Source organism: Eublepharis macularius, chromosome 6, assembly GCF_028583425.1.
Source record: "Eublepharis macularius isolate TG4126 chromosome 6, MPM_Emac_v1.0, whole genome shotgun sequence".
NCBI lineage: Eukaryota > Metazoa > Chordata > Lepidosauria > Squamata > Eublepharidae > Eublepharis > Eublepharis macularius.
Genome location: NC_072795.1, coordinates 33,577,410 through 33,721,588, shown reverse-complemented (window position 1 = coordinate 33,721,588; position 144,179 = coordinate 33,577,410). Strand labels below are relative to the sequence as shown.

Below are 144,179 nucleotides of genomic sequence, written 5' to 3'. Positions count from 1 at the left end.
AAGCTGTCCTTAAATAGAGGAAAGAATGCTTCTGAAGGTGCCATATTTTTCAAGACAAAGAGCCAAGCAGTCATTAATTTCAAAAATGAGAACTGCCAAAGCCAACATGTTATGAGGCCCCTTTGGGGAGTTTTGATTTGGAGGGCAGAGACTCGGGTTCTGGAAAGAACTCCCGTCGTCGTCGTTGTCGTCGTCGTAGTAAGCAGCAGCATTCAATTTATATACCAACCCGTCAGGACAACTTAATACCCACTTAGAGCAGTTTACAAAGTATATTATTATATGCCCACAACAACAATCACCCTGTGAGGTGGGTGGGGTTGAAAGACCTCCAAGAAGCTGAGACTGACCCAAGGCCACCCAGCTGGCCTCAAGCAGAGAAGTGGGAATTCTGGGGAATCAAATTTGGTTCTCCAAATTAGATTCCCACCACTCTTAACTGCTACACCAAACTGGCTCTAGGCAAGACCTAGTACAATGAGTTCTGGTCTAGTTCAAATGCAGATATCAGGGATTGCTCCAGGAAAGACTAGTCTTTGAAATTTAGAATATATTATTGCAGCTTCAGAGATAGTTCTTTCTCTATTCATCTGTCTAATCACATTGCAATTTGGAAGCCTGAGAATTTTGCTCCAAATAGCTAGTTCAACAGCTGCAATCAAGGAGAGCTGTTCCTCAGGTCTGCAGCAAGTAAGCAACTTGTGAATTGGTTTGCAGATGCATATTAGCTATGCTTTAGTTGCTTGAGCATGTGAAAGCAGCCAGTTGCAACAGTCCTGGCTCCTGATGCAATTGCCTGACTAGTGGAAACTAGAAAGTGCATGCAAATGCTTTTCCAAAACTGTTTGTCCTCCATTACAGGGATTGTTTGTAGTTAGTTTTAGGTGGGTAGCCATGTTGGCCTGCAGTACAACTGCAGAATTTGAGTCCAGTAGCACTTTAGAGACTAGGGCTGCCAGGTCCCCTGGTGGGCATGAGGGATCCCTCACTCCCAGCCTCTGTCCCCCCCCCACACACACACCATTTACTTAGCCAGCGGGGGTGGGGGAACGGCCAAGGAAGCAAGAAATCTCTCAGGCTAGAGCACAGCAGGAATACTCCCCACAAGCGTGTTGATATCACTTCCAGAAGGGACATCATTGTATCTTTTGGGAGCACACACATGCAAAGCATGTGCACGAGAACATTGGAAAGTTAAGTACCAGGTACTCCCCAGCAAGTGGTTAAGGGGGCCGGGCAACCCTATTAGAGACCAACAAAATTTTCAGGGTGTAGACTTTCGAGTCAGATCACATGGCTAAGATAGGATTGCCAGGTCCCAAGGAGGCAAACTGAGGGCTGAAAGGGCATGGGGAGGAAGGCACATGGGGGGTACTTACCTCACACGTACACTCTGGAGTTCCTCACATCACCTCAGGAACGACATCATTCCTAGTGCAATGTAGAAGTAATGGGTGGTACCAGGGGCTGATTGAGTGAAAATTGAACCCAAATTTAGCATTTGGGGCTAATTTTCACTCAATCAGCCCCCAGTGCCATCCATTACTTCCACATCGCACCAAGAATGATGTCATTCCTAGCGCAACATGGGCATGTATGGGGGCACTCCAGAACATGTGGGAATGTGCTTCGGCCCCAGCACAATGTTCTCACACCTTTCTTTCCCCTGCCAGCCAAGTAAGAGGCAGCAGGCTGAAGAGGCTGTGGGTAGGAGATCTCCTGCTCCCATGGGGGGAGCGGCAAGCCTAGGCTAGGCTTACCATTTGCCAGGTGGCAGCAGGCCAACTCTTGTCTCTGGTCTCAGTCCCCCATCCTCAGTAATTTGAGGATTGAGAGAAAAATGGGGAGGAAGTTCCAGTGGAGATGCTCTAGGAATGTTACAGAGATTTGGGGGTTGCTAAAGCATCACCTGAAAGTGACATCACATCCATGGACCCTCCACCTGGAAGTGATATCCTCCATGCTGCTCTACATATTTCTCCAATCTTTGTGTAACATCACTTTCCCCTAAACCTCTTACCCTCCCCAACCCCAAAAATCTCCCAGCATCTCCAGGGCTGGCAACTCTACAGATTTTGTGAACTCAACACAATCAGGTGAGCCTGGTTTCAAAATGTTCATTGTCTTTTGGGGTGCTTATCACAGTGCTGTACAGTTTTGTTTTTTAATCTTTTTAACTTAACTTTTTTTAAGAAAGATGCAAAAAATAAAAGACATGGGGGAATTACAATTCCCATTATGCTTTGCAAAATTGTGCATCCACAAAACCCTCCTGAACCAAACAGATCAGCAGCCATTACCATCACTATGTAAAAAAATTGCAGCATTGATTTGCTAGCAGTTTATATGCTTGGTGATTGATTTAGTGCTGCAGTTTGTTGTTGTTGTTGTTTCTCGCCTGTGAAGCAAAGCAGTCTGCAACACTAAGTAAGGGGGAGAGAATTCCATGGGGTTCTGATATAATGTGGACACAGGAAAACCAATTGTGCTGTACTGTGCTATGTGGGAACAGGTACAGAAACTCTTTGATCAGCCACAAACAGGTCAAGAGCAGACCAACCTATAATTGAAAAGTCAGCTGCCTCATCATGGCTGGCAATCAGGGTGCGATCCAAACCAGCTTGTGTTTGAGCATCCTTAATTGTTACCCCACCATTCCTTTGAGACATTCAGGACAGGACATATCATTCCCACCCTCCCACCCGACCAGTTTCTCCTGACAACAACCCTGAGAAGTATGTTAAAAATGTCCCCCTCCTCCACCCCATTGATGGATACAGCAAAAGCCAGGGAAAGACAGAACTTTTGAGCATCTTTCTGCTAGGCAGAATTGTCATGTACACATTAAAGTGATGTGGCAAAAAATGCAACTCCATGAGAGCTTCATCTTTAATCGTCAGCACTACATTTTTCTAGTCCAACTAATGGGATAGTTTATGAAAAGTTCAAAAATGCCCATGCAGAATCTCATAGAACTGCAGATACCATTTTGGGTTGAGGATGGAAATCCATTCTACTAGAAAGGTTTATTTGTATAGGAAGTCTAGACTGTGGCTCAAAAACAAGGGTGGTAAACATGGAGGCTGAAACAAGAGTTAACAGCAGTAGGTCTCCTTTTCTCCTTCTTTTCTTCTCCTCTCTTTTGATTCGTTGTTGTTGTTAGTCAATAACAAATTACCACCTAAGCCTTACCCTAGTACCACACTGTCCCTTGGAAATTTACAATTCTTTGTGCAACTAATAGCATGAGCATCCCACTACAATTCTTCTAACCCTTTCAACATCCATATTCTTCCACATTTTTCCACGATGGAGGTTCTCACACTTTGTCCAGATATTAAGCACTTTAAACAACAGCTGGAATGCCATTTTGTTTATTGCGGTCATCAGGACTTTTTTTCTGGGAAAAGAGGTGGTGGGACTCAGTGGGTTGCCCTCGGAGAAAATGGTCAAATGGCTGGTGGCCCCGCCTCCTGATCTCCAGACAGAGGGGAGTTGAGATTGCCCTCCGTGCCGCTGAGTGGCGCCGAGGTCAATCTCAACTCCCCTCTGTCTGGAGATCAGGGGGCAGGGCCACCAGCCATGTGACCATTTTCAAGAGGTTCCGGAACTCCGTTCCCCCGCATTCCCCCTGGAAAAAAAGCCCTGGAGGTCATTATACTCAGGCTTTGGAGATAAAGCTCCAGAATTCCAGCTTAAGAGCTTCTATACTGGCCATATATACATGGTCAAAATGGGGCCCATTCCACCAGCTCACGGTGAAACTCAGTATTCTGGTCAAATGAAGTATCTTTAAAACAAAAGCAACAATTGATGAAATTGTGACAGGCTGCCCTTTTTACAAGCCTCAAAGTGCTGTATAAACAGCTGAAGGACTGTTAAAAGTTAATCCCTCACAGACACAGAGTGATCTGAGTGACAGGCTACTCCAAGGAATCTGATTGGGTACCAGGAGCTGGAAAGAGGAGGGTCTCTTTTCAGTCCTAGTTGAGAGGAATTGAGTGTGAAGAGTTGGGAGATGAAGTCCTACAGAGAGCAGTTTAACACCGACAGGAGAACTGGGAAAACATTGGCAAGGAAGTTTGGGAAGTAGGTGCAAACCCCCATTCAGGCCAAAGATAGATCCTCTAAGGAGAGGAGATTTTCCTACCCCAGTTAAACAAGGAGGTAGCCCTGGAAATTGAAGAGATCCCTGGTCGAGTGTGATAGGAAACTGCCTTTTGGAGACCTTAAGATTCAGTTAAGAACTGAAGGAAAGCACTGGTGTATGAAGGGGTTTGAGATACTAGAAAGTGAGTGCCAGCATTCTTAAACTCAAAAAAGAAAGAGAATTCTAAAAGAAAGTGTACCAGAGTGTTTGGGGAAAACATGGGAACAAAAGCCTCTAATAAGAACTTCAGTATCTGTGAAGAGCATAAGAACTAAAGTCTGTGCATGTACTGATTTTACCTCAAATATTTCTGTTATTTTTCACCTATGAAATTTTCAACCTCTGATTTCACCTGACTTATCCCCTCTAAAATAAATAAAATAGTTCTTTTTGAATTTTAAAAACACCTCTGGTGCCATTTCTTCTGTTTAATGACAAAGAAGAGGGAACATCATAGAAATTAAGAAGCTTGCCTTCCCCCTATCCCCAGTTTGGCATACTATTTATATTTCAGTTGGGTAACTGTGTTGGTCTACAGTAAAACAGCAGAATTTGAGTCCAGTGACACCTTAGAAACCAACAAGATTTTCAAGACTGTAAATTTTCGAGAGTCAGAGCTCCATTCTTAAGGCATCTGAAGAAGAGAGCTCTGACTCTCAAAAGCTTAATAACGTTCGATTTATATACCGCCCTTCAGGACAACTTAATGCCCACTCAGAACGGTTTACAAAGTTATTATCCCCACAACAAAACACCTTGTGAGGTGGGTGGGGCTGAGAGAGCTCCTAGAAGCTGTGATTGACCCAAGGTCACCAGCTGGCTTCAAATGAAGGAGTGGGGAATCAAATCTGGCTCTCCAGATTAGCATCCCACGCTCTTAACCACTACACCAAACTGGCTTACATCCTCAAAATCTAGTTGGCCACTAAGGGCCACTGGACTCAAATCCTACTCACATTTCAGAACATTTTAAAAGCCTGGCACCTATTAGAACCTTCTGGGAACAGATTATCCCATTCATATTCTTTAGCATCACATTTCCAACTACACTGCAACTTGTTTCAAAGGAAGCAGCTTTAGGATGTGGGTGGTATTTGAGCCCAGGGGGGGGGGGAGTTATTTCTTTAACCATCTGTTATTTGTAGAACTATTGATAGGGGGAAAACAGAGGCAGTGAGTAAATTCTGTATTGCTTAAACTGATGCTGTATCAATATATTGTTGAATGCTTTCACAGCCAGAGAATTATAGTTGTGGATTTTCCGGGCTGTATGGTCTTGGCATTGTAGTTCCTGATGTTTCGCCAGCAGCTGTGACTGGCATCTTCAGAGCTGTAGCACTGAAAGACAGAGATCTTTCAGTGTCAAACTGTGGAGAAGATGTTAGCAGGTACAATGAGAGATCTCTGTCTTTTGGTGCTACACCTCTGAAGCTGCCAGTCACAGCTGCTGGCGAAACGTCAGGAACTACAATGCCAAGACCACGGTGATACAGCCCAGAAAATCCACAACAACCATGATGCTATATCATTTTGGCTCTTCAGAAGATGCACATTGCAGTACTAACCATGCAATCAATATGATCCAACACGGAAGATCTCAACTCAAAGGGTTCCATCAATTGAGCATAAGAGGATGTCAGAAAGAAGAGTTGCACTCATTCTTGGTTAGTTGAAACAGAACAGCTCTTCCTGTTTTGCCATGCTGTGCTGCAGTGGTTTCATTGCCTGTCTTTACACAGCAGTGCAATAAAGCAGGGAGCATCTTGCTGGTTGTAATGCCTCTTGTAAAGGCATGACAAGAGCAAGCCATAAAAGTGTTGTAAGGAATGTCATCACAAAACAGTACATGCTCCCCTTTCTCCATTCTAATTCTGGGTAAATACATTGTAATGGTTTCATCTGCAGTGAGTGACAGTGGCTTAAAGCCAGATCTGATTGGCTATCTGACATCATGACATGTTCACCATTGGCTCCCTGACAGTCCTAGTTTCAGGAAGTTCAGGAAGAAGGCCTAACAAACTGGGATTAGGAGGAATGGCAGTGAGGAAGAGCCGAAGCTGCAGATGGGCATAAAAGTAGACAAGGTAGTGAGAAGGTAGTTTTCAGGAGCCATCTTAACCCTTCAAAACAACGTTCTTCACACTAGAAACTTTCAGGGGTGAGAGTTCATGTCTGCTGTGTTACAAGTTTCTATTTTGTGCTTCCTATTTCAGATTAACAGCGATCACATACTCACATAAACAGTGAAAGGTGCATAGATGAGTTGAGCTTCATCTGTTGAAAAATGTTCTAAAACACCATGTGCTGTCTACCACTTGTATTAAGGGAGTGGGGGGGATGGGTTTTTGCCAAGCACCTAATGAAGAACAAGCTTGTTCTTCTAGGCATTTTCTTTTTCCTGTCAAATGAATTCCTGCACACAAGGTTTGGTAGCTTATCTTTTAATTTGCTAGCTGTTCCTTATGACCTCTTTCACCTCTGATTGAAAAATCTATGTTAGCACTTTCCTCTCCACAGCAAACTTACAATGGCACAAAAAAATGTTATTAGAGCCAGTGAGGAGGAGTTGTTCTTAATGATTTGGCTACGTTTCATTGCAAAAATCTTTTGTGTGCCAGTTTTTGTTGCACATAGACTCTAGAAATATTAAATTGAATCTTCTTTCACGGAGGCTGTGCTGAGTGAACTCAGAAGCTCCATTCACCTGTTATAGGTGGGTATCCATATTGTCCTGCAGTAGAGCAGCAGGATTTAAGCCCAGTGGCACCTTAGAGACCAACAAGATTTTCAGAGTATAAACTTTCAGAACTCCGTTCATCAGATACAATAGAAATGGAGATCCTTGGGCCTTTATATCCCTCCCAGCCAAAAGGTGGGTGGGGTGTTACAAAGGAGGGCATCAGAATGTAAAGGTAAAAGGCAGCTTGATTAGATGGGAGGAGTATAGCAAAGGAGGTACAATGCAGCTACAGATGCACTACAGATGCTAATTTCTGCTTAATCAAGCTGCATTGTGCACGAATAAAGAAAAATCAAGAGTACACTGTACAGAAATTGAACGTGTGTTCATTGTAACATGAAGAGGACTACCTAAGCTGGCCGTTCAAGGTATCATACACATGGCAGGACTTGTTTGATGCCCAAGAAAAGCAAGCAGCTGCTTGGAGTGCCAAAAAGGCAGGGCTTGTATGGGACGAGTTTGCCATCTCTGTATGTTCTGCTATCCCACTGCTTTGCACCCTCCAAGAAGACCCAATTCCTTCTCCCAACACCTGTGTCACTGCCACCTGGCTTTGGTACAAAATGGTTGCTTCTACAGCTTGTTGTGCCCCTGTGTGGACCAGAAAAGCCTTCCAGTGGCACAGCAGTTGAAAAAATTAGGGGGGATGCTGTCATGTGGTATGGATAGAGCCACAGATAGTTAAATCAGTTGTAAAAAAAAATGCTGTATTTTAACCCTACCGTCCATTGTTCATCTAAGTAAGAGTGAAGCTACAAGTGATGAAAGGCACAGATTGGACACTTGTCAGCTTCCCTCAAGTTTTGATGGGAAATGTAGGCAGCTTGGCGGAATGTTGGACAAGTGATAGTTGAAAAGTCCATTGGACAGCAGTCAGAGAGCCAAGCTGCAAGACTAGGATGCCTACATTTCCCATCAAAACTTGAGGGAAGCTGACAAGTGTCCAATCTGTGCCTTTTGTCACTTGTAGTTCCGCTCTAAGTAATGGCTGCCAACGTGCTGAAATCCGCAATGCTTTGCAGGCATACCGTTTTTGTAATTCAAATTGTTCGCTGCCAGATGATCAGACTTGATAATTGGCTCAAATCTAATTGTCTCATTCAACACAAAACCCACAGCATCCTTATTGGCACTCTTAGGGCAATCCAGTCATCACAGAACCAGCTCATTTAGGATTGCCGACCTGCAGGTGAGGGCTGAAGGCTGGAGAATTCCTGGACTGACAGGTGATCTCCAGACAACAACAATCAGTTGCCCTGAAGAAAATTGCTTCTTTGATGTGCAGGCTTGATGGTATCGTATTCTATGCAGGTCCCTCCCCTCCCCAAACCCTGCCCTCCTCAGTCTTCACCTATAAAGTTCCAGGAGTTTCCCAACCTGAAGATGGCAGCCCTATGAGTGGGGCTAGCATTTATGGGGTATTATAGGTACATGGATCAGGGTAAGATTGCTATGGCCTACTTCATAGCATGCAAGAGCTGTGAAACGGAGATCAGACCATGGGAATAGAAGGAAGAAGGGAGCATAGGTAGGCTATAGTATCTAAAAACAGGTCTTTTTCTAACAGCTCTGATATTCAAAGAAAGCTTATGTTGGGCAAAGCAGTTATCACTTGACTTACTCCAAACTATTGATATGTAAAAGGATCCTTAGCTGACTTCATCAAAAGAGTCATGCCAAAATTCCCTCCTTGGGGAGATCTGTCTGTCCATCGCTACTATTTTCTTCTACCAGCAGGTGAAGACTTATCTGTTCCCTCACTGACCCTCCTTCCTGTATATGCCTTGTAATTGTGCATGTATTTTAACTATGTGTTTTAATTGCGTATGTGTTTTGTTTGATTGTTTTTAATTTATTTTATTTTATGTATTTCAAAGGCTTGCTTTAATGTTTTTTATTGTTCTCTGCCTCAGGGATGCTAAGCTGGCTGGAGAGGTGGTATAAACATGTTTTAAATAAATTTAATAACAATAACAAATAAGAGCTGGACAGTAGCATTTATGCTTGCCTCTATCACAAACTGCTAATCAAGTAGTGACCATGAAAACCTGTTCACAGTTCTGGGCTCCACCTTGGTGCAGTCAATGAAATCTATGGTGGCCATAATTTCTGGTCACTTGGAAGTTTTGGTGTGGTGTCAAAAGTCATACTCAGTGTTAGGGAGAAAGCTGTGATTTTTCTTTAGGGATGTTTTTGCTTCTGTTTGGCCATATTGATTAGGGCACAATAGGGCCATTTTAAAAGTACAATATGATGAATTATCTGCCATGTCAATTTTTTCAGTGACTCTTCAGCTTACATAAGCTGACAGTCCATAGAGCAGCTCAAACCACTTAGTTTCCATGTGAGGAAGAAAATGGGTGGCTTTTTTAAAAAACAGCCATCAGCACTGGACTCATTAGGTATTTTAAGGTAGCTCTCTGTCTGCTGATGGCCCCAAAGGAACCACGTTGAAGAAAATAAGTGAAATGGAATCAATATTGCTACCATTTATTTCTGTGAAATACCTGCTTTCAATGGCCTGTCTGTGCTGCCCAAACCAGAAATTCAAAGTGAGTCACCACATCATTCCCCCAAGAAGATTCCCAGCTGCCCTATTTAGATGTCTTGCCTGACGGCAGCCAAATGCAATTTGCATGCAGGGAGCTACAAGGTATTTATTGCTATTAACAATTAGCATGGATGGCTGGTGAGGAGTCTCTTTTTCTTATTAATGTGGTTCATTTAAAAAAAAAAAAACAAAGATGGGGAAAAGCAATATATTGTCCCACTTTTCCTTCTAGCATCAGTTTTATGTTAATTTAGCCCACAGATCCTTTTGTGCTAGAAGACCTAGCATTTAACACCTAGCATTTAACACCTTGGTTAGCTAAATTCCTTTGCATCCAGATGTCTTCCATTCCCTCCAATCCATCTGTTCTGTTCTGTTGATAACCTACTTCCAAGCCAATGAGAGGCTCACAGCAGCTCACTCACATCTATCTGTTTATCATCTATGTGATAAAGGGCCTGAAGATCTCCCAGAACTCCAACTGAACTCCAAACTACACAGACAATTTCCCTTGGAGAAAATGGCTGATTTGTATGGTGAACTATATGGCTTTATAATCCACTGAGGTTCCTCCCCTCCCCAAACCACACCCTCGGGTTCACCCCCAAATCTCCAGGAATTTCCAACTCAAAGGTGGCAACCTCCAACCACCCATACTCTCTTCTCAAGCCTCTTCTGGGGTAGGAAATATGTTATTTGGAATATCTCCCCCCAACACACCTTGTCTATAATAACTCCTGTGTCAGAGCAGACAGAACCACATGAATGTTCTTCATCTGTCAACCAACTCTCATTTCCAGTGCTTCTGTGGGGCCACACCTGTTTATGATTTTCATGAGGCAATAGCAATGTTGTGTGATTTTAAAAGAAACAAAGTTGCACCTTTCAACACTGTTGTTAGAGGATTCTCCTCTACCCCGCAACAACATGAAAAAGGCTTTCTTCCATATGCATTCTTTACAATTACCAGTCTATTACCTCTGCAACTGTGAGGCTTAAAATAGGATAAAGAGCTCTTTCTAGTGGCAAATGGAATAATTACACTGGCCCCAGAAGAAGCTAATCCTAAAGGGAACTAAACTCTTCTGGATCAGGTAAAGGAGTGCTCAAGCGTGTGTGCATGCAATGGACATTTTAAGTTCCTGCTTTGAAGAAATATATATTAAGCATTTTGAGCTGTATTATGAATAAAGACCATCATTTGCTGACTTACAAAACCAACAGTGCAGTCCTGTGCAGAAACTGGAAAATCAGTGCAGGTAGTGAAAAGTTAAACCTGCCCTTCCTCAGGGATATGACTTTGACTCAACTTGGTCCCCTCCATGCACGCTTTTTAAGGCTAAACTACCTGTCGAGTTAACTAACCTTAAATTCTCTGTGGAAGTTTTAGTTTGGCCGTGGATCCGAGAAGGTAATTGTCAAGTATTCAAGCCTGGTCACTGAATTGTCCAGTATTCAAACTTTGGAGTAGGACTTTGGCTCAGAGTCAGGACATCTGCTAGGTATACAGAAGGACCGAGGTTTAGTCTATGGCATCTCTAGTTAAAAGAGTCAGGCAGAAGACTATATGAAAAGACCTCTGTCTGGGACCTTGGAGAGCTGCAGCTAGTTGGAGGAGACATTACTGACTTTAACAACCAATGGTGTGACTCATTATAATGCAGCTTCATATGTTCAATGTGTATATCTGCATGTGACTAATATACTTCGTAGAACATTGCCTTGGTAATTTAGCCAGTATCCACAGTAGGAACATTACACATGTGGATCAGCATGTAAAAACTCACCCTGGAAGCAGCATCATGCAGAAGATGTGTACAGACCTGTCCTTCAGCACATGTAAGCCTGCATGACATGTGGTTGTGAGCAGGAAGAAGAGGGGGTTAAGGAGGGGAATCACAAACTGCCTCTGCTGTGACTGGCTGTTCTCTACCTCTGGGTATGAATGAATATCCACATCCAATTTCTGTACATAGTGCTAATTTTGTATCTTGCCCTTTGGGGCTTGGGAATCTCTGACTTAAGCCCTGGATCTAGTCAAGCTCTCTTAGCTTGCATCGAAGCCAATTCTTTCCATATGTATATCCGGAAGATGGTTGATTGGCAGAAGAAGGGTTGCAGCAGAAGAACAGACAGGATTTAGGAAAGCTTGCTCCACTGGGTTTATAACTAAGAGCTTCAACTCTTCATTTCCAAATGTAGTGTTCTGAGAAAAAACTGAAAAATAAAGGTATACGCAGTGATTCAAAAGGTGCTTCGTAGGCAACCCTTGCCTCAGCTTTCATGGCTGAAGAGTCAAATGGCTGTTCACTTTAAGAAAAGGTGTGCCTCTTCAGCATTCGGGCTCTGATATTAGAAACAAATAATGTGTACTGCCCTTTACAACAGGATACAGATCATTGTGGTGTAGAAAAGAGATTAGACAGATTGATGGAGAATTCTCAAATTGGTTCCTGGTGATGATAACTAAAGGGAACCTCCATGAGCAAATCCACATGCCCTTAGCATGCAAGAAAGACACTATACTTCCGGGTGTTTAGCGAACATTTAGCGCACTGCCAGGACGCACCAAGGGCATGTGGATTTGCCCCATGTTGAGACAGCAAACCTTGGAATGCCAGTACTTGAAGGCAATGACAAAAGAGGAAGGCCTTGGCTTCTGTGCCCAGTTTGTTTAACTTGCCAGTGGTTGGCCACTGTGTGAAACACAGTGCTGGACTAGAAGGGCCACTGCCCTGATCCAGCAGGCCTCTTGTGTTCTTAGTGTGAAGTAAAGAGAGAATTTTACACTGTTCAGTGCAGCCTTCAGCCTTGTGTTCTATGGAACTTTCCGCGTGAGCGAGCTGGCGGCAACGTTGGCTGGGGACCAGACCAGCAGGGCGTTGGCACGGGCAGACATCTCGCTCAGGGGTGGCGGGTTGCTTATCAAGGTCTGGCGGTCCAAGACTGACCAGCAGGGGCATGGGGCAGAGGTTCGACTCCACGCCATGGGGCAGGGGGCCCCTTGCCCAGTATGGGCGGTCAAGGAGTACCTGGACAGGCGCCCGGCCACTCCCGGCCAACTCCTGGTGCACGCCAACAGCAGACTGCTTACCAGGTACCAGTTCACCGCTGTCCTCAGGTCCAGCATGAGAGCAGCAGGCCTCCCACCAGCCGAATGCGGGTCCCACTCATTCCGCATTGGGGCAGCAACCACAGCAGCCGAGGCGGGGTTGTCCGCTGACTGTATAAAAACCATTGGCAGGTGGGCTTCCAGAGCATATGTGGGTTATGTCAGGAGAGAATATACTAATGTTACAGGCACGGCATCTCCCAACGAGAGATGTTGTGGCTGGCGACACCATGATGAGATTGACAATGGGCACAGCTCAGGTAGGGGGATGCAAATGGGCCCCCGGGGGTCCTGGCAGAGATCTCCAGGGTCGTTTGTGCCAGTTGTCTTCAGGGGCCAGGGAGGAATTTTTCCCGCAGGGGGCCAGATTGGCCGAGGCCTCTTGGGATTTGACTTCCTTTGGGCATCAAAGTTGGGGACCCTGGGGGTGGGGTTGGCTCCATCTTTCTTGGTTGCAGCAGCTGGAGCATTGGTGGGAGTCAGGCCTTTGGCCTTCCTCCTGTGGCGGTTTTTGAGGCATTGGACTGGATCCCAACAGGGTGTGTGGGCCTTCGGGACTGCTTACCCCGACGGATCTGGAAGCAAGGGTTGCCAGGCAGGGCCAGCAATGGAACAACGTGTCCCAAGATGCCAGTGGAAGGCTGGTGGGTGATGCATCAGTTGGCAGCCAGGCCTATGATGCCAATGGGGATCCGTGCCCAGATGCCAGGCCAATGCTCCATTCAGCTGTAATCAATAAATTTGTGGCCATTTCCAACCCAAGCAAGTGTCTGGTGTGATTCTTAGCCTCAGCACAGTCTGACATAGCACATAGGGGACAACATCCCATTAAACTTCTATTTCTTTCTTCTCCATACAGTTGCCAACACTGATTCTTTTTGATTCTTTTAAAAAATTCTGCAACGGGGCTTTATGTTGGGCAAACAAGGCAGAAGAATCCCAAGCTAGCAGGGTGGGCTCTATAGCAAGTAGCACAGCAGGGGGGAGAGAAATGCAGCAACCTTGCCCTTACCGCCAATGCCCTTGTCTCCCACCCAGGAAGCCCAGCAGCTAACATTCCTTCTCTTCTTTTTCCATGGGTGTCTCTTGCTGTGTTTAAAGATTCATTAGCTACTCTTGCTCTTAGGTGGCAGGAGGGGAGGGGCAGTCATGCGGGGTGGGAGCAGCCTCAAGCGGCACCACGTCTAGGGTCACCACTGCCCTGGCCACATTTTACAGTGAATGCACTGTACACGGGTACATCTTCTTGTAAGAAAGAGTCAATGCACATTCACTTTACACAGACTGAACGTGTGAACAGGACTAGAGTGTCACACCTTTGCAGTGTTTTAAATTTATTTATTTTTTATTTACTTTGCTTATCCCCAGACATTCTCTCCAATGGGGATCCAATGTACCTTGCATCATTCTCCTCAATCTGATGATGTGGACCATGCAAAAGAGGGGCTGCAGTGTTTTAGAAGTACACATTACATACCTTTGTGTACTTGCAAATAAATGTACTGATTGATCTCAGATTTTTTATACCTGCCAATAATTTTCTTTGACATTCATTCCTGCTACTATAAGAAGCCTGTAGGGGATACACATTCATAAATATTGCATATGAAGTGCCCCCTCACCCATGTAGATGCTTGTATCTGAGGATTGGGGCCATAGGGGAACAAAACAAAGGCTTCTGCAACCTGGGGACACTCCCCAGGGTTGCAGAAAAATCCTAAAAGTTAGAAAGATGCATTGGGGGTCTTAACTCTCTCCCCAAAATAACAGTGAATCTGGTGCAGGTGCCACTTACCTGCCTGCCCTTAAGGCAGGCACTGGAGCAGCCCCATGGGGCATGTTCCACCACCATTCCACTCTCTGGAGGAGGGCAAATGTCATTCCAATCTTCAAGAAAGGGGGAAAGTATGATCCTGGTCAGTCAGCCTGACCTCTGTCCCAGGGAAGATATTGGAACAGATATTAAAGGCATCAGTCTGCAAGCATCTGATGAGGAATATGGTGATACAAGGAAGTCAGCATGATTTGTCCCCAACAGGTCTTGCCAGACCAACCTCATCGCCTTCTATGACCAAGTGACAAGTTTACTGGATTGCAGGAATGCTGTCGATATAGTTTATCTGGATTTCAGTAAAGCTTTTGATGTTCTGATGGTTAAATTGGTGGACTGTGGACTGGACTCTAGGACGGTTAGATAGATAGGGAAACTGGCTGGATAACTGTACCCAAAGAGGAGTTGTCAATGGCATCAAGTCTGATTGAAGTGAGGTGTCCAGTGGAGTACCAATGTGTCCCAGGCACAGTGCTCCTCAATATTTGTATAAAGGCTCTAGATAAGGGTGTGAAGGGATTCCTCAATAAATTTGCAGATGACACCAAACTGGAAGGAGTAGCAAACACCCTTGAAGATAAGGATAGAATTCAACAATGTCTGAACACAATGAATAAGATGTGATTTAACATGGATAAGTGCCGGGTTCTGCACCTGGGTAACAAAATTGCAAAACACACATACTGAATGAGGGATACACTTCTGGACAGCAGTGTGTGTGAACAAGATCTTGGGAGACAGAAGGGAGGGGGCAAGTTTAAGAGTGTTTGGGAGGGAGGAGGAAGAAAGGGACAAGGGATGGGATTTCCCCTCCCTGCAACTGCCATGCCCCACCCCAGTATCACCACTGCTGCCATCCTCTGCGACCACCACATCTTGTCTAAAATTCTTGTCTAAAATTCCCTTTGTTCTCGCCAAAGTGTTGCCATCGTTTCGTACCTCATCATCATTATTTTGCACCAACAATGCACATGGTACAAGAAGACAGCTCCCTTATAATTTAAACTACAAGAAAAGGGAGACATATAATTTAAATTATAAGGCAATTAAATTATAGGGGGGGGGGAGAAAGTTCACAAATAAGCAAGGAATATATATTCCTTCCTGTTACCATCTGTAAGAACCATACTGTCTCAGTCATCTGAGAGCCATTGGCCCTAGCTGTATCCCCTGTGGAAAACACACCAGGTGCTTCTACTTCAATGTGATTGGCTGGGGTGGGGGGGAGGTAGAGTTTAGGAGTGAAAGCCTGCCATGTGATTGTGGGAAGCAACCAAAAGACAGCATTCTTCCTTTGGTCATGTATGAAAGCCCAATAGAAAACCAGTCATTGGTTTCGAAGTCCTACACTAAACATGAGTATTTGTAAAAATGATGGACACAGGAAAAGAGGAAGCTACTAATACCGTTTCATGAGTTCTGTGAGGATGCAGGACCCATTTTCCCTGTCTCTGCCACCTCAGGCTTCACTCCCGTTCCCAGCATCAGCTTGCCTCCCCCCAGAACAGTGAGGGGGAGCCAGCTCTAGTTTTCCTCCCTCGCCTACTCTTGATGGCAGCAATTTTACGAGTCATTTTTTGGTTGCTTTGGCAATGTAACATTTGCCCAAGTGCACATGTCAATATTAACTTTTTTGAGAAGTCTTGTATCCTACAATTAATGGTCCCCCCCTCCTCCAAAACCAAGATTTTTTTTCCTGCAAACTTTGGGGGTCCTTGTATACAGATGGCAGACCTTGGCTGTTAGATTTATAGATGTATTCAGTATATGTTGGTGAGCTGAGCATATTTCTGCCAGTTTGGCTGTAAATTGTTGTCCCACCCTTCTTCCAAAGCATTCAGGGTCCCGCTCCCTCGTTTGTTCCTTACAATGGCCCTGTGAAATAAGTCAGGCTGAGAGGAAGTGATAGTCCCAAGGAGATCCAGTGAGCTTTGTGGCAGAGTAAGATAATATTTTGTTATGTTGCTTTATTTCATCTTGTGTTGCTTTATTATTTGCAGGCTGCTGACTATTTGGCCACATACAAGGGTAAAAATTTAATGAATAAGATTTAGACAGGCTGCTCTGCCAAAATTGTTCTCGGATTCATCTGCTTACATGTAACTGAGATAGTCCACCTGACCTCTAAGGAGTTTCAAGGAGCACAGATTTCGTAAGTATTGTACGTATTGTATGGAGAGAGGGGTTATCCAAAGCTCCCCCTCCCCAAATTGATGTGCCATACAGCTGCCAGTTTCTAGTAAGTTGTATGTTAAATATATGCCAGCAGGGGGAGACAAAGAAATAAAACTGAACAGTCGGAAATAGTTACATCCATAAAGAAACCAATTGTCCTGAATTCCTCAAGTGCTCTCATGATTCTAGCTGACTCTCCTATCAGTGCTGAAAAGAAAGGCACAAGCTAGCTTCTGTATTTCGTCTCTGTAAAACATCTTCCGTAAAGAACATGTCCTTCAATGCCTGAGGACTGATTGATCAGAAGCGCTGAAACAATCAGCCAGCTTTGCTGAAAACAAATCGAGGTTTTCAGTCCATTTCTAACGATGGGATTTTGCTTTTCACTGTAGCCAATTGAATTGTGAATGCATACCCCCTTTTTATTTTATTTTCCTCTGCTTTTGGTGGGTCGAATGGAATCTGGTATGTTGGGTTTTCCATCTATTTTTATCAAGCCTAATGCTTTCAGTCTTGGAGCTTTCCTGCTTTCCTCTGTCCACCCTTGCACTTCTTTTTTCTTTCTCCATTCTCCTTTTATAAGCCCTGACTCATTTCAGTCGCTTTGTGTGTTCCCTCTCTCTCTCTTTTGGCATCTCCTCGAGCAAGTGCCTGCCAACTCCTTGCAAATCCCCATGTCTGTTTTTTCCACTCGGTATGCTTTTTGGCCGCCAGTCAATTCTCAGCCTTTAACGTTCCAGTCTCTCTTCTCAATAAGGGCTTCTTTCTTTCTTGCACCCTGACCCTTAATCCATTACATGGAAATAGCCTCCCTGATTTCACTGGAACTGCCGGATCACACCCTTATTGTCCATCCCCCTCCTCCAAATTATTAATCATTTCTCTCTGTCCTTTGATCTGTACAACAAATGAGCCAATGTTCCCCATTTAAATTATATTTATATCTGTTTATATTTTTCTCAACTATGTTTGGTCCTTTGGAATTTGTTATTGATGTAGATTCACTTGTATTGTGTATTTCCTTTTTTACTTTATAATGCATTTATATTTACAATATACCTCATCTATATGTGTAATAAATGTAATATATAAACTTGGATACTATGCAGTGCACATAAAGCTGCACTGCATAAATGAAAACTGTCCTGTCTCCCATTGTGGTTTTCTGTGGCCCATATCATTGTGTTGCTGTGGGTCAGTGAAACCCTGGGAACTCCATGGGGTCAAAGGGAGGGGCTGCAGTGAGAGGGGGGACTGGCAAAAATTCCCCAATCTCAGGTGAAATGTTTGTAAAACTGGAAGAAGGAAAAAAACCTCTTATTTTTAGTATTTGTTGTATCCTAGTTGCCTTTGGCACAGATGCAAATAGTTGAATCTGCTATGTAGATTGCATTACATATATGGCATTAAATTTCTCTATGTAAAGGAAATGGAAGGAGCATCCCCTTCCATATGTCCCTATGCACCAGCTACTGGCTTCAAGCAGTCATCTGTTGGTGATCCCACCTCTTAGGGTAGCCTATTTGTCATTGACCAGAGCCTGGGCCTTTTCCATTGTGGCCCCTGCTCTATGGAATGGGCTCCCTGAGGATGTCAGGGGAGCCCCCACCTTGGAGATACTCAAGAGGTGCTGCAAGGCTTGTTTGCTGGGGGTTTGAACAGTAGGCATCTTTTAAGGTGGGGAGGGAGGGATTTGGGAGTTTGTTTTGGTTTTAACTGTAAACGTTCTTTATCTACTATTGTAAGCTGCCTTGAACCACAATGTGCTCACAGCTCAGCAGGGCCTTTCCCCCACACATGCATTATGTGTCAATCATTTCAATGACCTGAAAGGCCATGACCATGCAGGATAAATGCCTATTTTCCAGTATTTCATGAACTTGAGAAAAGCAGCCATAAACTGCCAAGGAGCTACAGTGCAGGTGCAAACTGTTTTATAATAACAACTACTACTACTACTACTACTACTACTACTAGTACAACAGCAATAATAATAGTGTGCTTGTATAATGCTCTTATATACTCTTAGTGTCCCATTCAGAGCAGTGAACAAAGTCAGTGTTATTACTCTTACTGTATTACAGGGAGCTGGGGTTGTATTAGGGAGCTGGGGCTAAGAAGAGTAGCTTACCCAAGGCCACCTACTGAGCTCACGGCAGGAGTGGCAGTTGAATCAGCAGCATGCTGGTTTGGAGCCCAACCACTTAACCACTCTGCTAAAGCAGCTTTCTCTTTGCATGGTGCTATGCTCAAAATGAAACTGAACATGAAGGCAACGCAACCAGGCACTCATATATATTTGAGTGACTTTGAACAAGGTATGTTCACCTGGCATCCATGTTTGCTGTGAAGTTCTCAGCACACCTAAGGAATGGGAATGATGCAATAGGTAGACTGTTCCTCATCCTGTGAAAAGATAGCAGGAAAATGGCAAGAAGATATAACTTTATGGGAAGTAAGTTCCAAAGTTACACTGCCCTAGTCTGGATTGCAGTCTACCTTATTTACTTCTGATGGATGCAGTCCTCCAGTTTGACCCATGGAAACTGCATAATCTTGATTTTATTAAGGTAAACTGAATTATAATCATTGTGTTAAACCTGACTAGCAGATCTAGGTCATTTTCTTAATCATAGTAGAAGCTAAACATTGTAATATATGTCACAGCTGTGCCAGATGACATGTGTCCTAATTACTGATGCTATTTTTGTAATAGCAGTGGTTCATTTTCCCACAATCAGTTCCTCCTTATGCACACCAGAATGTTCCAATCATTGTGGCTGACCATGTATTTCATGCAGTAAGAAGTCTTTTTTTTTCTTGGCCAAAATGTAAGAGGACAACATACTTACCATTTGAGCAGAGGAAATGATGCTATTAAATTCCTTACCATTTTTATTTGTTCCATATAGTACATTGCATTCCTTTAGAATTAAGAATTATGTAAGTACAAGTGGGAACACCCCACAAAATGATGCAGATTGACTTTAGCTTGCTCCTTCACTACCCCTTAAATTCAGACTTGTTTGTAAGCTGCATGTGAACGAGTGCATTCTAGAGCTAAAGGGGAGTTGATGGCACAGAGAGAGAGAGGGAGGGAGAGAGAAACCAAAAACTTCCAGATGGGAGACAAAGAGAGACTTAACACACACTATGAAAGGCACACAAGCCAAGGACCAGAGAACAGGGAGGAATGGAGTGACTTCTGCCTTGCCTAGCCTCCATTTCAAATTCCAGCTTAGCTTGAGTCCATTCCTTCGAAAGGAATGTCAAGGTAAACATGGTGACTTGTACAGCTTAGTTAGCCCTTGGTGTTTGTTTCTTTTATATTAACTTCTGTAACATTCCTGTTAATGTTTTGATACTAGCTGCCTATGCTCAGTGCTCAGAGCTCAGCGCTCAGAGATATATATATTTTTCCTTCTAAGGATTTCAGACTATGGCCGTTTTCACACATCTTACCAGTCGTACAAAATCGCGCAAAACTCCCAGAACGACGGCGTCTTCCTAGCGCGATTTCCCATCATGACTCTGGTTTGTGGCACAATTTGTGTCACAAACCGAAGTCATGATGGAAAATCATGCCAGGGAGACACCACTGTTCTGGGAGCTTTACATGATTTTGCGCAGCCGGTAAGACAGGTGAAAACGGCCTGTGACCAAAAAAAGTTCTTACTCAGGTGCCAGGCCATTCAATCACACATTGACCAAACACTTCACCAGGCTACAGGGCTGACAGGTCAGTAGGAAGGGAAATATGTAGCAGCAAGCACACATGCACGCAGGGCTCTGCTACCAATACCTCAAACCACTGCTACCAAGGGAAGGGCAGGTAAGGATAAATGGTGGCAGGGACCTACCCCATGTGACAGGAGGGAAGGGGGTATGGGGGCTAGCTCCCTTACTCACATGGAGATCCCCCAGCACTTCTTGGCCACTCACGAGCAAGGAAAATGAGAGGATAGATCGTTACAGGAACGATCACAGGAAAAAAAAACACAGGTGAGTAGCAGCGTAATATATCCTTGCAGGCATCAAAATGATCAAAAGCCATTGCTGTGCTGAGCAAAGTTGCCAAATGGGCTCACACTGTGGCAGAACTAGGCCAGAATTAGGATAGTTCGTCTTTTAACTTTTTTCCCCCATCAGATTGGGAAATCAGAATATAAAATATTCCCCGTTAGAAAACTGGGTCCAAAATGGCTTCACATAAAAAGGAAATTCAAATCCCATCAGCATTGTGCGAGATCCAAATTAAAACATGCTGTTGATTTCAACCTGAGCACTGCCAGTTTCAACTGTCTGCAGTTCTTACTCAACAACGCAGAATAAACCTCAAACGTTTCTGTTCTTTTTCATCCACAAATGGGTTCGGTACTCCCATACTTGATTAGTGTCTATTATTTTGCGGGACTAACACAGCGTTATACACTAAATAATAATTAATGAAACAATCAGCATTCTCCCTTGTTAAATGTCAATTTTATGTTTCCAATCTGGGAAAAAATCCAGATTGCTTAAAGTCGATGGTAAATTTCCCACACAAAGGTTTGGCACTGAGCACTTTGAAAGATTCTTATTATTTAGCTTGGGGTACTTTGTATTAATATTGCCCAAATGTAATGGAGAATGCTAATTAGAAGAGAGGGTTTTCATTAAACATCTGTTCTGGCCTTTTGTAGATTGAGGAAAATGCAGATTGTATTATGTGCTGAGTTTTTGTGCGTATTGTTGATCCTAGTAATAAATGTATAGCAACACATCATGTCAAGAGGGAAATCTAGAAGAATTGAATGCTCATTGTTTTCAGAACTTCAGCTTCAATTGCTAGGGTAGGATTTAGCTGGCTTGCCTTTCCATATCTATGGCAACAATTGAGGAAAAACTTGTTTTCACCACAAGAAAGCACATTAGTAGATATCTAATGCTAATTCATCAATTCAGTCAGCCACAGTTTATCTCCTTTGTTGGAGACTTCACATCCATAAAATAGCCTTAGGTGCAAATATACAGTTGATATCAAGTGTGATTTATATAACGTCTATGGTATATTGAAGAGCATAGTCATTGGGTGAAATGATATATTCCATGTAGAATGGTAAACTTTTTAAAAACTACATTTTAATCTTATGCAGTTCAGCCATGGGGCTGTGATTCAGAGAAGACCTGTGGGGGGGGGGAGAGAGAGAGAGAGAGAGAGAGAGAGAGAGAGAGAGAGAGAGAGAGAGAGAGAAATGTTACCTAATTAACTTAATTTGCTGCTTTTTCCCTACAGAAAATTATATGGCAGATCCTCTATCCCTACCTTCCCTGGGTCCACATGATCAAATATATGCTGTGAGAGTTGAACTACACGATAAGAAATTCACGTGAAGGACACGCGAAAGAACTCGGTCTGTCTGGTCTTACCGTCCCGTGTACCTTGCTAACTCGTGTCCGATCTCCTCCCTGCACGTTTATGAATATCAGAGCGGCACAAGTAGTCAATACCATAGAGTCGCCAGTAAGGAGTGGTGATCCTGTAGTGAAGCGTCAGTTGGCTTCCGGCTCTCTGCCCTAAAGCACGTGATATCACAGATCACATTTTTTCCGCTTTCCTTTCACCGTTTCGTCTGGTTGTCAGAGTGCTCTTTTCCGCATCATACAGGTAAGTGTGGGCCATGGGTGGTCCTATGGCCATTGCGTGGGGTGTTGAAACTTTGGGTTTACTAGTATGTTCCTGGAGGCTTATCAGATAAGGGGCATGTCATGCAGGGAGGGTTAGCAAGATACACGGGACGGTAAGTCCAGTCAGACCGAGTTCTTTCGCATGTCTTTCACGTGAATTTCGTATCATGTTCCTTACTGGGAACTGAATTCCCAGGCATGCAATAGCTGCTTTGGATTGGGACCATGGTGTGTGAGAAGGAACCTTCTACCCAGTGCTGTTTTCCTGACTTGAAACAACCAGGTTGGGGAGGGGGCTGTTATTGACAGATCACGCACCATAAGCGGGCATATGGTAGGTCTTGGGAAGTGAAACGTACACTTTGCTTCAATTTTGCAATGTCGTGGGTGGGGGGACTGAAAATTGACAATGAAATGGAGTGGCCATTTCAACTTAGCCATTTTTCTTACTATTACCACAATTACTAGTCCCTTTCAGCAAAGTATTTCTTCAGCCCAGAAATGACTTTTCTTTTTCTTTCTCCAGCATAGAGTTCATTTAAATGTATGTATTTTCTTGATGGTGTAACCCCTATGAGGTTAATTGGTTTAGCCCAGTGGGGTGGAGTCAGAAGCTAGAGGCAGGCTACTGAGGAAGAGGCTGGTTGCTGGGGAGCTTAATAACTGATATGCTCTTATCACCTTGACTAAGGTAATCAAATGTTGTATGTAAACAATATGATTTAATATTGTCGAAGGCTTTCATGGCCGGAGAACGATGGTTGTTGTGGATTTTCCCGGCTGTATAGGCGTGGTCTTGGCATTGTAGTTCCTGACATTTCGCCAGCAGCTGTGACTGGCATCTTCAGAGGCGTAGCACCAAAAGACAGAGTTCTTTCAGTGGTATGACACTGAGATCTCTCTGTCTTTTGGTGCTACACCTCTGAAGATGCCAGTCACAGCTGCTGGCGAAATGTCAGGATCAGGAACTACAATGTCAAGACCACGGCTATAACAGCGTGGAAAATCCACAACAACCAATATGATTTAAAGTGGTGTTTGTGTATTGTGTTTGGTTGGTGTTACTGGGATTGTATTATTTTTGCAGGGCTATAATACCCCAACAAGAAGACAGAAGCCTGGGATACAGTTGCTTCAAATTAATGAAAAAGGACTCTCCACTTCGTGGGATGTTGAACTGTTTTATCTTTCCAAAAACATTGATTTAAAGTTTTCTGTATGGTTGCACTTATGAGTTAGTTTAAAAGAAAGTTGTACTTTATTAATTGTTTAAAAGTTTAAAAAGAAAAAAAGAAAAATTCTTTCTTAAAAATGTGTGAAGGTTGCTTCCTAAGCCCCATAGATGAAAAGAGAAATTGCAATGGGAACTCTTCTTTAAGAGCAACTCCATTCCAGTTTGTTTGTTAAGGAAGCAGACACAGAAAACAAATCCAATGAGCAAAATGCAAAGCTGATGTAGGTAAAATGATGGTTCATCGTCTAGATTATCATGAAAACCATTTGCAGGGCTGTAATTCCCCAACAAGAAGACAGAAGCCTTTTCAAAAGCAATTTTAAGGGATTTTTTAAAAAGAGGCTAACTTGTTTGTTGTGAATGCAAACCCCAGCATACTCACCGTTTCTCTTAGCTTCAACAAGCGCTTTTCATAGTATATTTTCATTTTTTAAAAATCAGTGCTAAAAGAAAACCATGCTGAGTTTTTCTTTTTCTTGAACTGAAGCTATTATGCATGTTCAATAGCCCTCTTATCCACTTGCTTGTTTACCATTTAGATAGACTTCAAGGGAAAAAAATACTCTTTTTGAGGGTGAAAATAAAGGATGTGAATCTTTTCCATGCTGGCAATGCACTTAGTTTCCCAGAATTAAGGTTTAATTTTCTGTTAGGCTTAGCAATTGATTTATAATGAACTATCAGTGCTTTCTAGAAATCTGTTGTCTTTTGTTAGAAGTGTCAGAGATATACAGCCCCCCAAATCACATCCAAGTCCATTAGACTGCTAACATGAATTTGGCAGAGGAAGCTGAGATTACAAGAAGGATGTGAAGCGGCTGCTTCAGTGAAAAGGACAGGATAGGTGACTAGTGAGTGAGCACCCATGAATGCTAGGAATCTTACCTGCCTTTGGGGTTTATTGTTTCTACTAAACCAGTTTAAGATTACGTAGTTTCCCCACCAGCATCAACAGCATTGTTTCCCAGATTCTCCTTTGCCATATTCACATGCATCAAGTTCATCAGCACTAGTTTGAGAGACAGGAACAGCGGCCTATATTAAGCTGTCTGTCTACATGTGACGACATCCTCATGTTGGTAGAGGAACAACACAAGAACTTTTGGGCAAAGGCTCCTGAAAGAAGTGTCCTTACCAATGAAAAGAAACCTAATTGCAATCACCAAAGTGCTTCTGCTACAAATTCATGGCATGTAGCGCATTGCCATTATAACAAACAAGTGAACAGAGAGCTCCCTAAGGCATTCTCACCAGATGCTAGAGGGGCAGCTTGGATTTCTGCAAAAGGGAATATCATATGAGAGGGCTCATTTCGCCCTTGAGACCCAGGATGTCATCTGTTCACTGAAAAGTGATTTCAGATGGAAAATCAAGAAACAATTCCAAAAGCCAAATCGAGTTAGGTTGAAAACGGACGTTACAGTTGAAGGGGACAGTGGAGCTGCTCCACTACCCACACTTTGAGCAAACAAAACATCTCTTGTCTTTTCTGGGTCAAATTCTAAAAACAAACAAACAAATATCTGCATGTTGAAGCAGAATGAACTGTTGAGCTGACAGCCCTGGTGGCTGGCCTGCCCCTTGTGGTCCACATTTTACCAAGTTTTTGTATTTGTCGGGGGGACAAAATGAGGACTCTGTATCACTGATGCGACAGGAGTTTTGTGTCCCCCCCACGTTCACACCAGCTCTTTTCTGTTTGTGACCAAAGCTTGCACAGAGAAGCAGCTTTAGCTTCCTCTTTTGCATCTCCAAACCACCCAATGGCAGGGTCTGTACGTTTCTCAACGAAACCTAAAGTCTCTCCATGAAAACAGAAAGGCTGGGGGCAGGGCTAAAGCAAACAGTAATGAGCAAGTGTGCATCTGGGAGGCAAAAAACTCCCATCCCACATGTGATACCCAGTCCTCATGTTGTTCCCCAACAAAAACAAACTTTGTAATGTACAGATGAAGCCTTAGGCTGAAGGAGTTTCTAAGGAGCCATCATAGCAATCCAATGATCTAGTCATAATGTTTAATGAGAAACTTGAGTAATACATATAATGGGAAACACAAGTCACAACGTAGCAGCTCTTTATAAAAAACAGGTAGAAGTTATATGATCGTAGGGCTATTTGAGGAGAAGTTGTTTGTTTTGTTTTATAAAAATTCAACCTTGTTGTCTTGAGATTTTCCTCTACAATCAAGTGGCTTTGTTAATTAAGAGCTACAGCCGGCCTACACAGCCAAAGGGCAGAGGGAAACTGGGAGTCATTCTTTAATTAAATCATTAAGGTTCAGGTTGGCTCTTTGGCAGTGAAGGGGGGAAGACAATGAAGGAGGACAAACTTCACACTTGATAGAGCAAATCTCTGTTAAAAGCGGACCTTACTGTTTTTTAATAAATTGCTCTTCCTACATCCCCAGCATCAAAATCTTTTAGCAACACTGTTACATTCACAAGCTCCTGCTCTCTGAACTGATTTCTCTTACAATTTCTCTCAATGCAAATTACAGCTAATTGTGATACATTGGGATTTGGTTGTTGGCTACAAATACGTTTATTTATATGGCTGTTTGGTCATACTAAAAATATTAACATTGGATTTTTAACATTTCTGGATTCATGTTTGGGTAATGATTGATAAAGATTTGCCAAAAAGTTGGATTTTGCTTTGATATTTTCCATTGTTTTATAATTTTTTTGTCCTTTTCACATCTTTGAGGCTGGCAGTGGCACTGGTGTAATACCAGAAAAATAGGACAGTAAAATAAGTGGTTTAAGTTAAAACATATCCATTGAATGCAGTGGAGAGCCGAGACCGATCTTTCTTTATGCAAGGCAAAGCTTAAGATTCGGACTAATTCCTCAGCTAATCACAGTATTCCAATAGCATTATTTAACCCACCCACCCCCACAAACAGGTTGCCCGTATTTCAGCCACTAGTGCATACAACATGGGATTCCACATAAATCTGGCATCATGTTGGGCAAATTTAGGGAGCTTTGGTGGCAGGATTTGTGGTGAACAAGCAGAACAGGCACTTTGTATAGAAAGGGAGTATTCAATTTTTTTAAAAAGTTGTCTCAGAATGCTGAAGCTGACATTCAAAGGACTCAGGTCCATTGACTGTCTTTCAAATCGTCGTATCTCTTTAAACACAGACACAGTAGACCTTTATGGTAGTTCTATTTCCCCTGACAATTTAAGATGGCAGGCACAGGTCATTCCATGTGATGCATTTTTCAAAGACTTAAATATAAATATTAAATATTAAAACTTTTCAATACTTTCAATAATAAAGTAAAAAACTTAAATGTGTACTTAATATCTTACATAATTCTTAGTTAAAACTTCAGTGGAATGGCTGAGTTTCTTATGACATGCTTGCAAATAAGTATATGTTTTTTTCCCTTCTCTTCCCACCATCCTTTGTCACTTGCACAGTCACTCTCTGCATACAAAGAGAGCAAAAAAGAAAGGCCAAGGCAGAAACTGACAACCCTTGATGGCAAAGACAACTCTTCAGTCCCAACATTGTTTTGCCCACTTGCATGCTTTCTTCAGTTTCCAATAGCAACTGCAAACTCTCTTAGAGTACAGAAGACAACGTTTCACATTTCCTTTCCCATTTTGTTCGGGGGGGGGGGGTGCTTTTAAAATGCTTGTCATGTCTTAGCACTAAGTGATCTCAAATAGCAACATTGCAGGCAATTTATTGAGAACAAGTTGAATGTATTACTGAATTTTCCCTAAATACTCTCCAGTCACAATCCATACTGATGTACCATCTAACATTTACACAGGAAAATAAGAACATGTGTATAATTTAAACAGGAGACTGTAAACACCTTAAACACTAGCAGCTTCTTATTCTAGCCTATGCTTTCATGGCATAAACTGATTTCATTGGAGGTTGTTAAACTTTGTTTGAATTTTTTTATACCTGATTGGAATTTATACCTGTTGGAACTTTGGTTTCCAATGTTTTTCTGTGTGATTTCTTTGTTTCTGGTCTTCATATTTAGACTTTCAGGTTGTGTGTCTCTCATTTCCCCCTCCCCCACTCTTTCCTATCTCCCTTCCTTGAAAGCCCCCATAGCTTCTCTCCTTTTCTGTGTCCTTCTCTGCTTCCCACCCATCACCTAACCTACCTTTATCTGCCCCCTGTCTTCACCTTTCCCTCCTCCCCTCCCTCTGACAGCCTCAACCCAGGAAAACTATGATCCATTTATGAGGTATCAGACAACAGACCCCATTTTTGTGGTGCTCACTTCCAGCTCCAGCTGCACGGTGGAGAACCCGCAAGGACTTGCAGGGGGTATCTCACTTTCCCCTCTTTCCTCACACCTTTTCCTCTTTCCCTCCTCCTGGCAACCCCAATATTCTTACCTTTCCCTGTTTCTTTCTCTCCTTTCCACTCACCAACCTACCTTTCATCTGTCCCCCACCCATCTTCAGCTATATTTCAGCTATATTTATTATATATTTACTTCATTTATACCCCACCTTTCTCCATAATGGGAACCCAGAGTAGCTTATATCATTCTCTTGCCCTCTACAGTTTATCCTCACAACAACCGTCTGAATTAGGTTAAGCTGAGAATGCGGGACTAGCCCAAGGTCACCCAGTGAACTTCCATAGCAGAGTGAGGTTTTTTAAAACAATATTTTTTATTTTATTAATAGAATTAAAAGCCCAATAAAAAGGGCAGAAGGTAAAGAAAAAAGAATGCAAAAGCTTACAAGAGAGAAGAAAAGGAAACAGAACTTAGAAACAAAACAAATTTCATTTCCATTCTTCTTTACAACACTTATTTTAGCAAACATCATACTTAAAATTTAATCTCGCCAAAATTTTATTTTCCACTATTGCCTCCCTATTTATTTTCCCCCAGATTTATCTTCTTAAAAGATCAAAACCAGAAATCATCAAATCACTATTCACACAGAAAGTCAACAAGAGGATTCCAGTTAGCAAAAAAGTAGACAATGTTTTATCTCTGATCAAAGCTGTAAATTTAGCCATCTCCACTAATGCCATCATTTTCATAATCCAGTCCTCAGTTGAAGGCAATTCTGTACTTTTCCATTTCTGCGCATACAAAAACCTGGCTGCTGTAGTCATATATAAAAATAAAAACCTGTGCAGATTTTCCAGCTGTTTGTCCATTAATCCCAACAAAAAGACTTCTGGCTTAAACTGTATAGTAGTCTTTAAAAAAATTTTGTATTATCATATGAATTTGAGTCCAAATTTTTTTAGCTTTACATGACTACCAGAGATGATAAAATGTTCCTTCCGCCTCTCTCCTTCGCATCCTGTAAAATTTTATATTTAACCCTTGGTTTTTTTCCCTTGCCATATAAATGTTGATATGTCCTTTTGCCACTGCTTAAATGGTACATCTGAAGTTAACACGGATATTGTCTGGAAGAGGAATAACATTTTAGGTAACACATTCATCTTAATAACTCATATTCTCCCCAGCAAGGACAACTGTACTCCATCCCATTTTAACTTATCTTTTTAAATTTCATTCCATGTCTTAACATAATTATTTTGAAATAGCATACAGTTCATCCCCGTCAGCATGATACCTAAATATTTTACCCTTTTTTCAACCTTAAAACCTGTTATTTTCATCAATTCTTCCTGATTTTTAATGTCCATGTTTTTTGTCAATATTTTTGCTTTCTGTTCATTTATTTTAAAACCTGCCAGAGTACCAAACTCGCTCAGCTTCTCCATCAGTATTTCAATTCTATCTACCGGGTCTACCAGAATCCTCTGTGAAGGCTCTTAATTTATATGACTCTTTTTAAATTTTAACACCCTTGATCTTTTCCTCTTGTCTAATGTCTCTAAACCTCCAACACTAAGATGAAAAGGAGCGGTGACAATGGACATCCTTGACGAGTTCCTTTCTGAAGCTCACATGATTTAGTTAGTTCTCCATTAACGATGATTTTGGCATTCTGTGAAGCATAAATTGATTTCACCCATTTTATAAAGTTCTCCCTGAAATTCATCTTTTCTAAGACTTCAAACAAAAAAGCCCAATTCAAATTGTCAAAGGCCTTTTCAGCATCCAAAAAAATCAGAGCCGTTTGTGTTTCATTGTTTATCCAAATATTCCATTATGTCTAACACAGTTCTTTCGATTGTCTTTTGGGTAGGAAACCACGTTGGTCTTCGTGGATAAAGTCTTTAAGAATGTACTTAAGTCTTTCTGCTAAAATTGAAGTATATAATTCTAATCATTACTCAGCAATGACATAGGTCTGTAGTTTTTTGCTAATGTTAAATCTTGCCCTTCTTTAGGTATCAACATAATATTAGCATCTTTCCAAATCTCTGGCATCTTGCCTCCTGATAAAATTGAATTCATTGTATTTTGCAAGGGTACTAAAATCTAGCTGCCCTGAGCCCATTTGTGGGGAGGGTGGGGTATAAATCAAATCAAATCAAATCAATAAATAAATCTTCAAAGCATTTATAATACCGACCAGATAGTCTGTCTGGGCCTGGTGTCTTCCTCATTTTTATCCTTTTAATTGCTTCCACCATATCCTTTTAATTGCTTCCATCTTTTTATTTGCTTTTTTTAAAGAAAAAAACCCTGTGTGTGTGTTTAGATTTCAGCTTTTTCTGCAAACTTGGGGCTTTCCCCCCAGCTTTGTAGAAAGATCTCTCTTGTCTTGTCTGTTCACAGTTCCAGTTTTTTGGATTTAAGTAGACACATTTGTCAATATTGAGAATTAGGAATAGTGACATGCAAGGATCTGCAAGGAACTTTTGGAAGCAACCATCTCATTCTCTCCATCTTTGCTTCCTCCCTTAGCATCTCACCCTTTCTCTCCGTCTCTCTTTCCCCCTCTCCTAGCCCTTCTCTTACTTTCTCTCTCTCTCTCTCTTTCTTCTTCCCCCATGCCTACTGTCACTTTCTTTCTCTCACACTTTTTGTCTTTCTCCCTCATCCCATGCCTACTGTCATTCATTCTCTTTCTCTCTCCCCCCTGTGCTAAATTTCACTTCTTCTCTCTCCCCCTCATTCCCTCATGCCTACTGTCACTCCTTTCTCTCAACCATGCCTATTGTCACTCCCATCTTTCTCACTCCCCAATCCCAGTCCCAACCCCAACACCTGCCCACTTTCTTGGATCCTAACCACTGGCAGCATTCTTGCTTCTCCTATCACGTGTCTGTGTAAGGGGGGGTAGGTGGGTACCATGGGGGGGGAGGTTCTGTTAGCATTGTGGGCAGTGGTTCCTCCTCCCCAACTGTGCCAACAGCATCTTCTCCTCCCAGCAAGTAGCATTGCAACATTAGAGGCAGGTGAGGAGAGGGTTTACAGCATCAGCAGTTCCTCCTTATCCCTTTCCCACAGCACTGCCACAGGCTCCACTGCCTGAAATGTCACCACATCACCACCTCAGCGGCTAGTGAGGAGAGGCAGCAATGGTAGGGCTCATGGTATCAGTGGCTCCTCCTTCTTTCCTCACTCACAGCACCACCACCAGCTCCCCTACCCACAGAGCCACTTCCTTAAAAGCTGGTGAGGAGAGGCAGCAAGACCGGGCCCATAGCATCAGCAGCTCTTCCTTCTTTACTCGCCCACTGTACTGCTGTTGGCCCCCACCCATCCACAGTGCCACCTCCTCACAGCCTCAGAAACTGATGAGGAGTGGCTTGTGGGTTGTGATATCAGTAGTTCCTCCTTGCTCACCCACAGCATTGCAACAGAGGTTGCTGAGGAAAGGCAACTATGGTAGGGCTGGCAGCAGTAGTTCTGTGCAAGTGCGGAGAGCTTCTTTTGAGGGGGAATAACACCTCTCCACTTGGGGTAAGTTTTTAGATTTTTACACAAACCTGGACTGATTTCCCCAAGTTTGCAGGAGAACATCTTTCTCTCCCCCTGGTCCCAATCCCAGATTTAAAGAACTGTAGATAGGGACAGGTTGAGAATTAGATACATTGATAATATTTTGTTATTGGCATCTCTTTTACTGTGATTGTTCATCACTGACACCCAGGCTGTCGTCACATGGGCACCTGTTCCGTTAAATTTACAGAATATAGCGTCATCGCTGATATCGGCACAGTAACGTTTCTTTGGGTCACCTCGCATTTCTTCGTGCTCCCAGCTGTCCACACCTAAGCGCTCTGTTCTGTTCCCTCTAATGGGCGCAGAAGCAGCTCCTCCCTCCTTTTAAAAATTTTTTTGGCATTTAATTCCGCTATAACGGAATAACATTAGATAAACATGCCGGTAGCCTAACCCAGAACGACACTGATAGGTTGCCCTTTTTTCCCGCCCATGGAGTGGCCAGAACATTGGTTGAGCCTTTTAACACGGCCATTTTTAGCGAGGTGTGGTTTTGGGTTAAAATAAAAATTTCTCTAACTGCAATTCAGTCATTTTTACTTGTTTTCTTCAGCAGAAAATTTTCATTGTGTGATGTCGTTATAGCGATATAAGGACATTATTTACAAAAAAAAAAGGGGAGTCGTGGGAGAAATGGATTCTGGGACTGAGGAGAGAAAAAAAGGGTGGGCCTATGGCGTGGTGAGGTGAAAAACATCGATGTGAGGCATTCACACTGAGGCGCAAAATATCGCGACTATCAAGCACAAAGCAGAAGAGAGAAAATCGCATCAGTGTTGGAATAAAGTGGGTGTTTGCCGGGAAATTGCGCCATTTTTGCGCTAAATAGAAGCCCGTGTGATGACAGCCCCATTCTCCTGGCAGAGAATGCGGCATGTAAGGTGAGTATAAATACGAGTAAAATTCCGCTATGCAATCATGATGCATAATTGTGAATTGTATTCACATATCCTGCACTAGCCTGCTCTGTACTGGTTACTGAAAACACCTGACCATAATGGTGTCTTTAAAATACAAATTAAGCCTAGAGAATGTTTAATAGAATATTTAAATGCTCAATGGATTTTGTGATACTTATTGCAGAACAGCTGTAACTAAAATATGTTTGGTAACATTCACTGTTCAAACAGATGTTTATGTGAAGGATGGAAGGGAAGCAGCACACTGACATTTTGTGCAAACATGTATACAACATTTATGTGGACTATTTAAAATGTATCTACTCTCTCGCTCCCCACATTCACACTGAGAAATTTAGCTTCTAGAGAACCAAGAAATGGAATTGAAATCTGAAAAACTCTAGTGCCCAGTTATGAGCACAAACTATTTTTTCCATTTTAAAAAACATCTTTAATATCCCCAAAGGCAAAACAGGGATACTAATTTAATAGGAATCAGCACCACAAAATAGAACTTGTCCCTGATAAACAGGTGCAATTGGAACCTGTCTTAATTAGTTCTGAACTATGTTGCCTGTGTATTGCAATAAATGAAATGTGATCGTCTGTAAATTCAGCAAACAATATGTATAGAAGGATGCAGTTTTCTGCACAGCTTCCACTAAAAAATCAAGTCAAATAAAATAAATTAGTCAAGTCTCCCTTTTTTCTAGTGGGTGAAATAAAACAGGTTCAGGTTTGAACACCTTAACATAAAAGCATCTTTATATAAAGTTTAATATAAATATACAATAAAGGTTGGTGGCAGAACAATCAGCAACCTACGATATGCAGATGACATTACACTGCTAGCAGAGAAGGCTAAAGATCTGGAGACTCTGATCATGAAACTAAAGACAAGTGAAGTAATGGGGCTTCAGCTGAACATCAAAAAAACAAAGATCATGACCAACACTAACAAACGAGTCCATATCAAGATAAACAATGATGAGATCGACGTGGTTGACAACTTTGTCTTCCTGGGTTTACAAATCTATAACTGGGGTGACTGGACACCTGAAGTAAAGTGGCGAATCACACTTGGACACTCAGCAATGGTCAGCATGGATTCAATCTGGAAATGCAAAGATGTCACAATAAGCACCAAGCGCCGACTGGTCACAGCCATTGTGTTTCCTCTAACAACCTACGGATGTGAGACATGGACCTTAACAAAAATGGACAGGAGAAAAATTGACTCATTCGAACTGTGGTGTTGGAGACGACTCCTGAGGATCCCTTGGACAGCAAAAGTAACAAACCAAGCTGTCTTGGAACGCATAAAACCTGACATGTCTCTGGAGGGGAAGATTACAAAGCAGAAGCTCAGCTATTTCAGGCACGTAATGCGGGCCAACTCACTAGAAACATCAATGATGCTAGGAATGGTGAGTGGAATGAGGAAGAGAGGAAGACCAAAAACCTGCTGGCTGGATACCATCATGAAAGACACTGGACTAAACATGAAGGAATTGAAAGAAGCAGTCAGAGACAGAAAGGCCTGGAGGGATACGATCTACAGAGTAGCCAAGGATCGGACACGATTAAATGGCTAGGATTGGATTGGATTGGACAATATTATTTAGCATATAATTTACTTATTGAAGTATATTATGGAATATTATTATGTATCTTTGTTTATAACAGTGCAATGAGTTAAGAGGACAGCACATCGAGGAAATAGAAAGTGATGCTAGACTGTTTGGAACACCAACAGTATTCAAACGTGTTGACGGTTCATTCCCAGCGGGCTAAAAGGGGCCTCACTATAGAATGAAGAGAGACATGTGAAAAATCTGCTACAAACTACTTTTGCAGTTAGATGAGAGTGATTAATAGGGGGGTGGGGAACCTGGATCCAAAAGCATTGGCATTTTCTCACTGAATAAATGAAATGATCCATAGCATTCTTGTGGAGTCATATGACTGGAAATATGTAAGAACAGGAAGAAATGTCACTAACTCTGAAAATGAGACCTCAAAAAATTAGCACATTCCATTTTCTTTAATAAGACTTCCTAAGATGGGAAGGACAAGAAAATGAAAGAAAAATATTAATCTAGGATAGCCCTTTTTTAAAAAGCTATGTATTGGTTGTTGTGCACAAAGCATACCATTCTTGCAGGCCGAGCCTATGCATTTTATATGGGAAAGTTCCGCTAAGTTCAAAGTGACATACTCCTATGAAAGTGGGCCTAAGGCTATAGCCTAGTTAACCTAACATCTTTTCATCTTGATAAGCAAAGCTGCTGCTGAAATCTGTGTCAAGAAATATAACCTGTTGCGTATCTGTGTTTCTGCCAGCAGCGGAATTGTGCTCAACTGGCTTGGAGACATGCCGGAGTCTGGTTTTTTACTTGAGTGAGACACCCATTTTATTCCATGTGAGTAAAGAGAAGGATGTAGTTAACAGTTATGAAAATCAGCGTTCACAAACAGGGGTAAAAGAAACTTAAATGTCTTTTTGGTATGTCTCCCTTGGGCAGCTTAAAGAAGATGACGGAAAGTACCACTCTGGCCACTTTCTGGATTGGATCCAATCAGGGGTTTTTGCTAGCGACAAAAAGTGGAGCAGGTCCCCTTTGACTGCCAAACAGGCTATGTTGGGGCTCAAAGGGACTTGCCTGGACAAGAGCCATGTGGGATCATGAGTGCAGTGAGAAATGAAATTGAATGAGGCTGAATGAAAAAGTGGGCTGGATCTAGCCCTCTTGCCAGTACTAGCACTGGCCTATATTTGTTTGCTTTCACCCCTACCAAGCTAAGTGGCTATTTATTTGTGTGTTTGGAAGATAAAATAAAGTTTGTGTGTATAGTATTTCCATAATGTAACTGTATATTATCTCAAAGTTAAGATAACAAAGTACTTAATAAAAAGGTGGGGGGAGCCTCCCGCTCTCTTGTTGGAGAGAGCTTTAAACAGCCTTGGATCAATTCCAAAAACACAGCTAAGTACTTCCTATTATAATAATATTCTGGGCAAGATACTGATGTTTATCAAAATTGAATTGCTTTCAAGCCCATTATATTCTAAATTCCTTTTAATGGACTCCCTATAAAAGACCTTCCTGACGCTGTTGAACAAACTGGGCGTGTTGTGAAAAAGTCTATAGGCTGGCCCCAGAGGAACCTTTGCTACACTGGCAGGGGTAAATATGACCCCAAAAGACCACTCATTCCTGAGTGGAAGAGGGCTGATGTGGCAGAAGAAGATTGTTAACAGTGAGTTGCCAGCCTTAATTCCAGGAGACTCCCTAGCTGAATTGTCCTCAATGCTCCTTGTTCTGGGGGATTTCAAGCTAACGTATAAATAAATAGAGATCCTATTTATTTAGGATAATTCATAGAATTATAGAGTTGGAAGGGGTCTTACTGAGCATCCAGTCCAACCTACCACCGCCCAATGCAGGAACAGCCTAAAGCATTCCCGACAAATGTTCATCCAGCTGCTCCTTGAAGACTGCCAATGAGGAGGAACCCACCACATCCTCAGGCAGCCAATTCCGATGCAGAATTACTCTTCATGTGATGAAGTTTTTCCTAACGTCCAGCTGGTACCTTCTCTCCTGTATTTTAAACCCTTGTTTCGAGTTCTGTCCTCTCTTGCCAACAAGAACAGCTCCCTTCCTTGTCCTAAGTGATAGCCTTTTAAATACTTAAACAGAGCAATCATGTCTCCCCTCAGCCTCCTCTTCTCCGAACTGAATATTCCCAGATCCCTCAGGTTTTCCTTATAGGGCTTGGAAGCCCATGATCATCCTAGTTGCTCTCATCTGTGCCTGTTCCAATTTGTCCACGTCCTTTTTTGCAGTGAGGCCTGCAGAAATGTACACAATACTCCAGGTGGGGCCTAATCAATGCAGTACATAGTTGGAATTCTTCAACAATTATCCAGAACAAGTCTGCCCAAAGCAGCTTATTTACAATCTTGAAACCAACAAGCCATAACATCAAAGAAGGTTGCATTTTATTGTTTCTTTGGGTTATTTATTTGTCACTTTCCTCTCCAAAGGGAACCAAAAATGGCAGTAGTCTCCCAGCATGATGTTCTGAAAATGACTACCAACTAGGAATGGAACCGCTTCAGCATGGTGCCCCCAGATACCATGGTTGATTGTATTGAAAACTTCCAGGAGGTCCTGAAGGGTCTGTTGGAGCACACTGTCCTTGTCATTTGCCCCACAAATCATCAATCTGGGGATCAAGGCCATTTCAACTACCTTTTTTGGTGGCATAATGTTATGCCAACAACAGGGGTAGGAACCATGGGCTGAGAGACTTTATTATCTCAACTAAGTTTTTCTCCTCTGACATGCCTCTAGCATCATCCAATGCTGGGCCTTATGCCAACTTCATAGTGCCAGTGTCAGAGCTGTAGTGATGTCACAGTGATGTTAGGGCAGCTGTCAACATTATATTTTCAAGATATATTAGCAAGATGACCCGAAGATTACAGCCTGACCCAAAGATTACAGCTGGTGCAAAATGCAGCGGCACACATCATTATGAAAGCACCAAATAGGGCGCATATTACACCAACATTGTGCGAGCTGCATTGGTTGCCAGTGGAGTATTGGATCAGGTTCAAGGTCTTGGTATTGACCTATAAGGCCCTGTGCAGACTGGGGCCAGCATACCCGAGGGACCGTCTCTCCGCAGGCTCAGGGCGGATAACAGCATTAAAAACATTTAAAACATTCCATATAAAAAATTTAAAAGCACCATACAAAAATATAAAAAATAGCAGCACTCTTTTTCCTGATGGTGGCAGTACAGTTAATAACAAATAGTGCAACAGTACAGTTGAACATAGCAGCAGTTTAAGAACAGGGGTGGGCAGCTCTCATAGGGAGGGGGGTAGATGTTGTATCCTCCAGCCAGTGGAGGCCCAATCTCAGTCATAAGCCTAGCGGAACAACTCTGTCTTACAGGCCCGGCGGAAAGATAGTAGATCCTGCCGGGCTCTGGTCTCAGTAGACAGAGCGTTCCACCAGGTAGGAGCCAGGACTGAGAAAGCTCTGGCTATAGTCAAGGCCAGGCGGGCCTCCTTGGAGCCAGGGACTTATAACAATTTCTTTCCTCTTGATCGGAGGGTCCTCTGGGGAATATACGGGGAGAGACGGTCCCTCAAGTGTGTGTGAGTATGTGGGATTAGAGACTGTAGAAAACCCTATGCACCCATGTGCCAAGGGTTGGCCAAATTAGAAGAGTCTCTGTGCCCAGTTGTGCATCTTGAACAATTACACTTGTGCTTAAGTGAATGTATTACCTTCTCTGTCATTCATAAAATCTTATGAAAAATTTGGGAAATTAGAGCAAAAGGTTTTTAATAGTATTCATTGCTGTTCCATTTTATAAGGAGTGCACAAATTTCCACTTTGCGGTCAGTAAGCAATATTATTCTGTTTGACAGCCCATTTATTTCAGTTAATTAGGACTTGTTTAACATTATTTTTTGTGATACTGCCAAAGCTGAATTAGTCACTTTTAAATACTTCTAAATGAATGCTGGGCTTTTAGTTTAATACTGAAGATGAAAAACTCTTTTTGCTTTATTTCATACATGCCTATAAATCCTCAGCAGCCTGAATAACCCAGAATAGCCCACCTTGACAGTGTGGAAACTAAACAGGGTTGGTCATGGTTAGTACTTGGATGGGAGACCACCAAGGAAAACCAGGGTTGCTATGCAGAGAAAGCCAATGGTAAACCACCTCTGCTCATATTTTGCCTTGAAAAGTCCTTGAGGGGTTGTCATAAATTGGTTGCAACTTGATAGCACTTTATTATTATTATTATATGTGCTCTAAGGTCAACCTTTTATGGGCTATTTTTAATGCTGTTAAAATTCAGCATGGTATAGTGGTTAGAGCATTGGGCTGGAAGTGGCCTTCAGCCAGTTGTAATTTTTCAACCTACTCTATAGGGGTGTTGTGAAAATAAAATAAAGGAGATACAGAGAATCCTGTATGCAGCTCTGAGATCCTTGGGGAAAGGGCGAGATTAAAAATGTACTGATGTATAGTTTGGCTGAAAACATTCTTCAGGAAATTACTGTCCTTTTATTTCATTTGAATAAAATTATGTTTGCTATTTCCTATTGCCGTCTACATCAATTTAAGATGAAGGACTGTTTCCATTAATTTTTTAAGTCCCAAGGGCACAAAAAAGCTCATGTTTTAAGGTTTACAATCTTTGTTAAGTCTTTGTAAATGCATATTGTCCCATAATTATTTTACATACTTTATCTGAAAACTTTACCTGAAAAAAATAACGGATGGAAACAACACACTGAAGAACTATACAGAAGAGATGGAAGGATGATAGATACCTTTGAAGAAGAATCTTTTGACAAAGAACCAGAAATCTTAGAAACTGAAGTGAAAGCAGCACCCAAAAAGCAACTGGGAAAAACAAAGCACCACGAGTAGATGGAATACCAACAGAGCTATTTCAAGCTACAGAAATGGAGTCCATCAAGTCTTAACAAGAATCTTAACAGCTGAACATCAAGAAGACAAAAGTAATGTCTACTGAGTAATTACATAGTTTTAAGACTGACAATGACGAAACTGATTTTCTATTCCTTGGTTCAATCATCAACCAAAAAGGAGAGTACAACCAAGAAATCAGAAGAATATTGAGACTTAGAAGAGCAGCTGTGAGGGAACTAGAAAAGATAAGGATGTCTTTCTGGGAACAAAGATCAAAATAATTCAAACAATGGTATTTCCCTTTACTATGTATGGATGTAAAAGTTGGACAATGAATAAAGCTGACAGGAAGAAAACTGATTTGAAATATGGTGCGGGAGGAGACTTTTGTGAATACCATGGATGGCCAAAAAGATAAATAAATGTGTTCTAGATTAAATCAAGCCTGAATTCTCCCTAAAAGCTAAAATGACAAAACTGAGGCTATCATACTTTGGTCACATCATGAGAAGACAAGACTCTCTGGAAAAGCCAATAATGGTAGGAAAACTGGAAGGCAGTAGGAAAAGAGGAAGACCTAAAATGAGATGACTTGACTCAAAAAAGAAGCCACATTCTCCAGTTTGCAAGATCTGAGCAAGTCTGTTAACGATAGGACATTTTGGAGGTCTTTCATTCATAGGGTCACCATAGGTCAGAGGCAAGTTGACGGCACATAACACACACATCTGAAAATCCTTATATAATTTTTGTAATACTGAAATTTACTTTCTGATCATTGTCTACCTTATATTCAACTGCTTATCTAGAAGTAAATTGCTACCAAAATTATGCAAATACAGTATAGGGGTGGATGGGCATGGTGTAGGAAGACCTAATGAGAAGATTTATTATTTATTTGTAAATGGTCTGTGCTGCTCCTCTAGAGACCTGCTTGAGAAGGCTCACAAACTGAAAACAAATACAATAAAACCATAAAAATACCAACCATAAAATAAACATATGAAGCTGCTTTATACTGAATCAGATCCTTGGTCCATCTAGGTCAGTGCTGTGCACTCTCAGGGCCAGGCTACAATTGACAAATGACACAGGTTGGACACTTGTCAGCTTTCCTCAAGTTTTGATGGGAAATGTAGGTGTCCTGGTTTTACAGCTTGGCTCTCCGACTGCTGTCCAATGGACTTTTCAATTGTCAGTTGTCCAACATTCCACCAAGCTGCCTACATTTCCCATCAAAACTTGAGGGAAGCTGACAAGTGTCCAACCTATGTCATTCGTCACTTGTAGCCTGGCCATCAGAATGGTAGTGGCTCTCCAGGGTCTCAGGCAGAGATCTTTCATTATCACTTACTGCCAGGTCCTTTTAACTGGAGACACCAAGGACTGAACCCGGGACCTTCAGTGTGCCAAGCAGATGCTCTAACAGTGAGCCACAGCCCCTCCATTGATAATCCACAAAAACGACATTAAGTAAACTAAAAATGATACCCATTAAAAAAAAACCCTCAGGCTAAAATCATTGCATAAACACAACAGTGGCAGACAAGGCTGAAGTACGCACAGCAAATAGCTGGTGTGTCCACCTCTACTCTACCTGTTCTGTCTCTGGTCAAAACTAGATGTTGTATGCTTAAGGACCTCACCCTTACACTGCTTTTTAAGTCCAGAGAGGTCATCAAGATTGATGAAAAGTTGATGAAATGCTGAGGCAGGTGGGAGAGGGGCAACTGGAAGCCCGAGACACCAACAGGAAAGGAATAGCTGTCTCCACCCCATTTCTCTGACTCCAATCATCCTTTTATCTTCTGAAGCCACTTAGAAGCACACATTTCAGACCTCTGTTCCAAAGTTGTAGCTTGGTACATGGTAGGTATGCATATAAAGCCACCTCAGCTTGTGTGCTCTCTACACCCTACTCCTGCTGGTGCATTTAGCCAAGATGTAAGGCTTATGCTGCTATGTCTTGCAGGATGTCATGAGGATTAAATGAGGAGAAGTATGGATGCCATCCTGAGTTTCATGGGGAAGGGAGGGTAGAACTTAAACAAATGGAGAGGGGCTAAACAAAAGTTTGTAGCTATGGTGACATGATCATTTATTTATCAACAAAAACCTGCTTTCTGCAGGAAGGCTTCTAGAGCTGTCCAGACTCCAGACTGGCTACCCTGTGTGTTTGCTAGGAAATTGGTTTCCAGAGACCAATTTTGGTCACATATTAAAGTAATGCTGAGCTCACTGGAACATTCAAAGATTGAACAAGAGAGTTCCTGAACTTGCCAGCAGCTATGCAAAAGCATTTCTACCAGAAGTCCTTTTCAGATGTTACAACAACACATACCAGAAGCCCAGCAACAGGAATGTGTGCTACTCCCAAAGCTCCCGATATGTGTGGTTGCCAATTTGTGGGAATAGGGGGAATGAACAGATTTTCTATTCACGTACAGCTTCACTTCACACGAACAAGAAGCGTGAAACAAAGCTGTACGAGCAAGGGAAATGATTTAAAAGGACTAAAGTGATTACTAGTGAAATTCTGAGCAAATTTATGCCCTTGTAAGTTCATTGAAGTCAATGGATGTAGGAGGCTGTGTGATTCTAATTAAGATTGCACTGGAGCATCATATCAGCTGAGCAAGAAGGCAAGAGTGGATAGGTGACTTCTAATGGATTCAATCATCTCAGACACGCCTCTTTTTCCTCTACGAGCTGGTTAGTCTGCCAAATGCTTTAAGTATTTTTCCGTATTTTCATTTAGGCATGTCCCACATAAAATGTGGACTTTCACTATGTTGTGATCCTCTTGATAAGTGTGTTGGCGAGGAGCATAAAGTCACCTGAAACCACTTTATCTTAAAATCACTTAACACTCATTTCATTCTCTGAGGTTGCAAAATCTGGTGCACGATTAGCTGGAAGTAAGCCTCATTTCATTCAGTGGAATTTACTTTGGGACTGTGTATAAGCAAATCAAATCTCTTTAGCAAATACATGTTTGATTTGTGAATTGTCATTTTAATTTGATTGTGAGTTTGATTGTGAATTGTCATTTGAAATGCTACTTTAAAGGACTTCCATTTAATGTTGGTTTAGATTTGCAGATGTTCATTTAATGTTGCTGTCATTGTAGAAAAAAACTTTTTTTCTTATAAAGGAAGAATTTAAATTAAATAACTGTATTAGTTTATTATCAGTTGTATCTATTACATCTCCAATGTATATTGCAGTACATTGGTCACAAGGTATGGCTGTAGGGCATAGAAGAGCACATTATACAACAATCTTACTGAAGCTAGGCAAGAATGGGTCTATCCCATGCTTAGATGGTGTGAGAGCCAGTGTGGTATAGTGGTTAGATGCAACCTCTTTGAACCTTCCGGAATTCCTGGAATGTTGAGAATAAGTGCTGACTGAGCACTACATGGTTGCCTTGGGCTGGGGTGGAACCAATCACAGAACAATGACAACATTTTCTTAAAATTATCAGTGGTTCCCACTCAAACATGCTCCTATGATGGAGGCAGCTATTTCCAAATGAGTGCTTCAGGTAGACACAGAAGTATGGCTTCCTAGGCTTTTCTGAAGCACTTTCTACTTCTACCTGCATGAAAGACAAGATTAGTTCTTTATTTCAGGGAAAGAAGCAAATAGTTGCCAAGAAACATATTGGTGGGTGCCACAGGCACCACAATGGAGATTACTGGGCTGGTGTGTCTGTTTAGGACAAGGGCATCTTGGTTCAAAACTTTACTCAGCCATGAGGTCAACTGGGTGGCTTTGGACCAGTTACTCTCTTTTTCTATCAGCCTGACTTCTCCTGGTGGGTGGGTGTGGATTGAGGATAAGATGGAGGGAAAGGAAAACCATGTATGTCCTGAGCTCCTTGGAAGGTACAAATGATTAGACATACATACATACAGACAGACAGACAGATGGTGGAATATAAATGCAATCAATAAATATGTGGCAATATTTTCATTTATACGCAGCTTTTCAAGTCTACTTTTTTGAATACCACAGCCCGCCCCCCCACCAAAAGACAGGATAGGACTCTTTCCTGCATGATTTACAAATTAATTTGAATTTGTTTTCTCTTAAGTAATAGCTTCCTACATATCCAACCTGCAATTGCTTGTGCCAAACTTGCCCAAAGCAAACTTGGGAGAGGATAAAGGGGTGGAGTAGAGGTTATGCATGCCCATGGTCTGTTGAAGTGTGTGAAGTGGATCTGAAATTTCTAAAGAAACTAGTTCCAATTCGTTTCTAACTGGCACATTTTTTGCTTCCCGGAAAATAGTTGTATATTGAATTACTATTGAATTACTATTTCACATTGCAGACCAAACTGGTTGTGGTCCCAAGTCTCTCTGTCAAAGCTTTTGTTGTGTGTGTTTGTTTTCAAGCTCAATTTCATGACAAAGCAAGCTCACTTCTTGCAGCTAATGAAAAAGGAGTGCCCTTTGGCCAGGTACAAGGAAACTGGCATCAAGTATACCGAAGGATTTTCTTAGGTTGCACTTTTTAAAAGCTATTTCCTTTAAGCTCAGTTTTGGATACTGATGACCTAAATATTTCAGAATAAATTTAGGTGGCAAGAAACATGAAGGTGCAAGCCAAGATTAACAATAATAAACAGAAGGCATGCACAACACATTCCAAAATAATGTCCTAGAAATGAAAACGTACAGTTGGAACTGAGTCTCATATTCAAACAAAAGGGGTTGATTTATACTCCTCCTAGGGTTGCCAGCTCCAAGTTGGGAAATTCCTGGCGAACTAGGGGGTGAAACCTGGACAAACCTGGAGAAAGTGGGGTTTGGGGAGGAAAAGGACCTTGGCATGGCATAATTCCATAGAGTCCACCCCCCAAAGTAGCCATTTTCTCCAGGTGAACTGATCTTTGTGGCCTGGAGTCCAGTTGTAATTCCAGGAGATCTACAGCCACTACCTGGAGGCTGGCAACCCTAACTCCTCCGAAGCTTAAAAGGAACCCAAATCACGTTATTCTAGCTAAATACTTCTTAGGTCATGTTTTGTACTCACCATATAACTTTTTAGGGTCTCTTTGCACATTGCATTTTTAGCTACCGAGAGTGGGGGAGACAAACCCGGATAGTAGGTAGCACTGAATGCAAGAAGCCGGGAATACACCAGTTAACCAAATCTCACTATTTAAATATAAGTGCAAAGTGCAAGTGCAAACAGTGTAAACAGTGTACAATAGCAATAAACGAATATACGTATGAATACAGTTTCAATTCATCAATGTCCGTATACAAAATCCATAAATAATCCACAATGGGAGATCCGGAGGTAGGAGAAAAGTGTGCCAGGGTACCAGGTAAGTACAAGGTAAGTAGACCACAGTCCACGCAAGGGTAGAGGATGAATGTGCCGACGGGCAGATGCGTGCATAGATTTCCCAGTTCCCGTTTCGTGTCGAAAACACTTCTTCTTGGGCACAATGAACATGGAAGGGCAAAGTTCTCCTGGTCACAAACACTCCTGGATCAGATCTGTCCGTGGATAACCTTGCAGTAAAAGATATGATCCAGGATCTGCCCATCGGCACATTCATCCTCTACCCTTGCGTGGACTGTGGTCTACTTACCTTGTACTTACCTGGTACCCTGGCACACTTTTCTCCTACCTCTGGATCTCCCATTGTGGATAATTTATGGATTTTGTATACGGACATTGATGAATTGAAACTGTATTCATATTTATATTCGTTTATTGCTATTGTACACTGTTTACACTGTTTGCACCTGCACTTTGCACTTATATTTAAATAGTGAGATTTGGTTAACTGGTGGATTCCCGGCTTTTTGCATTCATTGCATTTTTAGGCCTACACATCAAAATGTGAAATATGATTACAAAAAAACGAATGTTAGCCAGCTTGGCATACTGGTGAAGGTACAGACAGAGAATATGGTTGTCGGTTTGCGTACATTCCATAGCAAACTGGTTGGTTGCATTGTAATGCCTAAAAATATTTTTAGGGATCCAAGCTCTGATCACCCTGATACCACTCTATCAAACTATGTGGCCAAGCATGGGATACTGGTCAGAGTTTTCGACTAAGATATGTGTGACCCAGGTTCAAATCCTACTCTGCCATGAAACTTGCTGGATGATTTCTTTCAAGCTAGCAAGCTTCCATGGCAGAGTGGGGAGCTGAACCTAGGCTTTCCCAGATCCGCCTCTGACCCTCTAACTGCTACACCATGCTGCCTTATCTCTCATAGCCTAACATACCTCATGGAGTCTTATCCCCTTTTTAACCATCCACTTACAGGTGCAAACTAATCAGCACTGCTTTGCACACTTCCCCCCTCTGGGGCCTTAAAATAACGAATAAAGAAAGGAGGCAAATGTCACACTGACACACAGAAAGTCAAACACAAGTCTGACACACAGATTTCTCTACTCAAATGTTTTAAGACAGGCAAGTAAAATTAGAAGTTGTTTCTAGTCATGCCAACTCTTCTGCTAAGTTGTTTGCTATCATGTCTTCCTGTCTGATTTCATGTATCGATTGATGAAACATGATTTATTTTAAAGCAAGAGTTTATACAAATTGTTCCGTATTGCACAACACACATTCATCCTGCTAAACAATTCTCATTGCCATATTTGTCCATGTGTGATTACGGTACACTCACTCAAAGGTTTTATAACGACAAGTATATTAAAAGAACACTTGTTGATGTTTAAACATATTCGTCTGGGGATGGGACCAATTAAGAAGCTGGCTCTTATGTGGCAAAGCCTAGTTACTTCTCTGCTACCATTTTTTAAGGTGGTGAGGGGATTTCTCCATCACAGCCTTCTAGGAAACCTTATAGAACATTCGGAACCAAACAAAGTGTTACTTTTTTATTTTTACTGAGTCACATCTGACTTCCCCTGATTCAACTCACATTCCACCCCAGCCAGATGACATCTGCAGGGAACAGATTTCCCAAGCGCTGTAGGGGCCTGATTCAGATCCGAACCACAGTTTAGGGAGAGGAGAGACTTCAGCTATTCCTTATTTTGTTTTCCTAACCCCAAATGGCAGTGGAGGAAGTTATTTGCATTGAAGGGGCTGCAGAAGCATTGTAGAAACCCTTCTTGGATTTATATATTGTTCTTTTATATATAACAGGCACCCAAACACACACAGCCCTAAACACCCCTGCTTTTACCTTCCTTGTCTCACCAAGTCATGTTGCAATGACATGTGCCAGAAGATGGACAGGGGGAGTGCAACCCTGTTAATAATCCTGAACCTCTTGATGGCTTTTGATATTATTGATCATGGTATCCTCCTGGACCACTTTTTAGTATTGGGAAAGGGAGGCACTGTTTTGAAGTGGCTTCTGTCCTACCTCAAACGCATGTTTCAGAGAGACTGCTGCTCTGCCCCGTGGCCTCTGGCCTACTGGCTTCAGCAAGGTTCCATCTTGTTCCCCATATTTTTCAACATCTATGTAAACATGCTGGGAGAGGTCATCTGGAGATTTGGGCTGAGTTGCTACCAATACAAGGATATATGCAGCTCTATCACATGCTTCCAGCAGACCCCAAGGAGGCTGAGAAAACTATGAACAGGTACTTGGAGGCAATTTTGGAATAGATGAGGACTAACAAACTAAAACTTAACCCAACAAAACAGAGGTGCAATTGGTGAGGGGAGACGTGACCCAGGAAGTGGGATACCTCTTGTTTTGAATGGGGTTGCACTATGTTTAAAGGAGCAGGTTCATAGCTGGAGGGATGCTCCTGTGCTAAGGTTGACAGCTCTGGGTTGGTTAATTCCTGCAGATTGGGGGCGGGGGGAGTCTGGAGAGGCCAGGGTTTAAGGAGGGGAGGGGCCTCAGATGGGTATGATGCTATCAATTCCTTCCTCCAAAGCAGACATTTTCTCCAGAGGGCTGATCTCTATGGCCTGGAGATCAGCTGCAACTCCAGGAGATTTCCAGTCAGCACTTGGGGGCTTGCAAACCTATGCAGATGAAGAGATCTAAAATCTATACCACAAGGAATAAAGTAGGGCTGAAGTAACCTTATCCTGGACCCAGGCCTTTTGTTGGATAAACAGGTGGCAGAGATGGCCAGGGATGCCTTTCAATAGATTCAGCTGGTGAACCAGCTACAGCCCTTCCCGAGAGGAAAGAATCTTGCCACTGTGGTGCATATGCTGGTAACATCTAGATAAGATTAAAGCAATGCACTCTGTGGGTGATGCCCTTTAACACTGTCTGGAAGCTACAGTTGGCACAGAATTTTGCACCCAGAACGTTGGCATGAGTGGGCCGTAGCAACCATATTGCTCTAGTCTTGTTCAAGGTGCTGTTATTGACCTCTAAAGCCTTATATAGTTTGGGGACTGCCTTCTCCCATATGAACCTACCCATCCACTCATCTTCAAAGGCCTGAGAAAGGGCCTTCTTCATCATAGCACCAAAACTTTGGAATTCCCTCCCCAGGGGGATTCTTCTGCTCCCTTTATTGTTGTCTTCTGCTAACAGGTGAAGACTTATTTAGTCTCTTTGGCACACCCTCAATAATGCTTAGTGGCTTCCTCCCTAGTTTTTGGTGTTAAGTCTGTTTATATGTTTTATTGACTTATTGTATATTTACTATATTTTAAATGTGTTTAATGGTGAACTGTTTTCATGTTTGATGTTCGCCACCTTGGGGCCCTATTTGGGGTGGAAAGATGTCATAGAAGTTTTTTAAATAAATAAAATAATGTTATAGTACATTTAGCAGGTAGTTTCAGGTGAGTAGCTATGTTAGTCTGCAGTAGAAGAGCAAGATTTGCATCCAGTAGTACCTTAAAAGATTTCCAGTTTATAAGTTTTCAGGATTCAAAGTTGGATATACTCAGCAGGGAGAGAGAAAAGACCTTTAAAGGGCTATTGGGGGAGAGGATGCAAGGCAGAAAGCTGTCCCATTCTAGTTAGCCAGTTTGGTGTAATGGTTAAGTGTGGTGGGACTCTAATCTGGAGAACCAAGTTTGATTCCCCACTCCTCCACTTGAAGGTAGCTGGGTGACCTTGGGTCAGTCACAGCTCTCTCAGAGCTCTCTCAGCCCCACCCACCTCACAGGGTGATTGTTGTGGGGATAATAATAACATACTTTGTAAACTGCTCTGAGTGGGTGTTAAGTGGTCCTCCTGACGGGTGGTATATAAATCACATGTTATTTTGAAAGTGTTCCTTAACTCTGCTCCCAGTCCCTGTAGTGGTGACAGAGAGAATGTCTACAAGGATGCTCCTCATTCCAAAGATTCCCCTTTAAACCACTGAAGAACAATTTTACCTTTTCTCCACATTAAAGGAGAAAGTACAAGGAATGCTATAAGTCATGTTTGGAATTAGTGTGATATCATATGGATTCTCCCTTTCACTCTGTGAAAAGAAAAAATCCCCATGTGGAAAATGCTAAGTGTTCTTCCTCCTAGAAATTACACGGCCTTAATCTCCCTGTCCACAATATGCAGCAAAACCCCACAGTATCAATGCAGAACAATACGGAATCCCTTTCTAGTGATTATACTAGATCTTTTTTGTCAGTAGATTATCTAGTACTACGAGAAGGCCAAGAAGCTCGGCACACCGCTGTAAGCAGTAGGAAGCTGATGTCAATTGTTTTGAGCAAGGGAAGACGCTTTGTATCCTATGTGCTATATACTGAACCCTGCAGTGTGAAAACAAACTGAACAGAATTCAATGGGAAACTTGAGTTGGTGGTGGTATGTGATGGGGCTATATAAACATGTCTTCTGGAAATGGGAATTTGGGTAGAGAAGGGGGTAGTTAAGTTTCCTCAGGAGAAAAAAAACCTGAATTGACTCCCATCATTTGATAACCCTTTTGCTTCATGTCAACTATTTTTTTTTTACACAGTGATCTCAGGTCTCATGTTGATAAAGTCATATGAGCCAATTTTACATCATGTGAATCTCTGGTGCCTAGGTGTAATCAGCAGATGGGTTGTTCTTGATTAGGTATTTGTTATCAGTGTTTATTTCTCACTGTTTGGATCACTGTGGCTTTTTATAGAATGCATACTCAAGGTAACGGAGTGTAAATGATGGTGGAAGCGTCCTTAGGGATGAGTGCTGTTCATTATGAGGGATGCAGAGTTGCCTACAAAGCAAGTGCTGCACATTAACTAGAGTGCTGGGAGAGAGCCCGACATTCCAGCCACTGTTTTTTTGCTTCCATTTAGAAGACTGGAATAATTCCTACCTTACATCATTTACATTTTTTTAAAAAATAAAAGCATCCGTATCTTAGTGTGTCCCTCCAGGACAAACCCTAATGACCGACATGTTTACAGTAAGCAAACAGTAATCTCAAAAATCCAGTGGAATGACACAACCACACACACATCCTACACCCACTCAATTTGATCCAAGAGCCACCCATTCTTACCTGATGAAGTGAGCTTTGATTCACGAAAGCTTATACCCTGGAAAATGTTGTTGGCCTCTAAGGTGCTACATTCATGTGCATGTTATCCATATTATCACCTCATATACACAGTCTATGCATACATGAATGTGCATTGCCAAGCTCATTTCTTTCAGACCTTTGAGCACTTTTTATGGACAGAGGGGGTTAAAAAGATTCATGGAAGATTGGTCCATCAATGGCTGCCAGCCATGGTGAGTGAAGGGAACCTCCATATAAAGAGACAGTAAACTCTGAAATCCAGCACTAGGAGGCAACATCAGGGGAGGGGCCTTGGCCATTACGCCCAGTGTGTTGGCCTTCCATAGTTTGTCACTATGTGAAACAGAATGCTGAACTAGATGGACTGCTAGTCTAAACCAGCAGGGTTCTTTTTATGTCCTTAAAAAAAAGAAGGAACATTTACTAGCATATGGCAGAATATGCACTTTTTGGAAAATGTCATTTGAGGGTTCAGTCACCCCCACAAGTTGTCCTTTTGGTTTTTAAGATGGACATAATATACCCTTATAGTGTGAAAAAAACTGATCTGACCTGCCCTTGTGCCTTGGGCTTCAGAAATCATAGGAAAACCGTTTCACAGTATGGCGATAAATAAGCATTCTCACCTGATCATGTCTGTACATCAACGTTGCTGTCAAAGGTACAGCAGCAAGAGAAGATGGTAAAATATGCAGCAATGTTATTTTGGGGTTGTCAGTTTTTTTCTGGAAAGTTTTCTAATGCTGTTAAAAGCTGCACGGCACTCAGAAATACAAGACATGGAGTTTTTTCCATCATAGAGATGCAAATATGATGAATTTCCACTTCTGAACTTCTGCCTGTTGTGCATCTGTTAAAGGCACATAAGCCTTATGAAAGGGTCAAAGACAGCAAAGCTATAATTGGTGCTCTGATGACTGCAGGCTTTGAGAAAGAATATGTTTGGATGGCTTTTAGGGAACATGTGTGAAACAGAAGTCCTGATAATTGTGTTTATTACCTAGAATGTTTTCTTGACTTAAAATTACACTCTGTACTGAGGCCTTATAAAAATTGCAACATCTTCAAAGCCACAGGCCTTTGCACTTATGTAATTTGCAAAGATTGCCAGTTTTGCTTCTGTTTGTTTCAGTTGCTATTATTACCAAATAGTTCCTTTCCTTAGCATTGATCCTAAACTTCAGTCGAAACACAGAACAATAACAAGACTTAGACAGTAGAATGAGGCTGAGGATCATGGATTAGAATCATACTATAGAAAATAACAAGATATATTTGGAGAAACCCTCTTATCTACCACCTTGGGACACTTTAACATGAGTTGTTTGCTCTGGCTTGGATGCTATTAGGAAGCAGGTTTTTCCCACTTACATACAGCATCATGATACTTTCATGCACCTCCCGGGTTTTCTCCATCTTTCCTGCAATCTTCTCCAAACCTGCTTAGCTGCAATGTTTTGGGAAAGATCACAGCAAAGCTGGGGGTGGCACTGATGTGGCCAGGAAAGACCAGATCTTCCCAGTACAGCCTACATCCTACAGCCTACACCCACAGTGGCTATTTCAGCACCCAGCAAAGGAAGACTTAAAAAAAAATTAGCAAATAACATGCCATTATACATTTTAACAATCTGTCTTCCAAGTTCTCTGTGTTTCTGCCTTCCTTCTTATCTCCCTCCCTCCCTTTCAGTAAGTCTTGATTTACCATCTATTCTTCAACCTTTTATAGGCCTTTCCCTGTATATCTCTACAATGAAAGGGACTAAAGACGTACTGTCAGACTCATATGCCAGCCCATATACATACCAGCATATTGTCTGGCTGAGACAACTCCGCAGCCCTCAGAAGGAGCTAATGACTCCATATGTATTTGGACTACTATGTGAAGTGCCCATACTGAGCCCCTTCCTACCTGGAAAGTGATTCATAAGCCACAGCAACATTTAAATCATCCAGGGGTTAAAATTTAGTGAAGGGCAGATTTTGTCCAACATGTGACTATAGAGTAAGAAAGCGGTTATTCTGGGCAATTCAAACAGAACACAAGGAAAAACTTTCGCATACAATGAGTTGTGTGCGTAGAATGGCGCTTCCAAATGTATTTGACTTTCCTGTCGAAATCATAACTTAGCAGTCTTTGACTTTTCCAGATGAGGCGCCCACCTTTATCTCCTGGCAGCAGCACAGGACTCCCTAAGCTGCAAGCATGTGGCAGGTAGTCGCTTGACATTCATCATGTGACAAAGCAGAGCCGGTCTGAATCGGCTTGGGCGAAAAGGAATTCTCTCTACCACTGCTGTGTTACTTTGCCCTGCTACTCCTCTTAGTGTGCATGCAAAGGGAAACAGGAAGCATTTGCCCTCTGTATATGCACACTACCAGCACATCTTCCCAAACGATCAGCAAAAACAATGGCAGCTCTACAGAGCTTTTTGATGCAGTGGGTGAGGCCCCACAACTCTCCTGAAGGTGCTGACCCAGTGTTGAAGACCCATGTCATGGCTCTCTCTCTTAAAGGGGCCACACACCCAATTTCCAGCTAAGCATGAATATATTGCACTGGAGAGGGGGAGGGGTAATTATTTTGAATTACTTGCATAAAAAATAAAGGAAGATACTTGCCAATGCTGATGTAGTGAAGATACTTGTTGAAGAGGATGTGTTAAATGATGGCTTGATAAAGCGTAACAACATGAAATGGGCTGTTACAACTGCTGGTGCTCCCATTGTCAACCGCCCAGGAGATCTATATTCCATCTTGTCTCCCATGGGGATTTCATTGTCTCCCTTCATTGATGGCTTTTGCCTACAGGAGAAGAAACAACAGATTTCATATTGGACATTGCATCATATGAATTCAGTACTCTTGTCGCCTATCATCATTTAAGAATTGGAACTGTGATATTGGACTGTTGAGCATTGGGTCTGAATACCTATGCATGGAGTAGATTATGTTATTGAAAATTTTTTCACTTTGCACTAGCATTTTGAACAATAAAATTCTATATTGTTAATGTGGTCTTCTGGGACCTGCAGTCCCCTTGTGTTTTCAGATTGTTGAGACCAGTCCTTTGTTTTGTTGCAATTAAATCTAAAACCAGTTGAATTGATGAACCTACTCAAGAGCCCTATTAGATCAGGGTCAAAGGTCCATTACGGGCAGCATCTTATTTCCCATGACAGCCGGCCAGATGCCTCCAAACAGTCCACAAGCAAGGCATGAAGACAGCTCCTTCCAAGGGATATTAAAAGGCCCATTGCTCCTGAAAAGGAGGTTCCCTTTATCCATCTTGGGTAACAGCCAATATCAATGAATTAGTTCATGATTTTGTCTAGCCCCTTTGAAAGACATCTAAGGTAAAGGCTCCCGTAGGCCTGCAGACCTGGGTTGCCATTACCCAATTTTTTTGCCTCAGATCCCATTTGCATCCAAGTCTCCCCCACCTGCTTGCTTTGGGTGGTGGACAATGGCTTGTGGTTACTTTTTAAAAGGAGAGGACCTGACAGCCCTGATCCCATCCCCAATACAATTGCCAGGTTTTGGTTTAATTCGTGGTCAAGAGGAGAAATGAATTTGTCTCTGTAGCATAGTGATCAAGTAGTTTGGCTGTGAATCAGATAGTTCAAATCCTAGTATTGCCAGGGGTGTAGTAGGTGACTTTGGGCAAGCCACTTCTCTCAGCCCCTGCTTCTTAGCTGTATTGTGGGGATAAGAATCCTAACTTGTTCACCACTTTGACGGGGACACTACTCTGTCTAGACGATCTCTCTCTCTCTCTCTCTCTCTCTCTATATGTGATGAACGCGTGATCCCATTCAAACCCTATAGCATATTTTCAAGTGCGTAGCCCTGTGCTGGTCTGCAGTAGAAGCGCAAGATCCAGGTCCAGTGGCACCTTAAAGACCAGCTAAATTTCCAAACCTCTCCAGAGCTCTGGCTCTCGAAAGCTCATCCCCTGGGAATCCAGTGGGTCTTTAAGGTGCTACTGGGCCCGAATCTTGCTCAAGCCCTATAGCAGGATCTCGGGGACGAAAAGCCTTCCCGCCGTCAGCGAAGGCGGCAGCATCTGGCCAGGCACCCGCAGGGCGGCAGCCTCTTCTTTTGCGGGACTTCGGAGGCGGCGCTTGGCTCGGCGAAGGCGGTGCTAGGAGACGGAGTCCGGCGGAGTGCCGGGCGTGGGGGAGCAGAGCCGCGGAGAGAGGTCACGTTGCAGCTGGGCGTCGTTACTCGCGAGGAGTCCTGACCGCGGTTGGACAGGGGCGGCTTGGCGCAGACCTTTTGGGGAGCCCGCCTTCTCGGGAAGGAGCGCGAGGGAAGAAGCTACAGGTCGGGACGCTCTGTGGAGACTCGCCCGACCCTTCCTGTGCCAGGGCGCGCTGCCATGAGGTGAGAGGGAGAGGAAGGAGCGGGGTCCTTATTGGCGGGAAGGAGCGACCGGGGGTGCGCGGGGTTGCCTGGGCTTAGCGCAGCCTTGGGCGGCTTTCCTGGGAAAGTTTCGCTGAGCAGCTTGGGCTGAAGGGAACTCCAAAGGGAGCTCTGACGCGCAGAAGCCCGCCCCCTGGAAGCCTAGTTGGTCTTTAAGGTGCTGCTGAACCCGAATCTTGCTCTTCTATGCAGACCAACACGGCTGCCCACCTGAAACTATCTGAAGGAAGGGTTACCTGCCTCGCGGATAGGTCCAGGTCAGCAGTAAAACATCAGGGTTTGAATCCACTAACACCTTGATCAACTCGATTCCCAGCGTATAAGCCTCTGAGAGTCAAAACTCCCTTCTTTGACTCTCGAAAACTCATTCCTTGGAAATCTTGTGGGCCTCTAAGGTGCCACTGGACTCCAGTCCCGCTCTTTTACCTGGCGGAGGGTGTGTGTGTGACGTTCCCCAACTCCTCTCTCCGCCTCAGGAAATGGAGTTCGGATGGGCATTCCGCTACGCTCCCGCCCTCCAATAAACCTCTGACGGGGAAGCTGAATGACTACAGAGAAACGCGATGGGAATGCTAAGGAGGGGGACAATGAGAGAGTGCCCAGTTATTGGCAGTGGCTGTGTTGAGACGTGGGAATGGCGGGAGAGCCCAGGAGGAAGAAGGAATTCAGCCAAGGGGGGGGGGAATAAAACCCTCCCTACCGTTTTGCAGATAGTAATCCCCCCCCCAAATAACAAATAGGTTATCACAATCAAACTAAACTGAAACAGATGGTTAAATACCCCTTTTCCAAAGCCTTATTATGTTTATGAGGAATGATTTCTAGAAGAGGAGCCCTGCGGATGCACAAACAACAGTTTCGTAGCCCTTTAAAGGCAAACACATTTTTATGATAGGAGCGACTGGTGAAGTAGATTCTTATTCTGCAAGCTCAGGCCATAAAATGCACGTGTGTTAAAAACGCCAGTAGGCGCTGCTCTGTTGCCTGTATCAGGAATATTTATGACGTGAACTTGAGTCCTTGAGCCAAGGAAATGTGGCCCTTAAGTGCTGTCTTGGGGACTTTGGACTTGTGTTTCTTGAAAGTGCCAAGTGGCAGATTGTTTCAAACCGAAGAGTTTGGAAAGCAGTTTGTGATATGCGATGGCATTTGGGGGGCGGGGGGACTGTTGGTTATAGAAAACCCCTTGGCTGCACTTAAAGTGGGTCCTTGGGTCCTCAGCCCTCATTTTTAAGCAATGCCTTTCTTCCTTGAACTAAATCATTCATTCATGATTTGTCTTTGTAGAGAGTACCTGGAAGTGCACTGAAAATATGTGTTGATGATATGGGTGCTGAGTATCACCATGTGTCAAAGTCAAGTTTTTTCAGTGTGAACTAAAACAGTGGGTTATATGTGCATGGTGGAAAAACTGCAGCATGTTGCATGGTTACTTGTAAGTATCCCCTCCTCCAGCTCAGTATTAAAATATCCTTTCTAGGTGTTGCATTACCATTAGATAATACAAAGAATTCTTCACTTGCCTGACTGATAAAAACTTTTGTGTAACATAACACAGACTCTTTCACCAACAGAATTTGATCCAGTTAAAAAATTTACATGTTTTATTTCTTTTTTCTAAAGCAGTCACAGGTGTTTCCTTTTGTTATTCAAAGAAAAAGTTTCTTCTTATGATATATGTCTGTGGAATAAAGAAATTGCCTACCATCAATACCTTAAAACTAGGTTTAAAAATGCGAATCTCATAAAAAAGTTTCCAGTACTTTACTGTCCCTATACAAGCTAGTCCCTGAGCTTGTATTATTTTTGTGGGGATAGATGGCATCTTTCTCTATATAAATTTAGGGAGCAATTCTAAGCAGGCCTTTTCAGAAGTATATTCCATTCTATTCAGTGGGGCTTACTCCCAGGAAAGTGTATTTAAAATTATAGCCTTAGATTTTCAAATTGTGAGTTGCTTCGGAATGATTTTTTTTAACTTCCTGTTGTCTTTTTGTTAAAAATAACAGATAGTATTCCTGCCCCAATGTTGGGTTGACCCTAGCAGTTGGTTATGGAGGGGCAAAATGAAGTGGACATTTCTAACAATAATGTTATACCCTTGTGGAGAAGGAGGACAGCCCACCAAGTCAATTTGCATGCAAAGAACAATGCCAGGCCCCAGTCCTACCAGAGCTCCACTGGGGTCCTCTTCACTGATTTTCCTGTGGAAGACCGGGATATGTTCACTTTAACTCAGCCTGCTGAAACAATAATTACTTCTCCAGTCAATAAATCTGTTGAGAAGAATACTTTGCATTTCAGCGGCAGCCTCAGTTCAGTGCCAAACGAGAAGGTTCAATTTCCAGAGAACAAATCTCTCACCCCTAGGCTTTCTGGCAGGACACCTCAAGTCCTAAAAATGGTTGCAAACAATTCTATAAATTGTACAGCTGGCAGCTCTATAAATCCATCAGGCAGTAGACTGATTTGCTCAGCAAAGGTTTCCGATCAATCATCGCTTAGCCCTGAGAAGGAGCAAATTGTTTTCACACCGAGCCTTGGATTTTCTCCAACAGAAAGCATGCATTTACCAAACAACAAAACAACCACTGCCTCAGCATGCCAACCAAACCAGCCTCCTATAGCTCCAGAGAAGGCACCTGTTTGCTTGTCTGCTCCTTCCAAACAGCAACATCTACCTCTCCAAAGACTGCCATCGAATCAGAATGAGCTCACAGAAGCACAGCCTGTTGTTTTGAGCACAAATAGTCTTGCTGCATTAAAAGTGGGGAAGCAACAGATCATCCCTAAGAGTTTGGCTTCTGAAATAAAAGTAAGCAACAAATACTATAGCCAAAATGTGGAGCCAAACAGAAGGGCTCTTAAAGTTCGCAGCATGGTGGAGCCTCTTAATGCTCCTTTGGTAGCTGAAGAAGATGAAGAAGCAGAAGGTGATGTGGATAGTCCAGGGATGTTGAGGCGTGGTTTGAGGTCCACTTCATATCGGCGAGCCGTTGTGAGTGGTGTTGAGTTTGACAATACAGCCAACTTTAAGAAGAAAAACAGAATGTCTCAGCCTGTGCTGAAAGCAGTTGTTGAAGACAAGGAGAAGTTCTCTAGTTTAGGAAGAATAAAGGTAAGTAAACTGAATATCCTCCATCAACATATCACGGTGTATCTTAATTGTATAGGATGCTTGAATTCTACCTGTACAACTCCTCCATGCAGTTTACAGCAGTGTTCTTATTCCCCAACAGTCTTCTGATCTGGGCTAGGCAGAGATACCAACTTGCTCAAAGCCATCCCGTAAGCTATCTGCCAAAACACTAATCATACTTAAGTGTGCGGTTTTCTTTGCTGTGATGAATATTGTCAGGTGAGAAAGGAAGATGCCCATCTTACAGTGCACGCTAAGACACAGGTTGAAGACAGATGTAGCATTTGTAGACTCACTGAGGAAGTTTTGTCAGTGTGCTCTTTATGCAAAAGTGCCTTTTCCTATCTGGTGGCACTGCACACTATATTCTGGAAGAGGAATTAATTGTTAATTCTTCTGGAGGAAGAATTAAGAACTTTTCTTTTATGTCCCCTCCTTCATCCGTACTGGCTCATATATAATAGAAGAAATTCATCTCAATGAGGAAATAATGGGCCTTGACCAGGATGGTCAGTGTGTCCCAAACTTGTCAGATCTTGGAAGCTAAGCAGGGTTGGCCCAGGTCAGTATTTGGATGGGATACCACTGAGACAGGCCAGATTTGCAATGCAGAGGCAGGCAATGGCCAACTGCCTCTGAACATACCTTACCTTGAAAACATAAATCCGCTGTAACTTGACAGCTAAAAAAAAAGGAAATTATGGAGGAAGGTAAGGGTCAGAGATGACTGGATCTTTGCAGGGCACTTTCTTTCTCTCCTTTGAGAATGGGGTATGTTTGTGGAAATGAACAGGAAATAAGCTAGTGGATCTGGAATTGGATTAGTGATTAGTGTAGGAAGAAATGTTTCTCTACAGGGTTGTGTTGGTGCTGTGTATTTTATGCATTGCTGCTGCCTGTTTTCCCAGCTTCCTTCAGCAGCAGTTTATTGGCATCAAGTAAGAAACACATCTCAATTCTTCTGCAACCCCTTCCCCTGTCTAGTATCTGAGGGCTATAGTCCCATAGTTTTCAGCAGTCCATTTCCAGCTACATGGAAATGGAGACGGTTGAGTGAGACCTGAGCTCATCACCTTTTTGGAAATAGTTTTATTATTGTAAAGTTTCCCCTTCAATTCCAGTCTAAACTCAGATGCTTTAAATCAGTTCTTTAGCTGCTGAGCTTTACTGTCATTTGATTTTTGAAAAACTTATTTTTTTAACAGCAGGATTTGAGTCCAGTGGCACCTGAATCTGAAGAAGGGAGTTTTGACTCTCAAAAGCTTACACCCTGAAAACCATATTGGTCTGTTAGGTGACATTGGACTCATATCCTGCTGTTCTACTGCAGACTGATATGGCTACCTACCTGAAATTATTTTTTTTTTAAAGAATGGATTGTACATTCCTCTTCAATTTACTGTGTCTAGCATTCATATTGTGAAACTTGTAGGAAGTCTGTTCAAGACCCACTATGAGCCCTCCCTTTACTATTACATCTGTTACATTTCTTATAGCTTCTTTGACTTAATAATATACATCTCTTTTTGTGCATTCACCACAGCAAACATCAATGTACATGATACACATACCTTATAGATAAAATGAGAATTGGCCCTGACTGGGGATTTGAACAAAGTTTTCTCATATCTTGCTAGATCCAGTTTTCTTTTCACCATAGTACACGAGTTCTTTGTGCTGCTTCTGGAAGTATTATTTACCTAACGACTTTTCAATTATATCTTGACGTGAACATTCTTTTGTGGAATTACCAGTTTTAAATCACATCAGTATACTTCCTGCACCGCTTGTGTGCTCTGGAATTGAAAAGCCTGTATCTTCAAAGTACTGAATCCTTTCTTCTTGCACTAGATAGAAAGATTCCTGCTGTGCATTTTGCTGAACCAGGGTGGATCTCAGAGTACAGATTGACAAGGATTGGCAGGGGGTGGATATCTTAGTTGGGGGAAGAGGGGAGCTGATGGGCTGGAGCATCTCTTTCCCTTCAAAACCGCTCATTAGGCATGCCTCCCAAAAGATGTATTAAAAATTAATAATAGTTCTTTACATGTTAGCTCCTTTTGCTGTTATGTCTTTACTCAAATTACAATGTTTTATTTTAATCCTAAATTTAAACGCTTTTAAGTAAGCTCCATTGAGTTCAGCATTTTATTTAGTTATGCATTTCATTTATACCCTGCCTTTCCCCCAGTGGAGACCCAAAGCAACTTAGACCATTCTCCTCTCCTCCATTTTATTCTCACAACAACCCTATGAGGTTGGTTAGGCTGAGAGTATGACTCACCGAAGATCACCCAGTGAGCTTCCATAGCAAAGCGGGAATTTGAACCTAGGTTTCCCAGATCCTAGTCCAATACTCTAACTACACTACACTACACTGTAGCAGTACCTACTCCCAATTAAAAGTCATTAAAATCCTTAATATACCAGTCCTTTCTGGACAAAAGCAATATAATTAAGAGGCCACAAAGGAGTTTTCAAAACAGCCTGACAATTTTGATTGACAGCAGCAGCACAAAGGGAAACCCCGGATAGTTAAGCTAAGCAACCAAGATACGAAACGGGAATGTTTAATATGCACGCATAAGCCCGTCGGCACACCCACTTTTATCCACCTTTGGACTGGAAGCCACCTTAATGTTCTCCATTCCTATGCCTGTGGAACTCATTGAGACATGAACTGATGAGAAATGAATACAGGACTTGGACAGACTTTAGATGAATAGATTTATTTAATTGCTTGTATTTATAACCTTCGTATTTATTGAATATTCACTTGCACTTTGCACTTTGTATTTTGCACAAATATGTAAAAAAATTGATACTTATTTATTGCTTCTAAATTATATGTATTCCCGGACTTGTATGGTTGCTGACAATTTTGATTGGACAGTTTTGATATATTTCAGGACCTGGATATTTTTAATCATGGGGGATTAAAAGGTCTGCAGAGTTTCTTGAAATTGCATATTCCAGTGAGCTAGCCACATTGATCTGTTGCAACAACAAGGAGACTTCTGGCACCTTTAACAGACTAAGAGCCAAGCTACAAGTGACGCCTGACACAGGTTGGACACTTGTCAGCTTCCCTCAAGTTTTTATGGGAAATGTAGGCATCCTGGTCTTGCAGCTTGGCTCTTCATTTAATTGAAGTTTACAGAGCCGCAGTTTATGGGAGGGAGAACATGTGGTTGAGAGGAGTGCAGGTGTCAGGCTCTCGCCGGGTGTCCCCCTAACCTCCGCTGGGTGTGGGAGGGTGGTCCTGTAAACTTTAATTGAATAGAGAGCCAAGCTGAAAGACCAGGACGCCTACATTTCCCATCAGAACTTGAGGGAAGCTGACAAGTGTCCAACCTGTGTCAGGCGTCACTTGTAGCTTGGCTCTGAGTCAGGAAACCTCTAGCACATGTGCCAAATAGGAGCTATATCAGACTCTTTTGCCTAGCACACAGTGGCAGTTCTCTCCCCCAAAGGCTGAAACATGCCTCTGATATGCTGGGTCTCTTTTTTGCTTTCTAGATGTCTGGCTAAGTACACCTTCATCTCATCTTCCCCCCTCCCCCTTTTGCTTGCTGACTTACCAGCATCTTCACAAGTAGGCATTGTTGGGTTTTCGTGATTAGGTCCAAACCCCCATAGACTAATAGATTTATTGAAATGTAAGCTTTCATAGGCTAGAGCTCGCTTCACCAGATTGTATGGTAAAATGCTGCATGTCTGTTGCAGCCTCCAAAGACATGTAGCAAAATAGACTGTTACATGATTCCCCCCCCCACCACCCATGAAAGTGTTCACAGTTTTTTTTACACTAGTATAGACTCATATCAGTAAAATGTTATGTGTAAGTGGCCTGAATTAAAGAGTTTAGAAATGACTGCTCCAGATTAAGTGCTATACAGGAAATACAAGACAAGCCTGTCTTGTTTCTTATGTGACTGTTGTGGGCTCTAAATATGATTCCAAACTAATGAAATCACTTGCATGTTACTGAACTCTACCAAAATGAACTGAGTGTTCCCCCCACTCCTTTGGAAGAATTTATTCATAAATAAAATGCACCATGTGATCTAATCTGATGGGCATGTGCAATTCCTTCATTTGCAAAGCGGCTCTGTTAATTTCAATAAAGGAAGCAGGTTGACGTACGCATTCTTTCAGAGCGGTCTGGAGGGCTCGAACCAGGCCAGAATTTTTCTAGAGTTAGAGCTGCATCGCGGAGGCAGCTGCCAGTTTGATCTGCTTGTTATATTAAGATATGTGTCTTAGATCATGAAATGCAGATTTTTTTGTTATGCCACTTTCTTACTCTTATTTTGACTGTTGTTCTTTTCTCCTCTTCTCTCCTTGTAATATAATCTTAGAAGAAAATGCTGAAAGGACAAGGGACATTTGATGGAGAAGGTAAGAGCTGGTTTTTGGACTGTGTGGAGTGATGCCTCAAAAAAGGGGGGGGGGAGGAGGATGAAGAAGAAAACAGAAACAAGTTGTTCTGTGCAAGCAGAGTCTTGTGCTACCTGAACTGATTGCATTGTGTCATCGCACTTTCAGTTCAGCTTAAGGGCAAAGTTGAAGAAATCAGTTATGAGGTCACGTAAACCAGCACTTCCCCATCCTTTCTGAATATTGAGAAAGATTATGATAATTGTGTTAAATTTTTCAAAATATGTAAGTTTTTGGATACATCAGATTGCACTGTGTTTCCTACTTTGTGTATGTTGCTCTGTCATTTGCCTTTTATAAAGTTGTACTGTTGCTCCTTCATCTTTGCTGCATGCTATTAGTGTTGGCTGAAATGTATCTCATCTGCTTTGACTGTGTGTTAAATCTATCCTGAAGATCTTTCTTCTTTTCATACTTCGTCGTTCTTTGCTCTCCTGGAAGTTGCTTGGTTATTGTTTGCTTAGAGTTCTCCATGAATTTCAGGCAAATTAGCACTTTGCTTTTATGACTCTTCTCATACAAATCCTGCTTTCCCTCTTTCTTTATTTTTACATTTGCTACTTCTGTCAAAACTTTGGCTAAGATTCTTTGACTTCGTTGCCTCATAAAACAAACTTTTAATGCCAGTTTTGACCTTGTTTCTTCGTGCCATGCTTCAGTTCTTTTAGCTGGAAACGACATCATCCGCTTACCAATGATGAGTATAAAGTGTGTGTTTCGTATGTTACATAATGTTAATGCTTTTTTGTTGTTGCTTGGATTGTGAACCAACCAGAGCAATGTTTTATGTGTTGGTACTAATATTATATATTTACTAATGACATGCATTTTCCTACACTTTATAAACTCGAGGCCTTCATCCCAAGATGTAAAGGTTACTGCTGCTGAAATGAATCTGAGAAATTAAAAGCAGTGGGTGCTGACCTAGTGAGAAGTCAAATTCACATTCTCTTTCCACTCAAAGAGAAAAAGGAAAAGCAGGGATTGCAATACAGATATTGCAATCCCTATAAATAAGACCTACAGAATTAAATGTGACTCAATCCCAAGCAAGGGTGCATAGGATTGCAGAACAGACGTCCTGAAGTATAGCTTAATCTGCTATCAATGTGGATTTTCTCTTGGCTGCTTGAAGGACTCCTGAAGCCTTATTCAGTATTCTTATGCTAAAACAAAAGTTATACAGACTTCTCTAATCTGTATCATTGCATACTCTGGTCAGGCTTATTTCCAAAGTACTAAATTCTAATATATGTCGTGACCTCTTCTGGACTCTGCTGCAGATATATTTTTGTCTCCATAAAATATGGCTGGCTAGCTGAAACCTCTGCCCCTAGTTTCTTTTTCTTTCCTTGAATAGCTTTTTCTGCTTTAGCATGTGGTGCCATCAAAAACAATGTGTAAAAATCGTGTTTTGCTTATCAATCATTTTATTGATGAGGCATCTAACAATTGGGCTTCTAACAGTGGAGTCTTAAGCAGAGTTACAACCTTCTAAGTCCATTGAAGTTATTAGGCTTAGAAATGTATAATTCTGCTCAGAATTGAACTGTAATACTTTTAAGAGAAGATTCTGGGATGCAAGTAAAGTAGTTTATCTATATTTGTCAAATTCTGTTAGACACAGCAATAACTTATGCAGTGCGAAGGGGCAGAAGAAATGGTACTACCATCTAGCTGTTAGTCCAAGGAGATAAGACAGGAAAGAAATATTCTAAGTAAATATTTTTATTTTATTTATTGCTTTTTTATTGGTGATGTTTTTGTTAGCTAAACTGTAGCTTGATATATTCAGTGGAAAGTTTGGGGTACAAAGCTGCTTTGGGTCCTCATGTGGAGAAAAACAGAACATGATTAAATAATACATTTTCTCAAATAAATAAATTGGAAGTCCATTGTTACGATCTACGTGTCATGTACATGTCGTGTCCATGCAAAGCATATGTACCAGTTGGTTTCCCCATTTATTTCAATCCATGCGTTCTGTATGAGCATTCCTTTGCATTTTGTAGAGCTGCTCTTCACTTAATGGGAAAGCTCAGGTGAGGAAAGGTTTCCTCTTGTGCGCTGGATAACTGAATTGAAGAGCTGAAAAAAGCAGAGAGGAATTGATAGCTGTTTCCATTGTTCAGGGATCTGCCTCCTGCAGATCTGTTCTGCTAACTCAGGAAGACCTCTGCTGAAACACAGCCTCTTATACCAACAGGACATTCCTTGCATTGAAGGAAATCACTGCCACTTGTAGAACAGATCCATGGGATCCAGCCCAATGAAACAAGTTTCAAGTCCTTTTAAAATAAAGCCAAAAAGATGCTCTGAATTAGCAGTCCAAGTTAATGACATCCGATAAAGTTCGTATCTGCCAATTTAGCTGGATAAGTTCTTTCAGTGCCAGAATTTGAATTTGTTTCAGAAATTGGGATTTTTAATGCAGAATTCTCATTACTGGGAGAGTCCATGGGCCTTTACCCGTGCAATTTTCATGTAAAATGCTGTTTTTATTTTATATTACTGTGGATTTGCAGCATATTATTTTGAGATTATCAGATTTTTGGATCATTACCCTTTATTAAATAAAACAACCAAGAAAAGCTGGCTTTAGCAATTTATATACATTATAAAACTAAAAATGCACATACAAATTTGCTTATTTTTGTATGATCTGTTCGGTTTTCTACTAGTTGTAAGGAATATTCTTTGCCATCACATTTTGCTATCATAAGGACTAGAAACTTGACTTTTATAAAATAAATGCTGCTTCAAGATGTTATTCTGTGCTTGTTTGGAATGCACACAGCTTTTTGTTAAAGCAAAAGTCCTTCATTCTGCTGCTTTTTACAAACATAAGCTGAAGGAGAATAAAATTTTTTCTCATTTTCTTCAACAAAGAACACAAGTTATATTGAATTTGGTTGGAAGGCATATTTTCTGTGATACAGTGATCCATTGTTACTGTAATATCTACTGTGACGTTATCTGTCCTAAACAAGAGTCTGTCTTTGTCCACGAGGTGTGGGAATGATACTCATAATTTTGTTATTTCTGTACAACTGAAAGTTTTCTCAAATCAGTTTCTTTTTCATGGTATTGTAGAAAATGCTGTGTTGTATCAGAACTACAAAGAAAAAGCACTAGATATAGATTCTGATGAAGAGGTAGAATCGAAAGAACAGAAGTCAGATGAAAAGATAGTTATTCAATACAAACCTCTGAGATCAACATGGAGTCAGTTGTCTGTGGTAAGTGCCATAAAGTTATGTAGCCCCAAACCAACTTTAAATGAAATGGTGCATGTAAACTAGTCTCTTATCTGTCAGTGTCCTTTTCAACTTGGAGGTTTTATGGCCTTTCATTTGCCTTTGAACTACCTCCCAGGGTGAAATGTTTATGGATATGCAGATAATACTGAGAGCTGTAATTGACAAAGAAACACAGCTGCCAAATTTATATTCCTGATTTGATGTGACTTATACAAACAAAAGACCCATCACTTTTAAAATTCTTGGAACCTTTTTTCAGTAAAGTAGCCATATGGAGAGATTTTAATGAAAATAACATAAAAATGGTAAAGATTAACAATTTATTTTTACACCATTCCCCAGGGAATATATTTCAGCAACTTCTCCTATGTTATCCAGCCTTCCGCTTAAGATCTGCATCCCAAGTCCTGCTCTCTGTGCCCCCTCCTTTGGAGGTGAGGCAGGTGGTGACTAGAAACAGGATATTTTCTGTAGCAGCATCTTGCCTTTGGAATATGTGCCCTGCCCTGCTCACCTGGCACCTACTTTACTTTCTTTTTAGGGCTATTTCCTCATGGTCTAAAATTAGCGCAGAGCTGCTGGCTTCCTTCACGCACGGCACAAATCATGTTTGTGGTGTTTTGTAAACTAATGGTGTCAAAAATCGTGTGAGGAAGCCGGCAGCCTTCCGTGAGCCCCATGCTATTTTTAGACCGTGGGGAAAAGGCCTAGGTATTAGACCAAAAAACATTTTTTATCTCAGGCTTTTATTTCTGGGTTTTTATCTTACCAGCTTTTTAATGGCCTGCCTCTGATTTATGGATAGTTTTTTGCTGTCCAATGACTAGTTTTCCATATTCGTTGTAAGCCACTTTGAATAGGACTCTGAAGAGGTGGCCTGAAAATATGCTAAGTAAATACATATATTACTATGGGCCGCTGCAGAGGGAAGGCTGGCTTCCTGCAAACCAGTTTGTAAACTGGGTGCAGTTGTTAGGGATGTTAACTTCTTTCCCTACCCCTTTGACTTCTATCCCCTTCTCTTCCTGGTATTTTCTGTTACATGTACATGAATGCAAGCATGGTTACCCTCATAAAGTAACCATAAGCCAGAGACAATAGCCATGATTCGAAGTGGAGTTGTTTTTTTGATATATCTTGACTATGGATTCTTATTGCAGGTTCTTGTGCTAAATGCTAAGTTCAAATTGCTTTTTTAAAAACGCACAGCAGTTTAAATAGGGCATCTTTCCCATCCCAACATTACAGAGAAGCATGGAAAGTGACCATGTAGAAGAAGCAAACATACTACTTAAGGAATTCAAGACTCTGATCCAATATGATATAATAACATTTGCATGACTCTTTGGTTTTGCAAATGTTGGCTTAGTTAAGCAAATATCAGAGAGGTCAAGGTTCTCTTTTTTTGTTTGTATAATACAGCCAGCTATAGTTACAAGTGCGATTTAATTAAAGATGTAAGAGGACTGTCATTGGTTTTCTGTATTTAATATTAATTCTAGGCAGTATCTTTACATACTAAATTTTATTTCTCCCTTTATAGTAGAAAATACAACAAAAGTGAATGTTTTTAACATCCTAAAGAACCATCCTCTTCCACCTAAGCAAAATATATTAGCATGTTATTTATCCAACAGGGCAAATTTACAAAGTTGTTAAGATGACTAGATTGTAGTAACATTGTATTTAGGGGTATGTACAGGAAAAAAATTCAATAAATTTGGGTTCAGTAATACCGAACTGAGAAAAAAATGGTGTTCCCCAAATACTGAATTTATTTTCAAGTTTGGTTCAGTAATACAGAGTAAATTAGGTAAAATTCAGTAATGTTTGGCCATTGTTTCCTATAGAAAACTCAATACTGGTGTATCTGGTGGCTGGGGGTGGGTCATTTTTGGACCAAATTCCACCAGATTTGTAGGGACATACTCCTCACTGTCCTATAAAGATAACCCAAGTTTCAGGGAGATTAGACCCGGGGGGGGGGCACTTTATGGCCTCCCAAAGAAGGTACTCCCAGCCACCTCCCATCTTCATTATTCCCTATGGGGAAAACTATCTGGGGGCTATCCAGGGGGCTGGGGGTGGCATTTTGCAAGCAAAATCCATGAAATTTGCAGAGGGTCTACTCCTGAAAGTACACCCAAACACCACTAGGTAATTTAGGCTAAATTGCTCCAAGCACCCTAGCAAACATGCCCTGTCCTCAGAAGAACAACAACTCTGAACCAACAACAAACACCAAACCAAACTTACGGCAGCAGATAACACCAAGCACAAAACAGTGAACACTATAAAGAAACAGCACCCCAAGTACCAACAATAGGGGGAAACAGCCCCTTGCAAAGAACAACTAGCAAAAACAGAGATGAATTTAATACAATTAACTGGAACTGTAAAACGCCCACAACAGGATAAAACAAAAAGATCCCTCCTCAGAAGAACAAACAGCAAAATGAAGAATAAATATAACCAACTTCAAACCAAAGCCTCCCCCCCCACACCATAGCCCCCTCATACAGCAAAAAAGCAGTTTTCAAAATGCAAAGTAAAAAAAAACCCTTCCCCTCCTTCCCCCAACCAAGCCAACCCCCCCCCCTCTAAAAGACAGTTTAATGTCTCTCAAACTGGACAGCAGCAGAAGTCCTCCCGGTACAGCAGGTCTCAGCAGGCAGCCACAGGAATCCTCTCACTCCAGGTCAGGATCCAGTTGCAGTCAGAGAGAAAGATCCAACAGCAGCAAGTAGGCAGTGTGTCTCAATCTTCAGGCCAGAGCAGAATGGAAGCTGCTCTGAGACAAGCCTGCCTAATTTAACTCCTTTCAGCAGTTTAAAAAAGGCACTTTCCTTCCAGAGAATCCCATTGGCAAGAGAAGAGCTCCTGCAAGGATTGATCACTCACTTCCTGCTCCCTTCCCCCTCCATTCTACCTCAGCCTCACTCTCCCCTACTTTCTCCTCATCCCATCTGGTTAAAAAAAGGCAGGAATTCTTGCTGTAAGCTTGGAAATAGCCATGTTAGCTTTCATCCAATTTCATTTTTTTAAATTTAAATCTATCCTACTTTTTTCACTGCTTGAGGCATTTTATAGAAACATCTAACAGAAATAACCCTCTAAGCAGATATAAAAACAACTAAAATCCAGCAGCATTCATTAAGGTATCCAGGTCCCAGGCCATTATGGTCTTTAGAAGGCAGATCAAACACTTTGGCTTTCCTAAGCATTTCCTGGGAAGGGTGAATTGCTCAGAGAACTACACAATTTTTCCAGTCTAGAAGAGAATGATCTTCCCTTTTGGTTGTCTCAAGAATTGTATATCTACATGGCTTGAACATTCAATTTGGATGTAAGTTACATATACTTCTACCTTGTTAAAATGTTGATACAAAACCAAAATTGAAACCAGTGGAATTCCACTGCAGCCCTAGTGATAAATACCGTATCTTCCCTTATAATAGAAAGAGAATATAGTAGGGAGTGGAAGAACACATGCTTTCCGTGCAGAAGGTCCCTGCTTCAGTCCCTGGCATCTCCAGCTAAAGGAACATGGGTGGCAGGTGTTGAGAGAGACCCTTTGCTGCCTGACTCCCTGGAAACCCACAGCCAGTCCCAGTAGACAACAGTGACCTAGGTGGATCATGGTCTGATGCCATATAAAGCAACTCCATAGATTTATATTGATATTCCCCAGCACTCACTTAGCTGCAGTTTGAATTAGTTATTTATTAATACACCCAAACTGGCTTGTATGCATACTGCTTCCCTCTTGCCTTCCTTCTCTCACAAAGAATCCTGTTTAGAAAGTAACTCCAGTTACCTGTGGCATACGAATACAGACTTGTTGGTTAACCGTAGTTAGTTTCTCCCTACAAACCATAATATTAAACCAAGTTTAATCAGGCTTAGGATCCTGGTTTGTGTGGGGAAACTGGTTAATCTGCATGCCTGCATTTGTACATAATAGACATATTTCCTTACTAGAATACTTTGTATGAGTTGGGAGGGGAAGGAGAGAGTACTGAGGCATGTGCTTGTAGTTGGAATAAGCTGGGTTTGTTTGCATCTGAGTGCCACTGACCTGTCATAATAACTCCTGATTTTCTTTTATATTGCTCCCCAGAAATTCAGTCTTCTGCTCTTTCACTTATTTTTTTCTGTATACAAACTCTTTCTGGGCTTTTCTTGCATGGTAAAGATGATGTTGTTACTTGTTGGCTACTGAAGATCAGCAAACTTTCTTCAGATGTATCGTCTTTTATTAGTCCTCAGAAATACTTCCTTGCTAGGACAGTGCAATTCTTTCCTCTGGCTAATGCTTCAATTACAATAATGCATGCTTTGTAGAATATGGTTGTGTGTCATCAGCATTTATTGGCTAACATCTCTTGACATCACAGTTCCCTCTTCTGCAATATTTATAGAATTATACCACAATAATAATCATGTTTCTAACAGTCAATTTTGCCTGCCATGCAGATCAAAAATATGCAAGGTGTTGCAAACCATGCTTTATGCAAATCAAGGGGAACCCCCAGGTTTGCAGAAAAATCTTAAAATTATAGAACGGAATAAAATAAAATATAAAAACCTTTCAATGATGTCTGAGTAGGGACAGGAATAAAATCATGACCAGAATTTTGCAGAACTAGATCTTGGCTTCCATTTTAGGTTGGGCAACAATGTTGACACTTCAGCCTTGCTTTAAGTTTTCTGTGGAATTTGCTTAAAGGGCTTAGGGTCCTTTTTCAAGAATCTGATGAGCACTAAATGCTTTGGAAAGACCCTAAGCTCTTCATCAAACTCCATTTGAGTCTGGGCCTCAGCAGTTATTTGTAAAAATGGTGTCTGGGCTTGTCTAGGCAACCCAGAATGGGTTGCTGAGATTTTGCAAAACTACATCATGACATCTTGCTACCTCTATGGGCTGCCTAGGGCAACCGCAAACAACAAAGGGCCCTCTCTAAACATTGGGTGAGATACTTTCCAGTGGTGTGTGTGGGCGGAGTAGGAGGTGGAAGTGATGAGGTTATGGGAGCTACAAGGGAAAAGGAGAGCTGAGAAGAAGGTTGAGGAGAAGGAGCCAGTAATAAGGGCAAGCAGGAAAGGGAGGGAAGCAGAGCAGGATGAGAAGGAAGTGAAGATGGATCAAGTGACCTAAAGGCAGGACGAGGTGCTAATGAAGATGTGAGGGGGAGACAGTATAGTGTTGCCAGGCAGCTGGTAGTAGCTTGGAGAGGGGGACACGGGGCACATGGTGTTGCATGCATTATGGTGTCACTTCTGGGTTTTCCCTGGAAGTGACATGACATACATGATGCCAACTTTCCTGACTCTGCTTTAAGTGGTGGCAGGTAAAAGGAGGCCTGACTACGCTAGGTAGGGTTGCCAGCCCCCTACTGTGAGTGGGGGATCCCCTGCCCCCAGTGGCTGCCCCCTGCACTGATTACCTGGCTGGCGGGGGGAGGAAGACATCAAAACTGGCCGGCATGTGGGTTAAATGGGCAAATTAGTTCATCTCCCAGTGATTACCTCATTTCAGGTGTGACCCAGAAGTGACAGGTCATGCCAAGGCTGATTTTTTTTAATCGATCCAAAACATAGTGAAACACTCTCTTTGGAGCTGATTTTTAAAGAATTGGTCCCTAGTGTGACCCTTCAATTCCGGGGCACACTGAAAATGACGTAGACTTGCATGCACAGGTAAATACCTGGCATGCCTTAGAGCAAGGGACCTGGCAACCCTGCCCTAAGGGAGTAGCAGCTGGAGCCATTGGGGGAAGTACAGCCAGTGCAGGAGGAGGGCTGCAGGAAAGGGGAATAAAATCTCTCCTTGCCCAGAAGTCCTTTCAGATCCCCAGTATGTAATAAAAATATCATTCGTAACCAAACATGGATGCATTCATGTACCTGTTACTTAGCTCTGTGTGCTCCCTTTCTTCAGTGCTGGGACAAACTCATGTTAATTTTTAAGACAAACTATTAAACAAGCTGTTTCTTTTCCTCTCCCTGCACTCTTGCCCTTTGCATCATGGCCACATCTCTTCCATTATGAAAAGGGATATGGTGAAACTGGCACTGGAATGGAGGTTGGGAGTCAAGGGCTATAAAACAATTGGGGCGTATTTTCATTAATGATTTGGATAAATCCACTGTCAAGTACTGTTTGAATCTGAGAGAAATGTTAGCCTATGTAAACAGCTTCTTCCTGAGTGTGTGCCAGACAGGAAGAAAGTGGACTTAAAACTTGCACCATTGTGTGCACAGTCTCATCTCTTTTTAATCTTAGATTAATTCACCTAAGATTTGAACACATTGCTGGCCCATCCTTTAGGGTTTGGTTTGGAACAGGAGCGGCTTCATTTTTTGAGCCTGGATAGAAAAGAAGAAGTTGCTAGCTGAATGCTTCTGTTGGCACAGAGTCCAGACCTCGTTTGGCATTCAGTAGGCTGCCCAAGTGAAGTAAATGTTCTAGCTTTTTATCACAGGATGTAATGGGGGGAAAGGAGAGACGCTTAGGAGCATATTTACATAGCAGTTAAACACTGTAAGCATACAGACTTCTTTCTTTCTGTGTAAAAATTGAGTTAAGTTGGGAGGTAGGAAGAAGTAAAATGTTGTGGCATTTTGTATTTTAGTTTAAAAAACAAACACGCACTGAAAGGAATTAAATGTATTCTATAAGAATTTTTGCTTAGTTGTGAGGGAGATGGAAATACCATTCTGCTCAGTCGCAGAGATTCATGTATAGCAATTTCTAGTTTGAACCCTGATCCTAAATGTTTGATTAGCTTATCTGTTTGTAGTAATGCTCCTGCAAAGGTAGGGCAATATCATTGTACGGAGCGTTGTGTTGGTACAGTGGTCAAAGTATGCTAGATTATAAACTGACAGACTGTACTCCTATTGGTAGGAAACTTGTGTAAGCCTGGCCTAAGCATACTTATTATAGAACATTTCCCACAGAACTTGGTGGGAGTTACTTTTGAGTAAACATGGATCTACCAGAGTCTTTCTGTGTGACTTTTCCACCTCCCCTCAGCAACTGCCCCCTGAAATGTCCCCCCCCCCCGCTATTCCTTGAGGAGAGAGTACACCCCAAGAGCAGTATTTTGGGGAGCATTTTAACCTGAAGTAGGTGGGAGGCAAGAAAGTCCTATTTTGAGGGCAAACTTCCATCCATGGAAACACTCTAATGGATCCAAGCCATTGTTAGGATGGTGCTTCTCAGCCACCTTGGAAGTACAGAACTAGTTGAATCATTTATTTTTATTTTATTTTGTAGTCTGCCGTTGCTTTAGGGATGCCAGCTTCCTCAGTGGTGGCAGGGGTTTCCACTTTTCATGCCCCCCTGACCCTACTCACTTGGCTGGTGAGGGGAGAAAAGGAGGAGGAGGCAGGCCTGGAGCCTTGGAGCATGCGGTGAAATGGTGTGTGCCCTGGAGGCCTCAAAAACATCACTTCTGGTATAAAACCAGAAGCTACAGGGTCTCAGCAGGACCAAGTCGGCTCCAAACATAGTGAAAACATTATGCTTAGGGTAGATTTGGCCCCAAAGAGATGCCATTGCTTCTGGTTTTACACCCAAAGTTAGTCATCAAAGGATCTCTGGGGCATGCACATGCATGCAAAAACCTCAGATCAGCATCTGTTGCCCATCTGCTACCCCCACCCCCTGTTGTTGAGTTAAGGGGGAACCAGCAACCCTACTTTGCTTGGATCTAGGCTGTCATCTTAAACTGTGGTCTTCTAGTTTGATGATTAAGTTGCTTTGTGTTTTGGTAACCTGAAATCTACAAATAATATTTCATTTTTTAACTACACTTAAAATACTACCAAAGCCCAGTTTTGACACCAGCCATTTTGTAGTGGTCTGTTTGAATAAATAAAATGGTTATTTGTATATTCTTTAGCAGAAAAAAGTTTGTGTTTTTCTAAAAATATATTCAGCATTAATAATTTCTTTTAGGTGAAGAGGAATGGTCTATCTCAGACTATCAGCCAAGAAGAAAGAAAAAGACAAGAGGTATTTGAATAACCTAAGCGCGCAATCATTAACTAGCACAATGCTTTTGCCTGCTTTCAGGAGACCAGCCCCAATAAATTATGGTTTTCTATTCCATTTCTTCTCTTTTATGGGGCTGTGGTGCTTTTTAACGCAAATATCCTGGGATATTAAGTATGGCAGAATGAAAGTTGCAGAGGGATATATACAGTATAAACAAACCCTTATCTTGTATGCAGTAAGTATCTAATGATCAGAGGTCCAGATAAAAAGGATGAGCTGGTTTGATTGGAGTCTTTTCCCAGATTATGCAAATACATGAGCTTCTCCATTGCCTGAAATGTGGTATGTATAAAAAAGGCCTTACCCATAACCCCACCCTACTTCTGGAGTTCCAGGTATTTACTTCAAATCCAGTTATGTGAACCTCATCCTCACATTCCATTCTGTAGATATTTTCAGATAGTGAGAGGATGTCTTCTGTTTTTTTTTTAAAGTGTAACATGAGGAGTGATCCTAAAAATCTCCTGTTTTCTCCTCCTCAACCCTCCCCTCTGTTCTGTAGAGGCTTCTGCTGTACTGTTGATGAATATGGATAATCTCCACTTCCTTTTTGCTTGAACAACATCTGAAGAGAGCTGCCCCACAGATCAATCTGTTCTACTAATTCAGTGAAAGAGCGTAAGGAAAAACCTAAAGATCCTTTTGTCAGTGTAAGTTGTCAGATTTTTTCAATCGAATGTAGTCAGTGTAGAGAACCCATGGGAGAAACTGACCTTGGGAGTCTTTTTAGTTGACAGAGAAGAACCGGTGCTTGGGGCAGTTCTTTTCAGCTGCGATTCAAGCCAAAAGGAGATAGCCTGCCAGAAGAATGAGAAGAGCCTGACAGAATAGTGAATTGTTCACCCAAGCAAGAGGGAGGGTGAGGTAGTAGAGCCCGAAGATGGTAGGATGAACTGTACCAGTTCAGGCTGCAGATGGTTAATTCCTGCTTTGAGTTATCCTTAGCATAAAAAAAAAATGAAAGTTGAAAATTTTCATAATCCTTCACCTTAAGTCAGAAACGGTACAGTCCATTCTGCTTTCTCAGCATTCCCTCTTGTCATTTCCACCTGTTCTCCTCACACTTAGTTTGGGTTAGACCAGCTGAATTGGACAGATATCAAGGTGTATAGGACATGTGGCTTAGGGTAAAAAAAAAAAAGAACAATGACTAGACTGAGAGGAAAAGAATCTGAAAAAGTTTGTGAGGAGTGATGATGGGAACAGGCTGGCTGCTGGGGGTATCCTGGAAGGACTTGGGCCTTTGTATTTCTGTGTTAATCCTTCCTGCTCTCTTGTTAGAAGACACAGAATAAGTACCAGTGGGAAATGAAAGCAGTTTCCCATTTTATTCCTAGAAAGTATCTTCAAGGTCAGGTTTCACAAAGAATGAAAAATAATTGTTGGTGATGACTGAGTGCCATTTCATTTGTGAGAGTGGATTGTTTAAAGTCAATAAACTGATTTTATATTTCAGGGCAAAAAGGGTCAGACTATTAAACAGGATTTCAGAGGGGGTGGGGAATGCCACCAGGTTTGTTGCAGTTTATTAATTCAACACTCTCAGTGATCTGCTAAGCTAAGGAGAACTAAATAGGCTGGCCTGAATATTAGGAGCATTTTTTTTCTTCAAACAGCCATCAGATTAAATACACCTGATTCTCCCAGTCCCATATGCAAAGCTTCAGTACACATTTGGTCTCCAAAGAGTTCTACAAAACCATTCATAAGTGATGAAGCTTTAGACATCTGTTTGCATTGATGCCATGCAAATGAAGTATAATTCTATTTCATATTGTTGCTCATGGGAGCTGTCACTTATCTTCACTAAGAAACAGTAATTGGTAAATACGTTCTCATCGTTCATCTTTGATTAGCCTCACTAGATTATACAGTAAGCTCAAATGTTCCTTGTTCTATTTATTTTGAGCCAATCAAGTATTCTAAGAGCTCTTGAAAACTTATTTTCATTTCGGAGTAGATATAAGTTCCCAACTCATATCTCACTTTGACTTTCAAACTGGCATGCTTATCCTTGATTTTCTTAGCTGGGAAGGAATCAATGAGGGCACTCACCAGAACCGGGAACAAAGGATCTTTAAATAGTGCAGTGAAGAACAGGGCTCAGATGGCCTGTCCCTGAACAAAAAAGAACAGATTGAAACAAATTAGTCACAGAATTCTGCTGCTCTCTTTAGGCAAATCCTTTCCTGATGATTGCAACTAAGGGGGCAAGGGTAAATTTGGAGGCAAGAAGATTTATGGGAAAGTAGAATCATAGTACTCAGGCTTCATCCATTCCCTCCAGTCATTTATACAAAGAAGAGCACATATCTTTACTTGTGTCTGCTTGTGAAGCGTAGACTTTGAATAGTGGACCTGCTTATCCTTTTTATGAGTATGATTAGTGTCTGTCTGTCTGTCTGTCTGTCTGTCTGTCTGTCTGTCTGTCTGTCTATCTATCTATCTATCTATCTATCTATCTATCTATCTATCTATCTATCTATCTATCTATCTATCTATCTATCTATCTATCTAGCAGACCAGGGCCAACATAATTTAAAAGATGGCGGCAGTGCCAACCATACCCAAACCTAACTGGAATATCAAAACATCTTTGCATGCCAAAAAGCTAGATACATCTTTGATGTTAAGGGTAGCATACTACTTAAATCCAGCCTCACTATCAAATACTCTACTGTAGCTGTTGAACTGAGTAAAGAAGGGGAGGAGGAGGCGGAGAAAGAGGATGGCAGGCAGTACAGCAAAAAATTTGGCAGGCATGGGTTAGGAAGGTTTGTGTGGGTGGCTATATGTGCATTCTGGAGTCCTGCCCTTTTCCTTTTTAGCCAGCTGACCTTCTGTAAAAGCGTCTGGCACAGCTGCTTTCTACTGCTTTCAAGGAGCTGAATCTGTCCAGAAATTCTTCTATCCCTAGAGGTTTTTCATTACTTGGGAAGTTTGTTGATATAAGGTTTTCCAACAAAACCAATGGGTTTCTTTCTTACTCTTGTATTTCAAAAAAGACTTCAGTGATCTTTGTGATAATACTGTAGACTTTTCCTAAATTTTCCAGAGACACTTCTTTTAGAGATGTCACCTTTCCAAACACGGGAACAAACATAACTTTTCACTTTTATAGCAGCTTAAGTTCCAAATATTAATTAAATTTCTTACCAATTTTATTCTCACCACACACATCTGAGACAGATTAGACTTGCAAGCAGCCTATTGTCACCCAGCTGCTTTCATAGGTTGTGAAACTGGGTTTCTGACATCCAAATCCTGGCACTGGAATTTGACTGTAGTGAACCTGTCACTATAGGAGATAAAAGCATGCATTATCTCACTGCAAATACAACCCCCTCCCCCCAAAAACCCACTGCAAACACTTGGCACTGCCTCAGTGCACTATTCTTTTGATATATGTATGCTAATTGTAGACATCAGCCTTTTTTTTTACCAAAATACAGTCTAAATCTGTAATAGTAATAATAACAATAACAATAACTTTGCTTTTACATCTCTCCTAGGCACATCACTGCATCACTGAGAGCATTAAACAAAGTCAGTGTTATCATTATTCCCACAATACAGCTGGGGAGCTGGGGCTGAGAGGAGTGGCTTACCCAAGGCCACTTGCTGAGCTCATGGCAGTAATAGGGTTCGAACCACCAGAGTGCTGACTCTCAACCCAACCACTTAAACACTAAATTACAGCAGCTCCCATGTGTGACATGGCCCTGAAATGGCATGCTGTTTATGCACCTTTGAAACATGGTTCCAGTGTACGGTTAAAGGCACATGACACAACAACAGTTATGAAGCAGAGGAGGCCTAGCCCTGGGCAGTTCTCGGAGAGGAGTCTTTCTGGGAACCCTGTGTAAACTGCCTTACATTCCATGATGGAAGATGGTGGAGTACAAATGAAATAAATAGTATAGAACCTGGTGTGGTTTTTAATAGAGCAGTTTTTGAACTAGGGTGTCTTTGTTTATGGTCTGTTATTTATAGATGCCACTATGATATAATTTGTCATCAAAAGTCAAAAGATTTAACTTTAGTGTGTCTTTCTTATCATGCAGGCTATATTTGAAGTAATATCTTCAGAACATTCATACTTGCTCAGTCTGGATATTCTGATCCGGATGTTTAAGAACTCCAAGGAGCTCAGTTCTACGATGACCAAAACGGAAAGCCATCACCTTTTTTCCAATATTGCTGATGTTTGTGAAGCAAGCAAGAAGTAAGTGTTAAAATGGAGATCTCCTTTTTCTTTTGTTGTTGTTGTTGTTGTTATCATCTCTATTTATCACATTCCACCAGATATCTGGGCTGGAATTTTTGGTCCCTCACTGACTTAGATTTTTATCCAAGAATCTAGGAGTCAGTGAGGTATTGCCTTAGGATATGGAATGTTTCAAGTAGTACAGCTGTTCAACTGGCCAGTTGTTATCCTGTCTATGCCAATATCACGTAGGTGTTTAGTTAGTCCTTTTGGAATCATGCTTCTATCACTTTTGAAATAGCCATTGTATGTTTCTCCCAGAGATACTGAATCTACCAATGTTAGATTCTGATATTTTGTTTTTTCAGTCTCTTTTTCCCAGGGCTTTTTTTCTGGGAAAAGAGGTGGTGGACCTCTCAAGGGATATGAGGGAGAAACACACGGGATTCCAAAAACTGGGGAGAGAGCACACGCGGTAGGGAGGGGGCAGATGGCATGCTGGGTCACACCCATACAGTTTTGCAATGTTTCTTTCCTATAGTCGTCTTTTGTACCCTTAATTTTAATTATTCTTTCTCTGTAAATACCAGCCAGCATCTTCTCTTTCCTGCTGTTGATGTAATAATTTTTTCTTCTACTACTCTTCGTTTTATTTGTATCAATCCTCCGTCACCATTACTTCATGGCAAATAAAGTCTATCTATGTTGCTTTGAGAACGTAGAGCATGATGGTCTGTCACAAGTTTCCTCGTTTTGCGATCTAATGCAACCAGTTTGGCTTGTGTTCCGTCTACAATTCCAGCACAGTAACAGATCACTGGGATAGCTCAGGTGTTTATAGCACGAATTTTATTTCCACTGTTTACTTGAGTATGTATTCAGCATAAGTCTTCTTTTTCATTATTGTATATTGAATATTATTAGCTTGCAATATACCCAAGTATTTGTTGTTTTCTTCATAGTCTAAGTTTTTGATTCTGTTTCCATCTACAAGTATTCCATCTGATTCAGTAATCTTCCATTGTTTTATTGATAGCATTGCACATTTTTCAGTTCCGAAGTCTATAGTTATATCTTGGCTAAATATTCAAACTGTATGTATCATTTTCTGTTCAGATTTTCTTATAATTTAAGGTCATCCATATATACCAAATGAGATGTTTTTCTTGCTCCCTTCAGTGCTTCATATCTGCAGTGTGTTTTATTCCATATCATTGTTAGTGGTATCATAACAGTGACAAACAATAAAGTTGACAGGGATTTACCATGAAATATTCCATATCTGATTCTAACACAACCTAGTTCCACTCTATTTGCTGTCAGTATTGTGCACCATTTTCTCATTGTGGCTAACAAGAACTTTAATATTGCTGTTGATTCCAAACATTTCTAATATTTTTCAATCCATGAATGTGACAGGGCGTCAGATGTCTTTTTGTAATCAGTGCAGGCTATGTGCAAATTTGTTTTTCTTCTTTTGTAATTTTTTGCTTTTTTAAATTTAAAAACTTATAATAATAATAATAACAGTAACAACAATAATAATAAGTTTGCCTTTCTCACTGAGATCCAAGGCGGATAACACATTGCAAGTGAAATACAGTATAACCAATAGCTAAGGCGTTCACTAAGCAAAGTACAATAATGAAATTGTTAGGTCATTCAGTGAACAAGATGCAAAAGGGTATAGTAGCAGAAAATTTGAAAACAAGCATAAAGTTGAGCATGATATCTTTCTGAAACAGCACATAACTCATTTATATGGCATGTTTAGCAATGTGGAAACTCTCTAGTAGGCACATATCAGCATCAGCAGACACTACACAGTAGCATACCATATAGTCTCTGTCCCTACCAAAGCATCTCTCTGAGCTATTTCTTATGACACTGCTCTATAATCTGGTTAGAAATCCCTCCTAAATAATTCAGTTTTGCATAGTTTGTGGAGAACCAGGAGAGTAGAGCTTCCCTGACACCTCAGGCAGGCCATTCCATGGGGAGGGGTGTACTTATGTATGCTGTTTGTAGAGAAACAGTATTTTGTGGTAGCAACTGAATGAGTAAACTGTAATCTATACCATCACGATCGATTTATCAGTTGAGTGTGCACAGGGAAAATTAATGGACATGGTTCTTCCCTGCTGTGCACCCATATCTACACTCTAATCTTTTTCTACTTGATCAAGTTATTTGAATTTCAGAGCCTGAGTAACTTGATTGAATGTGGGTATAGGAAGTGTTTGCAGTTTACCTTAAAAGAGTGTTTTCGTAGATAATGACTGAATGTGGGTATAGGAAGTGTTTGCAGTTTGCCTTAAAAGAGTGTTTTCGTAGATAATGTATTTTTTTGTTAAAATTAAAGTTGGATTTATTAATATGTTGCTTGCTATAAGTAATTGGGTCATCCAAGCCGTTTCTTATGGACAGATAATGTACTGCAAAATCAAGCAGAGTTTAAAGCTTTGACAGATATCTTTGATTAAGGCATTTCTGGTTTGGAATATCCATATCTCTTGCTGGTCTAAACTAAACAAGTAGTCTCTTCCAAATACTTGGAGATCTGTGGGAACAAAATGTACCCAAGAGAAACCCGAATTGTCAGTGATTTAGTTAACTGAAAATTAGTGATTGTGAAATTTTTCTATTTCCTGATGCTCATCTTTCAGAACAAGTCGGAAACGTAGTTCGTTCATCCTTTAGATCCTGTTCGGTATCAGGTTGTGTGTGCGGGTGGGTGGGGATCTTCATGCATTTTTAAAATCTTTCTTGGACTGGTCTATAGTCTTGTTTGCTGGCCAATAAATAGTGACTTTGTAGATATTCTATTTAGTGTACATCTTTATTTAATCTGTAGTATAAATCTTCTTTTTTCTTTGTGAGCAGTGGGGTGAATCTGAAGTACCGAAGATGGTGCTGCCTATTTTTGACCTCTACACTAGCCCAGGGATTTCCGTGCCAGGTTTACATTGGTGTGGTGCTGGCATGGCATCAGGCTCATATATCTCTGTCTTACATTGGCAAAGAGGCTTCTTTAAAAAAAAATCCAGAATAGCTTTAGGACTGAACCTGAAACGCTTATCTTTATATTTCAATCTAATCAGAACCACTACAAATTGGTCACTTGCAGTGATTTCAATAGGCTTAGTCTGGAGTAAATCTGTTTAGAATTGTGCTGTTAGTTGTTCATATTAGTTACTATAATTTAATTTATTTGATGGAAAGAGGCAATTTTTTTCCTAATGTTGAAAGTTTGTGTTACTTGAAAGTAACAGGAGAAATTGGAAAGCTCTGTTTACTTTGTCCTTTTGTATTTTTATATCAAATTAATTTTCTGCTTTTCAGATGAGATTAAGACATTGTAATGCAGACACAAAACATTTATGCCAGGGTTCCCTTTTGTACCTTAAATGGAGTAAAAGAACTGAAAACATGTCTCTGGGGTTGCTCTCTTGCCAGATACTCTTACTGGGAAGCAGCTTTCAAAATGTCTTTTAAAAGTAGAGTAGTATAATTACTCTGGCAATTACTGTGGCAGATTGTCACCAAGATGGGAATATTTTGTCATTTGTAGTTCCGCTGGCACCTTTCTTTTTTGGACCAGCTCTATGGCTCAGTTTCTGGCCTGGTAGATACTGACTGTTGCCTGCCTTGAAGTATTAGTTTTATAACTTTTCCTAGTTAACAGTTGGATCTGTATGTTACTTTTCCCTGAAGAGCTTCAAGCAGGTAACCAAATAAGGGATTTTGTTTAAATAAGCTTTAACAAACATAGCTACAGGTAAAATAACTGGTAACCTAAAGGATGATGATCCTGGGAGGCCTATGTTTTAAATGTTGCTTTGATTTTTAATTAATATTTATTACTATTACTTAATTATTTCAATGAGTTCATTCATTTCATTAATTAATTGGTTTTGTAATTTTTTAAAAAAATTATCACAAAGTGTAATACAAGTTTATATCAGCATATATATCAACATATTTATTATAGCTTTCTTTCCAAGAATTTCGGTGGCATACTAATCCCACGTAACTTTGTGTTACGTGGGATTAGATCTCCAGACATTTTTTAAAAAGCAGTTTGTGTGTGATTTAGATCAAACTCTTGGCACAGGGAGGAGAGGAATTTAATCCTCCCCTCCCCTCCACTGTTCCACTTGCAGAAATCCAACCCCCTCGGAGCAATTGTATTTTACATTGTCTGTTACCCATACTGGGCCAATTTCTACTGTAGAACGGAATGCTGCTGCTCCAGCATAGGTGTCCAGATGCAAATTGCCTCCCACCTTAGCAACTACTTTTGAAGGATAGAAAAAAAGTCAGAATATCCAGATATGGATCTCTCATATAATGTGCAGTTTGAGACTTCATGTTTATCACTGTGAAATAGGTTGAGTAGATCAGTAACATCCAGTGAGTTTCATTGTTAGGCAGACATTGTTAGGCAAAGTTAATCTTAGACTTTGTGGATATGGTCTAAACTTCTGTCCACCATGGAAGACTGCAAAATAGTAAAGAGTCCAGTAGCACCTTTAAGACTAACCAACTTTATTGTAGCATAAGCTTTCGAGAACCACAGCTCTTTGTCAGATGCCTCTACAGACTAACATGGCTAACTCCTCTGGATCTATGAGCATAGAAGATTGGAGACTGAATCTCCTGATTTTTTAAACTTATTCTTCAAAAGCAGCTGCAAATGGGGATGTAGTTTTAAAACGAGTTATCATCTTTAGCTGCTGCTCAAGAGTTCCTTTGAGTGCATGAAAAGGCTTGCACCACACACCAAGGCTTTCTCACCACTCTTTGTGTATCGGATGCTGCCTTTTGTTGTTCCATCAAATATCAGTGATGGCTTAAATGGCATTTGGCTGCTTTTAGAAAAATGAACTTGGAATCCCTGTGTGCCTAGTGCTTACCACATATCTCCCAGGCTTAGTCTTTGAACATTTCCTTTACAGTCAGATGTCTGCATCTTTAGAGGGAGGTAAGATGGTGCTTAACGTAACTGTAGAAAAAAAAATCCACATAGTTGATTCTGGCCCTTTCATTCCAAGCAAGCACTTTCTGTATTAATCCATGCAATACTCTTCAGCTTTTTCATTCTGCCTTGTCAGTGGTGGAATCCAAATGTTTTGGGCTTCCATTGACTTGAGATAGCTTCATCCCTCACAGAGCAATCTTAAGCAGAGTTATTTCAATCTAAGTCCATTGAAATCTGTTTAGGATTACACTGTTAGTCTCTGGCCTCAGTTGCCCTGGTTCTGTGAAGGACTATTTTCTTCATAGCACTTTAGAGTATTTCTATCACCACAGCATTACCAAAGGCAAAATAATTGGCTGATATGATATTTACAAAGTACTTTGATATGATTTATACAAGGTATTTCACAATTTTTCTTTTATCTGTCCTCACATGACTCTGTGATGGGAACTTCTTTTCATTCCAGGTTTACAGGTAGGGAATTCAAGCTGAAAGGGAGAAAGTTACTCCGTGTCACCCTCCTGGTAAATGTTTTTCTTTTTTTTATTATAGCTCAAAAAAACTCACAGCACATATTATACAAAAATACATGTTCAGTCAGCGATGAAATTACAGTAATTATTTTGGTAAGAAATCAAGTTCGTTTTCCCAAACCGGAAGACGCAAAAATGATTCCGTTTCTACCACAGATGCTATCAGGATTCCAGTTTCACATAACAGTGAACACATGTGCATCCTGCACGCACTTCTGTTTGGAAGAAAGAGCCAATGTTCATTCACTTTACAAATGTAACCAGGGATAACTGTGTGGCTTTTAAATCATATGCTCAGCTATACATGCATTGGATGTGACATAAGAAGTACTCAGTGCATGTATAAAGAAAAATCAAGTGTACACAGTAGTCCTGTACGCATGCCCCATCCAGTCACAGGGAGGAGCATACAGGTGGACACGGCCTCTGTGTATAGGCACCACTCTCACAAGCCAGCAATCACATAGAGGTGAGGGTGTGGGGCCACCCTGTTTGTGCCTGCTCTCCCTCTCCCTGCATTCAGTCAGCACACGGAGGAGGTCATATGTACAGGAGTAGGTTGTACGTATGTTTGCCGTATCTTGCAACCACCTGTTGAATTCATGGCTGATCTAGGGCTTGAACCAAGATTGTTATACCTAGTTAGATCAAAGTGAGTTCATGTTATGATTCATGAGATCATGCTGACAAGAGTTTGATATTTACTTATTGGGCCCCAAACCAAACTATTAGTAGCAGGGGCCAGGGATGTGGGAAAGCCTCTGCTAGCTGGCCAGTAGCAGCTATTATCTAGCTGGGTTTTTCTCCTCTGCTCATAGGTACTTAAAACCTGGGAATGGACAGAAGTATTTCTGATTAGGGGGTGGGGATGAGGAAGACCCTGTTAGGTGGCTCGTAGCAACTGAGTAAGATCTGGTTGGGCTGTTTTTTCTTCTTCTTACAAGTACTTAAAGCCAGGGAGTGCTCAAAGGCGTGAACCAAAGAACTCTTTGGCCTTCAGCTGTTAGCCTAGATCTGGGAGGAGGATCTGCTAGCTGAGGCAAGGGGGGAGAGCTTTCTCTGGATTCCGAAGTCACCTCTTCTTTCCTGTTAGTTTGTTTCTACTGCATTTTTTGTACTGTAAGCTGCTTTGAGTCCCTGTTGGGGAGAAAGTGGGATATAAATAAATATTTAAATATTAATGGCAGATAATACCTAATCTGGTTGTGGCTATTGTTTTTTATTGGGCAGGAGCTAGACAGCTACAACCCTTGTCCCACATGGCTTTTCCCCATGCATATATCCCATGATACTTAATATAATCATTTTGGTGGTTAAAGGCAACCATCTCTCTTTCAGCCATGGAAAGCTTGATTGGATCCAGCACAATATTTTGGCATTTTAGCTTTAGAAAGGAAGTTGTTTAATACTGTACATAATAGAGATTTCTAAAATTAGGAACAGTGTCCTTAGAGTGAGATAACTATTTTCTCTATCTCTCTTAAAAATATTTTAAAAACATGGCCATCTAATGACTCTGATTATTAGTGGATTCTGAGCAAGCATTTCTTCATGCTTGCATAATTAATCTGTAGAATTCATCATGAGCAGGTATGGTGTCATTAGCTTAGAGGCAAACCAACCATTTCCCATGATTTATCTGTAGCTGCTATAACACTTCAGACTGCAGTGTTGTGTTTGTGTATATATGTTTCTGTGTATGCATATGTGTGTCGGTGACAGGGAAATAAAATATTCACAAATTCCATGACATTTTAAAGAAGAAGAGAACTTGCTGACACTTACAAAATTAATATGCCAACAGCAAGGTTCTGGTTTAAACTTCTTCCTGACGTAATATTTTTGTATATGCAAGGTGATTTTACCATGGGAATCTGTTAACAATAGATTCTCCCATCTGCCCCGTTAGTGATACAGTACACGAATGGGTCATGTAACTTGCTTGTTAGCTCTGAAACTGATTTACAATCAGATCCAAATTAGGAGGCAGAGGGTACATTTGACCTTTTGGGGCAAAGGGGGTAATTTGAGGATGAATTCCCCACTTGCAAGAGCATTTGACATCCAGCAGAGGATGATTGATTCATACCTCACCTCCTACCCTGAGGCTAAAATTCTATTTTCTTTACACACACACACATCGGTCCTTAAAAAGTTACACACAGCAAATAGGAATTCATCTTAACATTAAGGAGATGACCAATGGTTGTCAAGCACAAGGGTCTTATTGAATGTATGCCTGAGATCTGTCTGACTGTATACATGTATCCTAAATAGTTATACAGGCTTACCTTGTTGGGATGTGCTATTTTTATTATCTTTTTTTCATTTGTGGATTGGGAAGGACGTACAATAATAATGTTACATATTTGATAGGTGGTGTAAGATTGCAGGTTAAGAACCACTGGATCAACATGATAGCAGAAGTTAGAACCTCTGCATATAAAGGCAGTATCATTCAGATGCTCTGGACAAAGAACAAAGGATGGTTGTTTTATCTGGAAAACAAGGCAGGACGTCCTCTGGGTGATTGCTTTTGGAAAGAGAGATGGACTCGATGGGTCTATAGCAAAACAGTTCTTATCTTCATGGTAGTGTTGGTGAAAACATGGGAGTGTTGGTGAAAGGGCTGACCAGAGAAATATATAGGATGTGGTTTGCTTTAAAACTGATTAATAATGGACTTATTCCAACTTGAACATGGTTCAGAAAGCTGCAGCTTTAGAAAGACATGAATAGTTTCATGTAAAAAGCAGAGATAAATTTATTAAGTGTTGTGATTCACAGCTCATAACAACAGCTTTATTGAAGACTGGAAGCAAGCTCAACAGGAGCCAATTTATACTTAAGAAAACCACACCCGTTTTTTGCAACAACCAATACAAAGCAAGTAGTTAGAATCCTTCGTTTGCATGAACTATATACAAAGCAACTATTTACAGCACAGTGATTGGATTATAAGGCAACAGTTATGATTGGTAATTACCAGTGCAAAAAACACCCAGTAGCCATGTAGGCCTCAGGCACCATCGTTCAGACTCAAGCTCCAGCAATGCACAACAAAATTATTTAGAAAACTCACAAATAAACGTACTTAAAATTGAGATAGATCGAGATGGGTAGCCGTGTTAGTCTGTCTGTAACAGTAGAAAAGAGCAAGAGTCCAGTAGCACCTATAAGACTAACAAAATTTGTGGTGGGGTATTCGTGAATCACAGCTGGAAGAAGTGAGCTGTGACTCACAAAAGATCATACCCTACCGCAAATTTACTTAAAATAGTTTTTAAATGATGCTGTGTGGATGCTATGTTTTACACAAAATAAGTAAAAAGACTTTGTTCAGTCAAAGTGCATTAAGCTCTCTTATTGCAGCAACAGTATATTCATCACCCCCTCTCTTTCAGCACTGACTCGTATAGAATTGTTACAATGCAATCCTGAAAAGAGTTACACCCTTCTAATCCCACTGAATTTAATGGACTTTGAAGGGGATAACTCTGTTTAGAATTGTACCATTTGTTATTTAAGTTTCTGTTTACCTTCTTTTAGTGGAAACTCACTGTACAGGATTACATTTTATTTGTTATCTTGAGCAAACAGAACAGTTACCTCATTGTACTTTATCAGTCTGCTTCTGTACCACCCCAGCACCTAGCTAGTGAAAGAAGATTTTCTTCTTTAAATTGAGAGGAATTTGTTCAGCACTATACAATCTATGCAGTTATTTTTGTCAATGAAAAATGTTGATGCTGAGAGCAAGAAAATAAAAGATAATTTTTTTTTCAAACTTGGTGACAGAGAGAAAGATTGCAGCTTCAATTAAGTATTATGGTCAGCCAAGGGGCATGCTGGAATTTTCAAAATGATCCCCTGCCTTTCCCTAAAACTGCTGGAGACAATAAGCTATATATATGTGTGTTACCACACACTATCTTGATAACAGAGAGCAGTATGCAAAATGAGCCATCAGCAGTTGTCTTTGGATGTCAGATTGAAGGAAACCAGCCTGTTCATCCTGCAGTTTAAATGGAGGAGGGACTGGATTATGCCCTCAGGTACATGTCTTCTATCTAAACCCAGTTTCAAGTGGCACAGCAGGCTGTAGCATTTGAGGGGGGAGGGATTACTACAGTTTAATTCTTTAGCAGTTTCCTTTTCTTCCCATATATCTCAGTGGATTTTTAACCTGAGTTCTTAACCTGAGGGTAATTGCAGGTACTTCAAGCCTGAGTTGTTTTGGTCAGAGTTGCAAAGTAGGAAAGATTTAACGAACTAATAAGCCAGCTAAATAAGACCTGGGCACGGCATGTGGACAGCCACGTTTTGCAAGTATTTCAAGCCTGGGCTTGGCTAAAGGCAAGGTCTGTTAGCGCATGCCAAAGGGGTCTTGGCTCCTATAGCTCACCTCTGTCCCTGTGTGAGCTGTTGTCCGCACAACTAGCACCAGTCTGGGAAGACTGTATAACTGATCACCCCCTAAAGAGTATTCTAAGTGTCAGTTTGTGTATTTTGGTTTGAATTATAAATTTTGTACATTTGATATGTAAGTAGCTTTTAAGTCCCAGAATTTAACCCCTGGGACTGTTTGCATAGGAGACATCTTTAAACTGAGGAGGAAAGTTAGGAATTGGAGAGGGAGATGAAACTGTATTTATTTGCATTATTTAAATTCAGGGTAGGCCAGGACCAGTCCAGAACTCACAAAAAGCAAATAAATGTTGAAAAGTCCTTGAAAGAGTGGCACGTCTTAAACAGTAAAGAGTCCAGTAGCACCTTTAAGACTAACCAACTTTACTGTAGCATAAGGTTTTGAGAACCACAGATAAAGAGAACTGTGGTTCTTGAAAGCTTATGCTACAGTAAATTTGGTTAGTCTTAGGTGCTACTGGACTCTTTACTATTTTGCGGCTACAGACTAACAGCCTACTCCTCTGGATCTATGTCTTAAACATACTACCACAGAAATGCCTGGTTGCCCAAAGCACTTATCTGTGGTGACAAAAAAAGAAAAAACAAACAAAATAAATGTTGTTTATTGTTAGTGTTAATAATAATACTATGTGTATGTATATGTGTATACACACAAGTGGGAGCGCATGCCATCAAGTCACATGGCATGCACAACCTGGCAGGGCAACCTGGCAGGGTTTTCAAGGCAAAAGACATTCAGAGGTGATTTGCTCTTGCCCGCCTGTCATAATAATACCAGAACCCAATTAATAAACTATGAACAAAATAATTAATTAGAATTGTGAATCAACTCGATTAACCCGTGCTCCCCAACTATTTATTTTATTTCAGTATTTGTGCTCTGGAAGGCTGAACTTTGTTCAGATGTGACTGAATGGATGAATAAATTGTATGTTTATGCATCAATGGCTAAATTAATCTCTTATATGCATAACAGACCAACTTCAGAATTTCAGGAAAAATGGAAAGGGTGTCTTTTTTACTATATGGATGAAAGATAAGAAAAGTTCTTTTAAATGATGAGTATAAAATTTCAAGTATAATTTATCTTAACATAAATAAGTAGGAGGATGTAGAGGAGAAATATGTAGTTTTAATACTCTGTTAATATATTCTGTTTTTGATATTATGTTTACTGTCTAATGTTATTTTCTGTTATATATTCTGCTTCTGATATTTTCTCTACAGTCCAATGTTATTTTCTTTTTTAATAAAATAATATAAAACAATATTTGTACTCTTACCTTTTTGTCCTCCAGTTCTGTGACAGTGAGCCTAAACTGTGTCACTGTTTCTAGGAGTTTTCAAAATCTGGGGCATAAAAGGAACTTTTGGGAACATGTGGAATGTATTTAGAAGGCAAGAGATTTCTTTGTTGCAGTGTGCCAAGTAGATTGACAGAACTGCTGCTAAAACCATTCAATTTTTTTTTTGCTGGTTCCTTTGCCTTCTGTGAGCTCTAAACTGGTCCAGGCTTACCCTGAATTGAATACCTGTGTGTATCTGCCTAGGAGGCAAACTTAAACTGAGGCAGATAGTTAGGAACTGGAGAGAGAGATGAAACATATTTATTCATTTATTTATTTTATGTATAGTCCGCCGTTCTCACTGAGATTCAAGGCAGATTACACAGAGTGAGTTAGTACAGTCAATTTCAAGGATATTTCAATAAACAATGTAATAGGGTCTGTAAATGCAAATTTGCAAGATTTAAAACTAGCAGAAATTCAATACAGAGTTGAAGAAATGCTGCTGAAAGAAAGCATAAACAATTCTAAGACTGATACATTAAACAACTAGAACTACCCAGTAGGATCATATCCAAAGCAACAGATAGCACGCAGTAGCACATAGTAGTCAATAGTCCCTATCCCTCTATTGATGCATCCCTCTGAGACCACTTTCTTACAATATAGCCCTTGCCCAGACATGACAGTTACGACTTCAGGAAAGTAATGGGCATCGTACACAGAAATATTTCTTCACAGGTCCATTGAAAAGCCTCAATGTGATCTTTACAATAAAGTCATTAGTGAGGAGAGTATAAAACTCAGCAACTTAAAGGACCACATAGAACAAAGTCGTGCACAGTTTGCAGGAATAGAATTCTAGAGAATTGAGTTATCTAAAAAGAAGGAACTTATTCTACCATCTTTCCATGTGGATTCAGTTGGATACTTTATGCAGACAAATTAAGCTGTTCTTGGAACCCCCTATCACATGGCTGCCCATATTGCAGGAATAAGAAGTCTCATACAGTCAGACCGGATCTTGTTGGAGCTGTGAGGCTTCTTCATGGCAAGCAACAAGTGAGAAAGATGAACCTAATTTCATTTTGACACCATGAAAAACTGAGTCTTAGAGGTGAATGAATGACATTTAGGATTGAGTTGTTAGAGAAATGATCTACTTTGATCTTCTTTTGGATTAACAAATGTCGCCTCGTGTACAATTGCTTTGGTGTGTTTGGCACCTGCAAAATGACTTTATAAAGGCGGATTGTCTGTTCTCTGAATCACTGACCATAACTATCAGTGGGGAAGATGTGTTCAGGATGTTGAAGAAGTTCTTCACCCCGAAGGAACTGGCGTAGGCAAAGTTAGGTGGCATGTGCATTTACAGGCCACCGTTGATGATAGGTACTTGTTCTGGGTTCCAAATGTTTGTGATGTAGGTTGTCACCTCACCACATTCACCCACTGTATGCTTCATCAGTACGCTTTGACCTTGAAGACTCTTCCTGCTAGGTCACATTGATAGCTGCTCTGAGGTTATTAAAATAGTTGCTCATATCGGAAGCACTGTCTTAGATTCCAGAATTTTTAAACTACTGTGAGAAGATGATGCTTGGTACAGATGTTTCCTGGGTATCATGGAGGGAAGATTTTAAACTGTGTTGGAATTAGGAAATCTTTTTTCTTTAAGGGGAGAGAACTGCTAAAGAACATGTATTTCATGTGAAGATGAGAAATCATGCATGCATTTTAAAGCTAGCCTGTCAGCTTTTTTCCCCATGCAGAGCAGACAGCTGAATTGCTTTCTACAAGGAAATATGGTGAACATTATCATACATCAAAGACGAGCTTCCTTCACATGTTCCAGCTTTACCAGCCGTAGAAATCAGGGGGATGATGTTTGCTAAATAAACATGTTTGCTATATGTTCTCAGGATTGAGAACCCTAATTGAAGTGACTAGTGAGAAGCATTCCTTTGCTGGATGAATTATGAAAACATTTCCAGTGAAGGATAAGGTCATCAAAGTTGAGAATATCATGATGGTGAAAACTGAGTTCCTAAGTTTATGAGAAGATAACATGGTAAAAGCAGACTTCCAGGATTGTAACCTAGTAATCTTTTGCTGCAAGCAGATAATTTCAAAATCTCTGGTAGAGTTCACAAAGTTCTCCTTATCTCATTTGCTGCAATGTATTGCTAGGGGGCCCTGACCTGGATAGCCTAGGCTACCCTGATCTCATCTGATCTCAGAAGCTAAGCATGGTCAGCCCTGATTAGTACTTGGATGGAGACCTCCACGGAAATCCTGTGGGGTTGGTTTAAGTCAGCTGCAACTTGACAGCACTTTCCATCACCATTGGTATGAGGATGATTTGTCTATAGTGGTCACCAATAAAACCAAGGGAAAGAATATTTTTCCTCATTCTTACCTATTGTTGAGCTTGCTGAATTATATTTTTAGCTTTCACATATTATTATGCTAGTTATAATACCAGACCATTGATAGCTTTTTACTATTAATCCATTATGCTAAATGTGTTTCAGAAGCAGGGGCGGGGCTGGGATGTTAAAGTGGTCTCAGAACGAGCCAAGCATACTACCCCCTGCAGTACTACAAGAGCTACTCAGCTCAGACGCAGCCAGAGGTGCCAGCTGTGTTCAACAATGGTGATACAAAAGTAGAGGCAAATGAACAGCTGACACCGAATCACGGTTGACACCGAAGAGTCTGAGCCAAGCAGCCCCTGAGGTGCTGGAATTGTTGCTGGGGTTTGGCTCTGCTTGCTTCTGCCTGCCGGTGGCCCTCCAGCATTGCAGCCCACAGGGAGCATTCCCTGTAAATTAAACCAGCAGTCCAACTGTGTTGAGGTGGAGGAATGGACTTTTGTTTTTAATTAAAAATAGACGTTCTCTGGTTGTCAGAAGCAACAGAGTATGAATTTCTTGCATGTCCTGTTTTACAGAGGCATTTTTAATACATTCGAGATAAACAGATGCGTTGCTCATGAACTTGAATGTATGATGGGAGGACCAAACATAAAAGTCTTGCAAGCTCTAATGTGGTATGTACACATACAAAGATGTACTAAACTGGATTGTCACCCATAACTTATTTTTTTACAGTTTTGCGTTTTAAAAGCCTGTTTTATGAACATTTAGGTTTTCATTCTGTGAATGTATCAAACAGGCTAATTAACTCCGATTCCATGCATACACTGAGAGCATATCCCATTTGATACAGTGTAGCTGAATCCTGAGGATGTGTAGAAAGTTTTTTTTAATGTCAGTAAAAAAAACATTTTTAGGAATTCTAACTCCTTAACAGGACGGGTAGAAAAAAAGAAACATTGGAAAATACCATAGGCTAAAATGATAATTTATATCTACTTTTCTAGGAAATCTACTGGCTTTAGTACTGTCTTTCCTGTAGCTTAGTGAAAACTGAATTCAGCATTCTTGTCTTAGGATAAAAGTGAAAGCATATTTTATTTTCTACTTTTAAAAAAAGTTTCAAAATGCTTTGAAATGTCAGCTTTAGGCACGTTTAGCTACCTGAGTACACCTGCGGAAATAATTTGGGCTTAATTTTCTGAAGCACGTCTGTTGCTTAAAATAAACACATTAGGAACCTTTCCATCTTTTCCTGGGATGGCTTAATGAAGCTTCATTTCATTTCAAAGCAGCACAGACTCCAATCCAGCAGGATTCTACTAAACCCTTGAAGCGGGATGATTTTACTCATATTTATACTGGAAGCCCTTGCAACAAACAGAAAACCACATTTTAAAATAATCCTTCTGAAAACACATTTCAAAATATTCTTTAAAATGTTTGTGAAGGAGCTTGCGTGCAAATATCAGCAAAGCATTTATTAGTGCCCTAGATTCAGCTCAATTCAGTCATGGCTAAGACCTGTTGAAAATGGGGGAGCGTTCTTAGGATTGCAGTCCTAATTAGAATTCAAAGGACGGGTGAAGGGAAAGGGGGAGTGCTCTATTAATCTAAAGCGCATAGCTGTTTCGTGAGTTTTGACCCAAGTTTTTAACTCCAGTGAAACTATGGCTGTACAATTAGCGGATTCACTCAAGAGTAGTTGGAAATTTTCCATCTTAATCGTATGCTTTCACTTGCGTGACTTGTCCATGTGTTCCGATCCTGCTTGCGTAGGAGACGAGAGCTTTCTTGCCCAATCTGCTTGGTTGATTGATTTTAGCCCTGTGGAAATAGACATTGTCTGGTAAAACACTATTAATTCAACAGGAGGGAATACTGGTTATACTTAAACAGATTTTAAATTAATCAGAATCGAAAGGAAGTACATATTTCTCTTTTTTTAACTCAGTAATGTGGATGATGGAGGTGCTGTAAGTTTCTCTATTTCTAATATTTTACATACATAGTTTAAAATATTTTTTTACTCACCCAGCCCCTTGGGGTGTCAGAAAGATTTGTATGTTCAGTTGTACGAAATGATTGACCCAGGTCTTTTTGTTAGCTGTTGCTAATTGATTGAATTATGGATTATCTCATTAGAATCCATTAGAATCCATTTAAACTGCAAGCTACATAAAGTGATTAGGCTTGCCAGGCCTACCCCTGCCAAGCTCTGATGCACTCTGCTGCTCCAAATAGTGGTGGGAGAATTTCTTTTTAAGCATTGCTTCCAATTTCCTGAGTTACCCTTTGTCACTTCCAGGTTTTATCCAGAAGTGATGGCAACATTGCTAATGTCATCCCTCTGTGCTCTAACCAGCCCTCCTACTGGTTGGCAGGCTCATATCATGTGTATAATTATATTGCATTGTCCCTTGATTCTCTGTATAGTAGTGGAACAATTGTAGAAGTCAGGACCTGATTAAGAAGACAAGCCTCTGATTCCAGAGGTTTGGAAAAAGGTTATATTTAGGAATGGATCAAGGTATTTTGCCACTTCAGGGTGCTGAGTACTTCCTGCTGAGGGTCCCAACGAAATCCTAAAACGAATTTAACCAATGTGATATCAAGCATTAAAAAGTTCCTCAGAGTTACTTTATGCCTTGTGGGAGTTTAGCTCTCTTTGCAACATGTTTAAAATGTTCTTAAACACAAATCTTTTATGGAAGTTTTATACTTCTAAGGATAAGAAGTATTGGAAGAAGGTGCACATACAGAATTGCTTTGCAGAGATAGTTTGCAAACATTGCAGACTTCAGGTTCAGTCTAGACGTTTAATAGGGCATATATTGAATATTTAACAGTTTCAGTAAAGGTCTAATAGGTCATTTAATTGTGCTTAATCTCAGTTGAAGTGCTTTTAAATACACTATTTGTTTCTTATTTTAGAAACTGAAGGCAGAGAAGAGACGTTTTGCTCTATGTATGATTGTATGTGGAAGAGTGCACAATTGAGTAAAATTGTACATGGAAAAAGTACACAATTTATGCACAAATGGTCGTGTTGACTAATGTTTCTGGTCTGTTTTTGGGTCTTGCTAGAAAATGCTTTTTTGAGTGTGCAAAGGTATATTGAAAGGGGTCATTGCATTTTATCAAAATGCTTTAACTGAGGATTAGGATTGGAATATAACCATTACATGAAATAAAATCTTTTGTTACATGGCAATCAAAAACTTTTTTTTTAAAGCATTTCTTCCAATTTCTAGAGTTACCCTTTGTCACTTCCAGTGCAGTTTATAAAGGGGAAAAAAGATACTCACGCAGGCTTCTGGAGAATTGGTATATACATTTTCTGTATAAGTAAATAATGCTCACATAAAATGCAGTTTAAGTCAAAATGTTTAAGATTATTTAAACAAATGTATTAAACAGCAGCAAGACAATAAAAGAATTGGTTCAGTTAGGAGCAGAATTAAGGTAAACTTAAGATGAACTTCTGAAATTCCAAAAATGATTAGGAAAAATGTGGTTTGTTTTACCCCCCTCCCCCTCACTGTGATGTGACTAGGGTTGCCAACTCCAGGTTGGGAAATTTCTGACGATCTGGGGGGTGGGGTGGAGCATGGAGAGGGAGAGATTTGGGAAAGGGAGGGACCTCATTGGGCATAATACCTGGAGGCAGGCATCCCTAGATGTGACTGTGACAATACCCAAACCCTGTCTGTCTTCAAAACATCTAAAATCCCTAATGGACTCCCTACCTAACAAGCAGACCTAGCCATTCTCCAGCCAAAACCCAACAACTCCCACTGTGTCAATTGGTAGCAAGTAAACTGCCAAACTCCTCCTTTTTTCTTTTCAACATTCCAGTCCACTGTTTGAAAAGGACTGGCGGATGCTGCTGAAGGGCAGAACTTGAAACACTCTTGTCACAAGGGGTTACCCTTGAAATTCTTGCTTGACTTGACGTTATTTTCGAGTAGCTGAAACACAAATTATGGTTCCTTTGCACCTAATTTATTGTAAACAAACTTTTAAATGCAGAAGTTGTTTCCCTGTCAGAGGTGTATAGAGCTAAAAATACGGCTGTTCATGTACCTGGCTTAATCATTACCTAAACTGGTTAAAACATCTGTTTAAAAAAAGCATACATACTCCCATGGCCAGGCTGAACCAGACTATTGAATAGTTTTCAAATTCTTTCCTCAAACATCACTCTATAAGCGCCATATTGGTTTCATTTTGTTAGAGACTTGTGAGTAGAGATGGGCACGAATCGAATTATGACCCAAAAAACCGCATGAACCAGGCCAGTTTCTGGTTCGCAAACCAGTGGTTCATGGAAGCTCGTTTCCGCGAACTGGTCTACTGGTTGTTTGGGTCGTATTAAAGGGGCAATTTAAATGGGGAAATGGCCATATAAACTTTTCCTGCTGCTTGCAAGCGCAGGGATCTTTAAACTATTAGCTGGCAGGCAGCAGGGGGAGATCCCCCCTTGCTTCCTGCCAGCTGATAGTTTAAAGGGACCTGCCACTTGCAAGCAGCAGGGCCCTTTAAACTGCCCAAACCCCAGCCCCAGCACCACACTTACCTTGCCCTGCGGGCCTGCAACGTCCTCCCCCTCCTCCCGTGAGGGGCAGGAAGGCCATTTTTGGCCTTTTCCACCACTGTGTGGGCCTGCAAGGCAGCAGAGGAGGCTGAAAACTGTATCCCTGCCCCTCAAATGGCTGCCGTGGCTGCTTGCAAGCAGCGGGTCCCTTTAAACTATCAGCTGGCAAGTGGCGAGGGGTGGATAGTTTAAAGGGACCTGCCACTTGCAAGGCAGGAAAGGGCCCTTTAAGCTGTCAAATGCCCTTTTCCGTGCTGCTGCTAAGCGGCTGGAAAGGGGCATTTAAACCCCATGAACTGGTTCATAAACTTGCCCCAGTTCGTGCCAATTTGTGATTCCTGGTTCATGAAAACTCATGAACCACGAACCTCGTTCCCATCTCTACTTGTGAGGGAATTGAGGGGAAAATCCTAAAACATAAACTAACACTAATTCAAGAATCTGAGATTTCTGAGTTTAACGAGCCCTTCCAAGTAAATCAGTCCATCTCCAACAGAAACAGTCTGTCATTTCTGTAACCTTGGGTGTGTGATCCTGTAACCTGTCTAAAGCACAGCTTTGGCTCCCCTTAGTTGTAAATGGTTATTACATTGATACACCAAGCACTCTTTAATAACTCTTCTAAAGAAAAGATAATTTATTCTTTTATTGTTGAAATAATGTGTTTGTGGGAATGTTTCATGGGAAGAGAGAGGGGAGGAAAGAAGGAGAAATTATCTCAGATGCTTATGCTATTCCTCCCCTTATCCCACCTGTAACTGTGGCATGTTATCCAGCGTGGTTATTTTCATACTCAGCCCTTACTGATCACTTGCAAACTTAACAAGACCCGCACTGCTTGGCCATGGCTAATGAGAGATTGACGGATGGGGGAAAGCATCTTAAAGCAGCAACCTGCCATCACAGTGGATCCTCAGGAACAGCAATGTGGACAAAATAGGTGGAGGGATTGCCAAAACCATCACCCCCTTCTGCTGATCAAAAAATATCTTCTGGTTTCAGTTCACTGTATTTCCATTTTTACACAACAGTATATTTGGTTATTATTGATTCATGTTAGGTCCTTTTTAGGTAGTCCACAAAACATATTTACAACTATATTAATACATTGTCGAAGGCTTTCACGGCCGGAGAACGATGGTTGTTGGGGGTTTTCCGGGCTGTATTGCCGTGGTCTTGGCATTGTAGTTCCTGACGTTTCGCCAGCAGCTGTGGCTGGCATCTTCAGAGGTGTAGCACCAAAAGACAGAGATCTCTCAGTGTTACAGTGTGGAAAAGATGTAGGTCATTTGTATCTACTCAGGAGGGGTGGGGTTGAGCTGAGTCATTCTGTAAGAGTTTCCCAGGGTGTGGAATGCTAATGGCGGGAGGCTTCACTGAATCCTGAGGAGGTTCTTTTGCATATGGATTGGTGCTTGATGTGCTAATCTTCTCTGCAGGGCTATTGTCGGGTGTGGAGTGTTTTGTTGGCCTGGTGTTTTTCAGAACTGGAGCCCATGCTCTGTTCATTCTTAAGGTTTCTTCTTTCCTGTTGAAGTTTTGCTTATGCTTGTGAATTTCAATGGCTTCCCTGTGCAGTCTGACAAAGTAGTTGGAAGTGTTGTCCAGTATTTTGGTGTCCTGGAATAAGATACTGTGCCCTGTTTGAGTTAGGCTATGTTCAGCCACTGCTGATTTTTCAGGCTGTCCAAGTCTGCAGTGTCTTTCATGTTCTTTTATGTTCTTATGTTCTGACACTGCAGACTTGGACAGCCTGAAAAATCAGCAGTGGCTGAACATAGCCTAACTCAAACAGGGCACAGTATCTTATTCCAGAGAAGATTAGCACATCAAGCACCAATCCATATGCAAAAGAACCTCCTCAGGATTCAGTGAAGCCTCCCGCCATTAGCATTCCACACCCTGGGAAACTCTTACAGAATGACTCAGCTCAACCCCACCCCTCCTGAGTAGATACAAATGACCTACATCTTTTCCACACTGTAACACTGAGAGATCTCTGTCTTTTGGTGCTACACCTCTGAAGATGCCAGCCACAGCTGCTGGCGAAACGTCAGGAACTACAATGCCAAGACCACGGCAATACAGCCCGGAAAACCCCCAACAACCATATATTAATACAGTTTTTTTTTTTGCTTTAGCCTGATCATTCATCTTCCATCCACAGACTCAAATAATCAATCCTACTTCCAATCACAATAACAATTATGTGCATAATGTTCAAATAAACAAGCGGGTCAGGGGTCTTCTCTTGCATAGTATTCGATTGTTGGTTTAAGCATCTCTGCATAGTTGCCTATCATTGTTTTGTTATAAAGCCAGTGAGACCCATTGGTCTCTTACATAATAAACCATTTGTGAATTTGTTCTCTTCAGATTCTTTAAAGAGCTTGAAGCAAGGCATCGGAATAACATCTTCATAGACGATATTAGTGATATTGTGGAAAAGCATACTTCATCAACTTTTGATCCTTATGTAAAATATTGTTCAAATGAAGTCTACCAGCAGCGAACACTGCAGAAACTATTGTAAGTAATGGAAACTACAGTGTTTATATTTTACCATCACTGCTTCAGTGGTATCAGAATTTCCTGCAACAAAAATCGTTGATCTATAACTTAGCTAAGTTATAATGCATGTATCTGTTTCTTAAAATCTTATATAACAGGAGTATAAAACCTGCACAGCTGGGTTTTGAGGCAAATGGTGATGGCAATCTCTGTTCTAACCCTGGGGGATTCCATGAGGCTAGCAAACAGTGGTTTGTTGGGAGCAGGTGAAACAGGGAAACTTGCAGTCCCTGAAGAGCAGTAAATGATAATGAGATTCAAGTGAAAATAATTCAAGCATATAACCTGTACAGATAACTGAACATGTGGGAAGGGAGAGCAGGCATGGGTGCACTGGTCTCAGCCTCTGCACCTTTACTGGCACATGAGCATGGTGCCTGTGTGCAGAGGAAGTTCAGAAAGCAGTATTGCTGATCACAGGAAGGGAGCTATCACAGATCCTTGGCTACAGTTTTTTTTCTCTGCATTTGCCTCCTTTTTGCAGCTTTTCTGTTTTTCTTCTTCAGGAAGGACAACTTTGTTTGAAACGGGCTGTTAGAAAAGGTAGTCCTTAGCATTACCATGACACATGCTTAATTCAGACACATTTGCAGAAAAAGAGAGTGTGTAGAGCATGTGCTTAAATCTGATGCAGGGGTACCTTCAGTGTTATTTGTAGTGATTGACGAAAAAAAATTTAATATATAGAGTTACAAATTCTTTGTCAGGAAAGGGTACCTCCGTACATCTTTTTAATGTACAGAGGCATCTAATGAGACTTCTCTTCTTGCTACACTACACCTTCAGTTTGCTCCATATCATGAAACAGGGATGGTTAAGAAGCAAAGAAGTAGGGCAAGAGAAACTCTAGCTGCAGCTTGACTGTGTTCTTCTTGCATTTAAAAGAATAGACACACTCCCCTGGTAAAAATCTGGAAACCTTATCAAATCTGTTTATATTGTGGTGGTATTTTATAGTAAAATTTGAACACCATAACAATAAACCTACTTTCCCAGATTCATAAATGATTTGTAAACTAATGCTGCCTCCTAAAAAAAACTCCCAACAACTATTTTTGTTGTTTGTTGTTTTGCTTTATCAGAGCTGGAAATCCCAACTTCAAGGAAGTTCTGTCACGAATTGAATCCCAAGAAGAATGCAGGAACTTGCCTATGATTTCTTTCCTTATCCTCCCGATGCAGAGGGTTACACGACTTCCACTGTTGATGGATGTAAGAACAGCATGTGTTAAACACTGTCACTGTTGTTAAATATGAGAAATATATAAAGTCTGTGTTATAAACCATTTGTAGTAGCCATCACCACATTACTTCATTTTTTCTTTGGAATCAGGCAAATCTGTATGATCTACTTCTTTGCATAAGGGAGAAATACTGAAATTTTATGTGACAGTTGGGCATCGCACTTTGTAAACCACTCTGAGTGGGTGTTAAGTAGTCCTGAAGGGCGGTATATAATTGAATGCTGTTGTTGTTGTTGTTGTTGTTGCTGTTATCCACATGGACATCCAATTTTGCATGCTAATTTAGAAGGGTTGGAAAATCAAAAAGAGTCCAATAGCACCTTTAAGACTAACCAATTTTATTGTAGCATAAGCTTTCGAGAATCAAGTTCTCTTCGTCAGATGCATGATACAGAAACTGGTCAAATATAGAAGAGGAGGGAGGAGAAGGGGAGGAGAGAGAAGAGGCAATTAGGGGGGGAAAGGGGAGGGTGCACCCAAAACATTCCTTTGCTAGTATATGTAAACATCTCCTTTTAGTGTGTGGATCAGTTGGCTTCAAAGGAGTTTGCCCTGTTAGCTTGTAGCAGCCAAACAGCTAGACCATCCAATTCCAATGCAGTATGAGCCTTCTGCAGATGCAGTATGATGCATCTGACAAAGAGATCTGTGGTCCCCGAAAGCCCACGCCAGGTGCCACTGAGCTCCCCCAGACCCCGCCTCTGTAAAGGAAATCTGTTACCTGTGATAATGTGATAACCATTCATAGTCCCTATTCAGTCCCAGCTTGACAGAGTCAAATTTGCATATGAATTCCAGTTCAGCAGCCTCCCGTTGGATTTTGTTTTTGAAAGGTTTCTGTTGAACTACAGCGACCTTTAAGTCTTTGGTGGAATGTCCTGGTAGATTGAAGTGTTCTCCCACTGGTTTTTGGACGTTTCCATTTCTAATGTCAGATTTGTGTCCATTTATTCTTTTGCGTAGAGGTTGGCTGGTTTGTCCAATGTACAGAGCAGAAGGACCTTGTTGGCACATGAGGGCATATATCAGATTGGAGGATGAGCAGCTGTAAGGGCCAGAGACAGTGTAGTTGATGCCATTGGGTCCTGTAATTGTATTCCCTGGGTAGATGTAGGGGCAGAGCTGGCATCTGGGTCTGTTGCAGGGCCTGGTACCTGTGCTGGTGACTCTGCTGGCCGATTCATGATTGTGACGTTACAGAGGCGGGGTCTGGGGGAGCCCAGTGGCACCTGGCGTGGGCTTTCGGGGACCACAGTTCTCTTTGTCAGATGCATCTGACGGGGAGAACTGTGGTTATCGAAGGCTTATACTGCATTGGAATTGAATGGTCTAGCTGTTTTGCTGCTACAAACTAACACGACAAACTCCTTTGAAGCCTCACACAAGCCAACTGATCTCCACCCCAAAAGGAGATGTTTACATTTACTAGCAAAGGAATGTTTTGGTTGCATCCTCCCTCTCCCCCCCTAATTCCATCTTCTCTCTCCTCCCCTCCTCCCCCCTCCTTCTATATTTGACCAGTTTCTGTACCATGCATCTGACGAAGAGAACTTGATTCTCGAAAGCTTATGCTGCAATAAAATTGGTTAGTCTTAAAGGTGCTACTGGACTCTTTTTGATTTTGCTACCACAGACTAACACGGCTAACTCCTCTGCATCTCTGACTCTCTTAGATTCTCTTGCATTTGCTGCTGGTTTCTTTTTGTATTTATGATGTGGTTGTCACATTTTGCTTGTCAAATGCTGCTCAACAATTATTATTATGGCTGAGATTATAGAATGATTCTAACATAAGGGTGAGCCATAATGAAGAGGTATTATTGCCACTAGAAGGCTATAAATAAGCTAGTCAGAATCATTCCAGTTATCACTTTTTAAAATCAGTTTTGCCTAGCTTGCCACCTTTTCCAGTTTCACTCTAGTTATAATTAGAAGCATTAATTCTATTGTATGTACTTTGGAGATGTAGTATTTGAGAAGTTAATGTAAAAGGTTGTAAATATAATACCTATAGGGTTGAATCCTATTGGATTTTTCTGTGAATTATAATGTTTTCCTCCAGTGGAAGAATCTGCAAAAGTGCTGCCATTATCAGATCCATGGAATCAGACCCATATTAATTTCCTTTCTTAATACCCTTTTCCCCTAATAAATTACTCCAAAACAATCTCAGCCTTTATTCTCTCAGAGAAACAATTGTTTTAGATCCATAGGACAATGAACTTACTGAAATTTGCAGAAGTGATGTTTGTTAATTCTCCTTTTCACTTTAGCCTCCTTTGTCTCTGAAAAGGTATTTTGAAGGTTTGGGAGACCCTCAGCAGCAGTGTGAAGTATAGCATAGAAGGGTTACAGTGGGAAGGAGCAAAATAATAAAAGAGTCCAGTAACACCTTTAAGACTAACCAACTTTGGTAGCATAAGCTTTCAAGAGCCACAGCTCCCTTCGTCATCTTTATTATTCCTTATGCATCTTTATTATTTTGCTACTACAGACTAATACGGCTAATTCCTCTGGATCTATGAGTGGGAAGGAGGAAACTGAAGGTTACAATTTCTGTTTATTCCACCTTTCTATATACACAACCCATGCTAATCCCAGGAGGGTCTTGGGTCGGGATATATGTAGCACTACGGTAGAAACAGTAGAGTCCCATTAGTAAAATCTGTTCACAGCTGTTTGGATCCAAGACAGTGTTTTCTCTCCTGAGAATTCACAAGGCAGGAAGGATGCTGTTCCTTTTAATTTATAATTCCATGTTACTTAAAATTTTATAGGTTATAAGAGGGGGAAACTAAGGGCATGTTCCAGCCAAGTGTGGATTGTGCTCTGATCTTACATGGCTATGGGGAGGATTCCTGCCTCTTGAATTCTCTGTTGAACCAACAGACAAATGTAATCCCTTTTGGAGTCTGGTCTCTCTTCCCTTTGTTATTGTGGTTGTCAGTAATTTAAAGTTTTGCACATTTGAAGCATTTTACAAACTTTGTTCTTTGGACATTAGATACTTTATATAGATATTTTTTTCCTTTTTTTAAGAGAGAGAGAGAGAATCTGGACTGAAACTAGATGTGGGTAACTTAGGACCACCCAATGAGTTTCTTGGGACACAGACTTGGATCTTTTTTCAGAACTTAGTATACTGAACAATACTAGTTGTGTTGTTTTATTAAGATCTTTCATTTTCAGTCATGAATTTTGATTATTTCATTTTGCTAACAATTCAGTAATCCAGATGTTTTTTAAAAAACAATCTGACTGTATAAGCATCATTTTACCAAAGAATGGTTTTGTAGTGTTTTGGCTGCTTACAAAAAGTTTCTACATTCCCTGCCATTAGAAATATATTGGTACAGGATGTTTGTTTTGGTACTGCTTTGTTTTCATAGCTTGCTCACAAAAGCAAGTCTATAAAATTTGACTAAGTGATCAGGCTCTTTTTACTTTTATGGTGTCTTTGAAAAAAGGAGATCCTTCAATTGCATCTTTTATTTAATCCAGACTGTTATGACCTGCACTTTCTTTGGGGTAGATTTTTCTTTTAATCTTTCCCTTGCACCCTCTGGGTAGTTTGCTGCCACCAGGAATATATTATTCCAAAATATTTTATTCAAATTTCCCCTTTAGTAACGGGTTTAAGTGTCAGGCTCCTTCGTGGTTCTATGTGGCCCTGAGGATATGAATGGGATATAGCAATGACAGCTACACTGGGATATAACAAAACAAAATAAATGTTTATTTTTCAAGAAGCGTATTGGTTTCATAAAAGTAGTTCTTAGTTCTTAAAGTTACTGCCTATAAACTCATTCACACAGATCTCTTCTAAGGCTTCACACACAGTTAACCCCCTTCACTAGATTCAATAGTTCTCTCACAAATACTTCAAATATAGGCAGCACACAGCTAGCCTCTCTTTCTCTGACTCTGATTCACAGGAATATTAAACCTGCTCAGGCAGCACACAGCTGGCCTCTCTTTCCCTGACTGAGTGTCCTTTCACAAACATGCTCAGTTCAGGTTCCGCACAGGTTATATTTCTGTCATAAACACTTCAACATATTCAGGCAGCACACAGCCTGCTTTTTACTGACTCTCCCCTTTCTCCCTGCACTCTCAGTCTAAACTGCATTCACTCTGCCCATTTTCTGTCATCTACCAATCATATCACTCACTCATCTCTCTCTTTCACCCCCACTCTTCACCTATCTCACCAAACATTTAAAGACACATGCACCCATTTCTTGAAATCATTACACAGACTTATTTAAAAAGTTCAGCTATTGAAATCTATAAGGTCACTTCTTGGACATAGGGGTGGTGGCTGTTGTGAATAGGAAAAGAATAATAATTTAGAAGTGGTGATGAAAGGAAGGAAGAATTGAACTATAACTGAAAATGGGGTTCAGGAATTGTTCCTTAAAATAATAGAGCAGAACCTAATTTTTTTTCAAGTAGAACTACCATCAAATATAGGGGGGCTATCATTCAGATGAATGCCTTTGGTAGTCTTGGAGATAGTATAAGTTGTATCCTCATAGAGTAGAATTTTCTGACTTTTATGTTTTTTTCATATTTGCAGTGCAGTACATCATACTCGTGGTCTTTCAGTACAATAACTACCAAAAGTGTATATCTCTGAATAAGCTATATCTGTGTTTCAGACTATTTGCCAAAAGACACCCAAAGATTCACCAAAATATGAAGTCTGCAAGCGGGCACTAAAAGAAGTAAGCAAGGTATGTTTAGATCCTCTGCTTAAATCCACCCTGAGCCTGCTGGTGCAGGGAGGGTGGAATACAAATCGAATAAAATAAATAAATTGATAAATAAATAAATTAAAATGCAGCCATCCCTGTTGTTCAAAATGTTCATGTGGCTTTGATGGCGAGCTTGCAGCACCTGTGTGTATATACTCAGGAGTAAAGATCACTGAACACCATGGGCTCTAATAGCATACAGTAATCATAGTCAGACTTTAATCATTATGCAAAGGAAGACTCCTGGTTCAAGAGAACCAGTCTGATGGAGTGTTCAGAGTATTAATCTAGAGAAACCCTGAATTCAAATTCCTGCTCAGCTCACTATAAAATTCTATACCAGTTACTCTCGTTCAGCCTAACCTACCTCATGTGGTATTTAAGAGGATAAAATCAAAAGAGTATGAACTTTGAGAGCAGTTGACCCTGGCAGTTACGAAACACATACTCTAGCAGAACCTAAAAGTCCAAATATAGAAGGAATCTATAAACAATAGTTTGATGGCTTAATATTTCTGTCTGTTGATTGGCCTTGGTAATTATGCTAAACTTCTGCAATCTGAATTTAACATCCCAAGAAGGACAAGTATGTATTCCTCCCTCAACAATACCACATTCCAGTCATCTAGTATCTTACCAATTGCTGAAGACAGGTGCCCTTGGGCCTCAGACAGGCAGGGAAGGAGGATGTATTGCCTTGTTTGAGGGACAGTACACTTCAGCCGCCTCTTCCCTTGTCTCCCTCCTTGGCCTTCACAGGAACCTGCTTTTAAAGGGGTCCCCTTTCCTGCCTCCCAGGGTTTTTTCTCAATTGCAGATTCCTTCCAGCCTGTTTGGTGGGAAGGCTGGGCAGACTTTGCTGCCACCTGGTCCCTCTCACCCTATCTCAGCCCAGGGAGCATGTCTTCCTCCCTAGTGCTGGTGATGGAGGGGAGAGGAAAATAGGGTGGCATCTCTGGATACCTGTCTTCTAGCATATATGGTTCTCCTCTCTTCCATTTTATCCACAGAACACTCCATCAGATGGGTTAGGCTGAAAGAGGGTGACTGTTCAAAGTTTACCCACTTATCGTCATAGTTCATGGGGATTTGAACATGGGTCTGCCCAGTTCTTGCCCTGCTATTGATGATGACATCACACTGGATCATACACAGTTGTGCTTGGGCTCTCCATTTGTCCTTGAGGCTTGTGGAGCATTTTAGATCATCCAACTTAAAAACTGCTTTATTATCTACAGTTTGCTTAAAATCAACTTAAACATTGAAATGAGTGCTGTCATCTAACTGATCTAAATTGTCCTTCCATTGTGGGACCACTCTGATGCTGAGCAGTTTGGTCATGAACTATAATTTAGGGCAGTGGTACCCAACACGGTGATAGCAGGTACCATGCCATCCATCTGCGGATTTTCAGGCACCCCTTTGTTTCTTCAACAAAGTTTATCTCCCCCAAAGTCGGAAGTGCTTCAGAAAAACCCTGGAGGCATCATCTTTGAGTCTACATGGATCTCTCATTCAGAAAATATGGAGTTTGAACCTTGTACAATTTTGTTATTGACCAGTACCTCAGGGAGACCATTTTGTGGCAGTCATTTTGTGGTGGCACTGCCACTCCCCATCATCAAAATTCCCAAAGTATCACAAACTCAACAAGTACTTGGATGTAGGATCAACCTTTTCATTTTCATTAAGATTTCCATATAATTTTTTAACTAAATAGGCGTACAGGTATCCACAAGTATTCATGTAGTTTACTAGCTACACCAGTATTTGAATGCTATTTCCCTGTGGCTTTTGCAGAAAACTCAAGGAGGATGGGAAGGTGTTTACTTTTATGCTGGGCTTTTGTTGTAAGTGCTGCTGTTGGCCCCTTTAGAAGTCTGGAGGAAAGAAAATACCTTTCCTTTCCCCCATATATAATGGTATAGGAAAGGAGAGGTGGCTTAGTATGTGGTAGAGAAACCTCCCCTCTTTTTTGTCCCAGATTGTTCACAGAAGTAAGGATAAGAATTATCTTTCATAACCTCCCACCAAAGGAAAAAGTAACGAATACAAGTGATTCTGATCCGTTGGGCAGATATTCTTTTGGAAATACGCATACCTTCTACATTAAATGCAGACAGTGCCTCAGGCCACAGACACTCCGGACTACTCTTTATTATTCACATGCAGATAATGTCACTGAGGGACAGAAAGGCCCCAAGTGCTAAATCTCCCCTCCCCCCTCACATTGCTGGAGCTCCTTGTGAGAACAGGGAGATTGATGTGTATAGTATTCAAACTGGGAAAGCGGCTGAAATGGAGGAAAAAACTGGCATTTCCTCCAACAAGTACTTGTTTTTATCCTGTGTGGATGTCACTAAATTATCACCGAGAAGTATGACTTCTATCCTTGGCTCATAAAAATGCTTCTGATGCCTTGCTAACAGTTTGCCAAATGGTTCCCAGGCAAAAGATACCCCAAGGGCCTTTTTAAAAAGTCTTTATCTTCATCTTCTCTAAATTCCTTATTACTTGTTCTGAATTCATTGGCTTCTAGTGGAAGAAAATAGCTTAATATACCTCCTACACACAAAATTGCTGGAAATAGAAATTGCTAACATTCTGCTTTCTATCTCAGTAACTCCAGGTGAACTTTCCCCAAAATAGCAGAAAGACATTTGTGATGTTTTTCTCTTCCCAAGCTTTCGTGTAGGGCAATTTTATACCATATAGCACCTTCTAGACAAAGACTTAGATGCATATCATAGATCCAAAGTTGTCATTGGGTCATACCATGGCTTAGTGTGGAGCAGGACTGTGGCTCATTAGTAAACCATCTGTTCTGAATGTGGAAGATGCAAGGTTCTGCCTCCAACTTCTCCAGTTAAAAAGATCAGATAGTAGATGATGGGAAATACTCTTACCTATATAACCTTGGAGAGCACCTGTCCTTTGGAGTAGACCAAGAGTCTCCAACATTGTAGAGTCTGTGAGTGCTTTTGGGACATTGAAAATAGATGTGTGCTTTCCTTATCCCAAGCTTTCCGCCTTACCCATGTGAAAATATCTACTTGTGATTAATAATATGGCTTATTATTTAAATGCTGTGGCACAAGCATATTAACCATTCAAATGGAACTGTGAAGGAATCTTGTGATTATTCTTAACCTACAGGGAAATCTTTCCAAAGTTGAGCATGTGCAAATCAGTATGTATTAGAAGTGCTTAAATTTGACAGGAGTTAAGTCAAGCAATTCCAGTAAATTTTAAGAAAGGAGGGATTTTATTTTGCCCTCTGCCATGTTTGTGCATGTCTCCCACTGCAAGAGTTTTCAAAGGACAGATGGAAGAACCAACCTACACAGTGGAATAAATTATATACATTAAATCAAGCTCAGGGGATATAGGGAGAGATCTAGTACCACCTACAATTGACTGGCTGTCTTTCTGTCACAATATCCACACGTTAAATGTCCAAAAGAGTCTCTGCAATTTTCCTTTATTCTCTGAATGACTGTCTTTCATATCATAAATGGGAGTCTCAACTTCATGACTGTCTTGCAGTGCTCATGTAGATGTGAGGGATGCACTTACAGGGGACAAAGGATGGGTAGGAAAAGGTGTTTTAAGTCTTCCTCCAGCTACTGGTGCTCCCCTGCAGATGCATCCACTCAGACCATTTTCAGCATTTTTCCTTCCAGCTGAGCTTCAAAAATGGAAGTAAGTCTGGTCAGAGATAAAACTAGGTTTGTGGGCACTTGCAAGAAAGAATTGGTGGTGAGAACTGGTGCCCTTCTTTCTGACCACTGATTTTCTCCTTAAAGATACCTCCTTGTCTGTCCACTCTTAATCATGATACCTCAGCCGACAATTTTGGGAACGTACCATGTTTGTCAAGGTGACCTGTAGTTCTTCCCTGAAGCAAAGGGAACAGCTGTAGGCTTATCTCTATCTTTCATATTAATCAGAAGAACTGCAAACTTTAATAAGGCTGTTTCATATATCACTTTTTCCAGACACAATTGCTCGGTTACAACAGTATCTCGATATAGTTATGTAAAGTAATGCATGATTCTGTATAGCTGTGTAAAGTGATGAATGAGTTTGTTGTGAAACAAAGACATGCATACTCCAGAACTATTTGTGACAGCAGCCATATGCAGTCTCTTCTCTAAAATAGACAAATATATCTTATATTTCCAGTGCTTCATTTTCATCCATTTGAAAATAGAGTGGAAATATGTTATATGTATTTCTGTCATTGTTTTTCCAGTCTTTTTTTGCCTTTGAACAGAATGCTGCACGAGGGACTACAATTTAAGAGGGGAGGGTGGTGTTTGGTTTGGTTTATTAGGTTTTGATATGTCTTCAGTGGGAACACAAAGCAAATTATAACATTGTTCTCCTCTCCTCTATTATGTATTGTGATTTCTACTCATAGTGATTTCAGCTAGTCAGGATTTCAGCTCAGAGCAACATCTTTATTGAAGATCAGAACAGACAGACAACACAAGCTCAACGTGAGCCAAATACGTACACACAAACCCCGCCCCGAAGATAGCCAACAACCAACATGAAGCTAGAATCCTTATTTTGCATTAACTATATACAAAGTAACTTATTTACAGTGCTGTGATTGGACTTTATTGTACAGTATGGATTGGATGCAGCCAGCAGAAAAACGGCCAATAGCAATGAGGGCTTCAGAAGCCGAGGCTCAGACAGAAGCTTAGTCAGTACATAACATCCTCCACTTTATCCTTCCAACAACCACCCTGTGAGGTAGACTAGTCTCAGAAACCTTGGCCCAAGGTCATCCAGTAAGCTTTCATAGCAGAGTTTGAATGCAAACTTGGGTCTCCCAGATCCCAGTGCAACACTCTAACCACTATACCACATGGACTTTCTGATATAAATAAAGTTTATTTCAAAACTGGCTCATGAAAGAGAAAGTTGGTCTGTTAAGTTTTTTTCCCCATATGCCATTTTCCTGCTTAAAATTGAAGTTTTACCCACACCTGGGTAAATTTTCCCCAGAAGGGATGAAAAGTAGCTTGTGGGAGGAAGATGTTTACAAGGAAACTATCATCAGAAGAAAGATAAAAGCTATATTTGTCCTGTAAATCTCAGCTCTACAGCTGTCTTCTGTCAAAAAAAACATTCTGTACAGTTGGACACCTGTATTCCGGAATTAAAGTAGTCAGCATCATTAGTGACAAAGTATGGGTAACTTAAAGAAAGGGCTAATTGATCATTTTACCTGTATAGTAAATGTTTGCATGGTTTCTTTAACTCCCTTCCTTATTGTTAAGCAAGAGGAACAATAATATGGCAATGCTGAACAAAAATATATGGATAACTAAAATTTCTTCTTTCCCAGTTGGTTCGCCTCTGCAATGAAGGTGCTCAAACGATGGAAAGGACAGAAATGATGTACACTATTAATTCCCAATTGGAATTCAAGATCAAGGTACAATAATTCCCTTCAAAAGCTTTTACTTTTGTTTACTTTTTAATCGAATTACCTTCAATTTATATTTTCATATGCATCAAGTCACTGCTAGTATAAACATAGTTCATTACATGGTGGGTTAGTGCAGGGCCGGATCGAGTGGGGGTAGCCTGCCCCCGGCTCCGCCAAAGAGGGGGCGCCAGGCAAAGCTGCCAGCCGCCGGGAGCGCGCTGCAGCTTGCCGCGCAGAAGGCTGAGTGCAGGGTTGGGAGGCCCTTGCCTGCCCTGCCGATGTTCTTGTTTATATAATGGCCTTGAGAGAACATGTTATGCCCACATATCCATTACATTTTTAATTTGCAAAACTGTAATTGTGTACTTGAGAAAAGCATAGTCTCCAGTGTGGTCCAGATGTAATACCTTACTTCAGAGACTTCATTCCATTTCAGTCCTACATGCCACTTGTTCATATATTTCCTCCTCCTCTTCCTTACATGCTGGTTTGCTTTTCCATGGTTTCATGTAACAATACTTTGCTCTGATCTCCAAATTTGGTACCCTTAAGTCAGCCTTAATCTGCAGACCATCACTTTAATAGTTCAAAGGTTTGTCAGTATCAGTAGCCGCTTGATTTGGATACTTCTGTTTGTTTTGTTTCCCTGCCTTTCTCCCCAATGGGGACCCAAAGTGACTCACATCGTTCTCTCTTCCATTTATCCTCACAACAACCCTGTGAGGTAGGACATCATAATAAGATGTTATTTAAGCAGGTCGAAAAGGGAATTTACGCTTATGAGGGGAAGAGAGAGTGCTTTCTCAATCTTCCAGACTTGTTGGATCGTATGAATTGAGCTGATATTCTTAATTGCCCAACCAATGGTTAGGATACCCAGTTAGGGCTCTATACTTCTTTTCCTTCCCTCCTTTTATACATTTATTTTCATTTTGGGTCCAACTCCAGTACTGTGGTACATCTGTATGTTAATACTAATAATAGTTAGATTCAAAAAAGAGTTTGAAACTATGGTGGAATCAGATTTGCAAATTCATTTTTTGTTAACCATGGTTAGCATTCATTCCTATAGATATAATGCTGCATATCAAAAACGGAGAGGAGGAGGATTTTAAGTGCAAGGGAACTGTAGGGAGAGAAAGGATCTTGTCAAGTACTCTGGTTGTGTTAATGATTATTCTAGACATTAGTTTCAGGTGAGTGGCTCTGTGGTTCTTCAGTAGAAGAGCAAGATTCGACTCCAGTTGCACCTTAGAGACCAAATAGATTTCCAGGGAATGAGCTTTAAAGAGTCAAAGCTCAGTTTGTCAGATACAAGGATTGGAAAAAGGTGGGAGTCTTTATAATCTAGGTAGAGGATGGAAGGGATATACCTTGATAGAGCAGGGGTGCGAAGTGCAGAAAATTAGGATCTGTAATGAGAGCCAGGGTTGACTCAGGACATAGGATTTTTCTTGCACTACTGATACTAATTTTCTGCACTTCACACCACTGCTCTATCAAGCTAATTGCAACATGTATTATAACTAGCTTCCTGACAGTCTTAATTTGCAGTACCCCTCCCACCCACTACCTGGATTATAGAGACTTCTACCCTTTTCCACTCCTTGTATCTGATGAAGGGAGCTTTGACTGTCGAAAGCTCAAACCCTAGAAATTTAGTTCATCTGTAAGGTGCAACTGGGCTCGATTCCAGAGACTGAAATATTTGTACTAGTCTTTGTGCAAATGGTGTACGTGAGCACACCAAGTTAGGATTAGCAATTTCTTCCAATCCCATCTGAAAACATTTGGAAAAATACGTTTGCCACCATGGAACCAGGGAAACAGCCACACATGGTTTTATTTCATGGGATTCCACTCATTCTCTGTTATTTGACTTTAAGTTTACTGTTCATTTAAACAGTAATAGCTTCCCCCTCCCCCAACCATCCATAGGTTTCAGGCATTATGAGAATAATAAACCTTTTGCTTGAGTCTCTTTTTCTTCTGTTGCCTCATTTTGTACATCATAAACTGAATATTTCCAGAAAATGTGATTTCAGCTATGGGCCAAGTGCTTTCCAGATGGATTGTAAAAATTATCAATATCCTTGTTGGAATGTTCACCTCATTTTATGGACAGTAGAATAATTTTTTAAAGTCCGAAAAATGATTACTGTTTAAATGAACAGTAACACACGTTTTCTGGAATTTATCCAGATTTATAAATTGGTGCTGAAAATCAGAAACATACTCAGTTCAGATAGAATGTGCATTTCCTAAACATGCATATATGAAAACACGGTGTTAGGAAATGTATACATTTGGAATTTTTTTCCGTGTGCAATTTGTACGTTGCTATAAATCTCCCTAAAGCTATCAAGGCTTTGACATTATTATGATGACTTTCACCCTTAATAGAAAGCAGACAATATGATTTAGAGATCGATTGTGGTGTTTTCAAAGCTGAAACAGCCATCTATTCCAACAAGTCTTTTGGGCTATTTCTTCTCTCCTTGGAAGGAATAAAGAAGCCCCAAATGCCCTGCCACAAACAAGGTCGGATTGGCCATTGAACATACAGGGAACTTTCTCAGTGGGCCACTATCCTAGGGGCCCACTGGTAGTCAGCTACTCGAGCAAGTTGCCAGCATCTGAAGGGGCACCTGCTTCACACTGTCAGGAGCTCACCAGTTGACTCTTCATGCACTGTCATCAGTGCATGGGATAAAACAGTGGGTGAGCTAATGCCAGTGATGGTGTCGTAGGTAGCACTGGCTTGTACCTCTGCAGAGGACATTGAGCTTGGCTTCCTCCAGAGCCCTTTTAATTTCCCTGTCCAGTTCTGACCAGAAGGCAGCATAATCTACCCAGTAGTGCTCCTCCCACCCCCACCGCCAGATCCTGGCGCCATGTGTAGAAAGTTAGGTCAGATTAACAGTTGCTACTTGGAAAATAATAAAGCTACAATCAGTTACTTCATGCATATACAGCCAAAGAGGCACGTGTGCAGAATACAGTACAACTCATTTGATAGACTGAGAGGCCCTATTCCATGCATTTTCAAAGCATGAGTAGCTTGCTGATGTGTCTGAAGAAGAGGCTTTGACTCTCGAAAGCTTACACCCTGAAAATCTTGTTGGACTCACATCCTGCTGTTCTACAGCAGAACAGCACGGCTAGCCATCTAAAACAGAATCATCCTCTTGGATGTATGTACTGATGTCTTACTCAGGGTAATAGCTCATGAACTTGTACTTCACTGTCTTCATTCAGCCAAAGGGTAGTAGAAGAGGAAGAATTAAAAGGTGTAGTTGGAGAGTTCCTAATACAACGGACTCTCTTAAGCTAAGTGTGTAGACACACACTTAGCTTAAGAGAGTCCGTTGTATTAGGAACTCTCCAATATCTGGATAGACGACCAGCTAGGAATAAAAAACTACCCTGAGTTCCAGGATAGAAGAAAAGTGAAATACAGAAGTAAATTTTTGACAGTGTTAGTTCAAAATAATGGATTTCATAGAAGAGATGGTCTGTACCCCGCGATTGCATCAATGTAAGCTGTCCTCTTTGATTCTCAATACGATATATTGTTACCCTCAAAATGTCCATAGATTTGCATATTCAGTTTTGTTGAAAGCTTATACATAGAATATAATTTAAAAATTGATTATGAAAATATCCATTTTTCTCCAGGGAAATCTGAGTCTATGAAGAGACTAAAGTATAATTGTCTTACTTTGTAGCCTTTTCCATTGGTGTCTTCTTCCCGGTGGCTAGTGAAACGGGGTGAATTGACAGCATATGTGGAGGATACTGGGCTTTTCTCTAAAAGGACTTCCAAGCAACAGGTGTACTTCTTCCTCTTTAACGATGTTCTAATTATCACAAAGAAGAAAAGGTAAGAACTTTACTGAATATTTACTGTTTACAGTGGAGAAACTATAAATAAATAGCTGCATGATGCTCCTTTCTCTCCCTCTCTTAATATTGATTTAAGAGCTCTTTTTATGGAGCACTTGGAAAGGGATGGAGGCAAATATTCATTAGAAAACACAAGGCAATTCTTGCAGGTTTCCTTGTCTATCATTTATAGTTAGAGGTAGTAGAAGGGCTGGTTTGATTTAAAGTACAAAGTCTGAGGCCATTTTTGCCTAAAACATCAACTTTGCCCTTAAGAACTTTTGTTGCCACAAAACAAGAACTAGGAAAAAGAAGGTCCCCATTTAAACTTCTGACAGAACATCATTGAGGTTTTATACTTTTGATAGTGACTAAGATACATATGTTTTATGTACTGTGTTAGTAATGAAATAAAGCCACTTACTTAGATTTCGTTCCTGTGCTATCCTAAGGACATGTTCTTAAATATCTGTACATTATTTTTTTTCTCCATGGCACACTCTGAACACTAGTCACTAGTCAATGTAAGATTCATAGGAATATTATATCTGTTTTTTTTCTGTTCATACTTTGCACTGTATATGCCACAAGTGTTAGTTGTTTTGTTTTCTGCACAAAGTCTTAACTTCATATACTGATCACAGAAGCCAAGTTGTCTTTACACGCAGCCAGGCCACTTTAGCTTATACTGTCTCCTGTGATTGGCAGTCAGTTTCCAAGGCCTCAGGCTAGGGCTGCCATCCTCTAGATAGGGCCTGGAGATTTCTTAGAGTTACAACGGATCTCCAGAGAGAGATCAGTTCCTCTGGAGAAAAGGGGTGTTTTGGAGGACTCTGTGGCATCACATCCCCACTGGACTCCCTCCTCTCCCAAACTGTGTCCTCCCCAGGATCCACCCTCAAATTACTAGGATTTCCCCAACCTGGAGCTGGTCACCTGACCTCAGGCAGAAGTCCTTCTCAACACTGTCACCCAAGATCCTTTTCACTGAAGATGTTGTAAATAGAACCTCGAATTCTTACAGACACAAAGTATGCACTCTAGCCCTGAGGCTATAGTCTTTCTCCTCAAGAATCAGCCAAAGTTATTTAGAAGTCTTGAAAGAATTTTGATGCACTCTGTTTTTAGTAGACATGAATAGAGATGGGCATGAACCAGTAAAAAAAACGAACCATGCAGTCATGGTTCATCACGTTTCATGAACCACAAACTTTCACGAACCTGCCCCAGTTTGTAAACAGGTTTGTTTGGTTCATGAAAATGTCACTTCCGGGTCAGCATAAGGTCTGCAGAAAGCCTATCCTCTGTTGCCTAGGAAACTGATCAGCATGAGGCTGTCTGCAGTGATGAACCGAAAAACGAACCAAATGAACCGGCCTAAAGTTCGTGGTGGTTTGTCAGAAATGGGCTCTGATGAACTGCTGGTTCGCGAACCACGAACCGACTTGGTTCGTGCCAAACTTTGGTTTGTATTTCAATTCATGTCCATCTCTAGACATGAATTTTAAGAGGCTTAGTTTTAGAACTTCTAGAAAATTCATTCTGTGGATTCTAGCATGACTATACAGACATGAGCTTTTTCCTCTCTTGTAAAATGTGTATCTGTATTGTCAGACCAAGCATTTATCTGTACCCATGGATGTGAGCAGAACCAATGATGTCCAATTAGGCACTTGTTCCAAAATTAATCCAGTTCAAGATTGTCAATGTGTGCCAGAATGATCCAGGAGATTGTGTTGGTTTAATACTGTTGTGTTTAACACTGTTTAATATTGTCTGTATATTTAAAGTAAGCATTTAAAAATGTTTCACATACCAAAAGTGTCATTAAAAGAATTACATGTTATACTTACATTGAGCAATCAAGCTGAAAGGTATCTGAACAATGAGACTTATTCAGGTTTAGTTATAATAAGCCATAAGAAGGTTAAAGTATAATAAATCTCAGAGCATGAGGCATGTCCCAGTGGATCTTTATGCTTTAGTAGTTATGATTCTCAATTGAATACATGCTTAGTGGTTTTGGTATCTGTCTTTGGTCTTGAATTTTGTGTGATGTTGTAGGTGTATGGCTTAATTTGTTTATGCTATTTCTCCTAGCCTTCAAATTATAGGTCAACTATAATACAGAGGAGTAAAATAAATAGATTGTTTGATTTGGCCTGAATATTGGGTATTGTTCTTCTACTTTTAAAGTAATTAACATATCTTTAATGTGTCCATTATTGTTGAATTACATGGAATTCTACAGTGAGGATTTAAGATCCTTTTCCAGGGATAAGAATATTAAAACGTGGTTTTGAGGAATTCAGTTAAGGCCTTTCAGTTTTTCACTTTTCTATGGATAGTACAGGACATGATTTTTTTGAAAAAAATATAATTGTTCAATAAAGGTAGCAGAGCATGCTTGATTTAATGAGAAGGTTTAATACCAGAATAAATCATGGCTCAGAACCCACTAGGATGTCAGATTTCATCCTTCGAATTTGCACCAAAGAGAAGTCAGAGAAAGCTCTCAGACATGTATCAACTCATAGAATTTACTGTGCATGGAAAAGTAAATGTCTTGAGATATAGCTGGTCTCCCATTGCTATGGAAAATAGCATCCATTGGCCTGTTTTGGGGGAAGCTTAAAGGAAAGATGGCTTTAAAAGAAGATTAGACAGATTTGTGGGGGAGAGGTACATTAAAGCCATGGTGACTAAACAGAACCTCCATATTCAGGGGCAATAAAACCTTAAATATCAATGCTAAGAGGCAACATTAGTGAAAGACATTGGCCTCTATGCTTCTTTGTTGTTCCTGCAAGGCAACTGGTTGATTACTGTGTGAAATAGGATGATGATGGACCACTGGTACAATCCAGCAAGATTATTATGGACTTACGTATGGGCAAAAATAGGTAACCCCAAAAGGATGGACAGAGTAGGAAAAGAGCCTCTTTAACATGGTTAGCAAACCATTCTTTAGTAGAAAGAATGCTGCCATTTTTAAGACGAGTTTTTGTTTGGTTGTTGTGGGTTTTCCGGGCTGTATTGCCGTGGTCTTGGCATTGTAGTTCCTGACGTTTCGCCAGCAGCTGTGGCTGGCATCTTCAGAGGTGTAGCACCAAAAGACAGAGATCTCTCAGTGTCACAGTGTGGAAAAGATGTAGGTCATTTGTATCTACTCAGGAGGGGTGGGGTTGAGCTGAGTCATCCTGTAAGAGTTTCCCAGGGTGTGGAATGCTAATGGCGGGAGGCTTCACTGTATCCTGAGGAGGTTCTTTTGCATATGGATTGGTACTTGATGTGCTAATCTTCTCTGCAGGGCTGTTGTCGAGTATAGAGTGTTTTGTTAGCCTGGTGTTTTTCAGAACTGGAAACCATGCTCTGTTCATTCTTAAGGTTTCTTCTTTCCTGTTGAAGTTTTGCTTATGCTTGTGAATTTCAATGGCTTCCCTGTGCAGTCTGACAAAGTAGTTGGAAGTGTTGTCCAGTATTTTGGTGTCCTGGAATAAGATACTGTGCCCTGTTTGAGTTAGGCTATGTTCAGCCACTGCTGATTTTTCAGGCTGTCCAAGTCTGCAGTGTCTTTCATGTTCTTTTATTCTTGTCTGGATGCTACGCTTTGTGGTCCCGATGTAAACTTGTCCACAGCTGCAGGGTATACGGTATACTCCTGCAGAGGTGAGGGGGTCTCTACTGTCTTTTGCTGATCGTAGCATCTGTTGTATTTTTCAGGTGGGTCTGAATACTGCTTGAGTTTTTGTTTGTTTGCTACTTTATCTGTTTAAACACATTTAGCTCACTTTAGTCCCTAGCACCATCATCCCAAAAAGACACCAGACAACCATACTTACTTAGGTGTAACTATTTTATTTAAATGGCTGGTCTATATCATAAGCTGTTAGCATATTTAAGGGCAGGATGCACTAGGCAGCCCACAGCTACTGTCATCAGACAGCTCCGCCCTAATACCCAACATGGCTGGCAATTTTTGCTCGCTTTTGTTTTTCTGCACCTGCACATGAACTATGCTGAGAGCTGCCAGGCCTCATCTCCATCCCTCCGTGTGCTGCTCAAACAACTAAGGGTGGGTTGACGCTCAGCAACAAGGGTATTCCCTCCCAACCTCCATAAAACAAATGATGAGCTCTTGCAGGAACAGCCCTTCATTGTAGGAATGGATGCCTCAGGGCACTCACCAGTTTGTCCTACCTGTAATGAAAAACCTACCCTATTCCTGCCATTCCTAGTTATGGTCTAACCAGTTCAAAGACCAGTCCGATGTATCCTGTCCTCCCTGTGACAACATGAAGCAGATGAAAAAAATGGTCCTTAAAATGCCAATCAAATTAAACCCAAACATTCCTGTTCAGTCCCAAAGTTTTCCTAGGAGAGCATGGATGGATCAAATGCCCGCATGGGAAAGACAATAAGCCCTTTTTATGGCTACACCACAGGGTTCTCTTAAGCTACAGTCAGCCCAGGCCGATATTGGTTCTACCACCACTGCAGCTCTCAAAGCCCACAGCTGCAAACCAAAGCTCCAAAAGCCAAAGACTTGTTTTTCTGACCATGCATGGCCTTTAAATTACCTGAAGAAAGGGAGGGAGGAATGCTTATCTCATATCTTACATATTTAGCTGCTTAGATATTCCCAATTTCCTCCCTCTTATAAATATGTTAACAAAAGTCAACCACACACAAAAGAAGCATCTTTTCCAGAAACTAGAAATGGCTGCTTCTAATGAAGTAGGTGAGCTCCATAGGGCAGCTATGTTGGAAGCTCAATTGCATACGCTATACCTATACAAACATACATATATACACATACACACACACACATATACATACATATGTGAGTGTGTGTATGTGTATATATAATGAATATATATATATATATATATATATATATATATATATATATATATATATATATATATATATATATATATATATATATATATATATATATATATATATATATAAGTCTTACTTCATGGTCTACAAACCCCTAAGGAAAATGCGCTGTCTGTGCCTAATGACTTGTTAGCCCATGAGATAATCCTTGGAATGGAATGCAGCTGGACTTCTTAACTGGGAAGCCAGCCAAAGGTCAAGAAATGCTTTGGAATGCTACCTGTTCACAGCTGGTGCTACATTCACCAGGATAAAATTCAGAATAATGTTAAACCTAATTAAACAACATAAGTGACTGAGGCATCAGTTTAAATAATTGCCATGCAACCTCTGTGGATCTCGGAACCAAAAGTTTTTTTTTTTTAAAAAAAAATTGTGCTTATAATGTTATTGCCAGTGACACAAATCCTAGCATTTTAATGATGCAAGAAAGAGCACCATCACAAACACGGAAGGAAAAATAAAATGGGAGTGTGTGTATGTGTATAAAAGGGGGGAAAAGTCTCCCTGTATATTGAGGTGTGGTGATGTGTGCAAATAGAAACTGAAATGTAAGAACAAACTAAGTAAATCTCTTGTTTCCCTGCATACATTGAGGCATTTTTTTCTTTATAAACCCACTCTTGCATATCCATTTTCATATAACATCTGCAAGCCATCTTCTACAAAGGAACACCCATAATAGTGCTTATTTTTTGGCATTGTTCATATAATAGATTGTGTGCACTGTAAATAAATATCCCACTCCTCTTAAAATTTCATTTTGTAATTCTAGAGCAACAACACTCTGGAATTCATTGCTTTACAAACTCTAGGAAATTAACTATTTAAGTAAAAATGTCTCTATAATTTTTATTTGTTATAATTTCTCTCTCATTTTTGTTGGAATCAACAGTCACACTGTTGAAGTTTAATTTGTAATTGTTACTGTTGTATTGTTAATTTGTAATTGTTACCGTTACACCACACGGGAGACCCAGGTTGAAATCCTCGCTCTGTCATGGAAGCTGCTGCACTAGTTACTTACCATAACTTCACTCGCAAGGTTGTTGAGAGGACAAATGAAGGAGCAAAGAGTGATATATACCACTGAGTTCCTTGAAGAAAAGGCAGTCAACACTGCCTGGGGTGCCTCCTTCAGCCTCAGCTCAGCTTAAGTGAGCCTAAGAATTAGGAGAGGAGGGGGGTTCTGATGAGCTCTGAGGCAAGTCAGACCAGTGGGATGGCATTAGCCATTTAACTCCCCGCTCTCCACTGTTGGGTGAGCTTCCTGCAGCAGCCAGCACTCTGGCCACTCAGCAGCCTTGGCCGCCCCTGCTGATTGCTGCTCCCAGTCACCAATAGCTGGACTTGAAATTTGCCCCAGGGGTATGGTCAGGGCTGCACCATCCCATTAGGCTGTCATTGCTGCTTGTGCTCAGCTCTCCTCTTAGCCTGAAGGCCCATTCTGGAATGGGCCGCCTGGCATGATTGCTGCCGCCATCATTGCTTTCCTCCTCATTGGGTTGGCCATCCTCTAATGAGCAGGTAAATGTGGTAGTAGGATTCCCAACCCTGGACAATGATGTATCATTGATTGGTCGATGTATCCCTTTATTCAGACTTGAATAATGCATACTTCAGCAATGCCATGCTGGAGTGCCCCTTTGAAATTCCTTTGCTCCTGATTTGAAAGCATAATTCTTCATCAGTGCCCTAGAAGACTAACAGTACAATCCTAAACAGAGTTGACTTCAATGCGCATTGGAAGTGCTGGTTTATTTCAGATTTTTTTAAATTCCCCCTTTTGGATGGACAGTGGCCTGTTTGTTATATATAGATGGCAGAAAGATATTGTTGAAATCCCTTCCATCATTATATTGTTTCTTTCTGCGGGTACGGTCTTGGATTGTAAGTTCCTTAGGACAGGAACCTGGATGTTTGGTTATACTATCTTGTAAAAAAAAGCATACAGTGCTATGTACAATACTGTTTAATTAACATTATTACATTTTTGTTATTTAATTTCATTCTTGAAAAGCAACAAGGGACTGTGAAAATCTTCCTGATTTTATTCCCAGGCTCCTTAGACTTTACAGTGTATTGCTTCCACTGTTTTAATTTTATCATCAAACTTTGCTTGCTTTAAACGAATCAAAACTAAAAGCTAGCACTATCAATGATCTGATACCTTCTGTTCATCTTCGTTCTTCTGTGCCTCCACACATGGGGACTGCGCAGGCGCAGGCCAGCCGCCGGAGAATTTTCTAGAGCTTCCATGGCTCCGAAGGGGCCGTTTGTCGCGCGCCTCAGCGACCGTTTTCCCGCCCAAACGGTCACGTGATCCTCCAGCGACCAACGGCCCCTTCCCTCAGTTCTCTTCTTGCCGCCGCTTGGAGAGAACGTGAGCTTCGTTGCTCTGTGCTTTTTTGTGCTTCGTGCTTTATTCTGACTGATTGCTTGGCTTTTGACTTCGGACTTCGTGACCTCGGCTATTCTTCGGATCTCGTTTGGACTTTGTTGTGGACTCGGTAATTTGACTCGGACTGTTTTTGACCTTCCTTTCGCGTGCCCCTGAAGATGGCCTCAAAGGCTCTCTTCAAGCATTGCCTCCAATGCCACACTAAAATGGCCAAGACCGATGGCCATGAACTGTGCTTGTTCTGTTTGGGGGAGACCCATAATGTAACGGCCTGTAAAATTTGCCAGGGCTTCACCAACAAGGCCCGACAGGAGCGCAAGGCCCGACTTAACTCCTCCCTGTGGCAGAAGGTCATGTCCGGAGGCGCCCCGTTGCCCTCCTCCAAGGCCGGCCCTAGCCCCTCTGCCGAACGGCATTCCAGAGCTGGCTCAGTGGCCTCCGCGAGGTCGGGGTCGAAACCGCGTCCCCCGAGTGCCTCGGCGTCGAGAGCGGCCTCTCCAGCGCAGGGACCGGTGCGGCCGCCCCGTAGCGCATCTTCCACCAGGTCGGATCCGAGACCGACATCGGAACCGAGGATCCGTCTACCGAGTCCCCGATCGGAACCGACGACCGGGTCGATTCCGGTAAAACCTAAGAGATCGAGGCCGAGGTCCCCTTCGAAGGCGAGGAGCGCGTCGGTTCCGAGGTCTTCTTCGGAACCGGCGAAGAAGAAGAAGAAGACCAAACATCACCGGTCGCCGCATCCCGCTCCCCAGGAAGAGGTCATCGTGCTTCCTCACACGCCTTCCCCTCATCTGGATTCCCCGGAGCCAGAGGACATCTCCGTGCCGGTGCCGGATCCGATGGCCTTCGAGACGGTGCCCGCAGAATTCTCTTCGGGACCGGAGCCGAGCCCGCGCCGTCGGATCCGAACATCGCCTGCTCTTCGGTCGCCGAGGCTGGAACCGAGCCCGTCTCCTCGTCGGAGCCGTCCGTCGCCTGCCCGTCCGTCTCCACCAGCTGCCGGTCGTGAGCGACGTCGGTCTGGGGACAGTGTCCGATCGGTCCGGTCCACTGCGTCCCGACATCGACAGGCCTCCTACCTCCCCTCGCCATACCATTGCCAGTGGGAAGGGGCACCTGCAGGTTTCTCCGTGTCGGAACCGAGGCCTTCGACATCGAGGTCGACGTGAGCTCCCCCTCCGCACCAGGTTCCGGAATCCCAGCTCGGTTCCGATGAGGAGGATGTGGAGAGCTTTGGCGGCTACCAGTCGGAGTCCTGGTCCGAACCATCGCCAGCTGAAGAGCTTGTACCATCTGCGGACTCGCCATTCGAGGACCTCCGCATCTACGCCGACCAGATGGCAAGGATGGCCAAGGCTCTCGAGATGGACATCTCCTCGGCAGTTCCCCAGACCAAGGACAAGCTCCTCAAACGCATTTACGGAGACAACCCGGCATACGTTGGCTTCCCCATGCTCGAGGGTCTTGAGGAAATCGTGGAGAAGGTGTGGCAGGTGCCCTGCGATCAACCTCCAACATCCAAGAGGATTGAGCAGCTCTACAAGATCAAGCAGGGTACCTGGCCGGCGCTGGTGAAACACCCTCCACCTTCCTCCTTGGTCACAGAGGAGTTCAACCCCAGGCGATCGGGTCACTCCTCGGTACCTGCCGATAAGGAGGGCAAGAAACTGGATGCCATGGGCAGGCGCCAATACATTGTTTCTTCCCTAGGTCTGAGGATTGCCAACTATCAGACCATCATGGCAGGGTACCAGCTGTACCTCTGGGAGAAGTTGGCATCCTATACACGAGACCTCCCTCCTGAGCAGAAGGCTGTGGTGTCCCTGCTGCAGACAGAGGCTGTGAGGCTGTCTAAGCAGCAGATGAACGCTGGAAGCCACGCTGCTGACACTGCTGCTAGAGGGATGGCTTCGGCGGTGGTCCTCAGGCGCCACTCCTGGTTGCGGTCTACGGCCCTGTCCCAAGAGGTGCGTTCCAGAGTGGAGAGCATGCCATTTGAGGGGGATTCGCTCTTTTCCAAAGCGACCGACGAGACCCTGAAGAAAAAGAAAGAGGACCGGCAGACGGCGCGGTCTTTGGGTCTGGCTCCAGCGGACAAGCCCTCCTCCAGGTCACGGTACGCTCCCCGATCTGGCCCTTACCATTACCAGGGCAGATACCATCAACAGCGGCCAGGCTACCAGCAGTATCCTGCCTACCAACAGCGGCCTTACCCTCCCGCACAACAGCAGAGGAGGCGTCGGCCCTTCAAGCCTCGTCCGGCACAACAACCGGCCCAGCAGAAGGATCAGCAGGGCACCGGGAGGCAGTACTGACGGGTCACGCCAGCCGTATCCCCGAACTTTTCGGACAGACTTAGTCCACTCCTCTCTGAGTGGGAGTCAATAACATCTGACTCATGGGTCTTAACTATTGTTGAACTGGGATACGGGCTGGAGTTCGTTGAGCTGCCTAGATGCAGTTCACCCCTGACAGCTGTCAATAACACTATGGCCGAGCTGGATGCGGAGATCGTGTCGCTCTTGGCCAAGGGTGCTGTGGAAGAATTGCCCTATGAGGACTCTGTGAAGGGATTCTTCTCTAGGTTCTTCCTGGTCCCTAAGAAGGATGGGGGCTTACGTCCCATCTTAGATCTGAGGGGCCTTAATGCCTTCCTCAAGGTGACCAAATTCAAAATGGTAACGTTGGCGGCTGTGATCGCCTTGCTGAAACAGGGGGATTGGTTTGCGGTTCTTGACTTAAAAGACGCATACTTTCACGTGGGCATACGGAAGGAGCACAGGAAGTACCTGAGCTTTGTTTACCGGCAAAGGGTTTTCCGGTATAAGGTGCTCCCCTTTGGCCTGTCCACTGCCCCACGAGTGTTCACTAAATGTGTGGCCCCTGTGGTTTCCTTCCTACGGGAGGAAGGCTGTACCATCTTTCCGTACCTCGATGACTGGCTCATCGTGGCTGAATCAGAGTCTAGGCTGGTGCAGGACATTGGCTTGGTACTTAGCACTTGCCAACGCCTGGGGCTCCTGGTGAACTTGGAGAAATCCAAACTGGTGCCCAACTGCAAGGTGTCCTACATTGGTGCACTGTTAGACTCTGTGGAGGGTAAGGCCCTGCTCCCCTTGGAGGGGGCTCGGTCCCTAAGGGGTCTAGTGTCCATGTTTAAAAGGAACCGGTTCCAGTCTGTGCGCACTATCCAGTGCTTACTAGGGCATATGGCAGCGGCCACCTCTGTGGTGCCTTTCGCTAGGCTGCGTATGCGCCCTCTACAGAACTGGTTTGTGCGGAGGTATGATGCTCTACTGCACCCTCCGTCCCTCAAATTCTCTATCCCGAGGGTCATCCTCTCCTCCTTGGACTGGTGGCTGTCTGATGACAACTTGTTTAGAGGGACCCCTTTCGGGTATCAACACCATGACATCACGGTTACCACTGATGCCTCTCTGTTGGGATGGGGGGCTTACTGTGGTGATGTGGCTGTGCAAGATGTCTGGTCTGACAGGGAAAAGACCCTCCATATCAATGTGCTTGAACTAAGGGCCATTCGTTTCGCACTTGTGTCTCTTACAGCACTGCTGAGAAATCGTCAGGTCTTGGTACAGACGGACAACACGACTGCCATGTACTACGTGAATCAGCAGGGGGCACAGTGTCCATGGCCCTGTGCCGGGAAGCCACACTCACTTGGCAGTGGGCTATCAAGAACGGCGTGTCGCTTCGTGCTATACACGTGGCTGGGTCGGACAATGCCCGGGCAGATGCCCTCAGCAGGGTCCCTTTACTGGAACACGAGTGGGAACTGAACGTAGAGTGCGTTGGGCCGATCTTCCAGATGTGGGGTCATCCAGTGATAGATGTGTTCGCCACTGCGGCGACCACCAAGGCCCACACGTTCTGTTCCAGGGCAGGGAGCGACCCCCTCTCTATTGGGGATGCCTTCCAGTTTACGTGGACGCAGGGCTTGCACTACATGTTTCCTCCATTCCCCTTGATTCCCAGGGTCTTGTGCAAGATAGAGGAGGACGGGACGGACTGCATTCTAGTGGCCCCCTTCTGGCCACGGCAGGTTTGGTTCCCGAAGCTCCTGCGGATGTCCCAACGGACGTATGTGAGTCTGCCCCCTCGGCAAGACCTTCTCCTAAACGGGAGCCTGGTCCACCACGATCCAAGGAAGCTGCATCTAACGGCTTGGCGGATCGTTCCTCCCCGATAGGCTTTACTGACGAGGTACAGAGGGTCCTCCTGAATGCTCGTCGGCCATCCACTAGGCGCGCTTATGCGGCCAAGTGGCGCAGGTTTGAGCTCTGGGCACTTGCCAGAGGAGTGGTGCCTGACAACAGTCCCTTGGGGGTGGTGTTCGAGTATTTGTGCCACTTGCGTGGCCTGGGCTTGAAGGCTTCCTCCCTCAAGGTCCACCTGGCAGCGATATCAGCTGCTCACACCCGAGTTGAGGGTGCTACGGTGTTTTCTCACCCACAATCCCGCCAGTTCCTTAAGGGCATGTACAATCTTTACCCACCTGTGTCAGCGCCAGTGCCTCAGTGGTCGCTGTCCTTGGTGCTCTCACGTCTCATGTTGCCTCCATTTGAACCGATGGCTACATGCCCCTTGGATATGCTATCCTACAAGGTGGCATTCTTGGTGGCCGTCACATCGGCCAGAAGGGTCAGTGAGCTGTCTGCACTGCGGTCTGACCCTCCCTTTCTTGTGTTTCATCCCAACAAGGTGGTCCTGCGTCCCTGCCTTGGGTTCCTGCCCAAGGTGGTGTCCGCCTTCCACCTCTCGCAGGATATCTCACTGCCTGCTTTCTTTCCTCAACCTTCCTCTAAGGGGGAAAAGGCCCTTCATTCCCTAGACTTGAAGAGGGCCCTAGCCTATTACCTGGATAGGACGAAGGGATTCCGCTCCAGTCCTCACCTGTTTGTATGTTTTGGGGCCAAGGACAAGGGTAGCAGGGCTTCCTCACAGACCCTGTCTAGGTGGATTGTGTCGGCCATTAGCAAGGCCTATTCCCTGGCAGGGGTGGCTTGCCCGCTTCATGTCAGAGCCCACTCCACGCGGTCCCAAGCATCCTCTTCGGCACTCCTCAGGGGGGTGCCCCTGGTTAACATTTGTAAAGCAGCCACATGGTCCTCTGCAGACACCTTTGTCAGGCATTACGCCGTTGATGTCAATGCGGAGCAGGATGTATCTGTGGCCAAGGCTGTCTTACACTCCCTCTTTTCCTGAGGGAGTTTTGGTTTGACTTCCTTGACGTACCTGTTGGGTACCCTTGAGTGGAAGTGTGTATATATGTACCTTGGGGGTGTGTATATATGTAAATATTGAGTATTTATGTGTCCTTACACAGTATTTTTACATAGATGTATATATGCATGTCTATTTATTGTTGATCTTGTTTGCTTAATAAAATTGTGTTGGACTTCACCCCCGCCTTCCTTATTGTGTGAAGCTTGGTACACTCCCATGTGTGGAGGCACAGAAGAACGAAGATGAAAACAGGGTTAACATACCTGTAACTTATGTTCATCGAGTTCTTCTGTGCTGACACACAACCCTCCCTCCTACCCCGCTGTGAACTCCAATGCACAATACTGTGATGGCTGTAACGGATATTGGTGTTTTTAAGGTGTTACGGCTGAAGTGTGTTGGTCAAGCGGCGGCAAGGGAGAACTGAGGGAAGGGGCCGTTGGTCGCTGGAGGATCACGTGACCGTTTGGGCGGGAAAACGGTCGCTGAGGCGCGCGACAAACGGCCCCTTCGGAGCCATGGAAGCTCTAGAAAATTCTCCGGCGGCTGGCCTGCGCCTGCGCAGTCCCCATGTGTGTCAGCACAGAAGAACTCGATGAACATAAGTTACAGGTATGTTAACCCTGTTTTCCCTGCGGCAGTTGCAGTTAACGGACAGAGTACTGTTTCATGTTTAACGACAGGAGTTTGAAGATTTAGCTTCCTGGAAAAGCAAACTAAGAAAGGAATGCTGCTTCTTACTTAATTTGAAATATTAATTTATGCTTATGTGTTAGAAAGATGGATAAAATAATAGCAGAACAACCCGTATTGGCCATTTGTTCTTTGCTTGACAGACTAGTCTTCATCTCCTCCTTTAAATGGAACAAAGTTAGGGCATTTACATCACCAAAAGAACATCACAGACATGTAAACTGCATCACTGAATGGAATTCTGTATGGCTCAAAGATTAACTTCATTTGTCTCTTTGACAAGCAGATGCTTTGTAAACATTCTGTATTTTCCCCTTCTTTGCTGAAAGGAGGAAAATGTCTGAATAATTATGTGCAATGGAATGTTCTTAGAAATTGGCTGTGTTGCAAACTGACTCCCAATGCATTTAGTGGTGATTTGTCTCTAAGCCATTGTCTCTCTCTCCTCCCTGCTTTTGTTTTTTACAGTGAAGAGAGCTACAATGTCACAGACTATTCCTTAAGGGATCAGCTGTTAGTTGAACAGTGTGACAGTGAAGAGCTGAATTCCTCTCCTGTAAAAAACAGTACAACTATGCTTTACTCCCGGCAGACTTCTGCAAATCACCTCTTCAGATTAAGTATCCTAAGTAACTATGCAGGAGAGAAAATTGAACTTCTGCTGGGAACTGAAACTCAGTAAGTAAAGAACACATTTTTCTCAATTTACTTTTCACACCCAGGCTTCATCTCTCCATTGGAGAAGAATATACATTGTCCCAGGTTCTACTGTCATCTGCTCAGTGACTTAAAAATGATAAAATATTCCTCATTTTCAGTGTGTCAAGAACCATTTCACAATGGGTACCAATCTCTTATTTGTCACAGACATGCCAAATGTTGTAAGGCAGCTTTTGGTAATAAATCAACCAAGTGTAGTCGTATTTTGGCTTACAGTATAAATATATTGCCACCTCCGTTTATTTAATTTAGAGTTATTTGAATTTGCTACAAGTAGCCCCTTGATGTTAATAAAATGACATGACAGACAGAAAAACACCTTTTTGGAATATGAGTGCAGAAAATTTGGTTCCTGATGTGAAGTTGCATTTGGTGACATGGAATAGCCGAGGCTGAATAATTTGTTTTTGTTTCAAATCAGGCCATTTCCACACATCCAAAAAAGAGCGCCTCACTCACCGAATGCTGGCAGCTTTTGCGGGATTTCTGACGTCTCCATTTCCAAAATGGACACAGGCAGTTTTGCTTCCGTTTTTGTGATTTAAAAAGCCCATGCAAGCCACCAGCGTTCAGTGAGTGGAGTGCTCTTTTTAGGACGTGTAGAAACGACCACAGTGTTGGAATGTGTTTCCCTGTATTACTCAGTTTGTGAAAGGGGATCTGGCTGACTAACACAATCCTCCCAGCAATGTTGAGATTTGTCTAGGCTGAAAGAGAGTAATAAGCTTGCACTCACTCCGTGGGCATCGTCACCGAGCAGAAATTTGAGTGCAGGTCATCCCAGTTCATATCTGGCAGTCTACAAGCTACATCATACTCACTTTCATTACATGATAAAAATGACAGAATGCTATTTTAGCATATTGGGGAGTTAGTGCAAGCATGTTTTACCACATGGATACTGTGGATAAATATTACCTTAAAGGAACTCTTCAAAATGATTGTCTGAATCCAGTGTTTCATATTCCAAAAGACTTCATGGGTTTTCCAGTCATGGAAGGCTCTTTCGTCAACAGAACACAACTTTTCTGTCTCACACACACTGACTGCAGCTCATTGGTCACCTGGAAATGCTGCTCCTGGGGAACAGGACACTTCCAGGGGGGTTATGAAAGGTAAATTGGGGGTCTGAAGCAGGAAGGGGGAATTGGTAGAAATCTCTTATTCTGTTAGCAGAAAATTTAGCCTGTATCCAACCTGTGACCTTCAAGAGAAAGAAGCAGACTCTGGGATAATCAGCTGAGATCTTCACAGAGGCAAAAATCCAGATGTTAGCAACTGCCTTAGTCCACCGTAGTCTGCAGTCTACCATTAGGTGGTTAGTTAGCAATTAATGATTTTTGGCCTATTTTAATCATTTGGGTTTGCATTCTTTAGGTTAGAGAAGATTGAACATCTGGAAGACATATCAGGCTATTTAGATAGACAAGAGAACCTACCTATTAAGAAGAAAGTAAAGAGAAATACCCACAATAATTTTGCTCTGTGGTCTGGTCCCACATCCTGTCATGTGTGTATTATGTGGATGCTTTCTGGTTGTACTAAAAGGGGGGGGGTGTAAAAGAGAGAGAGACCTCTATTTTTTGTCACTTCACTGACATTTAAACTCATATGTTTGAAAAAGTTCCATGATCCTCAGCATAGCCATTTTGGATGCTCAAAGAGGACTTCTCCTTTTTTATCACCACCTGAAAAGCTGGCCTTGGTTTTTAAAGCTTACTCTCACCCTTCATGGAGCGTAAGTGGAAGAACAGATAATGGAAAGTGGGAGAATGGCTTTTCTTTTTCCTACATCAATCCCTAGATTTTATGATGACAGGTCATAATCCACAGGAAATAAGCAGGGGACATACACAGAAACAACACCTAAATCCAACCCCATTGTAAGCACAAGACTGGGAGGCCCTTGTCATCTCAGGCTACCATGATGACAGCCTGGCACAGCAGCAAGGACTCTAGCCCAGGTCCACTTCCTACTGTGAACTAGCAAGTGCCCCTGGTAAGAGGCTCACAGAGTACAGAACCTCAATAGGCCTAGACACTGTTTACAAATTATGAAGCAATTGCAGCATGTGTGCTGTCCTCCTGAAGAATAATCTGCACTTGCTGAAATCTTTTTGTTCATCTGTAGGAACTTTCACACAGGGGTTTTCCCCCTGCATGGAGTAAAAATAAACCTGTTTTTTCCTCTGAATTAAAGGGTAATCTTAGGAGTGGCTGTAAGGATGTGGAGGGGAAGGGGCAGAGCTAAGCTCTGGCATGGGGCAGATCTTTGCCATGAGATAACCCCCTCCTCCTTTAGTCTTGTAAAAGGTTTTTTCTCTCCTTTCCCTGCTGAGGCATGCTGTAGCATTAGAGGATAACTTTGCAGGGAAAGGGAATTTCCGGGTCACGAAATTCTGGCAAGATGGTTGCCAACCCTGTGCTTTTGTGCACGTGTGGCAGCAGAAAAGGGGGCAGAAAGGAGGTGGCAGCAAGTTTCACAGGAGCGGGTATGTGTAGACATTGTGCCTGCCCATTTCAGCACTGCTTGATGCATTTTCAAAAATTTATATCTATCCATTCTTTGAAATATCTAATCGACCAATAGAACTCCTTCAGAGGAAAGGAAGTTGCCAGATGTCGTCTGAAATGCTTGATTTCCATTGATACTGCTTACTGCTTTTAAGCCAGAATGGTATAAGTAAATGAGAGTGAGAACCTTTGTTCTGTCTTTCTCAACATCTTGAAAGATGCAAAAATGCCTTGTTACTAAGGTAGTCCATCTCCTGTGCTGAGGTGTACATCTAATAACCTAACAGGCATAGATGAAAAGTCCACTTTGTCACTTGTCGTATTTTTCTCAGACTGGTTGCTCCGGTTTTCTTTTTTCGTTTCCTTTTTTTTTTCTGCACTCAAGTTTTGTAGGACATGATAATGCAATTCTGAGCAATTTGCTGGATTCATGCTACCGCTTTTGATCTTGAAGATGAACCTTCAGCCTTCTTATAGGTGCCATAAACCATCTTTGAGATGTAATTGGGATTTCAGGTGTTAAAGAGAAACTATAACCTTTTCCTGAACTGTATTTTTCCTTTTGCATAACCCATGTGAATATGTGAGAAACCCTTTAACAAAGGTCTCACTCAAGAATATATTTAACTGAAATAAGCTCTCTGTGCAGTGCTAGGACATAATCACAAACTGAAGCCTTAAATCTATTCATTTAAAAATGGTTGTACCTTAGCTATTTATTTGAATAGTTTGAAGAGAGATTATTTTTGACCATTCTGTCAACTGTTATTAGTTTCCCTCTGATTCTTTCCAAAAGTGTTCTCTTAACAATGTATTGCTTTTATGGACTTGGCTGTATCTGGAGCTCTGGAGCTTTTCTATTGCATATATTTCCCAAAATATGGTTCTCTATATACCTAATACATTTTCAAAGATTTTGGGGGGCAGGAGGAGTAAAATATACATAATACTTATTTGCTTTTCAAATCTAAATTTATTTTACTGCTTTCAGAACAGACTTTCTAATGAATAGTGCAAATAAAATTATACTTGGAGGCATATTTATGAAATTATAAGGTATAAGTGCCTTAGTTTTGTTCAAATAGAACTACCAGTATAAAGTGTTAGCTACAAAATGTTGTACTCTCTGCTACTTAAGCACAGTCCAAGAAGTAGGAAAACACAAAAATTGAAACCGGAAGCCATATATTTTCTAGTAAACAAAGAGAACAAAGAAGATTTATTATTTGGGCTTAAAACACTCTTTATAAAATCATTAGCAGAGTTTAACATTGTGTTTGATATTGATATGGTCCATTCCCACTAAAGTGAAGGGCATTATGTTAGTGGGTGCGGTTTTTAAAGTTTTAAAGCTTTGCGTACTCAAGAGATACCTTAGATATACAGGGAAAAAACCCTTGCCCCCTGCAAAAATTGACCTGAGAAGACTGACTGTTGAGGGTCAGTGAAATGGGAGGCTACCTGCTCAAGCCCTAAGAACTGCTATCTTAGAAGTATAAATTGGGTCAGGATTGGAAGTTGTTCATTCTGTGCAATCCCTTGTGGGCCACTGGGAACTGTGAATTCATAGAATGTAAGAAGACCTAAATTCTAGTCATCCAAAGAATCTGAGCCATGGAGCATAAAACCACTTTTCTTTCTTCCTTCTTCAGGAATGAGCGTGCTCGCTGGATTACTGCACTTGGACAGAGCAGTGATAGACGTTCCATGGATAGGACAAGTATGTGTAAAACATGAACTTTGACATGAAACAGAAATGCATGGCCACTTCGGGGCCCCTTTGGGAAGTGAGGTATAAATAAATTAAAATAAACAAAATGGCCCTTTGGAGTTGTGGCAGTCAGCCCCAAAGTCCCGCTTCTTCTCCAGAGCGCTATACCAATCCTAGTGATCTAGGTCTCAGGCAAATTCCTGCGTTTGCCAGCCACTCACAAGCCCTGGAACTCCACTGGTTGGGAGAGGGTGAGCCAGCCTCAGCTTAAGGAGGGAGAAGAGATACTTTTTCCTTCAGACAGGGATTTGGTGGCTGTGGATAGCAGCGGAAGCTTAGACAGGCTTTTAGTTTGTCTTTTAGTTAGGATTGGGGGTCAGGTTAGGGAGGGAAACTTTTTCTTAGTGAAATTAACAAGTACCCTGTTAAGAGTCTGTACTGTAGTTTTGAAAAGAGCTAAGTATGCTAAGTCATGAATTCACTATTCTGGGAGCAGCTGAAAGGAGGGGCTGACTCCCAGGTAGCTTCAACGTGCTTGTCTACGAATAAATTTAGAGCAATAAAGATGTACCTGACGTCTGGTTGAACCATGTCTTGTTTACTGGCTCCAACTGTAAGTAAGGATCTCTTTAAAATCTGGGTTTAAAGAGACAGCACGTTGAAGCTACTTGGGAGTCAGCCCCTCCTTTCAGCTGCTCCCAGAATACAGCCTGTCAAATCTAGTTTTCTGCGTACAAATTCTGTGACCAGGATCTCTGCAAGGTAAAATTGTTGCCTGGAACCTGAATAGAAAGCCTGTCAGCTGTGCTAAAAAAATGTTAGAGTTGAACCTTGAATGCTGATGAATCCTGTCTGGGAAATAAGGAATTAAATCTTCCCTTGGGGTTTGTGTTTGATAATTAAGGCTCAGTTCACAGGGTTAATTCACAGTAGGGAAAACCTTTAACTCCTGGGGAATGCTGTTGAGAGCCAGTTGTCCATGCCATAATTCTTCCACACTAAACCTTTACTGTGTTACACCTTGTTTTCTGTAAATAAATGTTTGTCGTTCAGTTCCATCTGCATCTTGTTCATCATGTCTGCATACTTGTGTGAAGGATGTTCAACTTGTCTCACAATTAAGTACTATATTCTTGTAGGATCACAAATAAAGAATCCTTTCGGTAATACAATCAGTTAGATAAAGCTATTGCCTCTTCTTTTTAATAATTGTGGTTGGCGGAGGAGGATTTAAACAAATAAAAGGAGTATGAGACTTGGGCAGCCATCCTATAAAATTTCAAGCCCAGTTCAAGATTGCCCTTTGCAGTTTTGTTGGAGATGGGAGGATGACCGGTTTACAAAGTCACGTGCACATTGTTACTATTTGGTAAATGATCATTTGTACTTTCAGTCTGCCTCTTCTGTAAGTGTGCCTGCTTGGTAGGTGTGGAGATGAAGCTCTGTTCTAAAGCCCTAAATCCGGAGAAAAGTACACCTCATTCCCATTGAAAACAATTCAATATAATTTTTTTTCCTGTGAGCTTATTTTTCCGTGTAATAATTGCAGCTTTTGAATGGATGAAGCAGACGATGCAGATTGCCCACCACAGAATGTTGCCCCCTAATCAAGTCAGCAAATTATCAGAAAGCAAACTGGGAACAAATAGGCTTGTCATATGTTCACAAATTTGTGAATTCATCCCTTAGACTCAATTACTATTCTTTCTTCTCAGCACTGACCCAAGTAGAGGTCATGAGATCATACACTGCCAAGCAATCAGATGAACTCTCTCTCCAAGCTGCCGACGTGGTTCTGGTTTACCAAAAAGTGAATGACGGTGAGTGGGCTCAGTTGCTGTTTAAATGCTGCCAAAGAAAGCAGTCATTTTCTGTGGTGGTGCCCCAGTTGTACAACCATGCTTCAGTCTCCTAGATCAAAGCTTTGTTATTTTCTTGCGCATTCAGTAGATGATCTTTTCTTCTATTTATTGTTGCTGCTATTTCTTCTAGTGGATTGTGTGGTTGGATGGATTTTAGTTCAAATTTATTTCAGTTTTATTGTGAATGGTTTCATTCTAGTTTTGGAGGTGACTTGAAGGCTTAGTAGTGCAACAGCAGGGTTTAAATGTTTTAAATAAAGTGGAATAAATTGCTCACAACAGGGGGAAGTGAAAATCTGATCCCAGCTGTTGTGATTTGAGTCTGGAAGGTGGCTGCAGGACATTCATTAGGACATACCTGCATTGCTTCTTTTCTGAATAGGGCTGTAGTATAGAGAATGATTCAGGAGGGCATTCCTTTATAAAATGAACAGGACTGTAGTCTGTTTCACTGTCCATTGTATATATCTTACTGCGCTGTTTTCTACTTTAATAATTCCATTTTTATATTGGTAATGATATGTCATGTCTGATACTCTTATTTTTTTGCATTGTTACTAATTTGTATGATCTTTGTTCTGTTTCATTGCTTTTTGGAGGTCTCATGTTACTCTATTTGCATTGTTTTACACTGTGTAATCCTCCTTGAATCTCAGCGAGAAAGGTGGGTTATTATGAATAAAGTAAATAAAGGAATTAAAAATCATTCTTAAAAATCAGTATGTCCTTATGGGTAAACCTTAAAATTATATTCCAGTACTCTGATGTAGATCTACCAGTGAAAACCTAGAAAATTAATTGCAAGAAGAAATTTAGTTAAAGATACCTAAATTCAGATCTACAGTATGTCACGGGGGTTGAATCTAATGAACAGAGAAATTGGAGGAAGGAACTTCTGGTGCATTCTGTAAGCAGAAACCCCCCCCCCTCCCTCGCTCTGCAGTGAGCTGAACCAGTATCTTTGTTACTGTGAGCTCCACCTGCCCAAGAGTGAGAGAGGGAAGTTTCTGCCATTCCCCTTCTTGCTGCCTCCCACCGTGCCAAAAGGCATATGGTTCTGAGAGCCCCCTTGATAGCTTTGGTCAGGTGCCTGCCTGGTTAGGTCTGATCTGTCAGTGTGTATCATATTTAGTTCTTTATTAATTTTTGCAGGTTGGTATGAAGGAGAGCGATTGCGTGACGGAGAGAGAGGCTGGTTTCCAATGGAATGTGCTAAGGAGATCACATGTCAAGCCACAATTGAGAAGAACATGGAAAGGATGGGGCGTTTGCTGGGCCTGGAAACAAACGTATAGACCCTTCCCTGCCTTATCTGTAATCTAGGATTGGCACTTCGTCAGTTGTGTGGTTTCTTGGGCTGCCCTAGGTGGCTACTTAATAACTGTAGCATGTGAAAAAGGGTTACAGCTATGTGCATTTATTAGGAGTGGAAGCAGCCCAGGGGAACTGCATGCAAATAGGAATAAGCTAAAATTATTTGAATCAATAAAACTTTTTAAATTTTACAAATAATTGTTTTTCAATAAAAGCTAGTTAAAAATTTATAGATTCCTGATAATCACTTGACCTAAGGTGGCTAATCAGCCACTGCTGAGTCTTAATTTAGATACAACATCTTTTAGAAAGTAGTTTTAGAGTCCATTCATTTCATTTACCCCTTTCCTTTGTCTCTATCCAGCAAGGAAGATCATATGAAAAAGCAGGCTTCCATATACACCATTAGATCTGGCCTGAGTCAGCTGGATGTGTGTCTTTCTAGTTGGCCTATGGCCACAGAGCACGGCCATTGATTATTAGTTAGAACCAAGTCCCATTAAAAAAAGGCAAGACTAAAGTGCGCACACAGTTAACAGTTAACTGTGTTGATTTCACCACAATTTACAGGTAACTTTCATTCTATTATTCATGTAGTTACCATGTCTGCCACATACTGCTCACACCTGCGACTCTTATATGTCATCTTTAATGTATTTGTATTTTATATAATATTTATTGGTAGCTTTCCAATACCTGCTTCAGCCACTTTCCTTTTAGAACTACCATTCATAAAGCAGGTAGAGAACAAGAGGAAAACAAAAACAGAACAGGTGGCTCGAACTGTTAACATTTGGCAATATGTAACCAGCTGGTCAGCAGTAGGCACAAATGTTCTGAGCCAGCAAGAGCCACCCACCCTAAAGACTGTAAGTCTTTTAACCGTGCAAAGCACCACTTAGAGCTAAAAACAGGCTAGGTTACATGCGTGCTAAATCCTAACTTCAAAGTAGGGATCCCTTACAGCTCACCACCAAGCAGAGCTGTTTGACACCCCTCAGAGTCTAAGTAGGCCTGGCAAAACGAACAGGGTTAGCATTGTCTAATGTAATGTCTAGTTGAACAGGATTGGTCATCACACTTTGCTTTGGCCCACTTGGCAACACTGGCAGGGCCAAGGTGGTTGCTATGAGGATAAAACGGAGGAAGGGAGACTGATGATGTAATCGGCTTTGGGTTTAAGTAACTTCTCTGAAAAGCATTTCACCAGTAGTTTCATATGTAACTGGGCATTAGGAGGAATTGAATAGCAGCCCTTCTTTGTATTACATAACACCTTGGTAATCCTTCAGGCTTAAAACACCTATAATGAAAACACTGACAATTTCAGATCAGGATGTAAGATCTTCCAGAGACCAAATCAGACATGGAAAAAAATTCTGAATTCAACTGTGTCCTTAAAATTTTTCCAGAATTTCTCCCTTCAACCTTAAAATAAAAGGATAGAATTGTGGAAGAATTACAAGTTTGATTTTTGTAGGAATCATATGATCTGTCAGTCCAGTGTGGCATAGTGGTTAGAGTGTCCGACTAGGATTTGGGAGACCCAGGTTCAAATCCACTCCGTGTCATGGAAACTTGCTGAATGACCTTGGGCCAGTCACCCTCTCTCAGCCTAACCTACTTCACAGGGTTGTTGTGAGAATAAAATGGATGAGATCACAATCATGTAAGCCGCTTTGGGTTCCCAACTGGGACAAAAGGCAGAGTATAAATAAAATAATGAAATATTCAGTAGTTATAAAGTGTGATGCAGCCTTCCTGTGAGCTGCTGTAGAGCAATCCAGGCACTGACTGTGAAAACGGAACATTCAGCAAAGTGGTAATGCTGTTGTTGACGTGAGATCAACTTCCCAACAGGGCATTAGGCACCGTTAAACTCATTTGCCCCGTTGCAGAAAAAGGTCAGTCGCTCTTTCAGTTGAAATCAGCAGGACTTTAATTAGATAAGCTGGCCAATACGACTTCAAGTGTAACTTTCCGTGGACTGGGGGCTATTGATCTTCGGCAGGATGTTTTAGTAACTTCCCTGCCCGGGAGAGGAACCTTCCTGTGATTGATTGCATGATCTGTGAATGTCTCGTTACATATCTCCAGGATGGAGTTCACAGGAGTTTGTCAAACCGCACTGTAAATAGGAATTTGTAATTGCATTTGTAGTTAATTTATAAACAGGAATTAATTTGCAACTTTTTCTTTTTTTTTGTAAATAGGCATTTATTTTCTATATCGTGTGTTATAAGTGTACCTTTGACCAGTTTTGCTACGGTTTATTTCTTAACAGGAATCACAAAAAGAAGGTGTAGGAGAAAGGGATAAGATTTTTTTAACTTCTGCTGTTTTCTCCCTTGGATAGAAGTCACATATTGTAATATTTATGTACAATAAAATTGGTCAATGAATATATGGATAGAGGTAAATCTGCACTTCCATCTCTAATGAAGCAGGTACCAGTTTCAGCGCAGACTGCGGGAATCAGCAGCACTGCAAGGCTCTGATCTAGGCATGTGGAGAATGAATCCGAGTTGCAAAGCTGTGGAATAAATCCAAACTGTTATACATGGATTGTGAGTGATGCAGCAGTTGTCATCCTGTCCAGAATGTGTTGCACGTATATATGTACATCTTCACATGTAAATAAATATGCTGCCGCCTACACAGCAGTTTCTTAGATTTGTGTTCATCAGCACTGCCAAAATTACTGCACATTTTACTGTTGTGCTTGATGAGACTTTCCCTTTTGGGCCAACACTGCCAAAGGACAACAACTATGAAAAGGGAAAAAATCACCTTGACTGCCTTCTGACCCACCAACACAGTGATGCTGTCCACATGTTAGACACAGAAGGTCTAGCTGCTGGGAGAGAGAGAGAAGCACACCTAGTAGCTTCAAGTGCTTTCCCATCAAAAGGGGGGGGGGGTGAAGAAATTTCCCATCAGTCTTCATGTTTTCAAAGCCCTGTAAAGTTATAACAAAAGACTGCTTTGAATACCCTAATGCAGTATTCTGATTTAATAAAAACAAAATTCTGTATACTGGAAGATATTTAGCACAATAAAACTGTTTTTTTTAAGGTATCAGGCTTAAGAATTTCTATATACCAAGCTTTTCCCCTCAAAAATGTTTTTTCTCTCCTATGTCGTCTTTAGTTGACATGAGAGTTGAAAATATTTCTAATGCAAGATAAATACTAAACTACAAATGGTCAGATCAGAATGACTAAGTTCACATACTCATCTGGAGAATTCAGCGGTGTGGTAAATGAGCAAGTCCACACACCTTTCATCTGTCTTTATGGAACGTGGTCCACATACATGCATGCTTAGGTTGATCTGTTCCTGTTCTCTCTCACCTCTCCCATTTTTGAGGAAGGAGGAACCATACAGATTAAGATATACACACATAAATAGCACTTGTATTCACTTTTTCTGCATAAGGGGAACATGGTGCACATATACCTGCTTCAACACTGAAGCAGGAACCCTTGCCAAGTTAAGAAGTGAAACTACTAAATTTGCAGGGAAAGTAGCAGGTGACTATTACATTTCTTCCTTTGCTTTAGGGCTTTGGGACTCCCAACTAAACATGCTGCCGGTTCAGAGCCCCTTGGGCAGTCTTTAGTCAATTAACTAAAACAATAGACTACATTTCCAACAGGGACATAAAGGCATTCCATGCAGTGGCAAATGAAACAGGAAGCTGTTACAGAAATGACAACTGCAGCATGGGATATCTGCCTCTTCCCGTCCCTTTGATGTCAAACACAGGGGAGGATAAGGTCTAAATCAATTGGAAATTAGATTGTGTTTTAGCACCAGTGCATAAGGGCTACATCTTTCTTCTATATTTGTCCTGACTTTTTAAATGTAACACTTGCCGCAAGTTGATGGTTGATGCGGCGTCCTCCAGCCACATACACGTTACTTATGCACCATTGAAAATAAGCTTATGCATTTCTTTTCTAAGACTCTCAATTTTTAATCAATTGTTTGTATAGTGTGGCAATACTATATGTTCAACACTCCACGTGAAGCATTCTTTCCTTTTGTACAGTAGTCTCAATAAAACATTTTAATGCTGTCAGTACAGTAGGTTGCTAAAATGCTCTTTAGTACATCGGTTAAAATGGTGTTTCATTTCCTGTAGGGGACTAGCCAATTATTTGAAAGATTTCACCCCCCCCCCAATATCATTGATCAGGCTCTAGGAAATGTTTGACATGCTCTGCTAGCTATTTGTGTTAATTTTCTTGTAAATAAAACAGCTGTACATCAGAAATTAGTTTAAGAATGGGTACTATTTGTCCATTTACTGCTAAGTAGTTAAACATGCATGATAAAGCCCAGCTCTGTTTAGAGGAAGACGTATACAAGAGCTTGCAAATTCTACTGTCCTGGAGTCACAGGGCATCAACTACAAAAGCATAGGAAAACTAGGGGCTATTGAGGGGGCAGCACTTTCCAAGCAAATTTCACCAAATTTGCAGGTAACCTACTCCTGACTAGTGGTTAAGAGTGGTGGGACTCTAATCTGGTGAACTAGGTTTGATTCCCCACTCCTCCACTTGAAGCCAGTTGGGTGACCTTAGGTCAGTCACAGCTTCTCAGAGCTCTCAGCCCTTCTCACCTCACAGGATGATTGTTGTGGGGATAACAACCTACTTTGTAAACTGTTCTGAGTGGGTGTTAAGTTGTCCTGAAGGATGATGGTATATAAATCGAATGTTATTACTATTACTACTACTAAAGACACCAACGTTTCAAGATTTGACCCTGGGCCCAGTTCTATGGGCTCCCAAAGGTGTACCTAGCCACTCGCCATTGTTTTCTGTAGGGGAAACGTTTCTAAGCAAGCTCTCAGGCAGAAACACACATAGACAAGGTTGCCACTGGCCAGAGGCCAAGTCCCAAATGCAAATTCGACTCAGAGAAAGCCAAATTGAACACCCCCCTGAAGGAGTCCATCCACTCTTAATTGGCCCTTTTTGCACTGGGACTTTAAAGGGTTTCAGTATCTATTCTGCTTCCCATATTTGCAGGAGTTTCACACTTGCAAGACAGTCGTGGGACACAATACTGATGTTTTTCCGTGGTATCCCCAATGTCCCCCCCTGCAGACATACTGTGATTTTATTTTGAAGCCGCTGCCGAGTAAGGGTCTGGCGTGATTGCTGTCAGTGTGAACTCTATACTCCCCTACTTCTCCCACCTCTCCTTTTCTGCGGGAGCTGATTGGTCTGTGTGGAATTAACCACGCCCACCATCCTCAGCTTTCTGAACTCCTTTTCCGCCATTTTTATCAGTAAAGAGAGGTAAGGGTCATAAGGCTGCTTCTCCATTGGCTTCCTTCCTCTCAGGTATGCATGTATTCTCTTATTTTTGTTTTCAAAATCAGGAACTATGCCAATTCAGCAACCTTTATGGGCATTACATCCATGTAAAAAAACACTCGACACAACCAGAAGTCAGTCTACAGAACTCGGCGGTGGCGCGCGCCTGTAATCCCAGTCTAAACATGGGAGGCTGAGGCCGGCGGATCGCTTGAGTTCGGGACTACAGCAGCGTAACGTCAGTAGACGATTGTTTCTGTATCTGTGAGCCTGAAGGTTCCAGGAGAGGTGGCCCGGCTCGTTCTGCGGAGCACAAAAAGCTCCAATGATTACGAGGAACGATTCCTAATATTACTGCTCATTTCTCCTGCCTTTAAAAGGGTTAAATGGCTGCTTTTCCCTCCTCCAGCAGCAGCAGCAGCATTTCCTGGCTTGGCTTAAAAAAAAAAAAAAGTGGAACAAGCACAAAAAGAACATGTTTCCCCCCAGAACTCTGCCACCAATTGCCTCTCCAGTGGACATGGAACAACCCAATCAGCAAATGCAAGGGGAGGGGTTCCAACATTGCAACGCTACTACGCCTGCTCAAAGGTAAAAAAAAGTGTGACGTGAATTGCAAAGCCCTGAAAGCCTGAAACTGCACCGAGGCTTCAAAGCCCGTCTAAAATAAAAGACACCAAATTGAAACTGCCTTGGACAGTGTGGAATGTGGGGGTGCGATGCTGAAGCCATTGTGATCGCCGCAAATGCTCATAAGTGGTGTTTTAAACTACGTGCGAAAAGGGCCATTGTTTCCTATGGTGGGGAAATTTTCAGACTGGCTCTCAAGCTGAAACACACAGGGCCAAGGCAGCCACTGGCCAAACCACACTTCCAAATGCAAGAGGAAACCCAACAGAAACAAACTGAAGTTCCCCCAACCAAACTGCCCCCTTAACGAGCTGCCTCTTTGTTTCCTATAGTGGGAAAATTTCCAAGCTGGCTCTCAGGCAGAAACACACAGGGGCAAGACAGCCATTGTCCAGAGGTACACTCTCAACTGCAAGCTCAACCCAGAAAAAGCCCAACATAACCAAAGTGAAGCAATGGAATGGAATCCCCCCCAGAACTAACATCAAACCAGACGTCATGTCGAAACAGAGAATCATGTCAGAACAGAATTCCACCCAAACCAAACTGAAGCAAGGGACAGTGTTGCAACTTAGCCTAACTGAACCAGTGTCACTCGCAGAGACCAGGGAGAACTGCATGGATTGGTCGCTCCATCCCCCCTCCCTGCCTCACTCCCCTTCCCCTCTTGGACCCCCCCCCCAGAAGACAGGGAAACAGCAAAGAGGCTGAAGCCACGTTTCCTGGACTTACCCAGGTGATTTGATCCAGGGCCTGGAATGGCTCTGGGATTCTCTAAATTGATCTGGGAACGCTGGATTTAACTAGATCAGGATCACACACCCCTAGCAGCAAAGTCACAGTGATTCCACTGCAGCACACCTTGCCATTTTTTTTAAAAAAAGTGTTTCTTTTTGCTCAGTGAGGTAACATGCTGATAAATGGGGTTAACTCACATGCTCTTACGATATAAGGAGTGTTTAACCAGTCTAAGGGACCAACCATAGCCATCCTGTGGAGGTTTATAGTAATAAAATAGTATCTGTTGTATGATCTAGTCATTAATCCAGATCTGAGGTTTTATTCATTTAAAATATGTATATGCCTGCCTTTCTCTGAGCAACTCAAGGAACTTTGAGCCATAAGGAAAGGTAGGATACAAATATTTTAATAATAAACTCGGGACCCAAAGTGTATAACAATATAAAATCCAGTAATTGTGTATAATCATAGAAATTTAAAGATACACTAAAACCACATTAATTCAACAAACTAAAAACAATTTATGCTTCACTAGCAAGATATTCACATTCACTTTTGTCTAGACTGCCACAAAAGCTTTCTGCCATAATTGTTTTATAGCCTCACCAGAAAGCTAGGAAGGTAGAAACTCCCCCCCCCCCACACACACACCTATTGTAGGAGGTTGCTCTGCAAGCATGGGGTAGCCACTGAAAGTGCCTGAACTGTTACAGAACTTGCCTTTGATAAAGGTTGGGAAGCTGACAACACTCCTTGCTGGGAAGAAAGCTGCTGCTGCAAAGGAACATGCACAGAGAGACAGTCCTTCAGGTATGTAGACCCCAGGCCATGGAAGGCTTTAGGACTAAGTACTAGCACCTTGAATTGGACCTGGAAATGAACAGGCAGCCACAGAAGGAGTTTCAGAATGGGAGTAACATGGTCATCCTGGCAAGCCCCCAGCAACGAACAGGTTGCCACATTTTGTAGCAGCTGGGTTCCAGATAGTTTTCAGGGATAACTCCATGTAGAGCACATATTCTGCTAGTTGTGGAAATCAGTTGACCAGACTACTTGCGAGTCTGCAAGATAAAGCAAAACCTAGATCACCTGTCTATGCCTGAGAGTCTGAGCACCTTGCTAATTTTTTAAAGCTCTTAATTAAGAGCAGGGAGCTACAGTCTCCAGTCCTCTTGGCCACACTGGAGCCAGCTCATCCCCAGCTCTGCCTGGCAGTTCCATTTAACATATTCAGAATGAGTGACTCCCCATAGGCCTATTTCTTGATCCTGTTAATTAACAAGTTAACCCAGTCAGGGTGCTGTTTATGCAAGGACAGAGCGATTCTCTTTTCACGCACTTCTCAGTGGGCCCATATGTCGACACGGCAAATCTTTCTACTCCTCAGTGCACAAGAGGAAAGCACAAAGGTAGTCAGAGATCTACTGTTTTGGCCTACAGATGGCATAATGCTTTTCTTTGGGGAAATCTTGTAAAAACTGCCCCATGTAACCAAGGGAAAACTTCCCCAGCAGCCATGTGGGGCCTCAAATTGACATGGGAAATCATCTAGGTTTCCCTATCTATGTAAATTTGGGAAGTAAGACTTTGAGTAGGAAGGTATTCCAGGTGGCTCTCTTAAGTACATCGGGGCAGTACATCTGCTCCTACCAGGAATGATTTAACTGCTTTTGAATCTCCCAGTCTTCTTTGCTTCACTCACTAATCTAAACAATCCAGTCCTTCCACTTGTTTGCTGCTAAGTGATCTATGCACAATGACTGCAGCATCCCCTAAGGCTGTTCCTTGGCAGGCTCAGCGATTTCTGAATCGCTTGAGGATGCCCTTCTTTTTGTCTCCCTCTGTAAACCATTGCATAGCTATCTTTGGGCAAGTAGACAAATTAAGAGTTCCAAAGGTTCCACTAATCTAAAATTAAATAGAAGAGGCTGGCGAGAGAAAGGCCACTCTTACCCCTTGATATCAGATTTTAAATCCTGCCTTCTGACACATGAACAGAGAACTTATTCCTGGCTGCCAGTCACTAGACCAGAATAGGACTTCAGTCTAAAATCTAGTTTTCCCATCTGATCTAGAGCATTACTGCTATAATCTTATCTACAATTGGTAACTGATAAAGGTTATGGCCACAGCAGTAACATCTATCTCTGACTGCTACATTTGGCTTCACAAGACAAAAGCTGGTAGAACTGACAAAAAAAAATAATGCACAGTAACTTATTAAAATAGTTTTACAAGTGCAGCTACAAACATGATTTATATATCAGTGTAATTCACATAATCCTTTCACACTGTTCAGACCAGGCAGTTTCTATCAGAGGTTAATCTCAATGTTAAAACAAGGAACATGGCCAAGTATGTATGGATCATAATATTAATTAAAGAGCCAACCCAGCTTTGCAAGAGACTACACAAAACCCCTTTAATGATCCCATCTATGACTACCAATGGAAGTTAGTCATGACGAACCAACAGCCTGAAAAGGAAACACCCATTCTTGCGCAATTTACAAAAACTTCACTTTCTGCTAGCATGGAGGCAATTCTCACTTGCTGTAGACAAGAAGCTATTAGATTTTTAAACATGGCCAATATCTGAACAGAAGATTCACATTGTCTTTGTAGCTGGGGCTCATTCCCCCCTCCACTTTTTGCACTATTTAGTTACAAATGTTCCATTGCACCCGTCCTTATTTACATAGGCACTCTAAATTCAGCAGACTCTAGAATTACAGTAAAAACTGATTAAGAAAAAACTGGTTTATGAAAAGGCTCATGACTCAACATGAGTTAAGCATATATTGGTTGAGTGCACAAATTTAAGGCGTAAGTTTGCTATCTGCCTATCTTTGTGCTTAGTAAAAACTTGACATGATTCGAGCAAGAGTTGCCAGCTCCAGATGCTTTATGAGCTTCCTGAGACTTTAAATGGCTGTGCACCAGTAAGTTCAAATGAGGCCCAGCATCCCCCTCCAACAGTGATCCAAGAAGCTGCTCTTGCCAAATATCTCCTCTGCGTGTACCTAACTGAAATTGCAGAAATTTCCAGCAGCAGTTGGAGTAACAGCACAAATGCAGTAATCTTGGTAATAATGATGCGTATACAAAAAAAAAAGCAGTTAGCAAGAACATGTTTTCCAAGTTTATCTGGATTCAAAAGGATCAATTAAATATTATAACAAGAATTTCTTTAAAAAAACACCTACATTCCAGTTATTGAAACAATTCTGGCTGCCACAAATCCTACTGAAATTAAAGTGACTGTAAACTTTGTTACTCAGTCCCAATCCAAACCTACGTTACCTCC

At 41.7% G+C, this 144,179-nt stretch overlaps 1 protein-coding gene across 2 annotated transcripts; it reads left to right on the top strand.

The window, feature by feature from the left end:
• The first annotated feature begins 53,322 nt into the window (after positions 1-53,322).
• Positions 53,323-138,247, top strand: ARHGEF26 (Rho guanine nucleotide exchange factor 26). Of its 2 annotated transcripts, XM_054983092.1 has the most exons (16): positions 53,323-53,546; positions 54,873-55,020; positions 55,595-56,703; positions 61,086-61,125; positions 64,258-64,403; positions 72,391-72,447; positions 76,554-76,714; positions 97,279-97,431; positions 98,556-98,685; positions 103,379-103,453; positions 108,837-108,926; positions 112,649-112,803; positions 126,520-126,729; positions 130,938-131,005; positions 132,712-132,816; positions 134,011-138,247. In XM_054983092.1, exons 3-16 carry the CDS (start codon positions 55,639-55,641, stop codon positions 134,151-134,153), a joined length of 2,598 nt encoding a protein of 865 aa, XP_054839067.1. In that variant the 5' UTR covers positions 53,323-53,546; positions 54,873-55,020; positions 55,595-55,638; the 3' UTR covers positions 134,154-138,247. The 2 variants fall into 2 exon arrangements, with proteins under 2 accessions (XP_054839067.1, XP_054839068.1); XM_054983093.1 differs by lacking the exon at positions 55,595-56,703.
• Positions 138,248-144,179: the final 5,932 nt, after the last annotated feature.

Excerpts from the sequence above, each read along its gene's own strand:
- ARHGEF26 (XM_054983092.1), top strand. The coding sequence starts at position 55,639 with ATGGAGGGGCAAAATGAAGTGGACATTTCTAACAATAATGTTATACCC. Across the intron at positions 103,454-108,836 it reads CACTAAAAGAAGTAAGCAAG|TTGGTTCGCCTCTGCAATGA; the intron begins GTATGTTTAGAT and ends CTTCTTTCCCAG. Across the intron at positions 131,006-132,711 it reads ACGTTCCATGGATAGGACAA|CACTGACCCAAGTAGAGGTC; the intron begins GTATGTGTAAAA and ends CTTTCTTCTCAG.